Genomic DNA, 144179 nt, shown 5'->3' with positions numbered 1-144179 from the left:
AGAAAATTATCAAAGTTGTGCCATTATTATAGAAATCCTGGTTGAGGACATTGAGTTGATCCTCTGGATATTTTTAAACATCCAGCTTGCACATTTTTTCTGTTTTTTGATTATTTATCTATTTTTTAAAAATGTTTATTTTAAAGAGAGAGCAGGGGAGGGACAGAGAGGGAGACACTGAAACCGAAGCAGGCTCCAGGCTCTGAGCTGCCGGCACAGAACCTTATGCAGGACTCAGACTCACAAACCTTGAGATTATGACCTGAGCTGAAGTCAGAGGCTTAACTGACAGAGCCACCCACGTGCCCCATGTTTTTTTTTATTATTATTTATCTAAATCACTGGCTTGTATATTACCAGTGTCATGGCAGCCTTAAAAATAAATTATTGATTTCTTATCCATGTGCTATAGTTTAATCGTTTAGAACTGATTTCTTTAAAGACTTAAAAATCATTTTTAATAAAATATCTTTTTTCAAAAAACCTCCTAAACAATATAAGTTAAAGTCTTTTTGGGGGCTTTGTAATGTGTCAACTTGAGTAGGGCAGAACTACCTTTCCCAGAATTTGTTTTTCTTCACGTCTCCATTTAGGAGGCACAGATTCTCATATGGGCGAGGACGACACAAGAAAATGGCAGCCATCTTATAGCTCATTGTGGTGATGCTGCTCTGAGGACTCATGTCCATGGTGGGGGCAGCACGTGGGCCTGAGCCGTTCCACTGCCTCCTACATCCTCAGATGGCTTCTCAGACTCCCGGGCTAGACTACGTGTTTAAACTTGTAGCAAAGGGCTCTGGTTTCTGTAGGACACCTTTGCACATAGGTCAGATGCCAAAGGGTTTCAGTAAGACCAGGCCATTCTTGTGGATTCCACCTTGTTCTTGCTGTTCGCCACCTTACATCCATCTTCCAATCTGACTGCCACGTTAAATGCTTATAACAAAATCTGTGTGTGTGTGTGTGTGTGTGTGTGTGTGTATGTGTGTATAATTTACAATGTATATGGAGAATATATATTTTATCTAATTATATATGGAGAATATATTTCTTCCTAGTAGCCTGCTACCCTGATTGAACCCTAACTGAGCCAGTCCTCCTTGACCGGGGGCTTTCTCCAGAGATACCTGCTGTTACTAAGATGCCGTGATCTAGATTTTTTTTTTTCTGTGCACGTAACTAAACATCACATGTTTCTCACTGTCTCAGGCACTTCCATATAATTTAGGAAAAAAATGGAGGCTCCGATTGGTTATGCAGTCTCTCTTCAAGTGTCATTTCACTGATACAGAGATGTGTTTATAATTTCTCAGTTTTGTTTGCTGCGCTGAGGGTGATGTTTTGCTGACAGCGATGTTTCTCTTTCTGTAGGCAGTTAGTCTAATTAAGGCCTTCTGTTCATAACTTGTTAAAAATTTCTCTTCCTTTGTTTATTCAGTTACTTTTGCAACGACTGAAAACCTGTAGGTCATCTGGATTCGTAAGGAGCATTCAGAACTCTCACACATCTGTCAGTTTTCTTTTTTCACTTGGTGATTTATAGTACCTTTGAGTTTTGCATTTCCCAGTCCACTTTTTTGGGTTCAGGGTGAACATTCTTAATTTTAGACCAGGGAAAAGCAGTCATTCTTATGTTTCTCTCTTTCTTTGGTTTATATTGTTTCCAATTTTGTCCATCTCAAGGGAGGTCCATGGTTTGGGGGCAAAATAAAATTGCATTATTGAAAATCTAAATTATGTGAGGCATAGTAGTATTGTGGGAAGACAGAAGATGAGGAATCATCCCTCTTTTCTGGTTTATGATCTGCTTAGGAAGATAGGTATATATATATGGAAAATTTTAATTCATAACAAAAGACTTATATTACAGCTCAGAAAATTGATGAGATGTCACAGGATAGTATATAACAAATTAACACAGTGGAGCAGATTTGGAGAAGTCTTCAACTGGTGTAGAGATGGAGGCTGGAGAAGGGGGCTGAGAGAATGAGCCCAGAAGCTTCTCTCAAGCTCTTTAGCTGCCATTCCTCTTCCCCAACCTAACCAAGAGGCATTGATTGAAAGAAAAGCACATCAAATCTTTTCTCTCTTAGGGCACCTGGATAACTCAGTTAATTCAGTGTCCAACTCTTGATTTCGGCTCAGGTCATGATCTCACGGTTCATGAGTTTGAGCCCCGCACTGGGCTCTGTACTGACAGCATAGAGCCTGCTTGGGGTTTTGGGATTCTCTCTTTCTCCCTCTCTCTGGTTCTCCACCACCTCAAAATAAAAACCATTAAAAAAATCTTTTCACCTCTCTCTCTCCATATATATATGTGTGTGTGTATATATATATATACATACATATATGTGTGTGTGTGTGTATTAGCAAACCAGATTTCTCCTTTTGAAGTATGTCTCACCACTCTTCCATATCCCTCCACAGACTCTCCCTGCATCCTGAGTATTTTCTCAATTATTAAAACCACAAAGAGCCCAAGTTCTGAAACCACTTTTACTTACATTCGGCAATAGAATATCAGTTTGCTAGCCTTCTTTGAACCGTATTTTCTTTTTTGTGATTATTTTTAAGCTTACAATTTATGCCCAAAATATGTATATGTATAAAATATGTATTTTTATGCAAAAATATGTATATGTACATTTTGATTTAATTATTTCTGGAGGGTGGCCATGACAATATTTTTTACAAGTTCCTGGGTGACTTATGCGCAGGCAGAAGTGAGAACCGCTGTAATAAGCATGCTTTGAGAAAAGTGGACGGGACTATAACTGTCTGTTTACATACCTCTTACCTAATTCCCCAATTAAATTGTTAACTTGTCAAAGGGAGGGATCCAAGTTCTCGTTCATCTTTGGGATTAATGTATGTACGTAGAGAAAGGGAGCTACTTGATTAACCCAGGTCTACAATCTATTACCCATGATTCCATAATCTCAAAGCTCTGAAAATGGAAAAATATTTCTTTTTTGAAAATTTATTTCTTAAATTCAAGTTAGTTAACATACTGTGTAGTAATGGTTTCAGGAGCAGAACCCAGTGATTCATCACTTACGTATAACACCCAGTGCTCATCCCAACCAGTGTTAATGCCCATCACCCATTTAGCCCATCTCCCCATCCACCTCTGCTCCAGCAACCCTCAGTTTGTTCTCTATTTAAGAGTCTCTTATGGTTTTTCTCTCTCTGTTTTAATCTTATCTTTGCTTCCCTTCCCCTGTGTTCATCTGTTATGTTTCTTAAATTCCACACATGAGTGAAAATCATGATATTTGTCTTCCTCTGCCCGACTTATTTTGCCTAGCATAATACACTCTAGTTCCACCCACATTGTTCCAAATGGCAAGATTTCATTCTTTTTGATCACTGAGTAGTATTCCACTGTATATGTATACATATGCCACCTTTTTATCCATTCATCAGCCTATGGATTTGGGCTCTTTCCATAATTTGACTATCATCGATAGTGCTGCTATAAACATTGGGGTGCATGTGCCCCTTAGAATCAGCATTTTTGTGTCCTTTGGATAAGTACCTAGTAGTGCAATTGCTGGGTTGTAGGGTAATTCTATTTTTAATTTTTTGAGGAAACTCCATATTGTTTTCCAGAGTGGCTGCACCAGTGTGCCTTGAAATTGGAAACCTATTTCTTAACTCATTTGAGAATAGAACCTGATCTCAACTAAGATAAGGCTGTTTATAGATTATTTATCCCACTTTGTATGGATATTTATTGGTCTCACTATAGAAGGGTAATGTGTTTGATGATGGGGTGTTACCCTAGACTTTTCTGGGGTGTTACATATTTCAATTCATACAAGCATGCAGACATTGGGGCTCCAAAAAAAAAAAAATTCAGAATTCTGAAATACATCTGACCTCAGGGTTTCAGAGAAGATGTTGTAGAGCAGCATTTATTGATGTCCTACCCGGGGATTTAGGAAACCTGAGATCCTGGGAGATAGGGTAACGTTTGGAATTTAGGCCAGTGGTTTTCAGAACCGATAGACTTACCTGGAAAGCTTTTAAAACCTTGCAGTGCCCTGGTACCATCTCCAGAGATTTTGATTCAGTTGATCTGGGGTTGGGCCTGGACATCAGATTTTTAGGTAAACTTTCAGGTCATTCTGTTGTGTAGTCGGAGTTGAAAATCAGTGATAGCCTAACTCAGCTGGAGGCTTGCACACTCCTTCCCTTAATCTGAGGGGCTTTCCAAATGTCAGACAGTTCCTTGGAGATACTTTCCACCACTTCACACTGCTAACATGAGCCATCGTCATCCACATGGCTGTCTGGAAAACATTTGAGGGCCACTGATTGAGATATCAGGGAGTTCTAGACACCGAGGCTAGCTTGGGTAAAAGGACAAAGACTGGAAAACACAAAGGATGTAAGGAGAATAGAAAGCAGTTTGGATTGACCGAAGGGTAAAGCTGGAGAATGACTTACACCTTCAATGTTATCACTTGGTGTGCTTATTGTATTGTTGTTAGAATATGTCCGTTTGTTTCTTTAGATACCTTACACTGGCCTTTGCTCTATTCATTGTTTAAATTTCTTCATCTGTCTGCTTTCTGGCAGTACACAGACTTTTCAGAACTTGTTTAGCACTGCTTTCTTTTCCCAGGGTGGTCTCACTGCAGGCATCTCTGGTACCAGGTGCGGGATCTTGATGAAATGCTGTGAAAATTCACAACAGATGAGAGTGAATTATCCACTAGAGAGGTGAGGGAGGTGTCTGCGTTGTGAAATAAGTGTGCCGTGTGCCAAGGAACACAAGAAGTTATCATACAGAAGTCTTTACGCGGTATGCTGGCTGCTTTCCTTCTTCAAGAATTTGTGTTTCGTGGGGGGGACCATCATTCCTGCCAGCTGTATTGGACACCCACCCTGCTTTAATTCATAGTGGCATGTCAGAGCTGTAAATCATAAGCCTTAGAAACCAGCCGCGATAATGACAAATGAATTGGGTTATGTAATGTGCATTATTAACACAGCCAAGCTGTATATGTCATCTGATGGTGTGCAAAAAAAGGGACCTACAAAGAAGACTTCACCTCCTTTTTTGGAATCTTAAAATAATGAATGAAAAGTAAACAAAAGTGCTTGGTTCAGAGTAAATGTTCAAACATGTTCACTGTAGTCCCTGTTCATGGTATTGCTGTTGCCGTTGATGGAGGTGTTGGGAGGTTGGTGGCCTGGGCTGCAGCACTTGATGCCTTGGAGACTTGACAAAGTGCACTTCTTGAGTGGGACAATGCCCTCCCCATAGCTGTTACATTTTTTCTTCCTTTCTTTTCATTCTTTCTGTTTTTTTTCTTTTTTCTTTTTTTTTTTTTTGAGAGAGAGAGCGAGCCAGAAGGAGAGAGAGAGATGGGGGAGTGGGGGGAGAGAACAAGTGGGGGAGGGGCAGAGAGAGAGGGAGACACACAATCTGAAGCAGGCTCCAGGCTCTGAGCCATCAGCCCAGAACCAGATGTGGGGCTTGAACTCACCAATAGTAAGATCATGACTTGAGCTAAAGTCGGATGCTTAATCCACTGAGCTACCCAGGTGCCCCACAGCTGTTACATTTCTATGCTCCAGTTTGCCAAGTCATCCCCATCAATTTCGAAATTGGGACCAGTTAAACAATCAGCAACTGTATGACCCAACTTATGATCAGCAGGAATGCCTGTGTATTTACACTTGAGTGGTTTGGTGTTGGTGATTTAAGAATGGATCTGTAAGAGGCACCTCAGTATAGAGGAAAAGGTCAAGGATCAGGAGTTAAAGAACCAAAGTCTTCTTCAGGTTCTGTTGCAGACTAGGATCGAAGGCATAATAAGCAGGTCGCTTCAGAGTCTGGGGCCGTTTCCTCATGGGGCTATGGAAAAATCAATTAGGTAACTGTTAGCATCCTAACCCTCTCTAAAGCTTTGATTATGAGTTCAAAGAAAGCCAGATTAAATTTAAATGGTAGACTCTGAGGATTTGCTAACTGGAGGCCCATACCAGGGATTGCCAAACTGTGGCCTGAAGGACAAATTTAGATTGCCACCTGTTTTTATATGAATGGTGAGCCAAGAAAGGTTTTGTTTTTGTTTTTATAGTTTTGAAGATTATATTTTACATGGTTACATACCTATGTTATATCCTTAATTTTTCCTGTTGGTTGCAAGGCCTAAAATATTAGCATCTGGCCCAGTATATCTTCCTGATTCCTGCATCATTCACACCCTACATAAGAAAGTAAAATAGAAATCTGTGTGATGACCGTTAGGTCCAAAGAGAGGTTCCACTTCGGCCCTCTCTTTAGGATGGACGACTAATTTCTATTCTCTAGTGCATTCCATTAATTGTTCTCTTGGCTGTTTTAAATTAGTGCTTTAAAAAGCATTGATTGATATTTTATCAGAAGAGTGGCAATCATTTTTATATGTAGTTCTCAACAATTCTAAGTCATACGCTCTATGTTTGACTCTTTAGATTGGCAATGGGCTCAGCCTTTTTCTTTTTTGGCCATCGAAGGAGAGCATATATTTTTTCTTTGTTCATGATTTATGCAGCATGGCTCTCTCTTTTTCTGGAAAAAGCCAACACAGTCCAATTCGCCTTGGGATCTGGTCTGGAGATGGGCAACACGCTGCTTTCTATTCTGACGAAGGCGAAGGCAGGAGTGTGGTGGTGTCAGTGACCGTGTCTCCAACCTGGGGGTGAGTCCACCCTATAGGTGTAGAGGATGAAGCAGACACAGAGAAAAAGCAGGACTGTGTTAGGCATCAAGGGACAGACATACAATATGAGACTTCTCTGAGAGTCTAAAAGCTGGGGTAGAGAGGAAAGACAACCCAGGAGCAGCTATCCTATAGCAGAGTTCATGAAAACCAGTCTACGTGTGACTGCAGGAGAGGCCAAGGATGTATTTAATTCATAAAGCTCTACACCCACCCCTCCCTCTGGCCTCTACATCTCAGAATCTCCCCCCCCCCCATCAGCCTGGCTGCCACTTGGGAAGCTGTGTGTCTCTCCCAGCCAGATTCCTCAAGTGGGCCCTAGTTCTTAGTGGTTTTTATATGGGTCAAATAAGATAATACACGTAAAGTGCTTAGACAGTGCCAAACACCAAGTTAAGTGCTCGAAAACTGTTAGCTGTTGATTACTATTATTATTCTAGTCCCTTCTCTCCAGGCATCCCTGCTCATTTCCACAGAATACTCTGCTGTACCTTGAACATGACACTTGTAAAACCCAACATTACCTCCCTCCCCAAACTGGCCTTGCTCTCTCTTTATCTTAGAGTCTATCTTTTCCCTGCCAGCCTTACTTAAAACCTTAAAGCCACATTTAACTTCTTGCTTCATGTGAATACACCAGCTAATTCTGTGTAAAGTCTTTCCACTTGTCCTTTCCTTCTAGATCCTGAATATCCTAATTCAAAGTAGACAGTCACCAGCAACTCACACAGGACTCAGTGTCTGTACTCCTTAAGATGGCTATAAATCATGGTTAAAATCATTTGTCTGTGTGAACACAGGTGCAGATCTGCGAAGGTACTCTATCTATGAATTGTGCTATTTCTAATGCAACATGTTCCTGGAGATAATCAACATGTATAGTAAGATTTCAATTTTCTTTTGTTCTAAAGCAAAGATGATCTTCATTTAAAATCCATGTGTTACTGGGGCACCTGAGTGGCTCAGTTGGTTAAGCATCTGACTTTGGCTCAGGTCATGATCTCACAGTTCATGGGTTTGAGCCCCATGTTGGGCTCTGTGCTGACAGCTCAGAGCCCGGACCATGCTTCAGATTCTGTGTCTCCCTCTTTCTGCCCCACCCCTGCTTGTGCTCTGTCTCTCTCGAAAATAAATAAACATTTAAATAAATAAATAAATAAATAAATAAATAAATAAATAAAATTCATGTGTTATTTTGGAAGGTTTCAGTATGTGAGACTCTTGTATCCCATAGAGCAAGTAGTAGTGTTGGGAATATTCTAGAGAGCTATTCAGTTATTCTGGGGCTTGAGCTCTAGGGAGTCACTCTCCGTGTCTCTTGGCCTGTGTTCCCATCTCCAAGATACCAGCAAGTCCTGCCAGTTCAAATGACAAATGTGTCATCTGGAGTCCATCTCCCCTCCCCACCACCACCCTATGGTCCAATCACCTTCCCTAGAGTACTGGAAACATCTCTTCATGGTAGCCCTCCCCAGCCCTGTCTCCTTTAATTCTATTCTTCCCACAACCCCAACAAGATCTTTTACACTTCCTTTCCCACTTAGAAGACATTTCAAACTTGAACGCCCCACAGGGTCTAATGTAATTTCTGTCTGACCTGGTGTTTATTCTTCCTGCTGTGTATTCTGCTCTATTTCAAACTTTTCTTATTCCACGAATATTCAGACTTGGTTCTGTTTCACCAGTCATGTTTCTACTGCAGCAGTGCTGTGGAATCCCTCTACCTCTCCAAATCTTAGTGGTTTAAAATGAAAACCTTTTTCAATGCTCATGGCCTTGAGGACTAGTTGGACAGCCCTGTTTCAGGCTTCGGATCAAGTCCTCATGAGTCTCTCATTCTGAGAGTGGCAGCCACCCAGAGCTGCCACTTTCTGATGACAGAGGGCAGGAGCACTAAAGACCAAGCCAAACCATACAAGAACATGCAAAACTTCTGGACAGGTGTAATTTTATCACATCCATTCCCATACCGTTGGGCCAAAAGCAAAATGCACACCTGAGTCTAACGTTTAAGGGGAGTCAACTGCTCAGAATGGAGCCGTAGCAAGGGTGGGGAAAGAAGAAAAATTGTAACAAGTAATACTCTCCGGCTGTTGGCCTCAGGGATTTTGCTGCTACTACTACTCCTGTCTGGGCTGCTTTTTGACCATATTTCATTTCTTCACTTTGGTCTTTGTTCAAATATTACCTCATCAGGGAGACCTTCCTTGATCTCCCCTGAGACAGAGTCGGAGAAACCCAGTCGTTCTCTGATACTCATTTTGCTTTATTTTTCTTCTTAGCACTCATGTCCTCCTGAAACAATGATATATTTTATTTATGCATCTACTCTTATCTTTGATGTTCCTGCCATTCTCCATGAGGGCAGAGGCCTTGTCGATCTCTGTATCTATATCACCAGCATGTGCAATAGTGTGTAGTAAATATTGGTTAGATTAAGGAAATTAAACAATACTAATGATTGCTTTTCTTTTTGTAGAAGGAAGATTAATCGAATAGGCAAAATTATAATCAGAACTTATCATGCCAGGAAGATTATACAATTTTTTCTTTATCTAAAGCTGTGTGTGTGTGTGTGTGTGTGTGTGTGTGTGCATGAGTACGCGTGTTTGTTTTCTGCTTTTATTGGAAGTTTAATGCATTTAAATTTTCATAAAGACTTAGATGCCTTTGGGGCGCCTGGGTGGCTTAGTCGGTTAAGCGTCCGACTTTCGCTTAGGTCGTGATCTCGCGGTTCGTGGGTTCGAGCCCCGCGTCGGGCTCTGTGCTGACTGCCAGCTCAGAGCCTGGAGCCTGTTTCAGTCTGTGACTCCCTCTCTCTCTGACCCTCCTCTGCTCACGCTGTCTCTCTCTCTCTCCTAGAAATAAATAAAACATTAAAAAAAATTAAAAAAAAAAAGACTTAGATGCCTTAGAGGTGTCAAATTAATAGAAAATTTATAATCCTGTAAGGCTTTTTTAATTAAGAAAACTTTTCATTGATTTTTTAAAATTTAAATCCAAGTTAGTTAACATATAGTGTGGTCATGATTTCAGGAATAGAATTTAGTCATTTATCACTTGCATATAACACCGAGTGCTCATGCCAACAAGTGCCCTCCTTAAAGCCTGTCACCCATTTAGCCCATTCCCCCATCCAACACCCCTCCAAAAACCCTCAGTTTGTTCTCTGTATTTTAGAGTCTCTTATGGTTTGTCTCCTTCTCTGTTTTTATCTTATTTTTTCTTTCCTTCCTTTATGGTCATCTGTTGTTCCTTAAATTCCACATATGAGTGAACTCATGTGATATTTGTCTTTCTCTGACTGACTTATTTTGCTTAGCATAATACACTCTAGTTCCATCCACGTTGTTGCAAATGGCAAGATTTCATTCATTTTGATCACCCAGTCACATAGTATTCCATTGTGTATAATATATACCACATCTTCCTTATCCTGTCATCAGTCAGTGGACATCTGGACTCTTTCCATACTTTGACTATTGACAATAGTGCTGCTATAAATATTGGGGTGCCTATGTCCCTTTGAATTAGCATTTTTGTATCCTTTATGTACATACTCAGTCATAGGGTATTGCTGGGTGGTAGGGTAGTTCTATTTTTTATTTTTTGAGGAATCTCCATATTGTTTTCCAGAGTGGCTACACCAGTTTGCATTTCCACCAGCAGTGCAAAGGGGATCCTCTCTCTCTCTGCATCCTCACACATCTGTTGTTGCCTAAGTTGTTAATGTCCATTCTGACAGGTGTGAGGTGGTATTTCATTGTGGTTTTGATTTGTATTTCCCTGATGATGAGTGACATCTTTTCATGTGTCAGTTTGCCATCTGGATGTCTTTTTGGAAAATTGTCTATTCATGTCTTTTGCCCATTTCTTCACCAGAATATTTTTTTTGGGGGGGGTGTTGATTTTGATAAGTTCTTTATAGATTTTTGGATACTAACCCTTTATCTCAAATGGCATTTGCAAATATCTCCTCCCATTCTGTCTGTTGCTTTTATTTGCTGATTGTTTCCTTCATTGTGCAGAAGGTTTTTATTTTAATGAGGTCCCAATGGTTCATTTTTGCTCTTGTTTCCCTTGCCTCTGGAAACATGTCAAGTAAGAAGTTGCTGCAGCCGATATAATTCTGTAAGTCTTAAAGATATTTTACAATATTTGTTCTCAAAATCAGCCTTTTCTTCTGGTTTCTTTATTTTCCTCAAGTGAGACTTCTATTCTTCTAGACTTAGAACTCTAGAATTAAATTTGACATTTAATTTTCTCTTTTCCTCCTCATCTAATGAATGCCTAGGCATATAGACTCGCAGGCCCAACATCCTTCACACACTGTTCCTTTCTTTTCTATTTGTATTTCCGTCTCTGAGTTTCAGACTTGCCTCCTGTCTTGAACAGCAAGATCTTAACTGATTTGACTTACCTCTATCTGTTGTATATATTATGTGCTAGAACTCTCATCATAGGAAGAAGTTTGGATTATATAGCTCCTATATTTAAAAACATTTTAGTTCCTTCTAGTTGCAGACAATATTAAGAAAAAAAACTATGTACAGAATGTAAGTATACTGCTGCCTTAAAATATGTTAGTTTTCTTTCCCAGCTAGAGATAATTATTTGCTTTGGATTAAAACAGGTATCAGTGATCAACTCTTCAAAAAATTATTTGTTGTTTATCTGAAATTTAAACTTAACCGTGTGTCTTGTATCTTTGTTTGTCAAATCTGGCAACTCTACTTTGAAGACAAGAACAGAACATCCTTCAAGAATTATTGTCATTATTTTTTTTACCCTTCAGTAATTCTTTAAAAAAAAAAAAAAGCAGACAGACAATCAAAAAACATGCAAATCTATCATAAAATTCTCACCTCAAAGGGACCATGATTATTTGATTTTGGAATTATTTGATAACGGCTTTAATATCTACCCAACTGAAGAAATTATGTACATAAGAAATTTTTGTTAACACACATCTGAGTAACATATTGTGGAAATGCTGGTGGTGGCATTGTCAGTAGGGTCTTCTGTGTTAAAAATTCAGTTCAGATTTAGTAATGCCTCCTGGGAATTTGAAGTTGTCCCTAGAATAAGTAAGATAAAATAGGCAAAAAAGGTCTTATGCCACCACACAGTGTCTTTCTTATCAAAGCCTTCCAGAACTGTAGAAATGGAACATTCACATCCATAGTTCCCATTTTGCACATGGCAGAGCCCTAAGGAGTCAAAAGGGAACTAGATATCTGGCTTCATCGATCCCTCGAAAGCTTCCAAGCACTTTGCTTCATGCTCTGTGCACAGGGTGCTCAAAGCCTAAAGTGTGTTCTCTGAAGGAAATGGATGGCAGGGACAAGAAAGCCTCACACTTATACACTGGTGACAAACATGAGTTCATGTGATCCTCATAAAATGCTTGTGAGGTAGGTATTACTTCCTTTTTACACAAGAGGGAATTACATTCAAAATGGGAGAAATTCAGTTAAAAAGTCCCTGGAATAAAAGCCTATATTATTTTGTAAGGCAAAGCAATTAAGTGTCGAACACTAATTTCCTTGAAGCTGACGTAACCTTCCCCCTATATAATAATGCTGGTGACGCAGCTTCAGTGCCTAGATGGAAGAGGTCCAACTTTCTAATTTGCCAATGAGGAGTAACTGGGAAAATTATACTGACCTAATTTTTAGCAATATGGACATCGAAATAGAACTAATGTTTGGGAGGTGCTCTATTACTTGTCTAATAATAGTACTAGTACCATTTTTTGAGTACTTCTGCCAGACACTGCCAAGTACTTTATAACAGGTTATCAGAGTATGTCTAACAGCTAGGTAATACTCATCACTAGTCCATTAAATACTTACTACTTTAGCCAGTATGTTTTGTTTTACTGGCTTCATGGAAATAATGGGTCAAGTCTCTTTTAATTTCCAAATTAATCACTGTAGCACTCCTTATCAGGAAGGTCACAGTTGATCCTTGGGCCCTCCATCCCCATGGCCCTGCTCTCTGTTACCACTATTATTTGGTTTAAAGGTAAGTCCAATTTTCATAGGCCAGGCAGAAGGAGAAAATAGCCAAGCCTGGTCGATCCACAAGCACCAAAATTTCGGTTCCTACCCCATGGTGCCTACAATGTTGAACACTGGCCCTGAATGATCCCACGTGCAGACATCCCTTCTGTCTTGTTGACCTAGGTGTATGTTCAGCCTGTGGTTTTGCTTATGCTTGGTTTACAGAGCTCTGCTCACACTTACGTAGTTGGTCAGTGTTCCTCATGTTATAGTACCGGGTCAAGACAGCTAGATACTTGAATTGTAGAGATTTCCAGACCCAATCATGTTCTCTGTTGGAATCAGCCTCTCCTATAAAGGCTCATGTCTTTAAATTCATCCTGGGTCATCAACCTGAACTCATCTCTCCTTTCTGGTGTGTTCTCCTCACCTTTCATTGGGGTCTCCACTTGCCATAGATACTCTGTGCTCTCTGACAGATTTCCCTAACTCAAATTCTTGGGGAGTAAGGTTGTTCATTCATTCATATATTCATTTATCCGTGCAACACGTATTTATCATATACTTACTATGTGCCAGGTACTGTTTTTATCAATAAACAAAATAAAGTCCAACTTTATTGACATATTTTGAACAAAAGTGGAAAATAAATTAAAATTAAATACATAGAATATCATACATGCTATGGAAAATAATGAAGTAGGTGTTGGAGGAAGATATGGGGGCTGGCAGGAGTTGCTATTTTATTTCTTATTTATTTATTTTGTTTTTTAAAATATTTATTTTTGAGAGAGAGAGAGAGACAACACGTGAGCAGGGGAGGGGCAGAGAGAGAGAGGGAGACACAGAATCAGAAGCAGGCTCCAGGCTCTGAGCTGTCAGCACAGAGCTTAATGCAGTGTTGGAACCCACAAACTGCGAGATCATGACCTGAGCCGACGTTGGACGCTCAACCAACTGAGCCACCCAGGCGCCCCAGAAGTTGCTATTTTAAAGAGTGGTCAGTGCAGGACTCATTGAAAAGGAGATGTTTTATGAAATGCTTTGAATTCTGGAAGATATTGCAGGTAGGGGGAACAGAGAGAACAAAAGCCCCATGGTGTGAACGTGCTCTGTGCATTCCAGGAGGAGCAAGGAGGCAAAGTGGCTGGAGCAGAGTTGGCTGGTGGAGAAGCAGAGATGAGAATAAATTTAGAGGTAGTGGGGAGAGAGGAGGGAACCAGACCGCAGGACCGTGCAAACAGTTTAAGGATATTTGATTTTACTCAGAGTGAATTGGGAAGCCATTGGAGGGATCTGAGCTCAGGAGGACTGTAATCTGACTTAAGTATCAACAGGGTCACATTGGAATCCGGTGGGAAAGAAACTGCCAGAAAATATAAACAATTAAAAAACGTAGACTTCTCATTAAATTCAGAGGATTGAATATGTGCTTTCATCTTGGATCCCTCCTGAAATACGACTAAAATGACAGCATATAAGTAAAACAATTATAAACTCATAAGGAGAGAGTGGGAGAGAATGAGAGTGAGAGAGAGAGAGACTATTTTAGCAGTCACAATACCTATATCATTTATCTATCTATCATCTATCTATCTATCTATCTATCTATCTATCTATCTATCTATTATCTGTCTATCTATCTATCTATTATCTGTCTATCTATTAACTATCTATCTATCTATCTATCTATCTGTCTGTCTATCTATTATCTGTCTATCTATTATCTGTCTATCTATTATCTATCTATCTATCTATCTATCTATCTATCTATCTATCTATCATCTATCTATCATCTATCTATAAGGAAAATAGAGCAGTACTTCCAATCATTCTTCTTTGTAGTAAATGAAACAGTGTTTCAGCTTTCATCAACTTATATTTGGTGGAAGGGTGGGAAATAAATTTGTAAGAAAGTAAAAATCTGTCAGATCTTGCAACATAGCATCTTGCTGAGGAGGCTGAACATCAGGAGGCCTGTTCACTCCAGAGAACCGAAGAGGGGCTCACAAATTGGAGGAACTAGTTACCTCAGAAGATTATGGCAGGCAGAAGGCTGCAAAGAGGGGGCATTGACTGAAAAACTCTATGTGGAGTAGATGGATCCCTGCGCCCCTTTCTTTACCCTTAAAGGAAAGCATGGGTCTACTCTTTAGAAAAATTGAGAGACCAGAGACATTGGTGCATGAGAAGGCTGGAGTGAAAACTGGAAATTAACTAAATGTCCACATGTTACTCCCACAGCTTCTTTTCCCTTTTCCCAAAAGCTGTGGCCAGAGGTCCATCCCCAGCCAGAAGTGTAAAGGATTAGTGTCTGGAAGAAAGTTCGCTGAAAGCCCAATGCGCCACCCGAAGAATTTAGGCTGATGTAATTGAGAGTCCAACAAACATGTCTTGAGCAGCCAGTGTTCCTGTATGGATGTTGGCAAGAAAAAAATGAGTCAGGCTGCCCTAAGTTCAATTCTAGTGAGGGAGAAAGGCCCCCAGAAGCTGAGGGAGTTCGGGGCAATATGAGTGTGGTGAGACGGCTAAGGTGCCATGGGGACTCAGAGCAGGGCCTCCCAAAGCTGGGAGGTCAGAGAGGGTGTCTAGGCAAGAGGAGGTGGAGCCTTGCTAAGTTCTGAGGGTGGTTGCTGTGCCAGGTTGGGGTTTGGAAGACTCCTGGCAGAGGGAGCAATGTGAATGAAGTCTGGGAAGCCAATATGTTCGGTATCGATGTCTTGCCGTGTGTGTGTGTGTGTGTGTGTGTGTGTGTGTGTTGGGGGCGGGGTGGGGTCGGGATGAGATGAGGCTCTGGGAGTCAAATCAAGGAGAGCCACGCCTGCCATTTCAGGAGTGAGTGGAAGGCCCTGAAAGGGTTTCCAGAAGAAGAATGGCATGGTCAGATTTCAGGAAGATAGCTCTAGTCTCTGCAAATCCTGGGGAGTGGATGTCAACAGGGCAAGATGAGGAGCAGGGACGGGTTGTCTGAATGAGAGATGAACAAGGGAGGGTCACACCGCCAGAGAGCTTGATGAGAGAGTGGCCATAAGCAGCAGTGTGGTGGCTGTGTAGTGTGCACCTGGGTTCTAACCCTGGCTCTGCCACTTACGCCCTGTGTCTTTGTGGCCCTGAGCAAGTAACTGAACTTTTACATCGCTCAGTAGATCGCCCTTTCTTGTTCCCTTTCTTGATCTTTACCAGCCTCAATTTGCCTTTGTGACTCTGTCGGTACAAGTTCTGGCTGTCGTTTCATGTTTCCCTGAGATCCCGAACACCCCTCACACCTGTTCTCTCTTGAATTCCAGGCTCACTGACATGCTGTCAGAGTCACATGAGTTTCTAACCAAGCCTTCCCTTTCTTCCTTCATAAAGACCATTTGTAATCAGACCCTTAGAACTTCATGTTTTAGAGTTTCCTTTTGGATGCTACAAGTATCGAGTCTCTCTTCTTTAAGGTTTTTTAAAATCTTGTTGATATGTACATTCTGGAGCCTCAACGGGCTGCAGTCCCTGGTACATGTACATGCACTCACTCTCTGGATGACTCACAGATCCCTGGACACCAGCAGCTTGCATACTTCTTCCACACAGGCCAAAAGAGTAGATCAGGTTGAGATAATGTTGGGGAGGATATGAGGACTGTGCGTGTAGTGGGCAGGAGGGGCGAGAGATGTGACTTCAGGGAACACTCAGCATAAGCTCATGATGGGGCACAACTGTGCATATATGTATGTGCTGATGAGTATGTACATGCATGCCCTCCCAAGTGTGTGCACGATAACTGTGCCAGTGTGGGTTAATGTAGAGATCAGTCTGGCCTGGCGATCCAAGACTTGGCTTATAGGTTGAATCTCTACACTGGTCCATATGCTTTCAAATATGAGTCGGTGTGCATGATGTGAATAGTATCTACTTAGATGTGGCATGCTTGTGTAGTGTGCAACCTGAACACATGTACTGGAAGGGGTGGTTGGTGTTTCAACATATCCAAGCACTTTAACAAGGAATATTTTTGGGCATACTAAATTTATACTTAGAATATCATACCTTAGAAATGAAAACTTACCTAATATGTCTCTTTAGTGATGGCAGATCATACAGTAGATTAGAACTGGCAGCCTGTTAAAGCATGTAGGGCTCTTTTCCTCTACTTGGATATCTTTATAGTATACATTTCCCCAGTTGTGTTTAGGTATTTTCAGAACTAGGCAATCCTAGCAGTATTTGCCCAGGAATAACCCACACTTCTCACTTTATGTCATAGCAATCAGAAAAGGCCTATCACCCCTAACAAAAAGTATGGCTAATACCTTGGCACCATGGCGCTTTGCCCAGCCCCCATGGCCAAGATAACTCAGTCTTGGACATTACTGCTGAGTGCATTTTCCTCTGGGCCACTCACAGAGGCCACACCTCTCAGGTGTAGTTGGTTGCCTTCTGAAATGACTATCACCCTGGAACCATAAAATAGTTAATGACATATGCTATCCCATATGCTACTCAAGTCAGTGTGACTTTAATTATTTCTCCTGGGATGAGCTCAAGAGTTCAGAGATTCTCAGAAATTGTGGAATAAGACTGTGACTTAATATGCAGCCAGACAGGGCGTGATGGATCCCCAGTAAGGCTTAGCAGCTGTGGCCCATCCACATCGAAGCCGTGATGTACACAGATGTCACCATGGTGACCTCCATAACTCAGAGGGTGTGGGAATTTAGAGATTCCCGGGGGAGCACTGCGGTTTCTCTCACAAGGCCCCTGTAACCTGGCACTCACAGGCTCTCAAATATAAGCTGTACCAATTAAGAGTTCTAAAACTCTGGTTCTCTGGTATCCGTGTGCCACAACAATTGCACTTTTAATGGTGGAGGTTTCGTGCCTGAGTGCACATGTGTGTATGTGTACATGTTGTGAAAATGTGATGGGAATTTTCTAGTGTTTGTGTTGATATCTCACAAGGCATAATATGACCCATGTGCTCCATTTTATCTACATTTCCTAGAATTGTAAGTTTCTGTAGTGTCCAGTTCATTTCCAAAATTTCAAGTTTTTTCTCTTTATATTCTCTTATTCCTTGTAATAATCTTGACTACTGTAATAATATTGTCTTAATTTCAATAATTCAACTGATTTACTTAATAAGAGTTATTGAATACCTACTCTGTGTAAAGAATTATGCTTTAGGGTTAGACCCCACATATGAAAAAATCGTGTGGAAGAAAAGTTAATTTCAATTGAAGCTAAGATATTTAGTGTTCCTTGTGCTATTTCATCATTTAAAATCTCTACCTTGAAAAATCAGTGTCTGATTTAGTAATGCAGATATGCAGAAACAATGTAAGTCAATTTGTAAAGTTTGCAAATGAACAAAATTTTTTATCTGGTTGACAATAAATTGGTCCTCAGACCTAGATAATCAATTAATCAAAAACCTATTCATTCTAGTTTGATCAAAGATGCTGGAGAATCAGTTAGTGCTTTTGTGGGACTGATTCCTAGGTCAAAACAAAAAAGAGAAGTTGGCATTTATTGAATACCCACCAAGTAAGAATTTATTGAAGTTGGCACTTTTTACATTATATCACTTATGCATGGGTATTTCTATTTGGGAGATTAAGAATCAAGGCACAGAAAATTAAGTAATTTGCTTGAATTCTTATAGACAGGAAGTAAAGAATCTGGAATCCAACTCTTGGTCTGCCTGACTTTATAATTTTCTGGTCTATGTTGCTGTTTTGTTTTGTTTTGGTTTGGTTTTGGTTTTACCACCTCTATGCTCCCTAAACCACAAACAAGGGCATTGCCTCTTATAATTTATAAAACCAATTTATGTTTATATCTTTTAAATGAAATATTTTATTTATATTTGTATATTTCTCTGTCATATAACAGTAGGTACTGCAATAGTTTAATGTAACTATTTTAAAGTGTCCTTAGAAAACTTACAGTATAAAGGGTAGAGAAAGACCATTTTCATGGATTAGTCAATCTATATTGTAAATACATAAATTTATCCCAAATTAATCTATAAATTCAACAGAATTTCAATCATAAAACTAGTAGGATCTACCTTAAAGAAACTTGAGTAATTCTAAAATTTATAAGGCTGAATAAAGGTTTACAAATAACTAAGAAAAAATAAAGAACACAGATCCACCCTTTTAGCTGTATTTTGTAACTAGTGTGATAACAATGCAGGAATAGTGTCCAGAAACAGATCCATCTTTATGTGGATATTTATTATGTATCAGGGATGGTAACACAAATCAAGACAAATTGGTTACCTATATGGAGAGATATAAAATTGGATTCCTCACACAACATTAAAGAAATGGATTCAAGATTTAATTATGAAAGAGAAGGCTACAAAATTCTTATTGATCTCATGTAGATTAAGCATTCTTNACACAGCTTCCCAGGCAACCCCCTCAGGCAATTCCAGGCCCCCTGCCGAGCTCTGGGAGCGGAGTCAGAATCGCTGCTTCCTTCTCTGGGTCGGGCTGGCGCGCATGGGCGGGGGCTTGCCTGCAGGGTGTTCTAAGCCGGAGTCCGGTTAGAAGGCTCTCTCAGTGGATTCTGCGTCTTTTTTCTCCCAATCTCTCAGGTTTTGTAAGGTTTCCAATGTCTTCGGATCTTTTCTGTGTGATGTATGGGCGCGAGTGCAAGTACGGAGCTCCTTACTTCTCCGCCATCTTGCCCTCTCCCCTAAGCATTCTTAAGTAAAACCTTAGAAGTTTAAACACTAAAGGCAATCAAAACAAAACAAAGCAAAACAAAACAAACAACACCTTTCAAAAAACTCCCAAAATAAAATGAAAAAAAAAAAAAAAAGCCAATAGATTTGACTAAATAAAGCAATTTTAGATGTTTGTTTTATAATGAAGAATCCCAAAGATAATTAACATTAGGGCAACAGATTGGAAAGGAATATTTCCCATACAGATAAGAGATTAATATTCAGTATATTGAAGAAACATATAGGTGTAAGGTGGTATTTCATTATGGTTTTGGTTTGCAAATCAACAAAAAGGAAGAAAACTTAAAAGAAAGTGGTAGAGGTTACGAAGAGGCAATTCATTCAGCTGATAAATACATCGAGAAGTGCTTCACCTCACTATTAGTCAAGGAAGTGTGAATGAATAACAAAGAAAAAGCCCTTTTAACCCCACAATTCTGTCAAGAATTAGAAAGTTAGATAATATGAAGTGCTGGCAAAGGTGTGGAGGAAATACAACTTTCAAGCATTATGGTGGGAATGACTGCTTGTGCAGAATTTCTGGAGAGCAATCTAGTTGTACTTAGTAAAACTCTGCGTGAAAACAGCCTGTGACCCTCTCGCATCTGGGTATATACCCAAAGAAATCCCTCACATGTCTACAATTCCATTCCTCATATATAGAAAATCAAAACATGTACATACGTTCACCAAAAGATTCGCACAAGAATGTTCGTATAGACACTATACATAATAACCCAAGTAATATATATGTCTGATTACAGTATAGTTAAATAAACAAATACAGTAAGGTAAAATAAGTTAGGATATATTCATACAATTGAATACTGTACAACAATAGGAACAAATAAACTAGAACTATAGACAATAGTAAGGATGATCTCACAAACATCGTGGTGAGGGAAGGAAGGAAGAACCATGAGTATGTACAACAGGATTTGATTTGAAAAGGTCCCAGAACAGACAAAATTAATCCATGGTGTTAAAAATCAGGATAATGGTTACTCTTGCTTGGGGAGAGAAGTACCTGGGAGAAGGCACAGGCAGGACTTCACGGGGGTGCTGGAAATGTTCCATTTCTTGATCTGGATGCCAGATGTGGGTGTGCTCATTTTGGAGAAGTCATGAGTTGTACACCTATGATTTACATTCTTGTCAGTATGTATGTTGTGTTTGAATAAAATTTGTATTAAAAATAGATACATGCGCCAAACAACATTATATAATTTTCAAGTATACTCATCACTCTGAGTTAACATTGCATCAAGAATTAGTTTTGAAAATACCAATAATTCCTGGGGCACCTGGGTGGCTCCGTCAGTTAAGCCTCCGACTTTGGCTCAGGTCACGATCTCACAGTTCGTGGGTTCGAGCCCCGTGTTGGGCTCTTTGCTGACAGCTCAGAGCCTGGAGCCTGCTTCAGGTTCTGTGTCTCCCTCTCTCTCTGCCCCTCCGTTGTTCACATTCTGTCTCTCTCTCTCCAAAATAAATAAGCATAAAAAACCCAACAATTTCCGATGATGTTGAGCTGAAGATTAGATTATTTACAAAATACACTAACATTGATACCTAGTAGGTGGAGAAAGAAATCCAAGTAGGGATAAGCCTCCTAGTGGCAGGCCCTGGAACCACAGCAGAAAACAAGGAAAACACCCTCTGCCCTCAAAGATCCAAGAATCTTGTCAGGAGATAGGCATTTAACAAATGCCCAACTAATAATGACTTAAAATTCTGGTAAATGCTACAGAAAAGAAGAAAGAAATAATTGGGAGGAGAGAAACTGTAAAATGGGCTTCCCTTCTTCAGTAGATCCAGAGGAGAGAAGCCCACAGATTGAGAGAATAAGGTAACTGGGAAATGGGGCCAGGATGCTAGCAGGAGCCCAAGAGTGTTCTAGACACAGCGGGGAAATGTTAAATGACAATACGGTACCAAAACTTGAGATATCCCTCACGAAATGGGATTTCCATGCTCCTCACTTCACACAATATTTAGATGTCTGTCTATTGGTTTTACAAATATGGCAAAATTACCTGATCTGTATTTGAGAGTGGGAGTGAGTTAGGAGAGAGTCACAGTAAGAATGCCATCTCATTTAAATGCGGATGATGTCTTTCTTATTTGATGACAGAATCTGATAAACATAGTAAACTGTTTAAATATTGTTAAAGGGGCAATCATCAGAAATTCCCAGGATTTTCTAATAAATGTTTAAACTCTGCATTATGATACAGATTACGAATCTTTTAAAAGCAACTGAAAGACTCAGAAGTTTCTAGGAAATATTAGACATAAGGACTGATTTCAAAGTTTGATATTTTTTTAATCTCCTCTGTGTATGCCGCATGGATTTCTGTTGTTAAGATATACAGGACCCGTGGCTATCATCTCAAAATTTACTCAAACACTAAGACATACAAGAAAACTACATTTCACCTAGGAATACAGATTTTTTTACTAAGTTTTAAAAATATGAAGGGCAGGAAAGCTAGGAAACTTCACTAAAATAGGACCCTTGGAAGAATTTTATCTTGGCATCCATAGGTCTGTTTCAGCTGCAACAACATTAATGGGCTGAAAATCCAAAGTCATTAAAAATGACTGGTATTATACAGAGTGTGATATGTGTGAGTAATACTTAACAGACTGTTTCTGGAGAGATCTCATGGGTTGTTAAGCATTGATATGATTAACAGCATCCAAAACAGGTACTTAGCTTTTCATGTTTAGAAACAGAATTTCTACCCGGTTATGCAAGAGTGATCAGTCTAATGTGTACTGAAGCTTCTTGTATATGTGTATATACATACACACATATATACATTTAAGTTTTATTGTTTATATTTTGAGAGAGAGTGTGTGCAAGGGGGAGGGCAGAGAGAGAGAGGGAGACAGAGGATCCTAAGCGGGCTCTGCACTGACAAGCTGACTGCAGAGAGCACCATGCACAGACTCAAACTCACAAACCATGAGATCATGACCTGAGCCGAAGTCTGATGCTCAACCAACTGAGCCACCCTGGTGCTCCTGAAGCTTCTCAAGGAGAGCAAGTGGGTAGAAGGGATCTAGCTTCTACTCAGTTCCATCATTCTGGGCTTATAGGCAAGCGTATGAACCTTGCTATGGACTGTGTCCTCACCTCGGGTGAGTGTGTCAGTAGCAATGTAGCTCTGATGGTCTATTCATTGCAACAGGCAACCTCTTTTCCTAGTGGCTATGCTACTTTGAATTGGCTTCCTCAATTACTTGTTTTCCAATACTGGGGTAGCTACTAAGCTGAACGAGCATGAGAATGCTGCTTGATGAACATGAGCCCAGGGCAAAAAAGGGAATATGCTTGGAGGTATTTCACTTTGGCTGCAACAGATCTTGAGGAAGACCTCCAGCTCCTTAATAGAATGCACTTTCTGATAAACCCACAGAGAAGGACCACTCAGCTCTCTCCTTAGAAAGGAATGTGCCTTCTAGCTGCAGGGAAGCCTCTATCTGCAGTTCCCCTCAGGATCTACCACAGCATTGGAGTTGAGGCCAAGCTTTCTCTGGACAGCCCACTGTCAGGGAGTAAATAGAGTGGGGTTCCTAGGGACTTGCCATTTTTGCTCAGTGGGTTCAAAATGACCCATTGGACTGGTAGAGATCTGCATTACAGTCTTGAGGCTCTCCCTGTCCAAATCGCTTCCTCCTCCCTTTCCTTTCTACAGGTCATCCTGTGGTTAGAAGGCTTTTTTTCCTGCCCATCCCTGCTTCTTCATCCCTCTTTGTCTTTTGTGATGGTTCATTGGAAAGGTAGGGGAAGGGGAGATCACCTCGCTTTCACCTCAGCCTCCACAACTGTGAGAAATACACTTCTGTTGTTTCTGAACCAGGCAGTTTATGGTACTTTGTTATTGCAACCTGAACAGACTAGGACACTTTTCAAGGGCATTCTCCCCTCCCCCATCTTTCTAATAGGCCTCTTGCATTTTTAAGTTTGTCTCACTGTCCGCTGTCTGGAGAACCTACAGTGGCATTCCTTTCTAGTGACTACCCAGTATATCTACTGGATTTCATGCCTTTCTCCATGGGGACAGTGCTGGGTCTGTGTCATCACCAATACACCCAGAAAATAAGGCAGACAAACAAAACCCTGAATAAAATGCTTTCCCCTTTAGGTTCCATCTTGTTCATCACCTTATTTTTGCAATTGTCTTGATAACATTATCCATCTTCATTTTAATGTATTCTCATTACTTTTTACTTGTAATTTTATTTATTTTTATTATTATTTTAAAAGTTTGTATTTATTTATTTTGAGAGAGAAAGACAGAAACAGAGACAGAAACAGAGACAGAGAGAGAGAGAGAACAAGTGGGGGAGGGCAGAGAGAGAGGGAGACAAAGAATCCCAAGCAGGCTCCGTGCTATCAGCGCAGAGCCCTATGCAGGGCTTGAACTCACGAACCATGAGATCATGATCTGAGCTGAAATCAAGAATCACATAGGTGCCCCTTCATTTGTCATTTTAGATTGTTTCTGGTTGGTCTTGCTCTCATGCTAACATCATCAGAGAATTGCTGGCAGTGGCTCTGGGGAAGACCAGAATGAAGCGGTGCTGGGGTCCAGGCAGTTATTCGGTCTTGATTTCTGATCCCCGCTGTATCACTTACTGTTGGCAAGACCTTGAAAGAGTTACTTGACCTCTTTGAGTCTCAGATTTCACCTTCTGTAAAATAAGGGTAATATAATTTTATGATGTTGTTGGCAAGATGTAAAAGCTATATACAGTGACTGGCATACTACTAATACTATTACTCTGGAAGGGTTTCAGTATAATGCTGATGTCATCTAGGATGAGCTGGTTTTGATAACATTCACTTATGGGCTTTGTTATTTGTACTATTATATTTCTTGCTCTAAATCTTGGGGTCAGGGCACCTGGGTGGCTCAGTCAGTTAAGCGTCCAACTCTTGATTTCAGCTCAGGTCATGATCTCGTGATTTGGTTTGTGGGTTCGAGCTCTGAGTTGGGCTCTGCACTGCTAGCTCAGAGCCTGCTTGGGATTCTCTCTGTCTCCCTCTCTCTGCCCCTCCCCCCACCCATGCACATTCTAGTACTCTCTCAAAATAAATAAATAAACATAATTTTTAAAAAAAATCTTGGTTCTATTTCATTTTTGGACCTGTAACCAAATAACTTCATAAAACAGAAGAAAATGAAAAAGCCCTGATTTATTTCTTTGTGCTGTTTTATAACCTCATTTATCTTTCCAAACTTAACCTGAATAAGTGGAATCATCAAATGGGAGTTTCTTGGTAAAAGATAAACATTCACCTGCCTAAATATGGGGATTTGGTTAGTTGTCAATTAAAAACAAGTAAATGTTCCATAAAGGGATAGACTCTAGCCCTTAGAGTTAAATCCTGTTAGACTTGTTGAATCACTATGTTGTATACCTGAAATTAATGAAACACTGTGTGTCAACTGTACTTGAGCAACAACAAAAAAATAATAATTATAAAGTCTAGTTAGTCACGAAGCTCTTCCTGAGTGAGTAAAAGAAACGCTGCACTGGTATTGAGAGCGCGCCTGGAGCCCGTTGCTAGGTGTGAGTGCCCTCCTGCTGAGCAATTTCATAGAACACTGGCATCAGATAAGGATCTGATGGTTCAAGATGACAAGATCACTCCATAACTGCATCTGAACACTACAAAATCACGAACACTGTCCAAACCACAGAAAAGATCCAACTCCCCCCTCCCTGCCCGAGACGAGTGGCTACTGGATCTTTACGGAACGCAGCATCAGCCTTGCTCTACTTTCCGTTTCTCTAGGTAAGGTTTATTAAGAGGTCCAATCATAGCCACTTCCTGACAGCACCAAATCTAAAGCAAAACCCCATTTCCTTAAGCCCTCCCCAAGGTGTCTTAAAATAAATTCTGATTCCTATATGTCCTTCCTAATATATATTAAGAGGCCCCCTGTTCCCCATGGTGTACTTTCTTCCTGACTATGGAGATAATAGATCTAACTTGTTCAATCATAGGTATGTTCTTGCTAGAGGACACTGATAATAGTATTCTACTAGGTAACTTACCAATGATATTACTGCATCCCTCACTTCCATTCATTTGCTTATTATTCATTCTACACACAGTTTTAGAGCACCTACTTTGTGCCAGAGCTGCTGTTGGACATCGAGGAATTTGACATGGATTATACACTGCTGGCCATGGAAGCTCTCAGCGAGTGAGAACTACCATGTATCACATACCAGCAATATGTCGGGCATCGTACCGACTGTTTTACATATTTACCCCTGGTCCTCACCACAGGCCTCCTAGGTAAGGCTTATTATTTCAGTCCTACAGATGAGAAAACTCAGGCTCTGAGAGGTTCAATAAACACTGCTAGAAAGAGGCAGAAGCAGGATTTACATAGCTCCAAAGATGGTGTGCTCTTTCTTTCTAACAGGCTACAGAAAGAGAGAGTTTACCTGATGCAACAAAAATAAAGTTACAGTTAGTACATATTAGTTTGAGAGTGGAATTCCCAGAGGAAAACATTTTGAACAATATTTTAAAGTGTTTATTTATTTTTGAGAGGGAGAGAAGGCACAAGCAAGGGAAGGGCAAGGAGAGAGGGGGACAGAAGATCTGAAGTGGGCTCTGTGCTAACAGCAGAGAGCCTGATGTGGGGTTTGAACTCACAAACAGTGAGATCTTGACCTGAGCCTAAGTTGGACATTTAACCAACTGAGCCACCCAGGTGCCCCTGAATGGTATTTTAAAATGATAAAGTCACTATCATGATCTCATAGAAAGATCACTTATATAGCCTAACTCAAAACCTGTTACTACCTTTGTAAATTATCTTCTGGTCTCTTTTATATGCATAATTATTATGTATGGCTCTGATCAATACATAAGCTTGTGTCTTATCATCCTAACACTGAAGAAGAGTTGCCAGGCCAGCTGTGGTGGTGATTGTGGCAGTGGTGGAGGGATAGAAAAGAAAGGTGTTCTAGACAGAGGGAACAGCGAGTATGAAGACATTCAGGTATGCTAGAAATTAGGAAATCATCACCTTGAGCCTCAGCAGTAGCAATGTACATTCTTAAAGTCTACTATATTATGAAAAGCTGTTGAATACAGAAAGAGGTGTATTAAGAGCAAAAAGAAGGGCCTTAGCCAACATGGAGATCAGAAACAGAAATGAATGTGTTGACGTTAATTCCACATTGCTCAGGTAAGGGCAATTTCCCTGGGTGAGTTGCATACCATGATGGGTAGGGGCTTAGCTCATATTGTATCATAGTTCTCTCATGGCTTGTCCCCCTGCCTTGATCCCAGCTGGGTATATAACTTCCATCTTGCTCCTCTGATTCTGGGGAAGCTGAGGGATAATTATACTTTTCTAGTACTTTGGACTAGATCTGACATCTTGTCACTCATCCGTTCTCTATGACACTCGTTCCTACAGCAAGGACAATACTCTTTGCCTTGCCTACCTGGTGGAGCTGCTTGGAGAACATGATGAGAAACCGGAAATGGCTTTGTGAGAGTCCAGATCATCTGAAAATGTTACAAGGTTTTTTGTTATTCCTTTAGAATGACCCAGTTAAAGATATCTGCTTTCCAGAAACCCCTTAAAGGGCGACCCTAAGGGAGGGAATTTCAGACACCACAGCAGAGGTGACAGAGAAGTTGAGCTCCCAGAAAATGTGCTGTGCACATAAATGCTTCATTTCACTCAAATGAGATTGGCCGCATGAGAATATAACAAAAGTGATGCCCTGAAACTATCTGTTTTATTGAGAGAGGATTTATGTGTGTTCAGGACTACGAAGTCTTGTGTTATAACTTGCTGCTGCCACACATCCCCTTGTGGTGTAGTTAATGATAATGATTTCATAACGTATTAGTCAGCTCAGGCTGGCATAACGAAATACCACAGACTGGGTGGCTTGAACAACAGACATTTATTTCCTCACAGTTCTGGAGGCTGGAAAGTCCAAGACCCAGATTCAGCTGACTTGATTTCTTGTAAGTGCCCTCTTTGTGGTTGTGTCCTCACATGGCAGGGGGGGGGTGGGGCAGAGAGAGTGGGGGCAGAGAGAGAGCACACACATACATGCGTGAGCATGAGCTCTTGTGTCTCTTCTCATAAGGGCTTTAATCCCACCGCGAGGGCCCACCCTCATGATCTCATCTGACCCTAATTACCTCCCACAGGCTGCATCTCCAAATGACACCACAGTGGGGGTTAGGGCTTCTTTTTTTTTTTTTTTAATAGTTTGTTTATTTTTGAGACAGAAAGAGACAGACCATGAGCAGGATAGGGGCAGAGAGAGAGGGAGACACAGAATCTGAAACGGGCTCCCGGCTCTGAGCTGCCAACACAGAACCCGATGAGGAGCTCGAACCCATGAACCGTGAGATCATGACCTGAGCAGAAGTTGGACGCTTAACCCCCACAGTCTCACCTCTGATGAAGCATCTGATATTGTAGACTGAATGTTTTACCCATGCAGAGTGCACAGCAGTGGAGGGGGGTGCATTTTAATAAACCTGCAGGAGAGAATGCATTTCAAGCTTTCTTGTTTCTTATTCTTAAATCCAAAGCAATACATACTCCACAGACTCTGAAGCTGTGTCATGTTTACTGTGGGCCTTTCGCGAATATGTCACCAACCATCACACTGCCATGGACAGTAATAAGACTGTTGGGCCGGAGGTGATGGCATCACCATCTAACTCAATTCCTGCTTTATTCATGGAATCGGGGAAGGTTCTAGCAGCCAGATCGAAGGCCAAAGGTGAAGTAGAAGCAGAAGAAAACTTGAGCCTCTCGAATACCTCCTATAGATAATATGATTATTGTGGCCAAACCACATTCTCTTTAGACTCTGTAACTCCTTGTAAAAAGTCTCAAACTTAGTTCAGATTTTCTTTCTCTTTTTTTATATAAAAATTTAAAAAAAAATTTTAATAGTTTATTTATTTTTGAGACAGAGAGAGACAGAACATGGGTGGGGGAGCGGCAGAGAGAGAGGGAGACACAGAATCCAAAACAGGCTCCAGGCTCTGAGCTGTCAGCACAGAGCCTGATGCGGGGCTCAAACCCACAAACTGTGAGATCTGACCTGAACCAAAGTCGGACACTTAACCGACTGAGCCACCCAGACACCCTTAAAAAATTTTTAAGTACATGTTAAATACCCACCACTACTTTACTCTCCTTTTATGAGTTTGGGTTTTTTAGATTCTACATATGAATGATATCCTACAGCCCTTGTCTTTCTCTGTCTGACTTATTTCACTTAGCCTGATGTTGTCAAGTTTCATCCATGTTGTTGCAAATGGCAGGATGTCCTTCTTTCTCATGGCTGTGTACTATTCCATTGTGTATCTATACTACATCTTCTATATCCATTCATCTCTTGATGAGCACTTAGACCGTTTACATTGGTTCTGTGAATAATGCTGCAATAAACATGGGCATGCACATATCTCTTTGACATCCTGTTTTCATTACCTTTGGGGACATACTCAGAGGAGGAATGTTGGATCATAGGGTAAATGAATTTTCAAGTTTTTGAGGAAACTCCATATTGTTTTCCATTAAATTATGTGGATAATTGTTTCCATTTTTAATATTTATTATTTATTTTTTGAGAGAGACAGAGACAGAGAGCAAGCAAGGAAAGGGAAGAGAGAGAGGAAGACACAGAACCTGAAGTGGGCTGCAGGCTCTGAGCTATCACCTCAGGGCCTGACGCAGGGATCGAACTCACAAACTGTGAGATCGTGACTTGAGCTGAAGTCGGATGTTTAGCCAACTGAGCCACCTAGGCGCCCCAATTATGTGGATAATTTTGATTATAATAAGATAACTAGTGATTTTGTTGAATAAATGTAAAAAGGAAAAAGAATCTTGGAGAATAGATATTACTCTTTTATAAAGGATTCAGTATATAACTTAGGGTGATAGAATCAATTGAATAAATAAATACATATAACATATTAATCATGTGTAAATCACATATGGCTGTTTACTCAACCAGACATCACCAGTCCACCTGCACTGGGCCACCACTATGAACAGACCACCCAGACTTGTGCAGTAACAGTTAAGCTCCAACATCCTCAGTCAGATACAAAGCATGGCTTCGCAAAACTATTTCTTTTGTTACGAATGCATACCTGTTAAGATGGGAGGGTAGAACATATTTTTTGAACAGCTTTTTAGCTCACGTTATATTTTTGCGATATTTAGATATGTGATATATAGGTGTCTTTTTTTAATCTTGCCCTAGGTCTAACAGTTGTTTGGGGCAGCATAGCTGGACCCCATTCCTATCTCTAAAGAACGCCTCACTCCAATCCTTCATTTTTCCCCCAGTTAAGTGTCAGTTCTTCTGTTTCCATCCCCTTCTCCTCTTATTAGCACCCCTCGTTTTCCACCAGCAGGAAGCCATTCTGACAAGTCCGGCACGGGGTCTGCTCCTGCCACTTCTGGGAGCTTCCGCACTCCTTGGTCAGGTGATGCTGGTGCTCTGACCACTGCTGTCTGTTGCAGAGTTGTGAGGCTTCCTCGCGGAGGGCCAAGCTTGAGAGAGTCATGTTGGGGCCGTGTGTGTGCGTGCGTGCGTGTGTGTGTGTATGTTGGGATAGAGATGGGGATGGGAGGAAGGTGCGGATAAAGAAAGGAAAGTGAAGAGGAAGAGTGAAAATAAGGTGTACGAATGTACAAAATGATAAGTATGGCTATTTGTTTGTATTAAAATTTCAAAAAGAGAACCAATGATGAACATAGGGTTCTGAGGGTAATAACAAAGGTGGCAGTGAAATCCATCTCTTCAACAGTAGTCATGGGAGACTCACTTTGGGGACTATAGATAATCAGAATCAGACTTTCTTTAATTTATGTAATCCAATTCACTCTCACGAATAAATCAGAATTTTACTTATTCTTTTTAGCCAAAGCCTAGACAAATTCATTAAGAGGATATTATATGGCTTTTGGAAACTTTGACCCCAAGTGGCTTTCCTCTGTTTACTTCCAGCTAAGCTTCTCAATGAGTGAAACCCTCTCAGTCAATTGGTCAAGCTAACTATGGCCTCATCAGTCCAAACATCCTTTGATATTAAAGGGGTAACAGGGAGGGGCATCTGGGTGTCGCAGTCTGTTAATCCTGACTCTTAATCTTGGGTCAGTTCATGATCTCAGTTTGTGAGTTAGAGCCCTGATAGCTCAGAGCCTGATTGGCATTCTGTCTCTCCTCTTTGCCTCTCCCCAGCTTGTGCTCTCTATCTCTCTCTCTCAAAATAAATAAATAAATAAGTATATAAACTTTAAAAAAAGTGGGGGGGGGGGACAGAAAGGAGCACCTGAGTAGCTTAGTCGGTTGAGCAACCGATTTCAGCTCAGATCATGATCTCACAGTTCGTGACTTCAGGCCCTGCATTGGGCTTGCTGCTTTCAGTGCAGAGTCCCTTTTGGATCCTCTGACCTCTCTCTCTCTCTCTCTGCCCCTCCTTCCCTCAAAAATAAATAAAACATTTTTTAAAAAGTTAACAGAGTTCTGGCAGTGTCTCAGGTCTTCAGAAAGGTATCAATGGGAATTAAAGGCAGTTAAAGATGAAAGGAAATCCCAATACCTTCTCCTTAATAATTATAGTCCTAGAATCAGCAATCTGCCTCCCAAACAAAAATAGGGAGAAATAAGATAGATGAAAAAAAGAGCTCAGGAGAACAGCAGAATCAAGAGACAAGATACAAAGCAGGGGGCTGGGGAAGCTTCATACATTTCACTCTAATGGGTGTGACTCCAGTGAGGGTCTATTACAGTACCAGGGGACACCATTCCTGGACCCTGAGAAAATGCAATCGGATGATTTTGCTGCAAACCATCAATCATAATTTGCAATTCCTGCTTAGGAAAGGAGATGCTGTGAAAGAGAGTCAAGACCTCTCCTAGCGTGCTCTGAGAATTGCAATCCAACAACGCCTGCATCAGAATCACCTGAGCACTTGTGAGATGGTTGCTTCCAGCATCTCACCAGAGACCTACTGAAGCACAAGCTCTAAGATCAGGGGCTGGTGTATGAAGTCTCCACAAACTCCACCGGACGTTCTGCACAATGAGGTGTGAGAATTTCTGGCTTAGAAGACAACCAGTAATCTACACTTTCTTTTATCCATTGTCCCAACTTGTGTTTTGACTGGTGAGAAATGAAGTAACACTGAGAGTTTCCAGGGAGAGCTCAGAAAATCTCTGTAATGATCATGATCTTGTGGTTTGTGAGATCAAGCCCTACGTTGGGGTCTACACTGACAGTGGGAAGCCTACTTGGGATTCTCTCTCTCCCTCTCTCTGCCCCTCCCCTGCTCTCTCTCTCTCTCTCTCTCTCTCAAAATAAATATATATACACATTAAATTTAAAAAAAGAATATTTCTGTAAAACAAAAGCTTGATTTCCTAGTGTGTTACCGATTGAGCCAGCTGCCAGTGTAGAGGGCAGGTTGAGTCTCCTTGCTGACGTGAGCTTACCTAGTTTGGAATTTGAAGAATTACAAGCTACAGAAATTTGTTGAGCTCATAAGATATGATGAAGTATTTAGTTAAAATGACATAACAAGCTCTGAATCTGTAATATTTGATAAGGTAACTATAGTTATTCTTAACTATTCATTGAAGCTGGACTGGGCTGAGCAATGGTTACATAACAGAATATTAAAATAGAAGCATCAGCTAACTAAGGGAGTGGTGAGAGAGAACACTGATTCGAAACTGAAAAACATAGGTATCCAAGAATTAGTTGACTTGTAACAAGAGAAAAGAGGATTTGAGGAAGAAGAGGACTTCAGAGAGAGCTGCTTGTGCGCTGTGTCCCACCTTCCTCTTTTTTTTTTTTAAATTTTTAAACATTTATTCATTTTAGAGAGAGAGAGATAGAGTGTGAATGAGGTAGGGGCAGAAAGAGAGGGAGACACACAATCCGAAGCAGGCTCCAGGCTCTGAGCTGTCAGCACAGAGCTCGATGTGGGGCTCAAATCATGGTGAGATCATGACCTGAGCCGAAGACGGACGCTTAACTGACTGAGCCACCCAGGGGCCCTCCACCTTCCTCTAAAGGGGAAGGATGGGTGGGGCTTTTGCCTTGTCTCAACTCAAAGGGAGATGCCCTATGGAGGTCCTTGAGAGCTTACTGAGATCACTGTGAGTTGCTGGCAGTTTGAGAGATTCACCAGGACTAGGTGGGAATCCTACCTGAAGATATGAAGGGCAAAAGTCTAGTTGCTGATGGATCAGTGTCCTGGGAGTGACCTGCACCCTCGGGGTTGCAGCGAAAAGATGCCTGTGTGTTTCCCTTTTAAAGGTGTGGACTGCACACAGTCTATTCTACACAGCGGAAATGTTGGACTAGAGCTGCCTTCGTTCTAAAAGAACCCCCTCCCCTCACAGGTGGACAAACAGGGCTCAGCAAAGAGAAAACTAAGGATACAGTTAAATTCCTAGGATCTAGGCAACAAGGTGGAATAGAGAGGTACTCAAAAGAATCAGGGGAACTTCAGAAAGACCACCCTAGTAATGGAAGTTTCCTGAACAATAAATGAATGTGCTCCTCAAGGGAAAGGCAACTCTAATTATCTTTCAGGCTCTGAAAATTTTAGGCTAGCTTATGATGGTGCCATTCCAATGAGAACTTTCCTACTTCCCTTCCCTTTCTTCCCTCTCACTCCCCCACATCCTTGCCGCCAACCTGAGAGGCATCTGAGACAGCAGCTGGCTGACTAGGGAGAATGGAGAGAAAGGGAGAAGAAGCCAACGACACTCTCCTTCCCAGCCTCAGCCTTGTTACAGGCAGCAGGGCCTGGCTGGGGATGAAGGGAGAAGTCTCACCTTTGAATGAGGCTCAGACATTCTGATTCTGAAGTGAGTCTTTTCAACTTTCAGTAATCACATTTTAAAATATTTAAAGGTGTGTAAAGGTATAAGGAAAAGATCTTCTGAGTTTTCATCCAGGAACAAGGAAAACAACAATAATGATAAAACAACAACAAAATAAGGACTGGAGGAGACAAAAAATAAAGTTGCTTTATAATTGTATCCCATGATACAACCTCTCGATGTACTAGTTATATCTGGTTAGTGTAGTTCTAGAAGTTGCGTGCCTTGGGTGTAATTTGAACAACCTTTTCACTTTCTTAATGTTATCCTTTTCGCTTGGTTACTCAGGCTAAAAACCCGGAACTAAGGAAGATTCAAACTCTATGGACCCTGAAGTCCTAGGAGTCCTGTTGAAAAAAAGGATTATAAAATTATAAGTATAAAATTTCTAGGGCCCATCTCAATTGCCTGAATAATGTCCTTTCAGGTGATGGGCTTGAAGCTTGAGCTTCTTCAGCTTTACGTTTTATCAGCCTCCCTCTGAAAGTCGGCTTTTCTCTCTCCTGTCCATCATTGAAATGATTAGCAAGTCCTGTCGGCTCTACTTTCAAAATATGTCCCAAATCCCATTACATCACAATATCTCACTAACCCTAGGCCAACACAGCATCAAATTCTCACCTGGACCGGCTTCTCACTTCGAACTTGTCTCTGAGAGTCCACTTTTCTACCTCTTGCACATTTAACAGTCAAAGTGATCTTGTGAGGAGATAAATCAGATTCTCATATCATTTCTCTTTTGTGATAGATTCCTATCAAATTTTGAAGAAATTTTGAAGAAAACCCCTAAGTCCCATATGGTTTCCATGGCTTATGGGACACTGTTTGATCTGGCCCATAATTGTTTTCTGACTTCATCTTCTGTTATTCTTCCCATTACTAATTATGCTCCTGCCATTTTGGCATTCTTCTTCCTCATACACATGAAGCATTCCTGCTTCATTCACATTTGCTGTATCTTCTGCCTGAAATATTCCCTATAGTTTGCATTTCAGATTTCATGTCCTTAGAGCAGTCTTCCCTGAGTACTCTACCGAAAAAAAGCCAAAATAGGGGCAGGTGAGTGGCTCAGTCGGCTCAGGTCATGATCTCAAGGTTCGTGAATTTGAGCCCTGCATCAGGCGCTGTGCTGACAGCTCAGAGCCTGGAGCCTGCTTTGGATTCTGTGTCTTCCTCCCGCTATGCCCCACCCTTGCTTGTGTTCTCTCTCTCTGTCTCCTTCTCTCAAAAATAAATAAACATTCAAAAAACATTTTTAAAGCCAACACACACACACACACACACACACACACAGATGTGCGTGTGCCGCACACACACCCATGCCCTCACTACTATCTGATTTCAATCTCTATTCCCTAATACTACTTTAATTTCTTCACAGAACTTAACATGGTTCATGATTGTATTAATTGCTTCAAGTTCATTATGGATCTCCCTTATTCCCCTTTGAGGCAAATACTTCATCTCAGTTAATACTGCATCCACACTTGACTAGAACGATGTTTGGCACACAGAGAATGATCAAACATACATGAGAAATTAATGAATACAAGTCTTCAGTATATACTGAGATGGAGACTTCCTGTGAATGCAGAAGATCTCCTTTCCAACAATCTGTTCTGGGGAGATTTACCTGCAACAAGAGCATCTTCTAATTCTTCCCTCTTAAATTAGAGACATCCAGAGGTTAGTGATAGAGACCATGGATGTTGGGGTTCCATCAACAAAGACTCAAAAATGAGTGAAATTCAGCCTCTTTTTTTTTTTTTTTTAACAGAGTTTGTATTTTAAATAGGCATAGATTCTCCTTCTGAAAAGTCCAAGTCCTCTGGGGCCCTTTCAAGTCCATGATGAAGACCAGACTAATAGGCTAGAATTTGGTGCACCTGGCCAGAGTATTAGTGGTCTTCTAGCCCTAAAGGATGCCCTAAATAGAAGACATTCTGCCTGCATCTTTCTAAACCTGTCTAAGACACCCGGCAATGAGCGATGTTGTTAGCAAGAGCATGTAACCACCGAAGGACAAGCCTCCTTCTTGCTGCTGCTAGGTGCTTAGAAATCCTGGTGCAGTCATCAAGGCAGCCACATCTATTGAGTGGCTACTGGGAAGAAAGGGGAAGAATATGGACTTCTGTCATTTCTCCCTATGAAGATTCACCACGTTTATTAATGTGGAGACATTCTCATATATCAGCATCTGCATTCTTGATGTGCTAACCATTGCCATCTGCCTGCCAACGAAATACATGAAAAAGGTGATCAGAATGATTACACTCATCTGTTCTCCAGAGAAACAGAACCAGTGGTATTTATTTTAAGGACTTGGCTCATGTAATTATGGAGGCCAAGGAGTCCCACCGTGTTGATGTCTGCAAGCTGGAGAACCTGGAGAGCCCATGATGTAGCTCCAGCTCTAACTCAGAAGACCGATATCCCAGCTCAAAACCTGTCAGGCCACAGCAAATTTTCCCTTATCCCACTTTTTGTTCTATGTAGGCCACTAATGGGTTGAATGAGGTCCACCCACATTAGGGAGGGCAATCTGCTTTACTCAAGTCTACAGATTCAAATGTTAATCCATCCAGAACTGCCCACACAGACACACCTAGAAAAATGTTTAACTAAGTACCTGAGCACCCTGTGGCCTGGTCAAGTTGACACATGAAAATTAAGGTGGAGACTTCTTGAAAAAAATTTCAAGGCTGGTTTTGAAAACAGAGAGACTTCCCTAAAGAAAAGTCATGTGGGATTACCTCTGCCCTTAACTTCTTTGAAGAATTTTTTCCTACTTCTGGTTGTATAGACTCCTTCCATGAGAAGTCTTCCCTAATCCTTAGAATGGATAACAGGCCCACTCCCTGACCCCAGTGCCTCTTCTGTACCGTATTTATAGCTTTTCTGAATTTTGCCAAGGGTCCTGTTTTGCTATTGCATGCTTACGTGGCTCTGTACTCCACTGAATCTGTGAGTTTCTTGCAGGCCTCTTGGATATCCAGCTGTGTATGGCACACAGAAAGCACTGTGTGTCCCAGAAGTGCTGGCCAACAAGTCAGGAATAGAGGTTACAGTTGTAGACATATATACCCAAGGTGGGGTTGAAGAGGGAAGACCTGGGCACTCAATCTGCTTTATGTGCCTCAGGATATGTGCCTGGGTTTGAATCAGGGCTTGACCCTTTATCAGCTGGTTGGACAAATTACTTTGCTTTACCTCACCTGCAAATTAGAGAAGAATAATGGTACCTGCCTCTATAAGGCTGTCTGTCTTAACACATGAATAATATAGGAAAAGTACTGTGTGGCTGGAACAGAGTACAAATTTAATTAGTTTCAGCAACTATTATTGTTATTATCACTATTATTCTATGTATCAGACTTTACAAAAATCTTTGATTTATTTTTCTGTTCTTTGATCACACTACACATTCAGAGAGCAGAGTCTTATATAATAGGATTCCCAAAGCCTTGCAATGTACCTGGCACATAGTGGGTACTTTCCCCCTTAATTGTTGAATGCATTAATTGAATGGATGTGAGTATGAAGGAAGTACCCTGGGAAGAGGGCAAAGGATCTTTCTGGTCTATTTGTACTGCAGATGTGTATTTTGCTGGAAAGCTTGGGCTGGAGGAAACAGCTGTACCCAGGGAGGGTTATAGTATGTTTAGCAAGATAAACTGAGAGCACTACTTTTTGGAGAGAACTTTCAGCAGCAGCCCTGTGGGTTTTTCTTATTCCCTGTCTCTTGGCCTGCAGTTTGAAGTTTAACTGACCTTCACGCACAAAATCCTAGTAATGAATTCAACTCATCTTTGAACAGAAGGTGATAAAAGTAATACTGCGCGTCGGGAAAGTAGGGGAATTAATGAAGTAATTAACTTTAGTCAGCATGTTATGTGACCCTGGCGCAAGGAACAGATAACAAAACAAGCAAAAATGCCTGGACCAAAAGAGGGTTTATGATCAGTGGGGAAAGAGGAGGGTACTTGAGAGCCGTAGTGAAAGGGCAGGACCAGAAAAAGCTTTATGCGGCGAGTGCTCAGGGACTGCCCCCACTGAAAGGTTGTGGGTTGAGATTTGGGCTAATGACACACAGGGCATTCACTGCAAGGGCGGTTTGATTGAGGAAGAAGCAGTATTTCTTTTCTTTTTTTCTTTTCTTCTTTCTCTCTCCTTTTTGCCCTCTCTAGCTTCTCATCTGTTCCTGCCTCAGTATTTGGTGTAGCTTCCATCACTGGAAGCTCCTTGCAAGTAATCTCCCTCCTGTGTGATTGCCTATCCCCTGACCCCTATCCTTTAAGGGAAACAGCCTGGAGTTAATGCAATTCAAGAAAGATCCAGAGATCCAAGTGGCCCAGTAGGACCCACCTTTGGCCACCATGCCTCCATCCGCAGGTGTGAAGCCTGTACCCCAGGTCTCTGTGTGCTCCTGGCTGGACCCCTACCTTCTGTCCATGTTCAGTACTCTCTGCCTCACCTCCCTCATCTTCCTTAAAAGCATCACCACTAGTCTGGAGGCTGAAGCAGAAGAGGCAGAATAGCTGACCTGGAAGTGCTTTGCTTTCTAACCTACGCTCTGCTATTAGACGTATTAGAATAAGCAGAACCCAATGGACATTTTTCACTCCTTCGTATGAATATATAACAATCTATATTGAGTATCTGTGACTCATAAGACCTGGTTTGCACTGTGCAAAATGCTGGGTAAATGAGTAGGTCCTCTGCCCTCAGGTCACCTGTAATGTAGTCGAGGAGAATAGCTATGGAGACAAAGGAAACCAGCCCAGTGTCTTTGCTGCCGATATAGAACTCTCTCAGGATATACCAGGGGCACCAAAGGGGGAAGAATGCATTCTACCAGGACCCGGAGAGTCAAGAGAAGCTTCACAGCCGAGGTGACATTGTGAAACGTAAGAGATACTGCCGGGGAGATAAGACAGCACAGACATTCAGATGAGCAGCATCTGTTCAGCTGTATGACCAGGAAACCACACATAGTGCAAGTGGATCAGTGCGCTGCGGTGAGCTTTCAGAGAGTAGGGATGGAGGGATGCCGAGGGGCCCGACCCGATGGCCAGAGCCTTCTATGCTTCCTGAGAAGTCTGGGCCCACCTCTGGCAGTAGGGAAATCCTGAACGGTATTCAGCAGGGTGGCAACACATCTACTCGTTTACGTATTCATCGCTTTCTAGGATAAATGTGTTTTGAACATGTTACACTCCAGGCAATTGTCCAGGCATTAGAGAAGAATCGATAAATGAAGAGATAAAAGCCTCTGTCCCTGTGGGGTTTACTTTCTATTGGTGGGAAACAATTGATATTATCACTAAGTACACTATACAGTCCATTGAAAGGCTGCATGTGCGATGGAAAAATTTAGGGCAGGGTAAGGGGATCCATAGTACTGGGCGCAGGAAGAGCTGCATTTCCAAACTGTGGAGGCGGGAGGTGGGGGAGGGGTCAGAGATTTGAAGTAACTGGAAGAAACGATGCAGATTGATGGACAGAGAAGCTGTCGCCAGCAGAAGGAACTCTTGGTTCACCGGCTCCAAACTGGGAGCCGGCCTGGCGTGTGTGAAGAATCTTGGAGGCCTGAGGAGATGGAGTTCAGTAAACTAGGAAGAACGTAGGTGGGGATGAGGTGAGAGAAGTAATCAAAAGGGGGGCATGGGCGCCGCAAGGCCCTGTTGACCACCGTAAGGACTTAAGTTTATATTGCTATATTGCAATGAGATGAACAGCCATTAGGGAGAGACTGAGAGACAAAGAGAGGGAGGGAGAGAGAGAGAGAGAGAGAGAGAATGAGCAAGAGTGAGTAGAGGGTGACACGATCCAACTTAAAATTCAAAGAGACCATACATGTATTGAGCTAAGCACCGACTGCAGTGTAGGGTCCAGAGCAGAAGCAGAAGAGAGTAGTAAACAGGCTGTTGGAATATTCTAGGCAAGTGATGCAGGTGGTCTGGACCAGAAGGCTAAGGATGAAGGAGATGGGAAGTGGTGGATTCTGGATATATCCAGATCTTTATTGTAGAATTATCTGTTGAACAGCAAAGAGGATACAATTTTGCATGGGGGTGACATTTACTGAGTGCATATTATGTGCATATTACTGCCAGATACCAGTCTGCACACTTGCCGTGTATTTACTCATTTATTTATATAGCCATCCGGTGAAAGAGAAATCATTATTATTCTCCACTTTATGTATGAGGGGACTGAAGCGGAGAAGTAATAGTGGGGCTGGGAAAGCCAGAAGATTATTCCAGGCACAGATGATAAGGGTCTGAGTTAATGCAATAGGATTGGAAATGAAGTGGGAAAGCAGACTATGAAGTGGTGAGGGAGACAAGATAATATTTTCCATCTTTAGTTATTTTATGTCTTTCTTCCTGAGCAGGGCATCACACATGTGACCATTAAGGTGGTGCAGACAGCCTAAATCTCTTCTCTGGACAAAAGACTTTTGGAAACATTTTCCCTGTGAAGCCACGAGAGACATTTATTGTTTGCAGGAACTATCATTTTGATTCACGGGGAAACAGTATTTTAGATGATAATAAAGTAGATAGTTGAAATAACTTCAGCATAAATATACCCTTAAACTGGGAGAGGTGATGGAAATGTAAAAGTCGAGAGGGCTGAGGGGAGGTTTTTGTAATAAATGTTTTAATTTCTTTCCCATATCATTTTCTGCTAACCGTTTCCTGCTAAGTGGATTTCTAAAAGAGGGGCACAATTTCTTTATTGTCCCTGGAATGATGGCAATGCCAATTTGCAAGTCCAGATTGACTTGAAATGGCTCTTGTTAATGAAGTCATCAGCTCGAAAGTGGCAGGATACAGTCTCCAGATCATGTATTGGATTCCGTGGTAAAGACCTTGACTCTAGCTCTGATGCCCAGACTTGCTTTATAAAACTTCCTTATGCCTTATTTACAAAACAAAGACAACAAGAGACAGAAAAATGGGAAGGGAGGCTTCCACGGCTTTTTTGTTAGGATGAAAAGGATGCTAAAGAAATGAAAAGGTACATAATGAAAAACGAAAATCTCACATTATGAAACTTTGAAGGGAGAGAGTTAAAGTTGTGTACTCACTCGGAACTTTTCTGCTGGGTTTACCATTTTGACAGTTTGCCCAAAGAAAGGGATACAGCAGTTAGAAATTATTAACATTTACAAACGTCATTTGTCATCACAGCTGGAAGACTCAATAACAGCTTTTCTGTCTAGACTGCATTTCAAGTCTCACTCTTCATCTTCTTAGGGCATTGGCTGTACTTACAAAGAAGCCTTCCTTTAGATTTCTCTGTTTGTGGGAAATAGTTGCTGTGTTTTAGTGCAGCCTATACTTGTTTCTACTGCTGCATTAAATCTCCATTTTGTACCCTCAGGCATCCTTACAAATATACTCCAGATAGCTTAAAGATGGTGGTTTGGGCTGTGTCAAAAATCTAACCTATGTTACTCTAAATCACATTTAAATAATTGGATAATCGACATTACCTTTGACTTGTTGATAGGCTAAGCATGCAGAAATGGTTCAACTGTATCCCTTAGGAGACCAAATAGACCATGATTTGTAATAAATACATTTCAGTATTTATTTTTTATTTCTATGGGAGCAAGTGAGCATATAAATATTATGGGCCATAAGCTAAAAGGGCGAGTCTTAAATTAAATTGCAATTTGAAGACAGTCTAGAATATGGGGAATTCTTAGCCATTTACATGCTAATTTACTTTTTAAATTATTTTTTTTAATGTCTAGTTTTATGGCAGATTTAAGCAGACATGGTCTCTTCATGACCATCTGGTCATTTAAACTGTGTCAAAAGAAGAAATCTTGACGTGTTGTATTCGCATTTTATGGCTGAAAGAAAAAAGCTGTTTAGGGTCATCCTGTCTTGGAGTTTCGGGATCCCCAGGTTAGGAGTGAGACAAAATTATCTGAGTTTCCTTTTCAATACACAGCATGCACATTTCCAGTGCCAGGGAACTCATTATTTCCCAAAGGAATCTATTCTTTCATTAGAATTTTAGACAGATCTTCTTTCTATTGAATCCAAATTCATCTGCCTCTAACCCTTGGGTCCTTGTTGGAACCCCCGGGACTGAACAGTATGAACATAACTTAGTTTCTATGTGACAACTCTTCAAATACTTGAAGAAATTTCTCAAATGCAAGCTACCTTCACAACCTTCATCCTTTCCTATGTCCTCTCTGCTTAAGGGTAAACACCTCAGGAAGAACTGTTTTTTATGAAAGAGAGGCAAGAGCCCTCACCAGTCTGGTTAAGTTTAGCAACATATCCCCTTATTCCCTTTTGGGATCACTGTAAGTGTGTTTCCTTGTCTTCAGTCTTTTGGAGCTGATTTCACACAGATTGCTAATAGCTCATCCTCTCCCCTACCAGACCCCTGTGTCTTGGAATGTAATTCATCTGAATCAAAACCCTTGAATTCATCAAAGGATTTGGGGACTCTTTTAAACTCTCTATATTGGCTTTGGATTCTTCCTTCCTTCCATCCTCCCTTCCTCCCTTCCTCCCTTCCTTCCTTCCTTCCTTCCTTCCTTCCTTCCTTCCTTCCTTTCTTTCTTTCTTTCTTTCTTTCTTTCTTTCTTTCTTTCTTTCTTTCTTTCTTTCTTTCTCTCTTTTGTTAAAGTTTATTTATTTTGAGAGAGAGAGCATGAGCAGGGGAGGGGCAGAAAGAGGGAGAGAAAGAATCTCAAACAGGCACCACACTGTCAGCATAGAGCCCAACTCGGGCCTCAATCTCACAAACCATGAACGAGACAGATCATGATCTGAGTGGAAACCAACAGTGGGGCACTTCACTGACTGAGCCACCCAGGCGATCTCGGGTATTTTCTTTTTACATTTCATTTTATTGTGGTAAGAACACAACATGAGATCTATCCTCGTAACAAAATTTCAAGCACACAATATATTATCATTGGCTGTAGAGACAGTGTTGTACAACCAACCGCCAGAGTTTATCCATCACGATTAACTGAAGCTTTATGCTGGTTGATCAGTAACTCCTCATTTCCCCCTCATCCTGGCCCATGGCAATCACCACTCTACTCCTTGATTCTATGAATTTGACTGGAATCATGTGATATTTGTCTCTATGTGACTAGCTTATTTCACTCAGCATAGTATCCTCAAGGTATATCCATGTTGTTGCATATGGCAGACACTCACACCTGCCAGGATGCTATTATCTGAAAAAACAAAAGACAACAATTGCTGGTGAGGATGTGGAAAAATTGGAACGCTTGCACACTGTTGGTGGAGTATAAGACGGTGCAGCCAGTATGGAAAGTAATATGGGAGTTCCTTTAAAAAACTGAAAATAGAACTACTTTATGATCCTGCAATCCCCCTTCTGGGTATTAATAAAAAAAAAATTGAAATCAAGACCTCAAAGAGATATTAGCACTCCTGTCTATGATCACTGTGTCACTATTCACAATAGCCAAGATGTGGAAAGAACCTAAACGTCCATCGACAGATAAATGGATAGAGAAAATGTGGTATGTACATATAGTGGGATACCATTCAGCCTTTAGAAAGAAGGACATTCTGTACTTATCTAAGATTTTGATACCTCTTCACATACTCTTTCTGCCTCTTTTGCTCTCCTTGGCAAAAAAATTAAATCACAACAAAAGTAAAACTTTTAAGATGTGCATGTGCTTGTGGTGAGCATAACATAAGATATAGACTGGTCAAATCACTATGTTGTATTCCTGGACTAATGTAACATTGGTACATAATTTTTTTTTAAAGCTAAAAATAATGTGCACGTATGTGCCCATGTATGTTGCAGCATTGGCACAAAGTAAATTGGTCATGCTCCCATTCGCTATTTTCATTAAGAACAAATTAGGGCAAACTTTCCATGGTCCCAAGTCATTTTCATGTTACTCAGCTTCTTCAGAGGCTATTTTCATGGGTCTGTGACAGTGGAAGTTTAAATTTATTTCTTTATTTTGAGAGAGAGAGAGAGAGAGAGAGAGAGAGAGATTGAGAGCTGGGGAGGGGCAGAGAGAGAATACCAATCAGGCTCTGCACTGTCGGCGCAGAGCCCGGCTTAAGGATCCAACCCACGAAGAGTGAGATCATGACCTTAACCAAAGCTGAGAGTTCTGTGCTTAACCAACTGAGCCATGTGAGAATCATTCTTACCTGCACTTGGCTATGTGACTTCCCCTCCAGCTTTCATAGATTTCTTAACTGGAATCTTAATAATCATGATTGGAGTCGTGTTTTCTGAGAACTTACAACTCTTCTAAAGCTCTCACTCTTTTTAAAGCTAAAAAATGCCCTCTGAATATGCCTATTTGTCTCCGACACGCCTTTGAAAGCCTGTCTTCTTTCAGGCTACATACCTGACTCCAGCTTTTCTCCGTGTGACCATGACGCCTTCTAGGGTTGCATTGTCATTTCTCTCCTATGTTTTATTCTGTTTTTAACTTTACAACCAATTTCACCTTGTGATTTAGAATTACATACAAAGCAGCTACCCCGCCCCCTACCCTCATCTCTTCCTCTATATTTTCAAGAGATACAATTTTTTTAGGAAGTCAAGTGAAGAACTGATTAGATACGCTGTGATTCCCAAATGAAACTTCCAGCAGGTAGCTGAAGGACTGACTTTACCTGCCACTGCTATTTGAGCTGCTTAAAGTCATAGTCAATGGTGTACTATTCTGGGTCATTGGAGTTGAGGAGAGTGCTCGGGATTCAGAATTTGAATATATGACAGCACAGCTTTGCTGCAAATCAGCTATGTGATTTTGGACAACTTATTTAACTTTCTTAATTTCCTTATCAGAAAGGAGGATGACAATAATTGATAATTCAAGATATATTCAGTGAGCATTAAAAAAGTTAGTGTACATAAAATACTTAGAATGGTGGCTGGTATACAATATGCATCACTAAGCGTTCATTGTTACTGTTATTCTAGCAGAGGAATGTGGCACTTATGCCTCCTTCACTGAAGATAACAATTTCTCCCCTACCTGTAAAGGGGACCTATGGAGTAACTAGGGTGGACAGGAATATTCCTCTTGCCCACAGTGGGATGAAAGATGCTACAGGCCGACCACTCTCATATCTGATGTGTTTATTTGGGTAATCCCAGGGCTTCCTAACATAATGACTGGTACAAGGTAAGCATTCATGATCCAATTGATGAACTGGGATATAGGGATGAGAACAGAAAAAAAAATTCCTGTGAACAATTTTGCCGTTGTATAGGTTAGGAAAATATTCTCTATCTGGCCAGTTGTTTGCAAGATAATCTCACAGTAATGTTACTTCCTTGCCTCTATCTCTCCCTTTTCTTACCATTAATATTTTCCACACTGCTTGAGAAGCTCTAATTTTGGGACCTGAGATCCCCCTTCCTTCATACCCATGAATGCTATAATTGCACCAAATCTTGAGATAACCTGGAAGCAATCTTGAGCCCCATCATCATAGTGAATACTGAGTACTTACCATGCACCAGCCACCATGCTGCATGCCTTATATGGAATCTCCCCTATGAAACCTGCTCTAATATTCAATCTAGAGATGCAAAACTTTGGGTGTGGAAAAGTTAAGTTACTAGCCCAAAACCACATAGCTGATAGGGGACAGTGCAAAGATTTGAGCTAAAATTGTATCCTTCCTTAAGATTTAAATGCCAAGACTGCAGTATTCCTCATTTTAAGTTTGTAACTTACTTTTTGTACTTAGAACATTAGCACCTATAAGATAGTGTTGTCTAAAACCTTTCCCAAATTATTTTTCTCATGGAGTTTATTATAACTGTTATGGATTAAGTGTTGGCCACTTACGTTAATCTCTAGGGGGTGCTCTATATACACCCCTCTGTACTTCATCCCAAGGGAGTCCCCAGACGTTGACAAGTGAGCCACTGTGCTAAGAGGTGAAGTGTTTAGATGGAAAAGCAAGGGATCATTGGTGCTGTTTCCTATATACTAGTTAGGAGAAGACATTGAGGTATTGCAGGACCAGGTTATGGTACAGGGTAAAGGAGGTCGACAGGCCAGACCAGCTTTGACCTATATCTAGGAGAAATGGCTCTCTTGACCCTGGACTTGGTCTCCTTACCTTCTCTTGAAAACTGTCTTATAAAATTCAAAGGACAGGATCAGGATGTGACCCAGAGAAAAGGCACTGAAGAAATGGGTATATCATCTTTAAGTTTTGCTATGTTTGGTTCCTTGTAAATTCTCCAGGAAAAATGACTAACTAGAGTAATCAAATGAGGAACCAATTATGATAACAATTCAGTTGACTAGGGGTTTATTCACACTTAATATTCTTTCCTTTGTTTCCACATTTAAATTTTTATAGTACATTTCCTTTTTTTGAGAATAAATTAGGAAGCTGGAGGACATAGTTAACTTTCTAGATTTTTCTTACAGGTTTTTCAGAAATTTTGCGTCTTAATGGTGGAAGAATGAGTCATTGAGATTATCCCTGGAAGGTCCCCTGAATTTTAGCTATCTGGATTTAGAACATCTCAACCCCAGATCTATACAGCTTTGCAAAGTCCTATGTTTTTGCTACAGTCTATAAAGTTGGTCCAAGTTTCCTAAGAAGGTTAAATACTCTTCTTTTGTGGTTGCAGTGGTAGAAAGCCACACCACCGAGGCACGCCTCCCACATTCAGGCTCCCGTGAAGAAGGAAAGTTTGTAAGGGCCTGGAAGATTCCATCTTCAGGATATATGGCACCATCCCCAGAACACATGTATGTAATTACCTGTATTATTTCCCCTATGATTTTATTTTACCTTCACAGCTTGAAAACCAAAAGAGAGGCCTGATCTTATGCTAGAAAAGTCTGGAGCTCTAAACCGTAGGCTCTGAGAGCAAGGCCTAGTTATATCACATCCCATCTATGCATCCTTAAGCAAATCATTTAATTTACTTCAGCCTTGGTTTTTCATCTTTACAGTGGGGGATGTAACACCTCACAGGGTTATGGTGAAAATTAAATGAGAAAACAGAGCAATAGATTCTTTGTGTATTATCTCCATTGAGGAGGTTTTACAAAATTAGTAGCAGATATTTGCACCACTACGGTGCTCATCTTAATCAGATTTTACCTGTGTGACTTTGAGGCACAGGAGAAAAGCCTGCTCTCCCCAGGTCCAAATGTATCCCAGGTAGAGCAGGGAGTCACCCAGGTTTGCATGTCTAGTGAAATTCTATAGGTTTTGCAGCTAGCGAAGGACTGGAAGAAAGTTCGCCCTGCTGGCCAAAGTGGACCATAAACAAAATGGAGGGGAAGTAAAGATTGTCTGGAATCTCCCTCCCCTGAGCTTTCTCTAGGGTCTTTTCTCCCTTCTTTTATTCCTTAGCCACAGCAAGCTGACTTAATTTTGAGACTTACCTCCCAAACAGCAGTCTTTCGTGATGCTTTATGTAGCAGTCAGAAATTACATGTCACATCTCACCTTCCACTAAATTTGTTCATTGAGACTACGATGATGGCAGATGGTATTAATGTCTCAACGTGTTAACTCTCTCAGGTAACAACTCTGAAGTTTTTATAAGCCCCCCCTAGCAACTTTATTCACTGGAGAAAATAATTTTAGTTGATGGGAGTTTTAGCAAACTGTAGAAGGGCAGTTGAGTGTTTATGTTGGAGGCCCCTGAAATCACACAGCTGAGTCACCAGCCTGTCTGCTGAAACTGTGCTGCCCCAGACTAGGAGATACTGGGGACTTTATAATTTTGTGTCCCAAATGTCATATTTTATATAATATAAAATGCCACTGATAAGATACACAATTATTTTATAACAGTTAATATTTTCTTAATTAAAAAAATTAAACTATGACCAATGCTGTATTTTTTTATATAATGTTTATTTTTGAGAGAGAGAGAGAGAGAGCAAGTGGGACAGGGGCAGAGAGAGAGGGAGACAGAGGATCTGAAGCAGCACAGAGCCAGATGCGGGGCTCAGGGTCAAACTCACAACTCACAAACTGTAAGTCGTAACCTGAGCCACCCAGACGTCCCACATACTTTCTTATTACTTAGAATTTTAACTTTACCCTAGTTGAAAGAGATATTTTTGACTTATTTTGACATAAATTCTAAGTATATATGTTATACACACACATCAGTATTAATACATATATATCAGTATTATATGTGCCTAAAAAGGAACACATAATAAGTGAAATAAATTGGTTAATATATTTCTAAGACTTTTTCAATTCCAAGTCCGTCTTTTCCTAACCACTTTCAACTTTGAATCTTTGGCATTTTTGTCCTTTCACACAATATTTTCCTTTACGCCTTTAAAAATGTTGGTGACATAGCCTTACTTAAAAGGGCATTCCCTTTTGGTCTACAGAATTTTCTTCTAAGCCTTTGAGACTACTCACAAGCCACAGCCACTTCGTTGTAACTGCTGTCTGACAGCGGCAGGAATACATCCTGATGTCAAAGATATTAAAGTATCAAAAACTATGCAGCTTAGGATGAATACATTCTAAATTCGTTACGATTGGTTAGGATAAATATTTGCATTTTCAATACACTTTCACTATATTTTTTTACAATACATGAAGCTAAAATGAGAAATCACCATAATATTTCACACTTGTGTATAACCAGTTGTCATTTTTATACACATTATCTGATTAAAATTTCAGCCAAGAGCCAAGGTTAGCAAGAATCTCATTTTCTCTGGTAGTAGATAATGTAAATCAATGCATTCACACATGTATTCCTTTTCATTTCATTTGTTAGCTGTGGTAGAGGCTATATGTCCACCAAAATCCATTCTTCTCTTTCCCTAGGGAACAAAATCTAAACACAACAAATTTAAAGAGAGATGCTTGCTTCATTTTCTTTGAATTTGTGGATTACGATTCTTTGAATCTCAAAAATAGCTATTTGTGTGGACCACCATTAGGTATTAATGTTGAAGACAAAATTATCAAAGACCTCTTGTAATTATTAGGAGAGGCAATGAAAACTTTCAATAGATCATGAAAACAGAAGACAAAAATAGCAAAATATTCTGCAGGCATGATATCATATTCTCTGGGAAGTCATTTGAGAACAATTTACTTTAGTTATAACATTTTAAAAATACTGTATCAACAAACACAGAGCAGGTATATATTACAGGGCTAAAGAAACATTTCAGAAAAAAATTATGCTGGGGTAGCTGGGTGGCTCAGTGGGCATCAAAGTAGCATCCTGCTTTGGTGAGCCAAAAAAAAAAAAAAAGTCATGATCTCACTTTTTGTGAGTTTGAGTCCCACATCTGGCCCTGTGCTGACAGCTCAGGGCCTGGAACCTGCTTTGGATTCTCTGTCTTCCTCTCTCTTTGCCCCTCCCCTGCTAGTGCTCTGTCTTCTCTCTATCTCTCAACAATGAATAAACGTTAAAAAAAATTTTTTTAAAAGAGAAAAAAATTATGCTATGAAAAATACAAAAATAATTTAAAGCTATCATTAAAAGAACACACATGGTTTTCTCTGGAAAACAAACTCCAGGGATTTTGAGGTTAGGACATAACTAAATTGTTTCTGGGAATCATAAGAGCCACTAAATTATATTGAGGTTAATAACAAATATACTAACATTTCTACCTTAACATGCAGGGAGGATGAGAAATGTTCAAGGTGCAACAAAGATAGATGTCCCTTCCCTACTAATCCGCTCCTTGAAAATACCATTCTGGTTCTATGAAAGATCTTTTAAAGAATTATTTCAAGCTTAAGTCTCCTTTCTTTCCCTGTCTTTCTGCTTCTTACCTCTTACTCTCTCTTTTTTCTTTCCTAAGACGTTGGAGGAAGGGGAGGGAATGAGCTTCTAAAGCATGGGGGATTTATCTTCTACCTACTTATGACAAACTCATTGAAGATTAATTTCTTTGACTTAAAAGATTAAAAATTTATTTCTTTGGACTTTGGAAAACTACATAGCTCATGTATTTAGACTTTCAAAACATAGTACTTTCAGTTTACTGTTTAATAAATTATTGCACCTTAGGTTCTTTGTCATCTTGGTCTCTAAAGAGGAGGAATGAAATGGAGGGAGAAGAAGGTCAGAAGAGTCTGAGGGCATATGAAGAGGCAGAATTAGTGCCCAAATCCCTGGAATTTTAGGCTCAGCATTACTTTCCCATCAGGGTTTTGCTGGGTACTGTCTCCTTCCCTCCACCACAACTATTAGGAGAAGGCTAGTGAAAGAGGCCAGTTCCTACTTTCTCTGTACCTCTAAACAGACTCCAATAGTAACATGACACCATAATGCACTGGATAATTTCTAATATGTAAGATTTTTGCCTTTGAGATATATATCATTGTGAATCATAAAAATTGCAAACCGCTACCATCACATTTTATAGATGAGGACACTGGGCTCTGAAAGGTGAGTAATTTGTGACGCAGGCATCCCATGACACAGCTCCAGTTTGCACCGACCAAACATACTCCAAAGCTGACTGTACATCACATTCCAACTCTGTTGTCCTAGCCAGAGTGTCTGGGACCATGTAGGAGTGGATGAAGCCACCATGGAAAGTGGTTGGGATGTCTGGGGCCCTGCCATATTATATATAGCATTAAAGTTATACCACTTAGACCCTTGCTTCCTTTGTCTACACTAGGGCCAGCACAAAAGCCCAGATTAAAAAAAAAAATCAGCATTTATCTTTTTGGTGTATGTATGAATATGGGTAAAGATCATAATGATGCTGAAACTAATAGAATATCAGAGAGAACATTATATCTTAGATTTTTTAAACTTGTTTAAGCTGCTGTTTAAAAAATATGGCAATTCAAACAGATTGAGGCATACACATTAAAAAAAAAAGAGGATCCCTAGGAAAGGTGGGTGGGGGCTGGATGAAAGAGGTAATAGGGGTTTGAGGGTACCCTTATCATGATGAACACTGAGTAATGAATGGAAACGTCGAATCACTGTACTGTACACCTGAAAACTAATATGACACTGTGTATTAATACCGATACTGGTGTTAAAATAAAAATTTAAAAAACTAAAAAAAAAAAAAGATCTTTGAAGGACTGAACAGGAAGATACAATAAAATAGATAAGAAAAAAAACACCAAAAACCCCTCCTCCCAGAAAAACTAGATTGTAAAACAAAATCACTCGAATACAACTTTTGGGCAGTTATCTTTCATTGGTTTTCCTTAGAGACCAGTTCAGTGATTTCACATGGAATATTTAAAAGCTCTCTACATATATCATACTACTAATTTTTAAAAACTACAATGCAAAATGCTTACCATTGCCACAAAATATTGTCTTTTAAAAAGTTTTTCACCATTCATATTTCTCTTCATTCACCCACTCTTACTGAATTAAATAAGTATTTATTTAAACTCCTATACTACTGAATGCCTTAAAGCGATAATCGGGAGAATACAGGCTGGCCTAGAATGAATACATTCCCAAATTTTCCTTTCTGCCACCACCTGTGGTTTACGTGTCATGCCCACAAATAACCACAAGCTTTCATCGTCCCGTGCAGAGGCAGGGAGGAGTGCTCCAGCCGGAGACTGATCTGTGTGGGAGAAGACGCGTGTGTCAAGGCCCACCGAAGGAATCCACTCACGCCTCATACCACACTTGAGAGGGCTGGTTTTGCCTGCCTAAAGCCGGCACAGGAAAGACACCACGAAGCAGTCACGTGGCTGGGGACAGTAGGGATACAAGTCCTACCTTGTGACCCTGGTGGAGTTTTGATCCATTCTTTTCCTGGCTTACAGTCTTAGACTCAGTTTACAATCTGAAGCATTGAGGCATGCCTCAGCTACCCGAATGAGGCCACGGAAAGGTCATTTCTTACCTTCTACTCTTTCTTTTTTAAAAAAAATTTGTTTAATGTTTTATTTATTTCTAGGAGAGAGAGAGAGACAGCGTGAGCAGGGGAGGGTCAGAGAGAGAGGGAGTCACAGACTGAAACAGGCCCCAGGCTCCGAGCTGGCAGTCAGCACAGGGCCCGACGCGGGGCTCGAACCCACGAACCGCGAGATCATGACCTAAGCGAAAGCCGGACGCTTAACCGACTAAGCCACCCAGGCGCCCCTTACCTTCTACTCTTTCAAAGTTTGTGGCTGGATCACAGATTGACCTTCCTCCACTGAGTGAATGAATTGAGAGAGTGGGGGAAGGAAAGGAAGGAGGAAGAAGAAAGGTAAGAAGATGAGGGAAAGTTTGAAAGAAGGAAGGAAGGAAAAAGAAAGTGGCTTGACATTGAAGAGATTGGACCTGCAGTGCCAGGAAATTTGGAAGGCATATTCTCCAGAGCCCTTATTTTATTTCTGGCATTAAATAAAGCCCTTAGGGACAGCTTTTAATTGTATCCGTATATTAAATTATACTCTTTCATACTCTAGTGGTCTGAAAAAGTTAATTTACCATTTGAGTGGTATGAGTGAGGCATAATACTTACACCAAGGCCAGGTACTTTACAATACTCAACATATAGCTTTTTTCTTTCTTTCTTTTTTTTTTGCTTAGGTGTGCTTTATTTTTTATTAGTATCTATGGAAAAGGAAAATAAAATGGTGATGCTCTGTTGGGGATCTCAGGATAGCTCCTCCATAGGGTACCATGTACCGTGAAAGATGCTTTAACATAAGGCCCTGGAGGAAGGAGAGACAGAAAAGAAAAGGGAGGGAAGGAGATGAGGCCAAATCCCTCTCTTCCTGTGCACCTGCCCTTTCTATTGGGGATTCAGTAACTCTCTTTCTCACAGCCTTGGATTTCTCTAACCCCACGCCTGTCCTATCAATGCTTTATGAGCTGTCATGTGGGAGCTAGCATGGGATTCTAAAATTCTGATCATTCTGAAAATTAACAGCTGATTTTTATTCCTCTGGGTATATCAGTCGCGTGGGGCGCTAAAATAATGTGAACTGGTTTTGAGATGAAATGTCACCTGTGGAAGAAAAGTGCATTATAATTTGTTTAACTTAAACAATGCCGAGGGGGGGACGGCCCTCGGAAGTACATTTCATAGGCTAATGAATGTTTATTGGACTTTTGGATACTAGAGAAAGAGGGGAGTGATTACATAGTGATCTTGGAAGAGGAATATAGATCAGTATGAAAACAGCTGTACCCTTTAGTTATTTTGGAGGCAAATATATGAATCACATAAGGTAACTCTGGATGTTGCTCTAAGGGTGCCTTTGTGTTCCAGAAAATGATTGGTGCAGAACCATCGGATTCCACCTCTCCATAAAGAGGAGGTGTGATGAAGGAGAAGAGTGCTGGAGGAGCACAGGCCAAAAACATTTTTTAAATAGATCCAATACAGTAAATGAAAAAATACAGCGAATAAATGGGTACATGGATACAGAAGAAATCAGAATGAAATTTCTAAAGTAGCTCTTGGTGAGCCAAACTTCCAGAAAGGCAACAGAGTAGCCACGTGAGAGAAAGGCTTGTAAATTGTCAAATGCCTGCGTTTACCCACGGTGACTGTTGGCTCTGGTCCCTCCGAGACCCCAGCCATTGGTTGCAGCAAGGGAGGCTAGAATTCAGGGCGTGCATGGGGCTCCGATGCTCCCCAGGGGCGTTCTGGGAGTTTAGAGCTCGCTTCTCTCAGGGCCGCCTACCGGCCCGGCACGTTGGCCACCTCTCGGAGTGCATTCTCTCTGCTCCCCATCTACCTGGCTTACGCCCCAAGGGGGAGGGAAACGGAGAGCCAGGTGCATCCCAGCAGGGGGAGTGGGTGAGCTGGCCCCAGGGCAGCCCGAATGTGTCCTTGAGCGTGGGTGTGGGTGTGGGGTAATTTGGGTGGGAACGAAGTGGAGGCTACCGCCGCCGGGTCCCGCGCCTCGCCGGTGGGGTGTGTGCAGAAAGAGCGAGGATAAATAGGAGGCTCCCTCCTCCCAGCCCCACTCCCGGAGCCGGTCGGGCCGCCAGCCCCGGGTGTTTGCCCGCCCTGCGGCCGGAGTGCCAGCCTGAGGAGTAGTTTCGTTTCCTGCTGGCCCGACAGTAGTTTCCAGGCCCGCCCTCGGGCGCCTGCGGCCCGGATAGGGGCGCGGGAGGAGGCGGGAGACTCGGCCAGGGGCTGCCCGGCCCCTGCAGCTTGGGGTGGATGGACCGGGCCGCCCCGGGCAGCGGCGCCAGCTCCCTGCCACTGCTCCTGGCCCTCGCCCTGGGTAAGTGGCACGCCGGGCACTGGAGCCCCAGGGAGAGTGTGGGGTGGAGAGGCAGGGAGAGAGAGCCCGGATCCGCGCGGGCATCTGGGTCCCAGGGCGCGCTGGGGGCTGCAGCCTAGGGGCCGGTCGGGGAGCCCCGTGACCCTCGGGCTGACGCTGGTCAAGGCTGGGGCACTTGGCTCCTACGGCTGCACCTGTCGTGGGTTTCCCGAGGGTGGAAGGACCCCGTGGGCCCCGCTGCTGGGGCCGCGGACGTGGTCGCAGGTGCCGTCGGGGCCCCGGGGCGCCGTGCGCTGCTGTGCCCTCTCTCGAGTGAGGGAGTGAGGCGTGTGGGAGGGAAGTCCAGCAAAGTAGGAGCAGGAAAGACCGGCCGGAGGAGAACCTTTGGAGGGGAGCGGAGGGGAGGGAACTCCCTGGCTTAAGATGCGGCCCAGAGGAGCAAGCAAGGTGGACGGCAGTTTGGCAGGTGTGTTTGTGCCCTGGGCGTGTGCGAGAGTTAGAGACTTAGAGGGTGACTCCTGGAGAGCCTGGAATGGATTCTCACACCCAGTTGTGGTCAGGGCAGTTGGGAGGGGAGAAAAGGAGACAACTTCTGAGACCTCAGTCTCCAGCTGCTGATAGGGAAATGGCATATTTTACCGAGCACACTAAGAAAGGCAGAGATGTTTTACTTGGAATATATTATTTGCTATTTTAAGAAGAAAGAGGGGAAGGAAAAGTTCATTGAGAAAAGTTAGACTTGGGCTGTTAGGTTCAGGAGCACTGGGTGGGGTCACTGGTGGGGGAGGGTAGTGGGGTGGGGGGAAGGAGCAGGATGCTGGGTCCCCACAAGGCTCTCTTCACTTCCTTGGGAGGCAGTGCTGGAACAGGGTGCCAGGGAAAGTTCATGCAGCCAGATGTGGGGAGGGACCAAGAAGGCATTTAGGTGGGAAAATCCTCCCATATCAAGACATCCCCCCACATCATGGTGGTTTGGGGGAGGCACAGGGAAGGGAGCAGCAATATTTTGTAGACTGAGCTGGGCTGAGGGGTAAGGACACCTGGGCTTGGGGCGTTAATGCGGGAGCGGGGGCGTCTCCACAGCTGAAGTGTCTACATGATCTCAGCCGTTCCTTCAAGCCTGGGAAGGGCTGGATTTCTCACACGGAAGGGAAGAGGTGGAATCTAAATGGACAGTTTCATTTGGCGATGGTCCTTGGAGTAAGAGAGGTGGCTACCAACAAAGGTGTCACGACCTTGGTTGGAAGAGGATCTGACTTAGGGCCATGATTAGAGAGAAGGGACTGGCTTAAGAAACCCAGCAGAGGAAGAAGTTGGTAACAATGCAGTGGGGGCATCATGTGGAGCCTGAAGGGCAGAGAGAGGCCCTGAAGCAGTGCTGATGCTTTGGACAGCATCACTCAGATGAAGCCGGCGTTTCCTTCCTCTCTTCCTCTGCCTTGTCTGCACCCACCAACAAAGTACTGACTGAGAATCTGTTACAGTCAGCAAGACGTTAGAGTATATATGGGGATGGGGTGGGAAGAGGGCTCAAGAGATTCCTAAGACTTGAGTCCTGCCTTAAAGATGTTATGCTGAATTTGGAAATGCAAGACCAACCGGTAGGAAACACTAAGGGAAAACTTCATAAAAGCAGAGATGGGCTGGCTCGCCAGTGAGGGATGGAGCGGGGTGGGGGGGAGCTCTGGTAAAGGGTACCAATGGGGACCTTAATGCATGGGTAACATTTGAAATAGGGAAGAGAGGCCAGTGATAGAGGGTGGGGTGTGAGTCGAGGTGGGGGAGCTGTGGGCCAGAGGACCTGGTTGTCTGACAGGTAAAATCCAGGTGGGAGCGAATGAAGGCCTAGGTGAGGGCGCTGTGCCAGCAGAAACGTTACGGCAGAAGTGGTTATTCCAGGTTAATAGACACACTTCCCCCCTGACTATCACATCGTGCTTTATTGTTTCCTCAAAACTTGTTGTGAGGTAGAAATGAAAAAAAAAAAAAGAAAACAAAACAAAACTCTAACCCGGTGCTGTTGTACCCTCAAGATAACCTGACTTCCAACTGCCCTGTGAATGTTGGGCTTAGAGAACTGAATTCAGGCCCCAGACGCCCTAAGCTCCACTGCTTGCATGATTCTGAAGGATGTAATTTGTTGGCCTCAGTGTTCCCATAACATGCTTCTAGTTCTGTTGCACATGCTTAACTTTTGTGTCTCTTTCTTAATTTAAATCACATGCTCAGTGTTATTTACTTTTTGGAGAAAATGTGAGCAATGCACTGTGTGATGCACTTTGTATGTGTGTGTGTGTGTGTGTGTGTGTGTGTGTGTGTGTGTGACAATGGACAGTGCCTTGAGAACTGTGTGTGTGTGTGTGACAGTGGACAGTGCCTTGAGAACTGTGTGTGTGTATGTATGTGTGTGTGACAGTGGACAGTGCCTTGAGAGCTGACATGAAGCAGACAGAGACCTGGTTCCCGCTGGGTCATCCTGTGACTCTGTGATGTCTATAAATGACAGCTTTCTGGACATTCTTTTTCTCATTTGTGAAATGAAGGGGTTGCTTTAGATGAGCCTACCATCCTTAGGAACCTGATGTTGTACTCATCTTTAACATTTCCACTGGGAAGTTTAAGAGAAATCTCTGTACAACCCCATTTAACTTCCATTTACTTTGTAATGGGATCTTTATTTCACACCAACTTTATAATAACAGAGAGAATCATGGACGCATATATCTTTGCGAAAGAAATTTCTCTGGTAAAAAGGTAATAACTTTGCTTACCATATTTTTTTTAATCTCGAAGAAATCGAACTATCCCTTTTTAAATTCTGTTTTTAAATTTTTTCCTCTCATCCAATTGCTGTATGAGACTAAAACTGAGGGGTGCCTGGGTGACTCAGTTGGTTTAGCGTTCCACTCTTGATTTCTGCTCAAGTCATGATCTCATGGTTCTGTGGGATTGAGCCCTGTGTGTGGCTCTTGGCTCCACGTTATCAGCATGGAGCCTGCTTGGGATTCTCCCAATCCCTCTCTCTCTGCCCATCCCCCAAATAAATAAATAAGTAGATAGATAAATAAACTTAAAAAAATAACTGAAACTGAAATCGTAACCAGTGAAAAGAATAAAAGTGCCTTTTAAAAATTGAGTTTTAAAATTAAAAATAGGTCCCTCTCATTAAAATCAAACACATTAGTATTTGTAAGTTGGTTTAAGTTCTGCTTGAGAATATGAGCATTGATGCCATTTATCTAGCTTCCAAGTTATAAAGCAGGTAGGTGACAGCAAGCAAAATTCTCATGAAGTAAATGAAGTCATCGATGCCCCAGAGGCTGTAAGATTTGGGGCTTTTCCTCTTAAGTTGTACTTGTGGCTCAGAAAAACATTAGGAGTGTTTTTTTCCTCTTCAAAATCGCAGGTTTTGCACATAAACAGCTGTTGCGAATTGATTTTTGCTATTGCTCCATTCTTGGTTGTTGTGTGGAAATTCCCAAATGGTTCTGGAAGATCCCACCGCTGCAGGCCTGCTTTGTTATGCCCCCAGGAGGTGCCCCTGCTGCTGCTGAAGTCAAAGGGCCTGAGGACAGAGAGTTCCTATGTCTGTCCCAGAGTCCCTGCTGACACCACTCACCGCAGGAGCCCCGTGTCCCTCAAGTCCTCAGAGAACCCAGTGCGAGGACCTCATCTCATTTTCCTCTCACTCTTTTACCGTAGTCCGCTCATGCCAGGACATGGACACAAGTATCACTAAAAGGACAGTCAGACGGACAGTCAGAGGCACTGACACCAAGCTGTACCTTGCATCAGCCCTCTGAACCATGCACCTTGCTTGTAAACTTCTCCGTTAAGACTTAGAATCTTCCCAGGGGGGTCCACACAAGCCAGAATACAAGCTGCATGCCGTTGGGCCTAAGCCATGATCCTATATGCTTCCAGAAATGCTATGACAGTTGCCTGGGTCCACAAAGAATCCATAGACTAGTGTGTCAGGGTCAGAAGGGCTCTCAAGTAATATTTATGAGGAAAGCAATCTAAATGGGTATGCTCTGTAATGCCACTAACAGCTAGCTTGCCCAGGCACATTACTATTGTAAAGAAGGAATCTTAGTAGCTCAAATGACTCTGTAATTGCTAAAATTAAAAAAAAAATCAGAGGGCTTTTTAGATGGTTGCAGAGAGAGAAGGGGGATTTCCTCTTATTCAGATCAGTTAGGCAATAGCCTCCTTTGATTATCAGCAAGGTCAACTCAAATAGCCACGAAGTACTTTTACTCATTCCTTACAGTTTTTGAGAATATGTAGCATGCTATTTGCCTGACCTGTAGAGGTGAGGCACTGATTCCAAAACAGTGATGAAAAGTCTAACAGTGTTTGTGTTCGGCCTTTTTAATTAAATGTGCCTGAGTTGGTAGCATAACAGGATGAGTTATTAATATGACATTTCCCTCTTTCCAAAATTATGGATTTACTTATTCATGTTGCCTTATTCACTTTTGGGGGAAGGTGCATAAAGAGTGCCTGGCACATAGTAGGAGCTTAAAACATTAGTTAATTGGATGGATGAATGGAAGTGTCTGTTGGTGACAATGAACTGTCATTGAAAACACAGCAGATTCGGTAAAGTAAACAGTTCTAGTTTTTGTTGGCAAAATATGTGCACAATCCAGGGACGTAGAAAGACTTGTTTCTTCATCTCTTTTTACTTGGGACTTGCTTCCAATACTGCTAGAGACCCTTTCGCAAAAGGACTATTGTTCTGCAAGTAGTAAGTTTACTTCTGTTTCTTACGTGCTGTGCTGAGGGTTCAGAACTGCTACAGATATCTCACATGTGTGCTTCCAGGGCAGATCTCCTCAAAGCAGGAGTTTTAAAAATAAGTGTTTAGGGGCTCCTGGGGGCGCTCAGTAGGTTAAGAGTCTGACTTCGGTTCAGATCACAATTTCACAGTTTGTGAGTTCAAACCCTGAGTCAGGCTCTGGGCTGACAGTATGGAGCCTGCACGGAGCCTGCTTTGGATCCTCTGTCTGCCTCTCCCTCTGTCTCTCAAAAATAAATAAACCTTAAAATAAGTGTTTAGGGCTGCCTGGGGGCTCAGTTGGTTAAGCATCAGACTCCTGATTTCTGCTCAAGTCATGACCCTAAGGATGTGGGACTGAGCTCTGTGTCTGGCTCCGTGCTGAGCATAGAGGTTGCTTAAGATTCTCTCTTTCTGCTGATATCCTCTACTCTCTCTCTCAAATAAATAAATAATGTGTTTAAGGGGGGGGCAGAAGGGCATTGGATTTAGGGCATTGTCCAATGGGTCACTTAAAAATAACCCTTTGAATTCTGTGAGGGGTGAGGTAATTTGCTCTCTCATCTGATTATAACTTTTCCTAACACACATACGTTTCATTAACTGGGAGTAGCCACATTGCTATATTCATGGTTTCTGTTTAGTATTAAATAGAATGAAAACGTTTGGTGGAAACTATAGGAGTTGAGATAGATTTGCTGTGGAGACTGACAGCAGTCTGACTTGTTAGTGTGGAGGAATCCTTATAATCTAACTTTATATATAAATATTTCATAGCCATCACTTGTCTAGAATGACAGACCCATGTCCCCCTGCCTTGAGGGCAATCACATGGTCCAGGCCTTTCTAGAACAAGAGAGGAGAGCCTGATTCTGCCCCCACTCCTGGAAGCCTACTGGGAAGGCCATGAACTTGTCATCAGAGCTGAATGAGGCATTTTTAGGGGATACAGATTTGACTTTTTCATGGCTACTTTCCCCCTGAAATGTCATTCTGTGTTTCTGACACTTGACTGGTCCCGTCTCCCAGGGTGCCTGACACAAAATGATGCTGATGACCAAGCATATACCTGCTTGACCTTTGCGATGGAGTCTCAACATCACCCTTTACATTTTGGGGACCTTTACAATTGAAGAATCATTCTCATGTCATCATCTCATTTGATCTTCACATCAAAACTAATAAGAGAGCAGTTATGTGGTATGCATGTTAGGCACCAGTCCAGAACCTAATAATTCATTTCATCTGTATGACACTATCCATCTAACACACAAACTACACACTACATGTCTATAGGAAGATATGAAGCACAAAGGCATTAAGTAACTGGTCTAAGTTTCTGGCTTTATGAACATGACCTATGGAAGATGAAGTAATAGTGCCTGGAGCCTAGTAGGTAAATACTTGTTGCTGAATGAGGTAAATAGGGAGGAGATGGGACAATGATATATCAATGCATTGCAGAGGAACCCAGCTTTTTGGACTTGTTGAAAAAGCATTGAACTTCATCTTAGTTGTTTTCTACCATCTTCGCTCTCTCCCTGCTGCCTGCCCATGTATTTGTGGCATCCCCTGCTCTGGTTACACCTCAGCTCCTTGAAGTCCTGGCTCTTTATCCCAGCCAGGAAACCTGCCTACTTATATCTTAGGCCCAGGCCATCCTAGTTGATGGTGAACCATTGGTGGGGATGATGTTCCTAATTGGATCGCAGGCTTATTACTGAGAATAACTATAAAGAACATTTCTGAGGCAGTATGATGCTGTGGTCAGGAGTGTAGACTCCGAGGGGGGCAATGTCCGGACGTGACCCCTTAGTGCTGTGACTTACCAATTCCTTAATCTTAGGAAAATCTTTTTTAAAAAATTTTTTTATGTTTTATTTATGTTAGAGAGAGAGAGTGCGTGCACATACACACACACACACACACACACACACACACACACACACACGAGTGGGGGAGGGGCAGAGAGACAGGAGACACAGAATGTGAAGCAGGCTCCAGGCTCTGAACTGTCAGCACAGAGACTGATGCGGGGCTCTAACTCACAAACAGTGAGATCATGACCTGAGCCGAAGCGGGATGCTTAACTGACTGAGCCACCCAGGCACTCCTGGAAAATCTTTTATATCCTTTTGGCCTCAATTTCCTCATCAAGAAAAGCCCATAGTAATAGAACAAAGGCTATTATATGGATTAAATTAGTGCATAAAGCATTTAAAATTCACCCAGAACATAGTAAATTCTGGAAAAACCTGGGCTATGATAATGGATAATAGGAAAGCACAGAAGAAATCATTAATTATAATCTGTGTATTTTTAAAATTGTGGATATTTTGACTTAGGGTACTTCTTTAATGTAACCCAGGTCTACCAACTGATAAAGACAACTTTCTCTTGCCTTTATTCCTGCTCCCACCAGTTATGAAATTGGAAATAGACAAAAATTCTCAAAAGAGTTCTATTGGGCTGCTTTGTTAGAAAGGAACAAATGTAAAAAAAATAATCCTGCAAAAGCAAAATGCATGTCTGCTTTCTAAAAATGTCTCTATAGATTCTTCTTCATCTGCCAAATTTAATCCTAGTTTTATGCCATGAAAAGCTTTACAGCGCTTGCCTGGCATTGACCCCAAAACCCAGCATCTTAAGATTGAACCAGACACAAAAGTCATCCTGCACTAGCAAAGAGAAATGAAATATTTAGGAGATCATTTTATTATTTTAGGTAATCTCATCAAAATGGGGTTATCTCACTTATTTGAATTATAGAACTAATTACCTTAAGTAAAAAGAAATAAAACTCATTTTGGCAAAATGAATGACAGCACAACGTCAAAATTTGTTTCTGAAAATCAGAAAAATTGAAAAATAACTAGAAATTATTTTAGAGAGTGTTCTGGTAACAAAAGAATTTTTTTCAGATTATAAAGTGTAAACAGTCATGCATAAATATTGTTGCTCTATAGTATTGTCTTCTTACACTGAGGAAGTCATTGAGTCTCCTTGTGCTGCATTATCTCTTCTGTAGAATGACAGTGATGATAATGATTCCTGTCATCTAGGGACACAGGATTGTTCTGGGGATAAAATGAGAGAATTCAAGAAAAGATTTTAACAGAACAATTGGCTACCGAATGTTCAGGATGTTATTAATATTCTCTCAACTTTGTGAATATGTAGATAAGTTATTTCGTAGGTATTGACTGAGAAGGAGAAATGGAATCATTGTGCTTTTCAAGCCAATTGAAGTATTGGTGTTTGTGCTTTGATCAGAGGAAATTGCTGTAATATTCACCACTGAAAGCAAAGGGAAAAAGCAGGAATCCGCTCCATCCATCATATCTGTGCTTTCATTAGTGCTTTCAGCAGCCCCATTAGAATGTAAGGTCCATCATGGAAGAGAGTTTTGTATGATTTGTTCACATCTATATTCCCAGGGCCTTAGACAGTGCCTGTACATAGTAGGTGCCCAATAAACATTTGTTCAATAAATGAATCTGAGTGCCCACCTAGGAGTCCACCTAGACCAGTAGCTTTTCATAATGAATCACGAAGATTGCAATGTAAACTTTGTGTACACACACACACACACACACACACAAACACACAAACACACTTCCATATTCAAAAACGAAAAACTCATCATGGTTTCCAATAACCCTTTATATTTCATCTTTAATGTCTCTGAATTTGCGAACAAAGCCTTATTTTAGGCAATTCTTCTCTTGGATGCATCTCTGCCTGGTTTTATTGAGTAGGATGACCTAATAGAATGAGATTTGCTCATGGAATTTCGGTATTGACCGCCACCACCAACAAAACATGAACTTATCCAAAAGCAAGACTCTCTTGCCCATGGCATAGTGTTGGGTGGGTTGTTGGAAAGTACTCTTTGTTTCTAAAACATGTAATCATAAGGAAGACATACCTAAAATTTTTTGCTAAAGTGTGTCTAATAGTGTTATAAAATGTGTCAAATACTGTGTTTAGTATTATGGAAAATGGTCTAGGTATGTCATTGTCTTTCCAAAAAAAGTTTGCATTATAATGGGACAAATGTTAATCATAAATGAATACCTGAGGGGCACCTGGGTGGCTCAGCCGGTTAAGTGTCCGACTTCGGCTCAGGTCACGGTCTCACTGTTTGTGAGTTCAACCCCCGCGTCAGGCTCTGTGCTGACAGCTCGGAGCCTGGAACCTATTTCATATTCTGTATCTCCCTCTCTCTCTGACCCTCCCCTACTCATGCTGTCTCTCTCTCTCTCTCTCTCTCTCTCAGAAATAAATAAAAAAACATTAAAAAAGTAAAAAAGAAATGAATACCTGATAAAGTTTAAATTACATAGTAAAAACTAAATATGACTTCAGAGAAGAAGCTTTTATGGGCCAGAGGGATTGGGAAAAAAATCATGAGGGGAATTGGGACTTGAGTAGTGTTTCCATGATGATGGTGGAGGAAACAATGGGAGAAAAATTAGAAAGTGGGCAAATTAATAATTACCTTTACTTTATATATGCAGTAGAGAGTGAGCAGACCCAAATGCCTAAAACAAAGGATTAAATTTGTGTGCTATTGAGGGAAATATTGACTGGATAGGGACCTGGTTTCCAGAATGAGAATATTAGTCAGGATCCTGAATTCTGGATGTAGTGCCATTTTTAAAAAATGGTTGTTTTTTTTTTTTTTTTTTTGTGAGCTAGAGAGACAGAACATGAGTGAGGGAGGGGCAGAGAGAGAGGAAGACACAGAATCTGAAGCAGGCTTCAGCCTCTGAGCTGTCAGCAAGAGCCCGACGTGGGGGTCCAACTCACAAACTGTGGTATCATGACCTGAGTCAAACTCAGACACTTAACTGACTGAGCCGCCCGGGCACCCCTGATGCAGTGTCATTTTTGCAGGATTTTCTAGGAATTAGAGTCAGAAGATTTTGTAATTTAGATAAATACATGCATTTAGTTATATGTTAAGACTTTGGCTTTAAAATGTTATATAGTCTCCTACCTGGGGAACTTGTTTGAACACTATGGAAATATCCAGAATCCATTTTACTGCATGCCCTGTAGCATGGTGAAGAGCTGACCTCACCCTTGCTTAAGTCCAGATGAGGGGCTGACCTGAGTAGTTTGCTTCTCATTCCTAACCATGTACTGCTAAGCTTTCCAAAGCTGGGGGTGGCTCATAATCATGAGGTAGCTCCAGGCCTGTCTCAGAGGAGCAAAAGCATTTGGAGAAAGAGACTAATCCAAGAGGACCAATTCAAGAAAGTTAATTCCTGACCATAGAACATTTAGAGAAAAACAGAAAGGAGTGAACTTAATGAACTTCATTCTTCTCACTGACTCCCCCACCCCCCTTTTCTATGACAGCTTCATTCTCTAACATTAAAGATGTCATTTAGTCCCTCACTCATGTCAGAAGCCCTCCTTCTTGGGAGGGTAATCATAATGGATAATGGGTAGCTATTGTGGTATTTTCAATAGGGGATTAATACAGGGAATGCAGTGGTTTTAAAATTGTTTTTCATGTGCTGAATGGATCAGATGAGGAAAGACGCATAAGAGGCAAGTTACTGTTCTAGGCTAGGAAGTAGCCTAGGAAGTCTGGACCAAGCAATGGAGAGAAAATACTAAATTCAATACATACTTCTAAGTAAGAATTTAGGAGATATAATGACAAGTCATGTATACATAAGAAAGAGGAAGAGGAATGAATTAAAGCTGTATCCAAGACTGCTAACCCAAGAGAGAAAAAGAATAAAACAATTTATGGTGTCATATGTAAAATAAAGCTGTTTTGTTGTTGTTGTTGTTGTTGTTGTTGTTGGTTTGGTGGGGATGTGAAATGCTTTTGAGGCATTCAAATATCTTACTTAGGAGCATTTGGAAATATGGAAGTTGACTACAGTTAGAGCACTGGATCCCAAATCTGATTGTTCTCCCAGGAAATGTAAAAAGTACAAATTATCAGTCCTCTTCCTAGACCTGCTGAAGTCTCGCGGGGATGTCCCTATGAATCTAAATTTTTCAAGACTTTCCAATAAACAAACAAACAAACAAACAAACAAGTATTTCTTATGGAATAATTGCAAATAATATATGTAGATACTCCCCCAAGTAGCAGGTGAAGATTAATTCCTTGCTCCTTTTGAGTGTAGGCTAGATTTAGTCACTTGTTCCCAAAGAATAGAGTATGAAGAGGAGAAAGAAAATGATAACTTCACAGTATAAAAATCTGGCAAATACTACTCTAACTAAGTGGTCAGGGTTAATATCACCAATGATGTCATGTATATATCATGTGTTCTTCATATAATGTGATGAGGGGAACACTTCTCCCCTTTAGTGTTTGTTCTCAAAATCCATAATTCCAGGTCAATCATTATAAAAAATATCAGGCAAAACCAACATTGAAGAGCATTCTACAAGATACCTGACCAGTATTCATCAAATCTGTCAATGAAATCATTAAACAAAACAAAACAAAGCACAGAAAGAATGAGAACCTGTCACAGACCATAGGAGACTAGGAATCTTGACAAAGAGAAAGCACCATAATGGAAAATTGGTGGAATTAGAATGAAGTCTTGAGTTTAGACAACAGTAATTTACCAATATTGGTTCTTAGTTTTGATAAATGTACCACAGTAATGTAAAAAGATGACAATTAGAGGAAAGAAAAGTGGGTGAGGGGAGTACAGAGATGCTCTGTATTTGCAACTAGTCTATAAGTCCAACATTATGTCAAAGTAAAAAGTTTAGTACAAAAAAAAAAAAAGGCTTTACAGGAGCTTCTAATGGCTATTGAGTTTGGACAATCACCTGGGTCAGAAAATAGGGTTGAAAATATAAAGTAGTCATTGAACTGATTATAACTTCAGGATCTACCACGGTGTCTAGCACATGATAAATTCTCAGCAAATATTTATTTAAATACTGAGTCCATGGGTATTTTGTGACACTGACTGGCATTATGAAAAAGAATACCAAGGCAAAATCATAGAGATAGAAAGTAGAATGGTGGTTGCCAGGGGCTGGGGGGGGGGGAGGATGGGGAGTTCCTGCTTAGTGGACATAGCATTTCAGTTTGCAAGATGAAAAACAGTTCTAAAGATGGTTGGTGGTTCTGGTTGTACAACAGTGTGAATGTGTGTTGTACCACTGAGCTGAGCACTTACAGATGGCTAAGATAAAGAATTTTATGATATATGTGTTTTACCGCAATAACATTTGGGGGAAAAAAAAAGGCTGAGAGTAGAGTGCTTGTGGCACCAATTTTTGTGGTGTGGGAGCCAGGAAAAGGGTTGGCAGAGTTGAATGGAAAGGGAAGGACAAGTCAGGGAGCTGAGAATGGGGGTGGATTTTAGATGGAAGCTTTGGGAAGGTCAACCATACCAAATACTGTGGAGGTGGAGGAGGCTGAGGATCAAGAAGAGGCCACTGGTGGGTGAGCTATGAGGAAATCACTGGTGCTCTTAAAAAGTCCGAGACAAGACATTGGTGGTCACTGAAGACACCCCCTCCCCCAAAACACACATGACTGAGAGGATAGAAGTTGAAGCATTGGGTAGAAAAGAGAAAATTTTGGTTTATGAGAGCCGATTTCAACCCATCAGAAAGTTGCCTCAACAAAGGTGTCCTCTGTACAGTTCAGAGGGCACAGCTTGGATTAATGAACTAAAATTCCAGGAAGACAGCTCTCACCTTAATTTTCTCTCAAGTGGAGCTTTGTAAAAACAGAATCAGCTGCATGGGATGTGGGGGGCTTCCTATGCGTGGACATGTTTATGGTCTCCTTCCACTTATGGAAGCTGTGTAAAAGTGATTACTGAGATAGGTAGGAAGTGTGTCAAATGACCAGCAAGGTCTTGTGTCTCTGTGAAAGCAGCATGATGTTACTGCACTGGGAACGCTTTGGAATTTGGAGGATAGGGTTTTAAGTTAAGACACTGTCAGCGACTTCTCTGGGAAGAGAAGAAGAGACAGGACACTTGGAGCCTTGTGAGCCCGTGATGAAGAATTTTGAAAAGTAGTTTGAGTTTTTCCTTCCTAAATTCTATTCAGTGACCTTGTCTTCTCATGAAAGGAGATATCAAGGTTAACATCACCAATGATGTCATGTGGGTGTCATGTACTTGTCACATGATGTGATAAGAGGATGTTTTGGGATTTAGTACCAATTCCATGCCCAGGCTCAGTTTTGACCTTCTACTTTACCATTTATTAGGACAATGATTTATCAGTGGGGATCTGATTATAAATGCAAAAAAAAAAAAAAAACCCTCTGGCATAACTGTAATTGATAAATTATATTGGCAAAAGTTTCAAATGTGATTATTTCAGGAGACACATTTCTAATATTGCCATCCTTGGATAGGAAACTTTTATGAGGAAATTCTGTAATCACTTTTAGATACATGACGATTGTAATGGAGGGTACAGAGAGTGATTGAATGTGTGATTTAGATGCGAGAAGAAATTACACCCAAGGATAAGCTATGCTTCCCATTTGCCTTTGCAGAAGCACAACAAAGGAAACACATCCCTTTTTCTTACTGGTGTCTACCCGACAGCATTCACCACTATTAAATACTTCTTAAGTGGTCTTCTAGACTAGTCAGATTCTTTTATTGGGAATCTGTCCTTCAGGATGTGGTGAGCAGACACTGCAAAGCTTCGTTTGGAAATATGCGGTGTGACCATGTCTTAATGTGTCTTATTTTCATAGGTCACACAAGGAAATCAATTGAATTATTTCACAGTCACACCACGCACATCAAGAAGGCCCTTGTTCTTAATACTCTTTGTGGAATTCTTCACTCCAGCTGGACAGCTTTACTCATTATCTCCAAACACACAACACTCATTTCTATGTCATTGCCTTTGATCCAGTTTAGTTCCCAATCTCTGTGAAACTTTTCCCTATAATTTCTCCAGCCTAACACATTGCCTTTTTTTGGAATTCCAATAGAATCTATTTTCTATAGGCCTGACACTGAAAATATATGGCCTAATATTTCTTTCTTTCTTTATACTTTTGATCTCTGCAAATAGTTCTATTGATAAAGAAAATGATGGATTAATGTTAAGTTGGACTGGCTTTCCCTAACTCATTTTTAAGACCCTAAATTCTGGGGCTTTTTCAGGTTGAGTAAGCATCTACTCTAAAATTCTGTGTTCTTTTCTTTACCATTATTAAAGTTTGATGACTGTTTCCTCATGGGTCAGAGACTATGTTATCACTAAATCCAGAGGCCAACTCCACATTTTCTCCTCATTTTGCACTCGGATAATCCTCCCTGATAACAAATTGTTCTTTTGATTGGTTCTTTTTCCCTCCTCTCTATGAACTATTATGAAAATTCAGTGAGCCTGGAGCTTTTCATTTAAAGTATTATAATGTCTGACTGTCTGGAATGGTCTTATCATAAAGGAATGGGAATCAAAAAGTCAAGTTTTGACAACTGATGATTTCTAAGAAACTAGCTCTAGGTTATTATGGGGCTCCCATTCAATTTAGTCATTGTCACAGATTTAATAACGGCCATGGTGAGAAAAAAAGAGGTTGATTTACTGGCAAAGGCATTATTGTAGTGTTGACAGTTTTCAGATCTATGAGTTAGTTTATGTATGACAGGTTGTTAAATTATTTCCCTCTCTGGGCTTTAAAAATACAAGATTGTGGAGTACTTTTGTGAAAAAAGTGTTATATATCATTCCTTAGCCTTTCTTAAACACCAAGATACTGTTTCTACCATTTGGGATAAAATTTTACATTGGAAGAGGAAGGAGTTCATATTTTACTTTCCTAATTTTGAATGAATATAAAACATTTGCGAGGATTCCCTTGTTTTTTTTCTGTCCTATCTCGGCTTCTCTTCCTAGCCCTGAAAATCCAGAAACCTGTCTTTGAGTTTTATAGAATAGGCAGTTTTATAGGTGACGTGATTTGAGAGATCTTAGAAAAATCCCTCCTTATCTTAGAACGTGTTTTTCCATGAGATGCCCTGATGCCCCAAATCCTCACTGTATTGGGACTCAAGCATTATGACTCTCTTAAGAGTCTTCGACTATTTCCTTTGTCTCTGTTCAGCTCCCTACCCATACCAGGCTGCCCCTCTTTTTTCTTCAAAGTAAGCATTTGTGTTTTTTTTAATGTTAATTTATTTATTTTTGAGAAAGAGAAGGAGAGAGAGAGGGAAAGAGAGAGAGGGAGACAACCCCAAGCGGGCTCTGAATTGTTTGTGTAGAACCCGTTGCAGGGCTTAAACTCATGAACCGTGAGATTGTGACCTGAGCCGAAAACAAGAATCAGATGCACACCTAGGTTGCCCCTCTTTGTGAGCTTGGGTAACACCATGTCCCAGGACATGAGTTCTGGCCTCTCATTCAGCAAAGGGTCAGAGATAGAAGGAGGTAGCACCCATTATTGGGAATTTTGTCCAGGAAAAGGAGGGGTGAAAGTGAAATTTCTCCCTCATTCTTTTTTCCATGAACTACTTCAAGAAGCATTTTTTAAAACATGTTTTGTACGGCTTGCATATGAGTGAACCTGTTGTCTGAGCAAGTTTCAGTGTCTTTTGTGGTGCATTTGCGAGCTGCGTTGGTGTGATGGGGACACACATTGCATTCATTGTTTTGCTTTCTTCTTTGCTTCATTTCCTTTTTTTTTCTTTTCATTATCATGACCCCAGAACATGTACCTCCCAAATAAAGTCATAATCCCTTAATCTGTTTCTCAGGCTCTGGCTCTCCAGAAGACCCAGGTTGAAGCACTTGATTTTAGAGTATTTGAGTGAAGCCATTTCTCTCCTTGCATATCTGCTTTGAAAGCAAATACATTTGGAAAATAAATTATATTCAAAAGTTATCTTTTATTTGGGGGAATGTCAGGCCAGGATAAAGCAACAGTGTAAAAAGATGTTGTTAACAAAAATAGATGGAGGAGAGCACTAATGTCAAACTTCCCTTATTTCAGTTTTTGTCTCAGTCAACCACGAGCCCACAGTGATAAACATTATTCCATTCCCTAATAGTTTTTTCAATACTTTTTAAACATGATTTCTTTTTTAACCTTAGAAAATTCTCTCTGTGTAGTACACGTACTCAGGATTCTGCTTGTCTTCTTGACGATGAAGATACAATGAAAAAATCCCCCAGATCCTCATAGTTTTTACTCTGAATGTTGATTAAAACTTTGGAAACTTTGTTCACTTTATTTTTTAAATTAGAGATAGGATCATGATCCACTTGGCTGTTAGGACCATCCAAAGTGTGCCTTCATCAATTGTATCTGTATCACTGAATCACTTAACCAACCAACTGAATCAGTAACCCCGTCAGACACACACAGTGTGCTGAGTCAGGGGCAGAAGTGTCCTGAGAATACAAAGACCCATACAAGTAGAAGAGGCCATATTTCTAATCATCAGTTGAGGGGCATTCACTTCGAAGGTCTTTTTAAAATGCTGGAAAGAAACAGCACAGGAAAGGCCAACATACAGTTTTGCCTCACTAAGTACATACATCTAAGTACACTGTAGAAATGTGGCAGGTACACATATACGTGTATGTATCTTTTGTACTTTATTTCATAACCATGCTTTATACATGGATCAAATCACAGCATAAATGTAGAAAAATGTCAATATCCACTTATGAGAATGATAATCTACTGTTTTACCGAAGTAATTAGAATTCTCTTTTTTACTTCTGTGTTGAGTACCTACCCTGTACCAGGCATGACCAAGGTTAATAATTCATCATTTATTTTTCTCTTTCTTTAAGCACATAGCTAGATCTCTGCCATGTAAGTTATTTATTATGGGCCTCAGTTTACAGATGGAGACCCTGAAGTTCAATGTTGAGTGACTTAATTATAATCACAAAGCTAGTGATTAGAAGGTATCTCCAGGATTCAAAGCCAGTGCCATTTGACTCCAAACTTACCCTTTTCCCATTAATCTATACTGTTCCCTTCTCATATAAATAAAATTTTAAAGATTTGACTATGAAATATTCTTCCAGTTTCTTCTTATATTCATAGACTGATAAATTCCCCTCCGATTTACAGTTGGATTTTTTCTTTCTTTCTTTCTTTCTTTCTTTCTTTCTTTCTTTCTTTCTTTCTTTCTTTCTTTCTTTCTTTCTTTCCTTCTTCTGAGAGAAAGAGGGTGAAAGTGAGCAAAGGGCAAAGAGAGAGAGAGATAGAGATAGAGAGGGAGAATCCCACAGGGGCAGAAGGATAGAGAGAAGTGGGGCTCACCAAAAGTGGAGCAGGAGCTCACCAGAAGCAGGGCTCGAGCTCACTAACTATAAGATCATGACTTGAGCTGAATTCAGACACTTAACAGACTGAGCCACCAAAGCACCCCTACAGTTGGATTTTCTAGTGGAACATGGAGTGTGGTTCAAATCCTAAAATCAGAGATATATGATATCATTGGATATATGTTGAAATCACTGAATTTGGTAGACACAAGTAGAAGTTGGGACATCAAAGAAGGTGTCCTAAGTCATCAGAATACAGATGAATGGCCATTTTGTGATAGTGTTGTATTTATTTTTAAAATATAAAATGCACTTGGCTCTGAAAATGGAAAATTCAGCTCAGGGATGAGGCAAATACAACGCGCATGACTGTTTACGTTGGTCACATTTGATCTTTTTAAATAGTTGACCCAGCTGGTGTACAACTTACCTCAGCATTTAGCAGTTAGCTATGAGACCGTGGGTCATACTCCTTGTCAAGCTGCGTCTCTTTCAATGCTTACATTGTTCCCAATGACTTCATTCCCCATGCTGGCTGACAGGGATAATGCTTCAGTAAATTCTGTAATTTTTAATTTGAGCATCTTGTAAATGGAGCTTTGACTCACGAAAGTAGAATTAGGTTGCTTTTCTTTTTTATCTTTATTTTTATGAGTACAGTTGATATTTAAAAACCAGCACCAGAAATACTCAATTTCCAACCACTTACCAAACACAACTAATCTAACATTATTTTGTTTTATTTTGTTTTTATTGCTTTAATGCATCTTTTAGAAATTCGCCAGTCACATGAAGTAGGTTGAGTGAAAGAATAAGAAAACAAAAACAACTGTGAAATATTTGAATGATAGGTGAAATCTAATACAGTTTTAAAAGGGACATTTAAAAAGTCTTGAACTGTTTTTTAGGTAAAAAGTAAAAAATGAGACAAAACAGAACAATGACAAAAAAGAATAAACTATCAATATACCACTTTCCAGTAGTACAAGAGATTTAGCAGTTTCCTTCAATTGCACACAGACTAAAACCCCCGTATTTAATCAGACAGCCAAATATGGCCAATGTGTGATAGGGCTGAATTATCAGAAATAAGGTGCCCACAATGTGGGGGCTGAGGGCCCTGTTCTACTCTGTCTTTGCCAGACCCTGTGAAATGGCACTTTGGTTTGACCTTACATTTAGAGGATCATGGCAAGGCTTATAAGGGTTTTGATGATGACAGGTAAAATGTGCTTGAAAGATCCCTGGATGTTTAGCCTGAAGAAGAGAAATCCTTTCAGGAAGATTTGATAGCTGGCTTCAAATAGATGAGAATCTGGTATGGGAAAAAGAGAGTAGATTAGTTCCAGGTGATTTTAATGAGCAGAGTAAAGTTACAGGAAGGCAAAACTCAGCTTCACATAAAGAAGCATTTATAGAGCTTAAGAAATAAGTGATTAATAATCTTTAAAAAAATTTTTTAATGTTTATTTTTGAGAGAGAGAGAGCAAGCAGGGGAGGGGTAGAGAGAGATGGAGACACAGAATCCGAAGCAGGCTCCAGGCTCTGAGCTGTCAGCACAGAGCCTGATGCAGGGATTGAACCCATAAACTGTGAGATCATGACCTGAGTCAAAGTGGGATGCTTAACTGACCGAGCCACCCAGGAGCCCCATAATCTTTGTGAATGAAGGAAGGCTGCAATTGAAAGAATGGATGGATGGTCTCATTGAAGTGGAATGACTTAGAAGAGAGTATAGACTCTCTGTACCAAAATTTTAAAGGCCATCTTGATGAACTCTCCCAAGAGGATGATTTTAGGGAAGTTGAGTGCTGTTGGTAGGATATTTTAATACCTATAAGATTCTTAGTAATTCTGGAACTGAAATTTAATAAAATTTGTGACTCTTCTCAATAAGAATGAAAAGTTTACTATGTTTTCCACATCTAAGTACCATATTTCCACATCTAAAGTACCATTCATACTTTCTCCAGTGAAGATAAGGATTATTTTAATAACATATGTTTTTTGAACAAATTCTTTTGCTATATTATTACATTTAATTTTAATGAATGAGATTATGGGATGGACAGAGAACCTATGATTCAAAATGATTCTAATTTTTCTTCAGGACAAAGGTCAGGAGAGATTGTTGATTAGCTCAAGGTCACATAGTGAATTGATGACTGAGTTCAATGATCTTCCCATAAGATCATGGAACTCTAAGACATTTTTTAAGAAACCAAAATTTGAGCCTTTGAGTTTGTGTGACTGATTTATATTAAAATAACACATTCGAAATGAAAGTTATATTTTGGGCAAAAAAACATTAAAACACGTTGGAGAGAATTTCAGTGGTTCTCAACCAGGTCAGTTTTCCTCCCAGGAACATTAGGCAATGTCTGGAGATACTTCTGATTGTGATGACTCAGAAGTAGGGGAAAGGGGAAGGTGGGAGGTTACGGGTATTTAGGAGATAAAAGGCAGGGCTAATCATCCTAGAAGACACATTTTCCCATTATACAGAATTATCCAGCACGAAAGTTGAGACACCTTTGGATGTTTTCATTCATTTTAAACCAGAACTTGGATGCCTTTGAAGAGTGAGGTGAGATGTACAGAATGTAAAATACCTTTAAGCTCTTATTTTCTAAAGGCTTTTCATTTACTAAAGTTATATTTGCCGAATTGCTAGCTTTGAATGCCAAGGATTAGGCATTGTGGAAGAGGCCTGACTTTCAGGCTAAGCAGTATACATCTCTTCTGCCTCTACTGATACTCCATTCTTTGCCTCTTTTCCTACACGTTTGGCTGCTTTCTATCAATTTTCTCTCACATTAAAAACAAAAAGAACCCTCTTTTTTCTTTATGTATTGACTAATCTTTTCCCTCTTTTTCTCAGTTTGACATCTTTGAAGAGTAACCTGCAATTATTTGCGTACTTTCCATGCATTAATATTTCTTCCTAATGTTTGTCTTTTGGCATCCCTTCTGTCTGTGCTGGTACCACAATCCAGCCAGCCACCCAAGCGACAAACTTCAGGCATTCTAGACTTCTTGTTTTCTCACCTCCTACCCTGTCCCACCAGTCACCAAGTCTTTTATATTTTACTTTGTGAATATCTCTCTTGTTCATTTCTTCTTCTCCATACCCACTGCTACCACCTTGGTGTAGGTGTCTCTGAATCACCCATACTGGTGTTAAAGTACCCTTTTCAAACAAACAAACAAAAATAATTCTGTTGTTTCTCACTTAAAACTTTTCAGTGACCCCAATTTATGCACCTAAGTATCCAGAGTAATTAATATCATCATTTGTTACCTACGTGCCCCCAGCCTCCTCTCCATCACAATCCCCACCCACCCTCCAGACAAACTAGACAAGTGGTCTTACTCATTTTGTGTCTTCTTACAAGTTGTTACTTTTGTTTAGAATGCCTTGGTCAGTTACAACTTCATTTGTCCTTTTCTTAAAAATTAATTTGGGGCGCCTGGGTGGCTCAGTTGGTTGAGTGTCTGACTTCAACTCAGACTCACAGTCTGTGAGTTCAAGCCCAGGATCTGGCTCTGTGCTGATAGCTCAGAGCCTGGAGTCTGCTTTGGATTCTGTCTTTCTCTTCTCTCTCTCTGCCCCTCCCCTGCTCACACTGTGTTTTCTCTGTCTCTCAAAAATAAATGTTAAAAATATTTTTTAATTAATTTTATTTTGGGGCACCTGTGTGGCCCCTCATTGGGCTCTGCACTGGGCATGAAGCTTACTTAAAAATTAATCTTATTTTAATTAATACTACTACTAATAATAATATGTAAAATAAATATTTTAATTAATTTATGTATAATAAATATACATAGGTTTTTAAAAATCCAATAGTACTAAAAGGTTTATAACAACAAGTAGCATAAAAAATAAAAAACAAACAAAACAAAACAAATATCAAATCTTGCACCAAAGCTCCCTGCCTTTCCACCTCCAAGAAGCAACCTCTTTTGTCTATTTTAAGGGTCTCTTCTGTACTTACCTCCCTCATGCTAAATAACTTGTTTGTAATGCTATTTCTTGGCTGGTCAACTTTCGACTTTCCCTACTGAGTCTCTCCTCTCCCATAATCTCAGTGTAGTTACCATAGGGATGTTGCTGAAAACATTGAAAACCAGCACAGCAAAGATATTGATTCGTCACAACGGTCTCCCCACATGGTGTATGTGGGCTAATTACTGGCCCTGATTTTATGACAGTTTTGATATAATAAATTTAAATTATCAGTGTTTACATTATTATAACCATATAAATATTGTCTACTGCAGAAACAAATAACATCAATTTTTTTCTAGAAGTTACCAGTTGATGTTTAAAACAACCATTTCTTCCTCGTTAAAAACTCACCATGAGCCTCACCTGCTCTATCAAGTCTTTGCAGCTAGGTAGAGCCGGGTCTCCAATGCGTGTTAACTCCCGGGTTATTCCCGCGTTACCTTTGTTGGTATCCTTACTACACACGTGGCACCTTAAAGATCTGTGTGTCTCTCTTCCTCACCAGAATGAGAGCTCCTTGAGGTTAATGATAATATCTGTCATCTTTGAACCTTCAGTGCCTTGTGCCAGTGCCAAACACATTGTCCTTAATAAATATTCCTTGAATCATCGATGGAACAAGTATGTCTTTTCTCTTTGAAGCTGCCTTCAGTATTGAGTAAATGGTTTTGTGAGCATTTCTCTGATTTCTGAGTCACTTCATATTGATCACAAACTGAAATGCCTATCAAGATGTAGGCAGTTAAAATAAATGAGTGTGGCCAAGTCTGATGGGGTCCGTGGCATGAAAAGTGTCACCTGCTGCTTAGCTCTGGCTGGTAGCTGCCAGGAAGGCGTTTCAGACCTGTGTTGCCAGACCTTCTGCTTTTTCAGTGGAAGTAGAAAAATCCAGGTTAAATAGGAACGGCCGTGATTCAATTTTTTAAAACCATGCAGATCGAGAAAAAGGTTCTTGGGACTGGATTTGGTTCACGGCCACCAGCTTGTGACTGTGACCTGAAGACTGTGGGTGGGGGGTAGAATAGTACCTGCTACCCCAGTGCCTTGTGCTTGGTGTTGGGTTTGCCTGAGCATGGATCCTCCCCAGGGGTCTTCTCCAGGGTTGTCCCCAGTGGCGGCGTCCCTTCACCAGCCGATGCCAGCTTGTGGAGTGAGTTGGAGCAGAAGAGAGTCTGGGCACAGGCCCCAGTCTACCAGAATGTTCGAAGGTGCTGAACAGAGTTTCAGTGGAATCAAGGCTTCTTCTGTTAGGTGGAAGTGGAGAATGATGAGTTAAATAATAAGTTGTAGGAGAAAAGAGTGCAAGTAGACTAAAAATTGTATACCAAGTGCCAAGCCGTGTGCCTTTTCATATGTTACTTAAGTTTTTATAATTTTAAAAAAATTTTTATTTATTATTAAGAGAGACAGAGACAGAGCACGAGTGGGGGAGGGGCAGAGAGAGGAGACACTGAATCCAAAGCAGGCTCCAAGAGCCTGGCGCGGGGCTCCAACCCAGTCTACAAGATCATGACCTGAGTGTAAGTCAGACAAGCCACCCAGGTGCCCCTTATGTTACTTCATTTAATTTTTACAATAACCTGAAGGAGATGTTGTCATTTCCAGTTTGCAGATGTTGAATCTCTGTAAGATTTAGAGTTTTTAAATAAAATTCTCGCCATTAAATAGATTAACTCCAGAATTAAGGCCCATGTATGAGATTTTTAAAATGAATTACCTATTTTATAATAATAAAGAGATGGATTGGAATTTTCTACTAGAAACGGATACTGGGATTTTTTAATCTGCAAGTTGTTTTGTTCATTTATAGATGGATTATTCATCCTTTCAACATTTGTTGAGTATCTATTGTGTTCTGTTTTGGTTACCAGGATTACAAAGATGAGTAAATATACAATCCCTGTGCTTGGAAAGCGCTAAATGATTGTATGTTTCTGGTTTGTTATAAGTGTGAAAGAAGGGTGGCAGGTGTTGGGATAAAAGATGTGAAAATCCTAGAAATCTGGTGGCCAAATTGTGTTTTTTTAAAAAATATTTTTATTTATTTCTAGGAGAGAGAGAGAGACCGCGTGAGCAGGGGAGGGTCAGAGAGAGAGGGAGTCACAGACTCTGAAACAGGCTCCAGGCTCTGAGCTGGCAGTCAGCACAAAGCCCGACGCGGGGCTCGAACCCACGAATCGCAAGATCATGACCTAAGCGAAAGTCGGACGCTTAACCGACTAAGCCACCCAGGCGCCCCCAAATTATGTTTTTTTTTTTTAAATTGGGGAGATACTCCTTTTTTTGTTGTTGCCACAAATAAAATATGCTAGTAGGAAATTGGAAAATGCAAATAAGGAAAATTAAGACAAAAGTCTAACCAGTGTGAGGAACTTTATTTACTTACCTATCTTTTTGATTATCTATACGAACATTTTTTACACTTTTCACACATAGATGCAGAGAAACACACAGATCACTGCATTATTATTCTATAGGCTATTTCTTTTATTTAGGAATATATCCGAATGTTCTATTACTATTTGAATTATGTCTGAATAGTATTTTATTGCATGAAAATAGTTCTATGTTTTTAATTAACTCCATCTTATTAGATAGTTAGGGAATTTTCACTTTTTTATAATCCATGTCATACAGAGAATTTTTGCAGCTAAATCTTTTTATGTATCTTCAGTTACTCCCTTAGGAAAAATTACTAGAAATGAAATGACTGGATTTAAGCATTTGTATATTTTTTGAGTTTTTTGCTTTTAGCACATACAGTACTAAATTGTCCTCCAGAAAAGTAGTAGTAATTTACCCATCGCCAGTGAATTCAAGTTTCCATTTTTATTCACTATTTCCAATGCTAGTGACAACCTTTTTTTCTTTAACTTTTCTAATTAGATAGCTAGAAAAAAGTCTCTATATTGATCTTTTTGGAAAACTTTTGGCCTTTGAACTTGCTAGATACTATTGTCCTCTGGTATAATACTCTCCCTTCTTATTATGGTTAATTGCTTGGCTGATTACCTGCCTTACTAGCTTCGGAGCACTTTGAAGGTAGAGCATGTCCTACCTGCCTGTGTGTTTCTGGATGCTCATGGATGTTTGTTGAACTGAGGTGAATTAAAGAAGATGCGTAGCTTAGAAACCATTGGCTACATGGGTAAATGTCAACGCGCCCAGTGTGCAAGTTATTCAATTCCTGCCAGTTATGTAATAATGAGTAATTTCAGTGATCATTTGTCACACGCCAGCACTGTGTTAAGTGCTTTGCATACTTACCTGATTAAATCCTCACAGAAATGCTCTGGAGAAGAGATAATGATTATCTCCACTTTGGCAATCAGGAAATTGAGAGGTTATGAAATTTGCCCAAGGTACATGGTTGTAAAGTGGCAAAAACAGGTCACGAACTCAAGACTAGCTAACTCCCATGTCCTCTTATCTTTACCATCTGCCCTCCCCTACCTTCTCCTCCCCTCTCTAACTTCTTAGTACAGATATTTAATATAGTGTATGTACAGTAGAGAGAAGAGCATAATACACCTTGGTATATAGCCAACACCCAGGTTTGACAATTATCAGTATGTGGCCAATCTTGTTTCATCTGTAAGTTTCTTTCACCACCTTGCACCCATTTTCCTTTTTTAGATTATTTTAAAGTAAATGTTGGATACATTAATTTCATTTATAAGATTTTAAATATATATCTTTAAGAGATAAGGACTCTATTCTTTAACCTAAACCACAATATCATTGGCACACTTAAGTTATCTAGAAAAATATCTAGTCAAGATCAAATTTCCCAGATTATCTCAAAAGTCATGTTTTACAGTTGATTTGTTTGAATAAGGTCCACCTAAGGACGTCACACTGTATTCTAAAACTGTTCTAACCACAACACAGTAGTCCTCTCTCCCTGGCATTTTTTCATGAGAACTGTCCTTCTCAACAACAGGGCTACTTAGCTGAAGGAAACTCAAATTTTCAAATAATTCCCACAAATTGAATTTCTAGTTTACATATCCCAAGAAGGAAGTACAAATAATAGTTATACTAGAGAAACATTGAATCTGTATGGAATGGAGACAGTACATTGCCACATGGGTTTGTCATCCATTCTCCTTGGAAACTCATCATTGTATTTGTGCAGTGGCTGAGAACTCTTTATCTCTGCTTCTTTGATGTCTCCATCACAAACTATGGCCAAATCTCTTCACTTAAGACGCGTACTTAAATTTAAGTGTTGCTGGCTTGAAAATTCTGTCTTTGGCACTGAGTGTAAAAAATGAGACATGCTGGCCTGTGTACCACCCCTCTTCCTGTGGCAGAATGCCTTGGAAATGGAAGTCACAGGCTTGCTATTTTCATAAACAGGGCATGACTTTGACAGAGTATTTTGCATTGAGGAAATTTTCAAGTTTTCATGCTTGTTTGGTTCTGTTTTGAACTTGAAGGTCTAGTGATCCTCCACTGTGTTGTGGCAGATGGGAATTCAACCCGAAGTCCTGAAAAGGATGGCCTTCTCTGTGGAGACCCTGGGGAAAACTGTGCAGGTAATACTTAACACGCAGTGCATTTGTGTTTTATCAGCTTCATGTTCAATCTTAGAAAGTTGATTTCCCTAAATTTTCATTTTTAATACTACAGTAATCATAAGACAAGGTAGTCTTGTGAGCACACACTAATGTACCAGGCTCTCTGCCAAGTGCTTTCTATATGGTAATGTGTTCATTCTTCAAAAGAGCCCTCTGAGTTGGATAATATTTTTTACTTTATTTTAAGGTGAAGTCCAGAAACATTAGGTAAATTGCCAAAGGTTACACAGCAGGTAAATTGCAAATCTGAGATTCTTACTCAGGTCTTTCTGATTCTAGTGTTTCCATTGTTAAACACTACTCTATTTTAGGTATTGCAGGTATGTGCTCCAGACTCTAGTATGGGATATTTTGGACTAGATTCACAAAAGCTGGCATATTCTATTCAATTTAACTTTTTCTGTTCCATAACTTAAAAGAAGGGAAGAAGGCAATGATTTTACATATTTTTTGCTTTAGAGATGCTTGTTCAGTATTCTCAAAGTTATTAGTCTAAAGCAAAGATAAGCCTTAGGAAAGGGTTGCATTGGATATGTTTCAATAAAACTTTATTTAGAGAAACAGGCTGTGGGCCAGATTTGGCCCTTGGGCCATAATTTGCTGACTCCTGTCTGTCTTTTATACATTGAATGGTCTGTTCTTCTCCAGGGTTGTTTCTGATTTAAAACAAAACAAAACAAAACACAGACCAATTCTAAAAGTAGGTTGGAGAGAAACTCCTGTATTCCCTGGAAATGTTTTGGAACTCAGACGGCAGGGACATGGTGTAAGTGCTCCTTTCCTAGCACCCTGGAGAAGTCATAACTGAGCCAGGAACAGGCTGAGCAAGTCATCTTGATGTGAGTCATCAGGTCCAGCCCAGTCTTCCGCTTTCTTCCCTCACACTAATGGGTGGTCTGGAAAGTGCCTACAGGCTGTGGAATCCGTTGGTGTCTTAGGTCATCCTTGTATGGGTCTTGTCACTCACTCATGTAGAGAGAAGAACAAGACCAATTTTATGTGTTTGTGTGCTTTTCTTCAGTTGGGTTTGAAATATCTTCAATGATTGCATTTTCACATTTCCCTTGGGCGATTATTCCATAATCCAGTGATTGACAGTTGTAAACATCATGCCTCATCATTATCCTGAAAGTGTTTCTTATTTTTTAAATTTTAGTGACAATATTTAACATGAGGTCTAGTCTTTTGACAAAATTTTAAGTGTACACCACAAGATCGTTTACTGTAGGCAAGATGTTGTACAGCACATCTTTAGAAATTATTCATCTTGTGCAACCCAAACTTTATACCTATTGAATAAGGACTCCTCATTCCCACCCCCATGTCCCTGGCCCCTGGCAACCACTATTCTACCCTCAGTTTCTGTGGATTCAGCGGTTTAGATTTTTTTTTAAATAAGTGGAATCATGCAGTACTTGTTCTATAACTGGCTTATTTCGCTTTGCATATGCTTTCAAGGTCCAGTCGTGTTGTTGCAAATGGCAAGATTTCCTCCTTTTTTAAGGCTGAATCGCATTCCATTGCTTGTATAAACCACATTTTCTTTATCCATTCATGTGTTGATGGGTATTTAAGTTGTTTCCACATCTTGGCTATTTGAATTGATTGTGCTGCAATAAACATGAGAGTGTGTGTATTTCTTCCGATGCTGATTTCAGTTCTTTTGGATAAATACCCAGAGGTAGGATTGTTAGATCATATGGTAGTTCTGTTTTTAATTTTTTTTAAAAAAACTCCATACTGTTTCCCATAGCAGCTATAGGCCTGCCTTTTCAGTTTATTGTTTCTGTCTTGTACAGAAGATTTTTAGCTCATTTAAGGTCCCACAGTAAGGATAGTAGCCTGACATGAATTTGGAGAGACTAGCTCCAGAATGCCTATTGTTAATCATAATGCTAAACTGTTAGAATCGTGCAGGAAAATCAGAATGCTGTATATGTGAAGGAAATTCTGAAAAATAGTCCTTCAAAGTAAAGCCCAAATAAGGGCAAAATGTTCTTGAAAAGGAATTAATATGGAGAAGGAGCAGATTGTCATTATTGACTATGACCAGGGGCAAGTCACGTAAGTCTTCAGACATCAGTTTGCAATCTATAAAATGAAAGACTAATTCAGATGATCTTTAGGAGTTGGTCTTATTTTTTCTTTTTTTGTAATTTACAATTTTTAAATTTTTTTATCTTTTAATTTTTTTAGAGAGGGAGAGCACGCAAGCATGTGAGCAGAGGAGGGGCAGAGGGAGAGAGAGAGAATCTTAGGCAGGCTCCACACTCAGCATGGATCCTGACACAGGGCTCAATCCCATAACCCTGGGATAATGACCTGAGCCAAAATCAAGAGTCAGGCAGTCGATGTGAGCCATCCAGGCACCCCAAGAGTTGTTCTTATTTTTAAATGATTTTATTATTTTATTTTCACATAGCCCCAATCTCTAAGCATTTTACTTTTAGTTTGTCCTTTTCTACCTTGAGTAAGGAATTTATTCATTCCAACAATACTTATGCAGCCTGCCCTGTTCCAGGTTCCAAGGATGCAACAATGAACCACATAGTCAGTCACAGATGAGGTCAGAGAGGTAACGTAGAAAGAGAGGTAATGAGTAATGTCATGCACAGCCTTGCCAGGGATTATAAAGCCTTCAACTTTGAGTTTTAATAGCATCACTCTGGTGTCTGTGTGCAGGCTAGACAGTTAAGAGGGGATAAGACAGGAGCAGAGAGACTAGTTAGAGGTTGTTGCCATGGAGACTACTTCTAGCCCAGGGATGATGTCAGGCTTAGACCAGAGTCGTAGAGATGGAGGGACGATTCTACATACATTTTTTTTATAGTTTATTTATTTTTGAGACAGAAAGAGACAGAACATGAGCGGGGGAGGAGCAGAAAGAGAAGGAGACACAGAATCTGAAACAGGCTTCAGGCTCTGAGCTGCCAGCACAGAACACGATGCGGGGCTCGAACCCATGAACCGCAAGATCATGACCTAAGCCGAAGTCAGACACTTAACCGACTGAGCCACCCAGGCGCCCCAGCATACATTTTAAGTACGGCCAATAGAGTTTTCTGATGAATTGGATGCAGCGTAAAAGAGAAAGATGTCAAAGTGACTATGATATTGGCCTGAATAACAGAAAGAAAGGAAGTGCCATTTACTGAGATGGAGAAAGACCAGGTTTGAAGGAGAAAGTCAGGTGTTCCATTTTGGAAGTATTACTTTGAAATGCCAGTTAGGCATCCAAGTGGGGATGTTGCTTGGACAGTTTGAACATTGAAGGAAGAGATCTGGGATGGAAACATACATTTGGGAATTGTTACCATAAAGGTGTTTAAAATCAGGAAATGGCCAGAAAGGAGTGTAAAAACACTGAGTCCCAATGCGTTGCAAAATTTAGAGGTTGGGGAAGAACCAGCAAAGGAGACAGTGCAAAGGTAGCATTATATCCATAAGAATTCTGTAACACGCACTCCTGGAAAACAAAAGAAACACAAGTTTTCTTCCTCTTCTTTGTTCTTTGTTTGCCCCCCAGCTACGAATACTTTTAAACATGCAAATATTCTCACACATCTACCCTAAATTCTTTTTTCTTCCTTGAAAGAGACAGACTGAAAAAGGGTAGCTCTTTTTTGTTTATTTGTTTTGTTTTATTATTTTGTTTTTAAATTTTTAATTGGATTCAAATCCAAGTTAGTTAGCATACAGTGTCAGAATTTAGTGATTCATCACTTACACACGACGCCCAGTGCTCATCCCAACAAGTACCCTCCTTAATGCCCATGACCCACTTAACCCATCCCCCCACCCAAAACCCCTCCAGCAACACTCAGTTTGTTCTCTGTATTTAAGAGTCTCTTATGGTTTGCCTCCCTCTCTGTTTTACCTTATTTTTCCTTCTCTTCCCCTGTGTTCATCTGTTTTGTTTCTTAAATTCTACATGTGAATGAAATCATATGATACTTACCTTCTCTGACTGACTTGTTCTGCTTAGCATAATACCATCCAGTTCCATCCATGTAACTGCAAATGGTAAGAGTTCACTCTTTGTGATTGCTGAGAAATACTCCATTGGATACATATACCATACCTTCTTTACCCATTTGTCAGTCCATGGACATTTGGGCTCTTGACATACTTTGGCTGTTGCTGATAGTGCTGCTATGAACATTGGGGTGCATGTGCCCCTTCGAGTCCCCATTGAAAAAGGGCAGCTCTAAGTGAGGGCCCACTCCTGTAAGCTGAGAAATCATTGGCATAGTCCTCCTGCTTAAAAGACATCCTGACGTACTCTGATTAGCCCCCATCTGAGCATATTCTCGTAACACTGGAGGGTTAGCAAGTAAATGTGTGAGGTCTAATTTTCTTTTCTTGGAGTAACCAACTCTTTTACGTTTCTGTCGGGAATGGCATTGGATATAAAACCAAATGGGAATCCTCAAATAAGAGAAATGTTCAAATTTTGCACTTCTTCAAGGGCATTGTGAATTTACATTCCCCAGTCTCAGGGAGAGAGTGGGGAAGATAAGATGGAAAATTAACTTAGAAAATATAAAACTTTCTTCCTCACCTCCTGGCTTAACCAGGTTGTAAAATGAGGACATATCTATTGAGAAGCTGCCAGGAAGCCAAGGACTAGATTAAAGGCTTAGGCTCTACTTCACAGACCAGGAAGAAATTTTTCTCCAAGTTTTTCTGTGACTACTTAAACTCTTCTGTGCATTAGCAGTTCCCTTTTTCAAAAAAAAAATTTCTAATGTTAATTCATTTTTGAGAGAAAGAGAAACAGAGCATGAGCAGGGGGAGGGGCAGAGAGAGAGGGGACACAGAATCCAAAGCAGACTCCAGGCTCTGAGCTGTCAACACTGAGCCCAATGCAGGGCTTGAACTCATGAGCTGTGAGATCATGACCTGAGCCTAAGTCACCCAGGTGCTCTACCTGTTCCCTTTTTAAGGTCAGGTATCTATGTGGGAAGATAAAGTTATAGGTATTTGTTTTACTTCCTCTCTCTCTTTGTTAACACTTTGGGACTTTTATCTCAAAATTTAGCACCTCCTTTTAAATCTCTTGCACAAAAATTTAACTATGTATTTAACTAGGGGGTTAGATATATTATGAGATTATCAACATTGTAATGAGAATTACATAAAAGCATTGTAATAATAATTGCATGTTACTTAGAGTTGATTTTAGAAGAGCTGCTGATATTAATATCATTTATAAAATCATTAAATAGATTTGTAATGAGTACAACTAGAATAAGTAAGTGAATGTTTTATGAAAAATAAACCTAATGTATCAATTCTGAGGAGTTTTTTTTAGTTTATTTATAATGAGAGACAGTGAGAGACAGGGAAGAGGCAAAGAGAGAGGAAGAGAGAGAGAATCCCAAGTAGGCTCCACACTGCCACTGCAGAGCCTGATGCAGGGCTCAAACCCACAAACTGTAAGATCATGACCTGAGCCAGATGCTTAAACAACTAAGCCACCCAGGTACCCCAAGGAAGAGGGTTTTTTCTAAGTTTATTTATTTATTTTGAACAAGAGAGAGAGAGTCAGCTTGAGCAGGGGAGGGGTAGAGAGAGAATCCCAAGAAGGCTCCATGCTGTCAGCACAGAGCTAAGATTCAAGGTTCGAACTCACAAACTGTGAGATCATGACCTGAGCCAAAATCCAGAGTCAGACATTTAAGTGTCAGAGCCTCCCCAATTTTGAGAGATTTTAAGCAGAAAAGCATCACGAGGCCTGTTTTGGTTTGAGAGTTAGAGTTATGTACAAGAAAGACCAGGAAACCATGCTGTTTAATCCAAACATCCATCAAACTGAGGAAAACTCCATATTTATGAGAAGTTATTTGAGTGTGTGCTCTATTCCTCCACTTTAGTTTGGCCCAGAAGAATCTCGCATCTCATCCAACTATTCATATGATCCAAGGCAGATGACCACTTCTTGTCTATCTGCCCATATGATGGAAGAAAGATGTTCTCACTTAGAATTAGATTTTGACATATACCTATCTGGAGTGATCGTAGTAGTTTCTTATTTAACTGGCTTTAGAATCTTTGGAACGTGGCACCTTAAGAAGAGATTGAGATACATTACCCCACAAGTAATGGGGGCCCATCCACTTAGGAGATCGTGTGGCGATCTGGCCTGCTAGTGGATGTAGTTTTCCAGTGCAATTTTGCGGGACAGACTCAATTCCAGAGAATGTTTTGGTTTGGGGAAGGTGGGTTAGAAAAGAGTAAGGTGGGAGGGGAAAAAAGAACAATTAAGTTCCAACACCCCCGGTATCAGGGAATTTTCACATCGCGATTTCAAGACCAGGTCATTCACTTCTCAACAAAGAAACACGATACATGGGACTAGTCATTCTTCTGTCACAGGATTAACTTTTCCTTCTTGATAAACATCTCTGGAATGGAAGGATAGATTTTGCCGTCCCCTGCCCTATGTCATCAGGTCTCATGATAGGCAGAAAATGTTAGAGTTCACAGTTGTTCAATTTTCAGATAATGTGACCTTGATGAATATTAGATGAAAGCAAGTGGAATTTTAGGTGCATTTTGAAAGGGGGTATGCTGATAAGCCTTCTCATTTCCATCAGAGAGATGAGATGATCCCATCTGTTTTGGGGAGGGGGCGGTATGAGTATTGTATTTTTTTTTCCACGTTTTAAATTCCATAGAGAAATCACTGGACATTTTGTGCTTGGTGGCAGGGAAAGGTTTTTAAATCCAAATAATGCTGGGAATATTTAAGATCATGTTTATTTGGCAAAGGAGAGAGCTCTGTGAGTGATCCAAACAGTGCCTGGCAACCATTTCCCTGGCATGGATCTGTGCCTCTTGGATGGGCTGAGGCTGGTCAAATCCCTGCTCCCAGCAGCTGCCGGTTAAGGCACTTTTTGGGATCATGCTCCGTATGGTGTTTATTAAAAGGCCAACTACAGTTAAAGGGACATAACCACTAGAAGAATTAGTAAAGCTCAGGATCTAGCGCCATGTGACTTATATTTAAAGTCAGGTATGCTTTGCAAAGTAGGAAGGACCTTGCTGGATCATAGCAGATCTGTCAATAAGTCTTATTGCTTCTTAAATTCATCTCCTAAACCTCAGTCCCCTTCCTGCAGGCCCACATCACATATGTTTGCATGGCTCAGGCATGCCTTGGTTTCCTCCTTACCCTTAGCATCCTCTTATCCAGCCTCAGAGTCCTACCTAATACACTGAAAAATGATAAACTCAAAAAATGTAGTTTTTACATAATCCATTTAATTTAAGTGATGAGAACCTTCTTCAGCTCTCCCTTGCCTTGTATTCCAAGTGTAAACACTTCAGCCTACTGCCATTTGATGTCTCTAATTCCATTCACAGACCACCCTGGCCATTCCCCTCCACGTCCCCTACATTTCCATTAAATCTGCCTCCCACTCCCCGCATTATAAGACTTGCATGTTCCTGAGCTTTTGTTCCTAAACAGTTACAATAACTTATTAGATTGCTTGCCTCCTCCTAAAAAAAAAAAAAAAAATCCACATTTCCCAGAACTTCTTCTTTAATTAGATAAGTGCTCTGTGTAATGATACCACATTTCTCTTAGAATTGCTAAGATTTGTCAAGATTCTAGAATCAACTCACTTACTGAGGACTTTATTGTGCAGGGTACTCTGCTAGGAACTAGTGTGTGCAGTTTTTATTTGAGTTCCTCAACAGCCCTTTGGGGTAGATGCTATCATGTTCAGGGTACAGGTGAGGAAACTGATGCTCAGACAGCTTCATAAGCTAGCCCAGAGCCATTCAGCTAAGCAAAGGCAGAGCTGAAAATAAGACACTGATTTCCTTCCTCCTCATCTGCTGTTCTTTCCTTCACGGTTTCCAGTGTGCCACAACTGTCGATGCAGTTAGTCTGGTTGTTTCTATGGGCTGGTTGCTTATTATTGCCCTTGTTTTATTCTATTGTTCCAACTTAGACAAGATACGCTTCATTCTTTTGATGTTTTTCAGTGCTTACTACAGGGCTCTGGAAATAGAAAGTATGCATGAATATTGACCGGTACATTTATTTGCCCAAACCTACAAGTCTTTGTTTTTGAGACACTTTGGAGTTATTTCTGGAAGAAATTTCAGTAAGGATCCCAACTGACCGGCATGCGTGGGAGCAAATGTCTGGCATGTAGAAGCTGTCAGCCTAGCTGGTAATCAAGTCACCATCCAAAACCAGGTCAGCCAGTTCCTCAGCAACATCCTGTCACCCCCTGAAACTTTGTGACCTGGCATTACAGGAATTTGCTGTGTATGGATCATCTGGAGTCCTTGGCAATTCCTCTCTCTGGTCGCCCTGGGGATTTTCTGTACTCATTTTATAATACTAATTAAGAAGTTTAGTAGTCATTACTATTAATGTCCTTTGGATGCCAGGTGCCTAGCAAACCTAGTGTGAAATGCCCTTCTGAAGTGAACATCATGGTCTTTCTGGCTCCACAGGTGTCTGAGTCCTGTAAGCTGTTGGTCATAGCACAAATGTGGAGAAGTCCAACCCTGGGCTGGAGCTGGCTAGTCAGCCTTTGGCTCTGGGTGTGGGCACATGTCGGGTGTGAATCAACACATGAAACAGCAACTTAGTATTTCTGTAGCGTTTCTCTGGTCAATCCTTACTTATTAAAACCTTCCACATGCACACAAGGGAGAAATGGTTATGGATCATCATCCCCGGTTGAAAAATTAGACAATGAAAACTCTAAATGGTAAGACAAGGAAGTCAGAGCAGGATCGAAATCTGGGATATAAGGCTTCCAGTATCTGTCCCTTTTTTTAGGGCAAGAGAAATCACTCAGGGGTTAAATGAGTGGGAGAGTCTCCCATGCAGGCAAGCGAGACTTCTGCATGCATCAGGCTAAGAGCAGATGACAGCTACCTGCTGAACGGCGAGCTTGGCAGATTGCCAGAGTGGAGAGGTCAAGGGCATGGACTCTGGGGCAAGACCTGCTGGGTCTGAATCTCAGTTCTGCCTCTTACTAGCTGTGTGATCTTGGAAGATGACTTAGCCTCCATGTGTTGTGTTTTGTTCATCCACAAATAGGAGATAAGAATGATGCTTACCTCACAGGGTTGTTACAAGCATTGAATAAGTTACTATATATGAACTCTTATGTATATAACTATTATAACTACATATAGTAGTACTTTATATATATGGTAGTATTACATATAGTATATATATATATAAGCACTATATATAGTAGATATATAGTTATAATAGATATATAACTATTATATGTAGTTATAATAGTTATATATATATATATAATGACCAGTATCCAGCACTTGGTTACTGCTATGTGCATGTTGAAGGGAAGGGGAGGGGAGAGGAGGGGAGGGGAGGGAAGGGAAGGGAAGGGAAGGGAAGGGAAGGGAAGGGAAGGGAAAGAGGAAAAGTTGTTTTCTTTTTTTAATGCCATCAGCCCCATGGCTCCAATAACTTTCACAGAAAGAATAGCCTTCTCTCACCACAACTATGCTTCCCCCCTTTAAACAACATTAAGGTTTCTAAGAGGTAGGTTGGACACCAATCTTAATTAAATATGAAACATTCCCACCAAGATCCCCATCACTCTATCTGTAGAGCTATTTTGGGACCACAAAAGTCTGGCTTTTATCCCAGTGTTGAGAGAGGGAGAAAGGAGACACTGGAGTATCTTCTATAGAAAAACTGGCAGCAAAGAGGGGAATATGATTCCACGTAGAACTGTGTACCTCAACTGAGTTGATTTATTGGAATTTTTCTCATTTGCCAGCCACCACCACACAATCGAAGCGGAGAGGCCACTTTTCTCGGTGCCCCAAGCAATACAAGCACTACTGCATCAAAGGGAGATGTCGCTTCGTGGTGGCCGAGCAGACGCCCTCCTGCGTGTAAGTGGAGCCCCGAGCCAGTAGCAGGCGGAGGGGTGCAGAGCAGTGCTGGCCGTGGACTTGACAGGACTGGAAAGTCTGAGCTAACCAAGCCCTCTCTGTCAGGACACAGCTCCCCTGGTCCTGCCCTTGGCCACTTGTTTAAGGGCCCTTTCTGTAGCCTCTTATTCAGAAACTGATGCACACTTTCCTCCTGATATAGGAGTGTGCGAGAACCCAGATCAGCTCCCAGGCTGTGTCCTCTGCTGCCTTAGGCAAGCAGAACTTTCTGCCCAGTGGTAAGGATGCTTTTTGGCTCCATTCATCTCCCAGGTGGTTCGAATGGAAGAAAATTCTCTGGCATGTGTTAGGTGGTTTGCAGCTAATGTAAATATGAAGGATTTTCTGCCAAATTACCAGTTACTTTTGCAGGTGTCAATTAAGTACAAGGAAATGAGTCCCGCTCTGCTCAAGGAAATGAGCAGAGATTTGCAAAGCCTGTTTATTACAGGAGGGAATTGGAAGAAAAGTGCTCTTTCCGCCTCTTAGGAGACTGAGTCCAAGTTTAGTTTAATTCAGCCACAAGCAACTTTTTTGCATTTACAAAATATTTTCTTCTAAAGAGATATCCTTCTAGGTGCTCTCTGAGACCTTTTCTGATAGATGAGCAAGGTGACTTTTTTAAGTATAATTTTCACTTAAAGTTTATAGAATGTTTATGTTTTTATGTGTAGTTCCCTTGGTATACTTTTTTTTCCCCCATAAGTGTCTCAGAACAGTGATTCCAAAAACCCTAATTTAGTGGAACATTTAAGGGTCATGGGCTTCATAAAAATTTAATTGTAATTAAATTTAATTAAAAAATAAGTATACTAGATAATACTTTGACGGGATAGGAATTGCTAACGTAAGGAAATAAAGTGAGTGAGTGTGTGTGTGTGTGTGTGTGTGTGTGTGTGTGCGCGCGCGCGCGCGTGCGCTGTGCGTGGGGAAAGAATAGAGTTTTTTTTTTTTTAATTTTTTCTAATTGCTCACTGGCTTAGAAGAATATATTGGGTTTTAAAAATATTAATGCCCTTTAACCCAGAACATTTTTCTAACTTGTCCCTATGCCTGCAGATTTACTGTTTTTTAATGCTGCTGCCTTCTAAAATGAAAACCGCAATATGTAATCTCCCTGCCTAAGATTGATAACGCAGCTTGTCCCCTTCAGTGTGAGGTTAAAACTCATTTCCATGGCCTCCACAGCTCCTCTGATTCTGGCTTACCTTTCTAGCCACACCTCTCACTGTATTCCCAGATGTTCTTCTGAAATCGACATTCCTCTTTGTGGTTTATCACACAAGCTCCCCTAGTCTGAGAGCTTATTCTCACTGAGGTTTTGGCTGCAACTCAGACCTCAGCTTCTCCTGGGTCCCTGCACTGACTTCCCTCTTCTCGGGCGCATGCTCAGGTGTGTTAGATGTCCTGGCTCTGAGATCTGGTCACCCTTCTATGACAACTCTTTTCCTCCGGAGCATAGCTGTTGGTCTCTCTGAGCTTCCCTCCCGTGACTATGAGCACCCACAGGCGGGGCTCGTGGCTTATTGATTTTTGTGCTCCAGTGCCAAATACAGAGTCAGAATTGTAAGAGGTGCTCAGGAAACAAGTGCGAATAAATCAATAAGTCCCCATAGATTTGTGGCAAATCTAATGCTGCGCTGACAATACCAAGGCCTTCCTGTGAGCCAGGAGCATCTTCTTAGTGGTAAAATGATACAGAATCAATAGCAAGAAAACCAGGGAAGTCAGGACACAGATTTTGAAGTCAGGTAGACCTAAGGTAAGATTTTGTCTGTATCGATTATAAGCACTACTAACAACAGGTCCCCCCATTACTCTTCCCGGGCCTCAGTTTTATCATCTGTAAAAGGGGATGATGATATCTTCCCCTCAAGTGTTGAAAATAAAGCAAAAGAATACATTAAGCAAAAATACTTAGTCTAGTAAGTACCCAGCTCAGAGTAGATGTTTCATAAATTGTACTGCTGAGGGGTGGGGTATGTTTGACATGAACCTGACCTTTTAGGTGACTTATCATAGCACAGATTCAGTCAAAACTGTGTTGCCATTAGTGACCCTTGCCTGGAAAACCAGAAGTATCTCCTTTTGCTTGGAACTACAGGAATTTGTGGATTCCTGTGGTTTTTTACATAAAAAAAAAGGTATCTCAAATAACTCAACCCCCCTTAGTCTCCTTAGTATTTTCTTGGAATAGGAATGATTTGTTTTCAGATACATATCTTTATGTATTTATGCAGTACAGTTCATTTAAGCAGTATTACATGTGCTTGAGGCATCAACTTGAGAGTCTAACAGTTTGAATCCCAGCCCTGCTCACTTAATTTCTCTATACCCTTAGTTTCTCCAACTTCAAAATGGGTTCATAATGGGTTCGCAACCTCAAAGGTTGTTGTAAGGATCAATGGAGTTAATAGTTACAAATCCCTTATAACTGTGTCTGGTGATTATTTCAGGACAGTGATCCAAAATTCCTTTCAGAGTCCTAAAGGGTCATGGGCATCTTTAAAAATTATTTTAAATTTTATAAGATGTTTATTAAATAAAAACTGATTTGTTCAGTTACTCAGCATTTCATAAACATCTGCTAGGACCGTGTACTCTTTGCCTCTTCTTTTCCCATTGAAATGACCATTAGCTGACATATTATTGGTTTGATGAGAAGTGAAATAACATGCGAGCCATTGTAACTGCCTGTGTAAAGGCTGACCTTCTGTCCTGGCTTCATGAGGTTACAGCTTGCAGGAAGCAGGCTATACTTGCTAAGAAATTCAATTAAAGCACAGTTACACCACTGAACCCAGAGCCATAATCAGAAAAACATTCTAAAAGAGCAGCAAGTACTTGCTGTGTATTTTATGGGCAAATTTATTGTTTAAAAATGCCATATTTAGCAAATGTGTTAGAGAAGCACTTAAACTAATTGGAAGAGATTGTGTTTGTAAGATTTTAATTATGACCTTAAAAAAAAACTCTTTAAAAAAAATCTCCCTCCCACACATGCAATTAAAAGTGATTCCCCCTCACCAGTTCCAGTTCTATGTGCAAGAGATTTTTGATATTTCAGTATATTTCTAAGCTCTCTTCCTATTATTTTGACCTTGCAAGGAAGCAGCTTTCCCTCACATATGCTAGGGTCCTCTTGCAGTATATGCCATCAGATGTCTTTTCTCTGTGGCTTGCTCTGAGCATCACCTTTCAGTATGGTTGTGACCAAGCTCGATTTTTTTCGTGTTATTGTTTCAAACATTGTATCAGTGCTAATGTTGGCATTAAGGGATCTCCTTACTCGTGCAAGATAGACTTTGTGGGAATTAGCTGCCCTGCTCTTGTCAAACATGAACTAGAGAATGTTCTGGCAATAGATCCTTTCTTTAAAAGCAAAAAGATGGGGCGCCTCGGTGGCTCAGTTGGTTAAGCGTCTGAGTCTTGGATTGGGCTCAGGTCATCATCTCACAGCTTATGAGTTTGAGCCCTGCATCGGACTCTGTGCTGACAGCTCAGAGCCTGGAACCTGCTTTGGATTTTGTGTCTGTCTCTCTCTCTCTCTGCCCCTCCCTGGCTGCTTTCTTTCTCTCTGTCTCTCTCAGTAAGTAAGTAAGTAAATAAATAAATAAACAAACATTTAAAAAATAAATAAGAAAACAAAAAAAAAGAACAAAAATAAGTAAACAACTGAGGGTACACAGAAATCTTTTTAAGAAACAGAATTTCATCTTTTTGAGATTTAAGCAGTTATGTATATGACCAGTATCTCTTTCATTTTGAATAAGTCTGAGGAAGACAAAAGGGAAAATATTTGTTACAACATATGATTTCAGTTTTGCAATATCCTCAAACTTCTCACATACCGTTTAAGCATCTAACATGGTTCAGACAATATTGTGGATAGTCCCCAAATCACTGAGCCTTTAGCTGAGTGTTGCTCAGACAAGCCTTGGCTGGTCAAAGGGAATCTGCTGGGTTGGAGTTAAATCCTAAGACTGTATTGATAAAACGTTGAGAGACTGAGGAGAGTGAAAGTCGCCCTTGGAGATTCGTTGATTGGTTGCCGCTGCCCTTTAGGAGGGCTGCAGAGAAAGGTGCCATTTATAGGACAGTGGAGGGAATGGTGTGCATGTCTGAAAATGGGCCTCTGAGCATCAGATAAAGGAGCTGCGAAGGACAAGACCTATTGTGTTTTGGGAGGCTGTGGTTGGAGGGGTGAAGAGCATCACGTAATCTGGGGCCACCATGAACAGAAGAATCAGAACTGGTGGGTGAAAGCTAAGAGAAAGGAATCCCGTGGAAGAACATTTACAGAGCTTTCTATGTTTAGGCATCGGTTTATGGACTTTCACACGTTACCACGTGTGATCATGTAAAACAGCATAACTTCTAAAGACTGGAACAAGAGGACTTGGGCAAGCTGACTGCCCTCAGTGAAATGGGCTGTCCTGGGGCTTTTGAATTCCTTGAAATGGCGGTATTTAAGTGCTTGGGAATGCCAGGTAGGGAATTTTGCCATCTAGGATTATGCCATCTCATTTAAAGTCTAAAATATTAAAGTCAGTTTAAGTAAATTGTGATTACCTCTGTTTATTTATATTAGCCATATTGCTAATGTTCAAGTGATGACAGGCTTTCAGCAAAGCAAAGAAAGTGAAATTACTTGTGAACACAGTGGTATACAGCTTTATTTGAAAATAAAATTTTTCTTTAAAGGAACTGAGTCCTTTATTAATTCCAGTAAATGACAGCCGTGTTAGTTCCTTCAAAAAAGAAATAGTAGTGATTCTTAAAAATCACCTTGTTGTTTTATTTTTACAGCTGCGATGAAGGCTACACTGGGGCAAGATGTGAGAGAGTTGACTTGTTTTACCTCAGAGGAGATAGAGGGCAGATTTTGGTGATTTGTTTGATAGTAGTTATGGTGATTTTTATCATCTTGGTGGTCGGTGTCTGCACATGCTGTCAGTAAGTATTTTTTTTAACCTAATTTTAAGTGAATCTGAGAAATTTTTATTTGGCTGTTTCTTTTCTTCTTACCTTCCTTCCCTCCTTCATATCTTTCTTCTTTCCTTTTTGCTATGATTTAAATAAATCACTTATATTGAAGTATCTACTTATAATGAAACATGTGATACACGGTTTTTGTCATTTTACTGAGCATAATTATTATAATTTGAAATAAAATATGGGGGCACCTGGGTGACTCAGTCGGTTAAGCATCTGACTTTGACTATGGTCATGATCTCACAGTTTGTGGGTTCGAGCCCCACATCGGCTCTGTGCTGACAGCTCAGAGCCTGGAGCCTGCTTCAGATTCTGTGTCTTCCTCTCTCTCTGCCTCTCCCTAGCTCATGCTCTGTCTCTCTCTCTCTCTTTTCAAAAATAAATAAATATTTAAAAATTGTTATTAAAAAAGTGAGAATGAATCTCTTCATTAAAAAAAAAAAAAAAGAAGGTGGGCAAAAAGTATGAAGGTGATCAAAGGTACAAACTTCCAGCTAGAAGATAAATAAGTCCTGGGGATGTCATGTGCAGCATGAAGACAGTAGTTAACAACATTGTATTGTATATTTGAAAGTTGCTAAGAGAGTAGATCTTAAAAAGTTCTCATCACAAGAAAGAAAAATTTTGTAGCTGTGTGTGCTGGCAGATGTTAACTAAACTTACTGTGTTGATCATTTTGCAATATATATATATATTATATATATATAATGACATCAATTTTGAATTATACGTTAAGAAACTGGACTGTAATCCAGAATATCTGACACATTTTTAATGTATGGATGAGCTTAATTAACACATTCCGAGGCTACCCTCACTCCCTTGGTTTCCTTACGTTGGTGTCCAATTTGTGTTATTTCTTATTCATATACTACACAGTGCTTATTAGTCTGTTTTATAAAATGACTTGTCCTGAACATTGTTCTAACCAAGCTCCGTCAACAGCCAGATGCCCTGTTCTTTCTTTTTCGGTAACTCTATTCACACTTTTGCCCACTGTGAGTATCATGGGAGCCTAGAAAAAGAGATAGGTTAAGAGAGAACCTAAAATAGTTAAGAAAAAAAGGAACCTACACATTTTTAACCCTCTAGAAATGAGATCAGAGGTCCAAAATCATCCTGATGGTTAATTTTGTGTTCACATGAACTGACAGGTCCATAACTAACTTCTAACACGTTATCTTCCAAGCCCTCTTCGGAAGCGTCGTAAAAGAAGGAAGAAGGAAGAAGAAATGGAAACTCTTGGTAAAGAGATAACTCCAATAAATGAAGATATTCAAGAAACTAGTATTGCTTAATGGTAAGGGTGATAAATTTGGTAGGTGAGAAACTATTCACGTGACAGTTACCTGGTGAGATAGGGCTTAACCTTGTCTAGTAAATCAACAACTGGAATTTATGCTTAGAAACATCTAAAAGTAAATTGACTTTTTTTCATAGAATCTAAAGTCAAATGAAAGACTTTCACATCTTTCTTTTGCATGTTACCACATTGGCAGGCATGTGGAAAGAGGACTTTTATACACTTTTTCTAGTGTACTGAGATCAACCTGCTTTCTGATTCTATATGGTTGTGGTGGTTATTTTCTATTTTTTCTTCCTTGTTTTTGGGCACAAAGAAGAGGTATTTTAGTTTAAATATCTCACACTGAACAAAAATAACAGTAGCTATCTTTTAATAGTAACTACATTTACTGAACACTTACCATATGCCAAATGTGTATTTTTTTACATTTATTTATTTTTGAGAGCCAGAAATAGACAAAGCACAAGCAGAAAAGGGGCAGAGAGAGAGAGCGGGAGACACAGAATCCAAAGCAGGTTCCAGGCTCTGAGCTGTCAGCACAAAGCCCAACATGGGGCTCGAACCCATGGACTGCGAGTTTATGACCTGAGCCTAAGTCTGACACTTAACTGATTGAGCCACCCAGGCGCCCCTATCTACCATATGCCAAATATTATTCTAAGCCCTTTAAATGTTACATCAGTTAGGATCCCAGCAGGATCCAACAGCAAGATTCTGTTGAGGGAATGGGGGGGGGGGCAGGGTTGAGGAACCCAAAGGAACTTTGAGGCTCCTGGAGACTCACATTGGCAGGAGGCTGCTCCCCTCCCATGCCTGGAAGGGCTGCAGGTTACCTTGGCACTGAGAGGGTGGCCGCCAGAGGGCCTATGCTCTGTAGGAGCTATATCTGGGCATGGAAGTAGTCACCTTGGGAACCTAAACAAAGAAGAGGAACAAATGGAGAAAAAAACTCCCCAGACTTTCTCACTCCTGCTTCAGATCTCCAGCAGGTGCCTCGCAGTAGCCAAACCCAAAGAGAACCCAGGGGACAAGGGGGTCCTTGTGATGTGTCAGCCCCTTGGAGCTCAGAGAAGGACAGAGAACGGCTCCAAGAGAGCAAATGCATCACGGCTGGTCCAATCCGCTAGGGTAGTTTGGCTGTGATGGCATCAAACCCAACCAGAGGATTTAGAATGAAGGAAATGTGTTGGCTCACGTGAACCGGCAGTCTGGAGGGAAGGTAGTCTGCACACTTGGGTGAATGAGAAGCTCCTACACAGGGAAATATTATTCCTCTATTTGTGCTCACTCAGCAAAGAGTTGGCTTCATCCTTGGCTAGTTCTCCTTAAGTCACAGCAGTAGTAATGGGAGCCACATGCTTCCTTATTCATATCCAGCAAGAGAGAGCAGTCAGCAGGATAAAGCATCTCCTTCTCCAAAACACTCAGCAGATGCATGGGGTATAGAAATAATGCTTATCGAGAAATGATATGTTCCCTTAACTTCTTGCAGGCTGACACTAATCACGAATGAATGGAAAACAAAAAATGTTGGCACTAGATTTTTTTTTAATTTGCATGATACATTTCTTTTAACTAGCTTGCTCTCTTTTCCCTTATTCCTACAGGCCATGAAGTTTTCTCCAGGCTGGTGGCAAACTGCAAATTGTCTTGCTCATTTGAAAATGGACAGAACGTGTCTCAGGAAAACAGTCAGGAGAAATGAATTTTAAATAATAATGTATTTACTTTTTGTTTGTAATATTAGTTTGTGGGTTTTTCCCCTATTTTATAATAATAAGTAATTTTATTATTGTTTAGTAATTGGTAAAAAGCACTTAGTGAAGAAATTTTAATAAACTTCCACTTAAAGTTTGTTTCCAGGATTACTAGTAAGAAAAAAAAAATAGAAGTGAAAAGGAGTTTAGATTTTAGGAACAGAATTAATCATAAAGCTGCCATTTATCCAGCACTTAACCATGGGCCAAGAGTTTAAATTATATCATTTCTTTTAAACCTTTCAGGAACCTATGAGATATCTCTTAGGATCCTCATTTCCCACATGTGGAAACAGGCAAAAGAAGTTAAATAATATAACCCAGATTTACACCGTTAGGAATTGGTGGAGATAGAATCGGAGCCGAGATTTACCCAATTTCAGTTTGTGTTCCTAACTGTCATTTTTGTTGATCTGAGTGGGTGCGGCTTAACTCACTAATACAGCCCAGGACTTTATACTAAGCTGTGTTTCAGCAAGATCCTGAGGTGCTGGGGCTTTTTTCTCCCACAGAAACTCAGAATGCAGAGTTCGGGATTTGCATTACTGTTACCATCGTGTTTTCTGTTGCATTGACTTATTATGTTCCTTTGCTCCTTTGTAAGTTCTCAGTGACATGAATAAATTCCTACATTAGTAAAGCAAACAGATTTGCCCCACAGCCAGGGAAGTGAATAGAGATGGAAAATAAATGCCCAGATAAGTGTTTGCACTCACTAAGAGGTAAATGATAGCCCTGGAAGAGGCTGTTTATCCCAGGGCAGTGGTCAGTGACAGCACAGTGGAGCCCAGGCAGACACTGCTTGTGACCATATCCTCATTGTTGTTCCTTCTGATTGCTCTCAGGCGGACGTTGCAATGAAATCTTGGCCATAAGAATCTACTACTTGGGACCATCTTGCCAAATGTTCCTTCAACTCTGTAGCATATTCAATAAAGACTCTTTTAAAACTGAAAAAGCTAAGGGCCCCTGCGTGGCTCAGACAGTTGAGCTTCTGAACCTTGATTTCAGCTCAGGTCATGATCCTAGGGTGGTGGGATGGAGCCCCATGTCAGGCTCCACACTGAGCATGGAGTCTGCTTGAGATTCTCTCTCTCTCTCTCTCTCTCTCTCTTTCTCTCCTCTCTCTCTCCCTCTCTTTCTCTCCTCTCTCTCTTCCCCTTTCTTCAGCTTGTGCTCTTGTTCTCTGTCTCTCTATATACATATATGAAAACAACTAAAAAAAAAAACACTGGAAAAGCTAAATCTCCATTTAGCCAACATTCCATAGAAACTGAAACTTTCTACATTGGCTGGGTGGGTAATTTACAAAACCCGATAAAAGATGTCCCCAAATTGCTGTACTTAGGCTGTTGTGATGTTAGCCAACCAGCTTTTTCCCCCAGAATCTTTGCATATTTTACTTTGCAGTGTAGACTTCATACACAAAGTGAATTCAGACAAAAGGTGAAGTTGTATATCACCTTCTATCACACGTCGTGTTTGGAGTAGGAATGAGGCTGTCTTCACAGAAATAGCTCAGATATATTAAGAGCTAAGCCAAATAACTAATCATCTTCTAAATCTATTTTTCTTTCGACTTAATAGCCATCCTGGAAACAGGATTATATCCAACTGATTCATGTTGCATATGCTTCATTTTCAAAAGTCTTCTGGGCTCATTTATGCCCTTGCTTTTTCTCAGTATTCTTTGATGCCAAAGCGCTTGAAACAAATGCTTGTTAATAGCATTTTAAACCAAAAACACAGTGTTATAAAGGTTTCTACTTCCCTGAACTGACATTGGTTGACCAATGGAATCTCTTAAACCAGTCCAGGCTTAGGAATTTTGTTTTGATTCCAAAATGTAAATGGTGCCTCTTGAGACTTGCTAGGTCCCATATCAAGAAAGGACTTCAAAGATTTCCATATCTTTTAAAAATGTATTTTATAATTGTTTTGCATGTTCTAAATGGCATTGTTTATGTAAACTATCAACATTATTATATAATAAAATAAGTTTATTTTTAAAGCAAAGCAAACTTCTTATTTATTTGGAAATTCATGGGTACCATGAATTAAAAGAAATAAATTTGCAGATCATTATTGCTTTGAAAATTTTATATTTTATAGAGAGATGACCATTGATACATGTGAAATAGTCCATTTTGATTATATGTCTTTATTAGAAACCAATGAGTTTGGAAGTGTGGTGGACACCTATAAGATTGTCCAACAGCCTGGCCATAGCTTTGAACCCCACCAACAGCTGCATTTGGGTGGTCTAAAGTGAGTGCTTCATGAAATTCAGCGAATTGGAGCCATTTCCAGTAGGACCAGGAACGAGAGCAGAAGTTAGCCTTTTTGGGTTCTTGGGGGCATAAAAATGTACATTTTGAAGATATTGCAGTCATGTCTTCCTCCACGTGGTCCAGAAAAGCAAAAGAAGCTGGTCAGAGAAGAACAGAGACAAGACTCAAGTTTCCTGATGGTTTGAATCCCCATTATGTGTATTCTCAAAGTTTAGCCTCATTCTGTTCCTACCTTGGGCTCTATGAAACATATCATCATTATAATAAATACTATTTGGATTTCTGGAACCTGGAACCAAGATCCTGACCAACTGTGGTGCATCATGAGACTGTGGACAAGTTTCTTGAAACAGAAATGACATCCTCTATGAAACAGAATATCAAGCTATATTTTCCAAATGGAACCTTCTACTGTAGGAGAGGAACAGTTCTAATAACAATATTCCATCTTCATCACACAGCCTTTCAAGATGATGGCTGCAAGGGGTATGGAATTCAGTAAGCACTGCCTGGGCACCTACTGTTTCTAGGTGCCTGTCACCATGACATGACAAATGCGAGGGAGGAGTTAGACACGGCCTCTTAGGAAGGTTACAGTTTAGTGGGAGAAGCAGCAATTCACTGATGATGATTTCAATATAATGTGGTGCTCTGGGAGAGGTTCAAGGTAAAATGAGATCTGAGGACTAAACTAGCTTAGAAAGAATTGAGGAAGGCTCCTGATGGATATTACATCCGAACTGATGACTGTCTCTGAGAAATGAAGGTCTCTGCCCCAAATTCTTGGCCAGGCCAAATATATCTTGGATCCTTGTCAAATTCTATAGAATTTCTTGGAAAGCTCTAGCAGTGGGGGAATAGGGAATAAGAGAAAAGAACAAATTGAGGCTCTATTCCTTTTTCCAGAATGCCTGGGAATAATGGGATAGGATATATGAACATGTGAACTGAGAAGTGAGATGTTCCTGGTTCAAATGATGTTATATTATTTACGTGATGGGCAGAAATGGGGAAGAACCTTCGATGCCCTTCCTGAAGTGGATTATGTGGTCCTTTCACATTTCCCACTTCATATTGTTGCCCGTGGACTAGGCAAGTTACACAGAGAATGGAGTAAAATGCTCAGGGACACATCACTTGCTGTTTGGACAAGGCTCTGGTTTATGCAAAAATTTGTGACTCCCGAGGCAGATTTCAGTGCCCATGGCTTTAAGACCAAGCTGATGCCTCAATGAGACCTTGATTTATGTTCTGCATATATTTTGTTTTGAGAGCCTAAATACATTGGGGCATTGCTATCATTCATTCATTCCAGAATATTTAGTAAGTACTGGAAGTACCAAGTATCGTAGGGCTACATCAGTGAGAAAAAAGTTAAGAAAATCTGTGAACTCATGGAGCTTATATCCCAGTGGGTATAATCCTTCATAGCATAGAATTTAAAACTAGGCTTCTCCAAGAAGCTGTGTTATCCAGAGCACATTGTCATTAGACTTTTAACCTATTCCACTGTCTTGGAGCATGAAACTTAAGACAAGCACTCACAGAAAAAAACTCATTATACGGAAGGACTAGCAGATTCCCCTTGATCTCCAAATGATTTACCTGTTTTGATAGTGACTTTCAAGAGCAAAAAAAAGTACAGCCATGTTTCTTTGGTGTAAAAATCTTGGTTTATGCTTTATCTTTTTTTTTTTTTTTTTGCCATGATTAATGAATCAGGTGCTACAGTTGGGCATCTGCTCTTCTTCAAAGAATCCTCTATGCTTCAAAGAATCTTTCAGAAAAGAATTTCATTCCCATGTGATCATCTTTGGCAGCTGAGTGTTAATACCAGAACATAATGTGTGAATAGTTTATTCTTGCCTGTTTGTTAATGTTACTGGATCCTGGGAATGTGTACCTTACAATAACATCTAGTTGGCACTTCTGTAAACTAAGTCTTCCCCAAGACCTTTCAGCTATTGGTGCTTGAAACCATCTGAAATTCTGTATTAGGAAACTAAATAAATTGTCTAACTTGGAAAACTCTGTCAGCAATTAATCTCAGGAGATGAATTATGAGGGACTTTTCTGCTACTGGAAATTTCAAAATGTGGGTATCTAGGTATGTTTAGCCAACAATTCCAGTCAGTACTTGTATTATAAAAACAATGGTAACCAAATATGTTTTTTAAGATTTTTTCCCTCCGTGTTTTATTTTGTTTATTCAAGTTTAAGTTACAAAAAATAAATGGGCAACAGAGGTACTTCTAGAGCTGTTTTCTTTTTTCTTCTTTGGCTTATTTAAAAGAAGTCAAACAGAATTCTTCACAAACACAGAGCTCCTTAATATTGCTTGATGCTGCAAGTTTAATTATTCTTGTAGGATGTGTGCAGAATAATAAAATATTCTGAAACTCTGTGATCCAAGCTAGATGAAGAATTTTCATATGCTGGGTTTTAGTAAAAAATGAGAAAGAACCTTTTTCTTACTTGCTCTGTAAAATGATTTTTTAAATACTGCAGGGTATAAACTAATTTTAGTAAGCCTGTTTCTGGCATATTCTTTTAATACCTAAAAACATTTGTTTACTCAATGACCCAGAACTAGCAATTTAAAAAAAAAAAAATCATTTACACAGTGATTTTTTTTTGTTTGTTGGTTGGTTTTTGTTTTATTCTTTTTTTTTTAATGTTTATTTATTTAGTTTTGAGAGAGAGAGCACAAGAGAGAAAGGGGCAGAGAGAGAGACATAAATGTGAGGCAGGCTCCAGTTTCTGAGCTGTCAGCACAGAGCCTGACACAGGGCTCAAACCCACAAACTGTGAGATCATGACCTGAGTTGAGGTCAGACACTCAACCATCTGAGCCACCCAGGTGCCCCTGTTTGTTTCACTCTTAAAGATAATCTCGTCTTGGGTATTGGACCTCCTGCCCTCTGCTTCCTAACTTTGACTGCACGTCAAAGGATCTGAACTCTTAACCAAACCAGTGCCCCTGATCATTCTCTAAATGGCATAGGGATGGAGTAAACTTGCTGCTGAACTGTTAACATGTAAAAGTCATGAGCACAGAATCTTTGTTCAGACAGGCTTTTCTCCAAGGTATCACACTTACAGCAAGACCCTGGGCAGTTTCCTTAACCCTGATAGTGTTCTCATCAACAAGGTGAAAATAAACAATAAAACCGGGTGGGCTGAGAGGATTAGATGAGATAACACAAGCAAAATGCTTAGCTCTCTGCACCTGGAATATTTTATTTTATTTTTTTTATTTTTTTTTTTTAATAGTTTATTGTCAAATTAGTTTCTACATAACACTCAGTGCTCATCCCCAAAGTGCCCTCCTTCATGCCCATCCCCCCCTCCCCCCCACATCCATCAGTCCTCAGTTTTTGTCAGCATTCAAGAGTCTCTCATGGTTTGCCTCTCTCCCTTTCCCCCACCATTTCCGCCCTTCTTCTCCCCCTTGGTCCTCCGTCAAGTTCCTCCTAATCCTCCTATACGTGCGCACCTGGAATATTTTAAACACTTTCTGGGGAAGGGTTCACTTCATGTTAGTTATTATCAGTAAGATCAGTAATAATAATGACAATGATGACTATATTCTCGGATCACTGTTACGGAAAATAAGGAATTCCTTTTAGGAGTTAAGTCCTGGCGCTGATTTCGTGAAGGTTTCTGTATTTTTTTTTAAAAATGTTTTTATTTATTTCTGGGAGAGAGAGAGAGAGAGAGAGAGAGAGAGAGACAACGTGAGCAGGGGAGGGTCAGAGAGAGAGGGAGTCACAGACTCTGAAACAGGCTCCAGGCTCTGAGCTGGCAGTCAGCACAGAGCCCGACGCAGGGCTCGAACCCACGAACCGCGAGATCATGACCCAAGCGAAAGTCGGACGCTTAACCGACTAAGCCACCCAGGTGCCCCAAGGTTTCTGTATTTTTAAGGATCCATTAGCCCTATGGAAGGGCATGCCTTTCTACTCTTGTATGAGCTATATGAGCTATGAGCTATAGGTAGGGGAAGAATTCCACCTCAGTGACAGGGTCTATGAAATTGCTTCTTGTTTTCTTTATATTCTTCCTCTCTCCTTCCTTGAAAGTACCCAATGTAAAAAATTAAAGAATTATTACAATGCTTTTGAAGATACTTCACAGCCTAATAATTTTTAAATGATTCAGAGATAAGTTTCTTATTTTTGGAGATGGACTTTACTACTTGCACACTCAACATCACTAGAAGTGTTAAAAATAACCAGGGCTAGAGACTCCTGGGTGGCTCAGCTGGTTGAGTATCCAACTCTTGATTCTGGCCTAGGTTATGATCTCATGGTTCCTGAGTTGGAGACCTGCATTGGGCTCTGCACTGACCAATGTGAAGCCTTCTTGAGATTCTTTCTCTGTCTCTGTCTCTGTCTCTCTCCCTCTCTCCCTGCCCCTCCCTGCCCTACTCTCTCTCTCTCTCAAAAATAAATAAATATTCTTAAAAAAATAGCTGGGGCGAGGGACTGGGAATACCCTGTCATGGCTGTGGTTCACAATGTACTTGCACAGTAATAGTTACTATACCCATTTACTTGACAATAAACCTTAGGCTCCGGAAGCTGAAGTACCGCCAAATCATATTACTGGTAAATCCTTGTCATTGTCTCTTAACCCTGGTATCTCAGATCTTGAAAGAAAAGTACACCGACATTTTACATACTTTTCAAATGGAAAGAGACAGAATGTGTTGTTCTGGACTCTGTCGATTGGCTAAAAATACGATTACTAAGACTATGTGTTTGACAAATCTTTGAGACATTTTAAAAAGCAAACAACCCAGGGTGTCTGAGTGGCTCCGTCGGTTAAATGTAAGACTTGGAGCCTGGAGCCTGCTTCAGATACTGGGTCTCTTTCTCTCTGCCCCGTCTCTCTCCATTTCTCAAAAGTAAATAAAATGTAAAAAAAATTTTAAAAATAAATAAAAATAAAAAGTGAACAACCCAACAGGGAAACAAATGAGAACGTTCTGTAGCAACCAGCTGATTTTGTCTGTTGAAGAATTCAACCTTCCAGGGGTATCTGGGTGGCACAGTAAGTTAAGCATCCAACTCTTGATTTGGCTCAGGTCATCATCTCACAGTTCATGGGTTCAAGTCTCACACTGGGTGAGCTTGGAGCCCCGTGTCTAGCTCCACACTCTCTCTTCCTCTCTCCCTCTCCCTCTCTCTGCCCCTCATTCGAGCTCTTTCTCTATAAATAAATAAATAAATAAATAAATAAATAAATAAATAAATAAAATTCAACCTTCCATGCAAGTTTATCAGGCTAGCTATTTTTTCTAGAGTTAAAATATCTGAAAACAGGAGAAAAGGACCTTGAGTAAAACACATACTGATTGAACAATATGGCATGCATACTATCTTAACATATGAATATCATGCTCTTACTAGAGAGTATTTAATTTGGTGGGGCCAAAATAATTTTTCAATCCAGAAAGGATATGAAGAGGTAAACAATCTGGAAAATATTTAGCTGTTCCTAAAGCTTTTATAATTAGTAGAGTTTTTGACAAACTGATGTAAATTTTAAGAGTGTCTTTTGAATTTTTTTTAATGTTTTATTTACTTTTGAGAACCAGAGAGACAAAGCACGAGCAGGGGAAGGGCAGAGAGTGAGGGAGAGACAAAGAAGCTGAAGCAGGCTCCAGGCTCTGAGCTGTCAGCACAGAGCCCGATGTGGGGTTCAAACTCACAGACCATGAGATCATGACCTGAGCCGAAGTTGGACACTTAACTGACTGAGCCACCCAGGCCTCCCAAGAATATCTTTTGATAGCTAAAATTAATTCCACATTGCTTAAGTCTCTTGAATTCAATGGAACTTCATTAATGTAAACTCACCAACCCAGAATTTTCAACCATTCAGGCATGGACTAGGCAGATGATTACCTATACAATAACTAAGAAATAGTATTTTGTAAAAAATCAGTGTTTGCAACCTTTTCCAGTACTTTGAACACTACAGCTGTATAGCAGCATCTTGTAATATTTTTCATGGTAATACCATCACCTCATGTGACATCACTTATATGTTTAAAATCAAACTCATCATTTCTATAAACTATCTTCAGATCCTAATTCAGTTGATTAAATACTACCAAAAACTGACAATGGGCACACCTACAAAAGTGTCTCAAGTGCAGGAAGGGTGGAGAGGAGAATAAGAGACAGCATATTTTTCAAGTAGGAGAAAGAACATACACAGAAATAAGTATAATAAAAATCAGAATAAATTCATTCATTCATCCAATGAAAATTCAACATTTACTGTGCATAAGATAACACCCAGTGCTCAGGATAAAAAAATGAATGGACTAGACTTAATCCATGTCCCTATAAATTTTCCTTCTCCACTAGAGAGTAGAGAAGATGAGAGGGGTTTTTTTTTTTTTAGTTCATTTATTCAGGGGGGGGGAGGGGCAAAGAGAAAATCCCAAGTAGCCTCTGTACTGTCCGTGTGGAACCCAACGTGGGCCTTGAACTCACAGACCATGAGATCATGACCTGATCTGAAATCATGAATTGGCTGTTTAACCAACTGAGCCAGTCACGCACCCTGAGAAGTCGAGAGTTGTAAATATATGAATACCTTGCTAGTTTGTGCTAGGGACTGTAGTGGTCAGGGAAGACACAGAAAAAGTGACATTTATCTAGGCCTGGAGGAATGAGTGGATGTAATAAGCACACTTAAGTAAGAAGACATTCTTGAAGGGAGGAGGTTCAAGCTGAGACCAAACTAACTCTTTTTCCTGCTGGGTCACTGTCTGAGTGGAGATGTTCCTAGTAACCTCAGTAACCCACCTTGAACAGGTGGCTGGTCAGCCTGTGACCAGGAGATGGGAGACTCTCATCAACTTTGCCTGAAAGTGAACATGTACTAGACACCCATATAGTGTACCCAGTCCATCCCTGAAGAGATTTTGGCAATTGTCCTCAGACTGTTCAAGCTAAGAACAGATAGGGAGGAAGCTGGCCTCAATCAGGGCCATCCCAGGACTTCAGACGGTCTTCCAGTCCCTAATGTCTTCCTCTTTACCTCCCCTCCAGCATTCTCCTTCAGATCTGCTCTCCCCTCCCCATCTGTTGATCCTATTCCTCCTTGATCAAATCTCAGTTTCCTCAGGTCTTTCTGGGGTCTCACAAGTTTAGCAGCCTTGGCCATAGAATGCCCATGTCTTTTCACAAGAAGGGATGGGCTTCATTTCAGGGTCTGCTGGTATTTTTCCCACCCCTACCCCAGGAAAGGGGGACAGGGATTCCACTATTTCCCAATTAAGTATCCAAACAAGCAAACTTGGCACTAGAAAATTCATTGTCTACCTTGCTCCTCCCAAAGAAATCAGAGTTCCTTTTGTGATGAAATTTTTATTCATTTTTTTGGAAAATGAATAACTTGGCATTATTATGCTAGACAAGGCATTTCTGCCTCCCACTTGTATCCTCTTGAGCTACATCACAAAACTTCCTCTCTTTAATAGAGGGCACCTTAGGAAAAGGGGAAAGGTGCTCTCGGGTTTACCCCACTGCAGGACTTTAGATGAAGTCTATGCCCCAGGAGGGAGAGGAGCTGGTCTCTTCTATTGGTAAGAGATCTATAGGATGCACAAGAGATCCGTAAGTGGGAGAGTCACGCAAAGAATTCCACTTGAAAAGAACAACCATTAGGAATGAGATCACATGGGTGTGTAATGTGGGGCACATTTAGAGAAAGCCGTATGAGACAATGTTGAAAGATAAATGAAAGACTGCCAGTCAAATTTGAATTTCAGATAAACAAAATTTTTGTATAAATATTTCCAGGCATTGCTGACTAAGTGGGCATTCTGTATTATTTATTAATTTATTTATTTTTGCTAAGTCTGACAACACTAGTGTGGGGGAGTTTGAGCATGAGGTATTGAGGGGAATGCAGTTGAAGATGAGGCTGTCGGGTAGGAATGGGACAAGATAATACTGTACCTGCCATGTCATGCTAAGAATTCTTGGGACTTTACTGGATGGGAAGGACAAAATGTTTTGGGCGAGCAAGTGACACTATAAGATATATCATTTAGGAAGATAATTCTGCAGACACCATGAAGGGTAAATTGGAAAGCCGGGAGATGAGAGACAGGAGGTGGAATTGGAAGATAGGCATATGAAGGCTGTGATATACTAAAGGCATTTTGGTAAGAGAATCCACATGATCTCGTGATCTGTTGCATCTGGGGATGTGAGAGGAGGAAGAGGCAGAGAAGACTCCACACTGATGACGAGGCAGCTCTTGGTGTGATTAGTTGAGATATGGATTGAGAAGGAGGAGTAGGCAGGAGTAGAGGCTTGGGTGAGGGAGTCAGGAGGTGACTTGAGCTTAAAAAATGGACTGAGGACTCCAGAAACATCTTTGTAGAGAAGCTAGCAAGCAACGGGGAATGTAGGCCTGGATTTCACGGCAAGTCCAGGTCAAGAAAAAGGCAACCCTCAAGCAGGGAAAAGATACAACGAAATTACAGCTTCAGGAAGCATCATCCAAAAGCACTGGAGATGGACTGAAGAGCACAGATGCTGAGATCATGAGGACCAGCTTGCACATTGATGTGCATTATCTAGGTGTGCAGTAATAATGTAAAAATGGGAATGAGAAATGAGCGGTAAAACCTAGATCCACTTGGCATTGGATGCAGCTGGGGATGGATGAGAAAGGGGGAGACAGAGGTGCCTTGGATTCTGTGAGCACAGGAAACTGGGATGTAGGAATGCCACGTTCGTGAGACCAAGGGCAAGGTAAGGCTGGAGCTGGAAGTTAGGGAAGGAAGACAGGGTCCAGCGTGCATTCACCGAGCTCGAGATTGCCTATGGAACATCTCAGCTAATGTGGCTTGCAAGTAGTTTCAATATATAAATTATGCACAAGGGTTGAGAATACAGATTTTGCCAAGATGTAAAGTCAGAAGCGATTGGTATTTCTGAAGCTATGAATATAGAGCAGGAGCCTTTGCTCTCGGAGGTGCTGTGGACTCCTTGAAAACAAATGCAAATTTTGAGTGTGTTAGTAAAAAGAAAAAGAAAAATAAAAACAACTCACACTCCAAATTGGTTGTGCAGAAAAAATCCCATAAATTAATTTGGTTCATTACTAATTAGTTTTTCTCTTCTGAATGCTTATATGCTAGGAAGTGAGGAAACAAACTAATTAAATGTCCAATCTGGTTTAGGTGGAGCCCAACTGAGTAATGTAAAACACTCCAGCCAGAAATTTTGTGGATCCCTCAGAATGCAAAGCTCAGGCTCTTAGAGACTCTCCATCTCCTCCTGTCTCTCTCACGAAGGAGGTGCACAAGAATGAGAAAGGGGACTTCAGCCTCGTGTGGGTCCTTGGAATGTTCTGGCAGGTGTTGTCCAGGGGCATCCCCTGGCCCCCTGCTGTGTGTTCTGCTGCCTTGAGGGTTGACTTTTGAGGCAGGTGACCGAGGTGGGGGAAGAACAAAGAAAGTGTATTGTAAGGAAAGAGGAAGGAAATATTCAGGAGCAGGTGAGCTGTGGTGGCATCTGTCACAAGGAGGAAACTAAGAAAAAGTCAGGTGTCAAGCAGTCACAGCAATGATCTGATCTCCAAATGATACAGAAAGTTGCATTTTGAAGCCACCGGCAGATAGGACCGCTCAGAGGAAAGCACATAAGAGTCAACTCTTAGTAGATGATGAAAAGCCTACGTGCAAGCGTATACTCAGCACAGTGATTTAACTCAAATAGAGAACCCAGGGGGAAGAGCAGGATTCAGGCACTGGTGGTCATGGGGGCTGTAGTGGGGTAAAGTGGCGAAAATGCAGATTTAGAAGAGATCTTGTAAAGCCAAGATGTTTGGTAATACTTGGCTGAAAGCCTAGCTAGGGACATCAGAGAAGTCAAGGTGACTGAGTAATGTAAGTTTAGTATGGGCTTATTGTTCTAGAAGTCTCCGATTTAACTGGTAGAACTGGAACCTCTCTGTGTAATTATATTATATCAAGTGATTTTGGGACACATGGTGGTTCAGTTGGTTAAGCATCTGACTTTTGGTTTTGGCTCAGGTCATGATGGCAGGGTTTGTGGGATCAAGCCCCAGGGAAGGGTCTACACTGATAGTGCGAAGCCTGCTTGGGATTCTCTCTTTCCCTCTCTCTCTGCCCCACCCCTGCTCGCTTTCTATCCATGTCTCAAAATAAATAAATAAATAAATAAACATTTTTTTTAAAATGATATATGTGGTAGTCCTCTAGAAGTCTAGAAAAGAAGCAAATGAAGAGCAAAGATCTATATTTATCCAGCACTGCCCGAGGTCAGGCTTCTGGCCTCTCCAGGGCATCCTACCTGTACTGTGTGCTGATTTACCTGCTATAATCTTAGCATGACCTTCTTTTCTACACTCCCCTCTGCAATGCAGGGCAGAGACCTAGAATCCTCTAGGATCCTTTTCCTCTTAAGGCTCCAGATGAGAATCTTCCAACCTGTACAAAATGTGAAAGGTTCAAGAGAAGAGAAGATGTTTTCCTTTAGCAGCAGTTATAAGCCGCTGTCTGGCCAGATGACGGACATAAAGCTGCGGTGTTTTTCATGTGCGGTCCCGAGGGCCACAGGCTTCTGGCTGGAGCTTTCTTGACCTTTGCCTCTCCAGCGGTTGTATGTAGGCCTCCAGTTGCCTGCAGTAAAACTCTTCTACTTGGAAACCCAGGGAGCTTCTATTTCTCTGATGGAACCCAGAATGAGTCATTGGGGCAGAAATATCAACCTCCTTTTCCTTTAATTATTAATACTAATAATTACTAATATTCATTGAATTATTAATATTATTTCCCAGATACCTTAATGCCAAGAAGGGGATACTCTAGTACCTTAGGTCCAACTCACCTAAAAGCAGACTTTAACAAGAGTGCTTGGGAGAAACTGTTTATTTGGAAACCAGTTCCAGGATACACAAGTGCAGGAGAGAGAGGGTGGGGGGAAGAGAGAGAGAGAGAGAGAGAGAGAGAGAATCCCAAGCAGACTCTGCACTGTCAGCACAGAGCTCGATGCAGGGCTTGAACCATGAACTGTGAGATCAGAACCTGGGCTGAAATAAAGAGTTGGACGCTTAACCAATTGAGTCACCCAGGTGCCCCAGGAAACGTGGCTTTTCTAAATCTATGCCAACGTCCAGGCGTGGTGGTGACGTTGGCACATGGCTTTCCTGTTGAGTTATCCTGCCTCTTTTTCTGCTTTGTTACAGCGAGGAGAACAGCAATCAGAGTGCAAAAAGAGGAGAGAAGTGTGGATGTGGACAAAATGCCCTAGGAGTATGAAGGCAAACAGTAAAAATGGCTAGAATTTAGCTGGTGTCATCAGAGGAAATGCACACACCTCGCTTGTGTTTATTCCTTCCTCCTTCCCTCCCCCATCCCTCTCATCTTCTCTCCTGTTTCTCTCTCTCCTCCTCTTCCTCCTCCTTTCTTTTCTTGTGATTGATTTGGGTTTAATTCATCTTCCAGATAATGTCTACCACAAAGTTTAAGAAGTGAATTCAGCCATTTTTAAAGAATGTAGCCTTGGGGCGCCTGGGTGGCTCAGTCGGTCAAGCTTCCGACTTTGGCTCAGGTCATGATCTCACGGTTTGTGAGTTCGAGCCCTGCGTCGGGCTCTGTGCTGACAGCTAGGTCAGAGCCTGAAGCCTGTCTTCAGATTCTGTATCTCCCTCTCTCTGTGACCCTCCCATGCTCATGCTGTTGCTCTTTGACTCTCAAAAATAAAATAAAATAAAATAAAATAAAATAAAATAAAATAAAATAAAATATAATAAAATATAATAAAATAATAAAGAATGTAGCCTGAGAATTCTCTCCAGATAAAAAAAGATACCTTCTTCTAAATGACCTCTTTCTAGACCCCCAGTGGGCTGAGCAAAAGCAATCACCTGCCTTCAGCAAATACACACCAAATTGCCCAATAAATATGAGTTGCCATGGAAACCAAACCAAAAGAGAATAGAAAGATGAGGCTGAATATTAAGGATTTGTTTGGCCTTAGTGACTTGTTTCCCCCAGATCTGAAATTGTTTGGTCTGTGAAAATGTGAACCACCAGTTCCCTCTCAGAGATATACCAAATGAATCCTAAAGGCACCCTTAACCCCAAGTTTCTGAGCATTTTGGTGCCTTTGACCAGTCCCTCCTAGACCTCTTTTTCCCTTTTTGGGGGGCTCATAAAAAAGCAATTGCAAATGACATGACCTCTGGTGACGGCATGTGTCAGTGGGGGTGGTGTGGTGGACAGGCCAAGGGATTTGGATCAGACAGACCTGGAGTACAAGCATCTCAGCTCTCAAGGGTATTTTCCTAGTGGCGTTTTGGCATCGGTGACTCCTATTCTATAAGGCTATCTTGACAATATAGTTTGTAAGTAGAAAAGCTCTTCTTTCTTACTAATAATGATAATTTACTTAGCACTATAGTTACAATATCTTCACACAAGTAATTCAGAGGGACAAGAATCCCCACTTATTTCTTCACAGCTCAGACTCTCATCAGGAAATGCCTTTTTATGAATTTGGAAGGAACCAAGGGACATTATCACCAATGGTTGTATTATTACATCAAGGGTTCTTCCTTGAGATTCCAAGAAGGCAATTTTTACTAGAGCTTGAGGAAGCCTCATGGAGTGAAGTTAGAATTAGAAATTGTGTGTTTGAGTTTCAGATCGTGGAAGTCGTTAGCTAAGTAAGCATGGGCAGGTGCGTATCTTTTTTGAGACTCAATTTCCTTAAAAGCCATAGAATAATTTCTCAGTGCTTGGTTGGACTATTGAGATGTTTCTTTATTTATAAAATAAGTAACCTTCCTGTAGCACATATTATATACCAAGAATTGAGTCATGCTTCACATAAGTACTCATGGGACCTCCCAACAACCCTATGGGCAGGAACCTACTGTTATCCTGGAGGGGGAGCTGAAGGACACGAGTGGACCATGGTCTTGTCCAAGGTCATGCAGCTAGTTAAGTGGCAAACCCAGGATTCAAACTAGGGAACTGTGGCTCCACATTGGTATAGCCACCAGAAAATATTTATTAAGTACTTGCTAATGTCCTAGGTACTGTGTTAAGCACTTTACAAATAAAGTCTAACTTGTTCCTCATTAGAACTCTATGGTACGGGCACTATTACTGTCGCCGTTGTGCAGAGAAGGAAATACGGTCAGAGCCTAAGCTCAAGGGATTGCCCAAACCCCTACAATTCGCAAGCAGAAACATTCCTTTTGCTCATAATATCCTCCTTCCACTGCTTACCCTCTCTCTCCTTTCTCTAAGTCTAAATATAAATCTTGCTTCTTCTGGTAGTCTTCCCTGAGGCCCTACCTAAGCTAGGCTTTCTTTTCTTTGTACTTGTAGTAAACTGTATATTTACCTTTGTAGTAGTTACCATAATCTTATTTAGTTGTCTTTATGTCACTATTTGCTTAGTATGTGTCTCTCCCACTGGCCTAGACTTAAATGGAGACAGAGACTGCATCTATTTTTGGTTAGCATGGTATTCTTAGCATCTTGTACATGGTAGGTATGCACCAAATATCTAATAAATGAATGCATCCCTAAACTTCTTAGGTTGATGTTGTAAACATCAGAGCATGAAATGGACAAAAAGAAGAATGAATTGCTGAAAGAAATGATAAGAAGTACTTTACCAGGTGCCTACTGTGTGCGGTATCTGAGCAAAGGAAAATGCTATGTGATCCCATTAGGGTATTGTAATTGCAGCTTAAAAATTGGCTTTCTAAGGCATTTGCTATACTTGAAAGCTCTAACTAAAGGGCTCAGTGATTAGGAAGGAACTCAATAAAATTGAAATAAAGTATTATCTGGGCAGTAATTTCACAGTAAATTTGGTTTAATAAAAATTTCACACGAATCATTTTTTAATTGACATCAAACACTGTCAACTCTTTGGAAGACAAATGTCAAGGAAATGAATGTGATGCATTGTTGATTTTAAACACACTTGCAATATGGTGTCTAATATAAAGGAAATACTTTTATCTGATTTTTGCGATTTATTATCCTTTCCTGCTTGAGGAGGCATTATCGCTGGTCATAAGCTTTTTTCTTTCCTTCTGATATAAAATTCTTAGTTTGTTCCTATCGGAGGAGCTCTTTAAGAATATGCAAAAATTAATTAAACTATTCTTAAAACTCCTTCATGTTTAGAGTCTGATTCATTTAAATCACCTTTTAAAACAAAGTTTATTTTGCAGAACGCAATAAAGATTTATAGGGAAATAGGAAGAAATTTATAGGGAAATTGTGAAGATAGTACAGAGAATTCTCATGCACTCGCATTCAGTTTCTCCTATTATTAACATTTTATATTAGCATGGTACAATTGTTATAATTAATGAACCAATATTAAAACTTTCTTATTAACCAAAGACCATCCTTTATTCAGATTTCCTTAGTTCTTGCCAAGTTCCTATCCAGGACACCACACTACGTTTTATCCTCAGTTTTCTTAGGTTCCTCTTGGTTGTGACAATTTTTCAGCCTTTCCTTGTTGTTGATGACCTGGAACGTTTTAGAGAGTAAGGTATTTTGTAAAATGTTCTTCAGCTGGAATACTTCTGTTGTTTTTCTCATGATTAGACTGTGATAATGGGTTGTTAGGAGGACAGCCACAGAGATAAAGTGCCATTTTTATTACATCATGTCAAGGATACATACTATCAACACGGTTTATCAATCTTGATGTTGACCTGGATCGCCTGGCTGAGATAGCATGTGTCAGCTTTTTCCATGGTAAAGTGACTCCTTCTTTTTCACCTTTTCCATTATGTATTTTGCAGAAGGAAATTACCATGTGTATTTCACACATAAAGAGTGAGAAGTTACGCTCCATCATCTTGAGAGTGGAATATCAACACAAATTATTTTAAATTCTTCTGCATGGGACATCTTTCTTTCTTTCTTTCTTTCTTTCTTTCTTTCTTTCTTTCTTTCTTTCTTTCTTTCTTTCTTTCTTTCTTTCTTTCTGTCTCTCTCTCTCTCTTTCTTTCTTCCTTTCTTTCTCTTTCTCTCTCTCTTTCTCTCATTATCCCTTTATTTATATTAGTATGATTCATGGATCTTTATTATATACTTTGCGTTATAATCCAACGCTACTTACTTTACGGCTTGTATTATCTCCTCTCTGGCTAAGGGAGCTCTTTCAGTTGACACCTGTGTCCCTTTGACATATTTCCATTATCGTGGGGTCTTTTGTTTGTTCCTAAGATTTTGAATGACAAGATCTGCTTAAGCCTCATTTTTACTTGTCACATTCTCTGTTTTTGTCCCCCACCTATCTTTGCTCCCCCCCTTCTCTTTTCTCTCTTCGGTTTCTCATTCCTTTATTCTCTATGACCAGAAAATAAGAAAGGATATATGATCTTAAATTTTGCTGTTTGAAGGTAAATTAATTTTCCCTGGAGCCTGGCCAGTGGTTCTCAAATGTTAGTGTACAAAAGAATAACTTGGAGAGTTTATTAAAATGACCAGCCAACATTTTGATTATTTTAGGTCGAGGAAAGGGCAGGTTAGGATTCTGCAGGTTAACAGGGACCCCCAGGAAATACTAACAGAATTCTCTGAGGGCTTTGCTTTGAAAAGCAGTGAGCCTGAGGGCAGATAACTGTTCTGATAGACACATTTTTTTTTCTAGTGGTTTGTTATACATTTGGACATGTGTACTCACTGTTTGTGATAAAAGGGATATAGATTTGAGGATTTTCCAGCACAAAAACTACTTTGCCATAGTAAAGAACCTGAAATAGTCAAGATTTATGATCAAGGTTAGGTTTTACATTTTAGCATTTGAGTACATATAAGGTCCCAGATTTTCCTGCTCCATATAGAGTGCTTAGACCTCCTGACAGCATTTTAGGTTTGGGAGAGAACAGAGAGATCATCCATCAATGCTGGGAGTCCTGGAGGACTGGATTGTCCAATTTCACATGCTTACTCATGGCAGAGCTATGTCTGTAAAAGGTCTTCCTAGAGATTGTTTCATCAAGACAGACACAATTCAACATAAACGGTTTAAGATTTTTGTGAAATAGACCACCTGTACTACTCTTTCTGTTTTTATATTTTACATCAAGGTACAATTGCATTTAGGTTTCAGGATTATAGCTTTTGTTAGCTGTAAAAGTAAATACTGTAAAATATCAGTATTTCTCATTTGAAGTTCTCTTTTAACTGTTTTTAAATTGAGTTTTAAAAATATTAACACTGGCACTTAGTTTGTGGCTGAACTTAATCTGAATGAAGTCGGCTTTTACTATGATATAGGCAACTAGATACAGAAGGATTAAGACTTGGAAAATAAGGGGGGTGGGCAAGGTCTCGTGGGAGAGGTGTTCTGGAGAAAACCATTGTTTAATTAATGAATCAGGATTAATTAATCACATGATGAGACACAATTCATATCCCTTTTAGTATGCTTCATCAAATGTAACTAGCTGGCAGAAGAAAGACCCCCTTCATTGAATGTTTCACTGAGATAAAGTGACACTGATTCTAGATGAGCTTGGAGCTGTGAGATAACATTTTTTGTGGTTATTTAAAGAACTCTGGGCCTGAATGAGTCCTGACTTTGCCCCTCACCAGCTGTGTGATCTTGAGCAAGGCATTTTACTGCTCTAGTCTTCTCCATTTCCTTATCTAGAAGTTGAAGGGATTGGTTTCAATGCTATTGATTAACACTTCATATTTGTAAGTGCCATGATTATGGATTTGTTATTTCTGGATCATTGCTAATAAACACCACAAAAAGTGGATTCAATAATCTATTTTTTTTAATTTTTCCATTCTGGAACTTTATTTGGCTTTCAGAATACTTAGTTATTAGAACTCGGAAAGATTTCTCCATTCACATTTCTGTTATTTTATGATCCACTTGATGAGGTTTTGGGGTGATGGTAGGGAGGCCAGAGCTGATGACCAAGAAAGAACTCGTGAAGATGGGTTTGGTGCAAAAAGGTGGTTTTAGTAAAGCATGGGGACAGGACCCATGGACAAAGAGAGCTGCGCTGAGGTTGTGAAGAGTGGCTGGTTTTATACTATGGAGTTGGGGAGGTAAAGTCAAAAAGGAGGCCTCCAGAGGGACTTTGATATGATTAAAATTTTTTTAAACATTTATTTATTTTTGAAAGGCAGAAAGAGACAGAGTATGAGTGGGGGAGGGGTAGAGAGAGGAGACACAGAATCCCAAGCAAGCTCCAGGCTCTGAGCAGTCAGCACAGAACCCTAACCCAGAAATCATGAGATCTTGACCTGAGCCCAAGTTGGATGCTTAACTGACTGAGACACTCTGGTGCCCTTTGGCTCAGGTCATGATCTCACGGTTTGTGGGTTCGAGCCCTGTGTCAGGCCCTTTGCTCACAGCTAGCTCAGAGCCTGGAGCCTGTTTCAGATACTGTGTCTCCCTCTCTCTCTGACCCTTCCCTGTTCATGCTGTCTCTCTCTCTCTCTCTCTCAGAAATAAATGAAACATAAAAAAAAAAAACCAACCACTAAACCTTGATATGTTAAAGAGAACTCCTAAGATACCTGAGGCTAAGGTTGTTTCTCCTCTAGCAAGGCATTAACATTTGGGCAGTATGGGGTTCCTGGAGAAATGTTCTGTTCTGTATTTGCCTTAAGTATCTGTCAATGGGCTGCAGGTTATAAGGAAATTTAATTTTACCTGCCACTTCCTTCTTGCCTTTGTTCCCCACATCACTATGGAGGGGCTCCAGAAAATAGATTAGGCTATTGATAAGATTGCCTTTTTCTTGTGATTTACAAAGATATTTGTAAACTGATGGAGACCCATGTCCTGTATGACTGTGATCTCTCTCAGTTGGTCATTTGTTTCCTTCCCTTCCCTTCCCTTTCCTTCCCTTCCCTTCCCTTCCCTTCCCTTCCCTTCCCTTCCCTTCCCGTCCCTTCCCTTCCCGTCCCTTCCCTTCCCTTTCCTCTCCCCTTGGGCAACCAGGAGTGCCTGAGGCATATTACATACATCCCACCTGGTGTGTGTGTGGGGGGGTGTGTGTGCTCTAGCTTGCACGTTGTCCTCAGCTTGCCCCATGTTCCTTCATCATACTGAAGGTCATTTCATAAATGAGGTGCTCAGGACTGCAGAGCTGGCTGGCACATTTAAGCTGGAAAAGAGATGGCATCTCAAGAGATGATATTTCATATCATGGCCATATACCAGAGGGCTGTGTGTGTTTGTGTGTGTGTTCAAGGAGAGAGGTCATTGAATAGAATTTAGAAGAGATCCTTTCTATATCTCTATCTATAGATATACATCTATTTCTCTCTCTCTCTCTCTTTCTATGCATATCAGTTTCTATTCTATTTATATATATATATATATATCTGTATCTCTATAGAGATATCTATATAAAGATATAGAGATTTGATACAGAAATATTTATTCTGTATATTTAAATATAAATATACACTTATGCTTATAGGTAATTATATTACCATTAATATGTTTAATAAAGAATATATTAAATATAAACATATATTTCTCCTTCTGGGATTGATCTATCAGTAGATCTATCTATCTCTCCATCATCTATCTATTTCCCAGGAAGAGAAAAATAGAGATCAGGCTGATGAGAATGTCCATCTCCAGAACATGTCATACAAGAAGGTGGGCAGAAACTTTCCGTACTTCCCTGATGTGGTGGCACAATTAACTCACAGATGTACCTGTGATGTGATGGAGGCTGCAGCGAAGTTAAGAGTTAATAAAGAATTCTTGAGCCATTTTTAGTGCAAAAAGGTGTTATTAAAGCTCCCAGACAGGACCCATGGGCAGAAAGAGTTATACTGAGATCCTGAAGAGGAGGATTGGTTATATGCTTTTTAGTTGGGGGTGGGGGATAGAGAGAAGGGAAGTTCCAAAAGAATTTCCATATGTTAAAGAAGACTTACAGGATCCTAGAGGTCTGGCTATTGTCAATATAATATTGCTTTTAGCCACTAGCAAAGTATTAACCTTAAGGTGGCTGTGAGTTCTTTTTTTTAAGTTATTCGTTTTGAAAGAGTGCCAGTGGGAGGGGCAGAAAAAGAGGGAGAGAGAATCCCAAGCAGACACCATGCTCAGTGTGCAGAACCCGAGGTGGGGGCTGGACCTCAAGAATCTGTGAGACCATGACCTGAGCTGAAATCAAGAGTCAGATGCTAAACTGACTGAGCCACCCATACTCCCCAAGGTAGTTGGGAGTTCTTTGAGGAAATCAAACTCTGCCTGCCTCAAGTCTTTGTCAATGGGCTGCAAGTTGTAAGGAAATTTAATTTCATCTACATTTCTTTTGTCTTTGCTCTCTTCATCATCTGGGCCTTCTCTACCTCTTTCCTGCATCTCCTGCCTTCAGAGGCGTTTCCTACCACGTTAGGCTGGTTATTCGGGCTTCCTTTGTGAAGAATCCAGAAGACCTGGGGCAAGAGAAGGAGGGTGAGTTGGGACTGAGCCAAGGAAGGATTTTTCTAGAGAGCCTGGGTAAAAGAAGTACAGCAGACAAAACAGGAGAGATGTGGCTCCAGGAAAAGGGGCACTAAGAAACACTGTCACCGTTTCAGTTTTTCCTTCCCGTGATTTGACAGATCCAATTACGTGAAAACTCTTTTTGCTTCTGGACGCTGTTTTGGACCACTGTGCAGCTTGGTGACTGACCTACACGATCAATGGCTCATTAAGTGTCCCAATTGTTCAGTTCTGTGGGGAGAACCCAAGGGCCTGCTGGGGAAGTATGAAGGAGAACTTTGGACTTGATCATTTTGCTCTTGTAAGTCAATACTAAAACTCTTCATATGATGTTCAAAAGACTGTGAATAGTACTCGAGGGGCCAGGTCAGAAACCCCATGGGGATGCAACTTATCTCTGTGTCTGCCATATTGAAGGCTCAATAGACATCTTTTGGGAATGAATGAGTGTTGAATAAATAGGACAGTCTGTGTTAGGTCACTGATTCATACTTAGTGAGGGGACTCAATCTAGGAAGTGGTTCTCTGAACAAGTCCAGAACAAGTCTGAATATATCCTAAGGAGAGGGAGAAATAGTAAGATATGTAAGGAGTTTGGAGTTAAGAAAAATATTAACTGGGTGGAAAAACAGAGGTGGTATTCATGGAAGTGGATTTCTTGCAATTAATTCATTCAGATCTTGTATATTCTGAATAGAAAATAAGAAAGGGAAGGAAATGCTTGTGTGTGAAGTAACATATCTCACCTGTAAACAGGAAATAATAGTCTGTCCTGCAACGTTGTGAGGCCTAGAAGTGATAGATGTGGATGTAAAGAATTGATGGGTCCAGGCATTGTAAAATGTAAAAATAACACCTTTTGTTATGATAGCTGCTCTCAGCTAGTCCCATTTTTTCAATTCTTAAACAATACCCACCACCAATCCTACTTCTTTTTAGCCAAATTTTGGGTGGGTTGATGTACTTAACAGATAAAAGCTGAGGGATGGGGACCCCAGGCCACCCCTAAGGAACATTCTTGGAGCCCTCCAAACTTCTCCAGGTGCAGCCTGGAAACCACTGAGCTGGTCCAAGGTCATGTTTACGGCTGTGGGAACTGAGTGCCAAGGAAAGTCATGATTTACTAAGAAAGCCGGTTCTCTACTGAAGCAGGTCTCTTAAGTCAGTGAATTGATTTTTCTCAGGCATGGCAAAAAAGCCCAAAAACGAAACACAAAAATAAAAACCAAAGAAAACACAAGCATTGTTACATGATCGAGATTTCTCTGATCCCAAGAAAAATGCTTAACCTTTTTTTCCCTCTTTTTTCTCATTTTGCTTGGCTGTTTCTCTTTTCATCCTGCCCTGCTTCCTTTAGTGATTAGTTTTGGAAGGAAATCACTCACATAAGGAAAATGATCTGGAAACTCAGATAAAAAAAATAAATATCTAGCCAACATGGATATGTGTGATTCACAGTTGCTTTAAAGCCACAGAAATTTGTTTGCACAAATTAATAGCAACTTTTAATAAACAGACTTCACTGTTCACTGCTAAAAATATTCCCGTCAGGCTTTAGTTGGAAAGAAAGATATGAGAGGAATCTATCCCCATGGCAACAGGACTTTTAAGAGGAGTTTATGCTATAACAATGATCTGTGACAGCTTTTGAAGATGTTTGAGGGTTTGTTTTTCAAGACTACCTCTGTGAGAGGGAAGGTATAGGAAGAATACAAAGCCAAATATGCGGATTTTGAATTATCAGCTGGGTGAGCCTTCCCTTCATTATACTCAGAGGTGAATTTGCCATGATAAAACTGAAAGTCTTTAGAAGGGTAAATTACCTGCTCCAGAGGTAAGCTGCCAAATCTTGTGGATTAGTCTCTACCTAAATAGGAGTCCACATGCAAGGGTTTGATAAGAATAAAAAAGGTGTGTAGTTATTTCGAATGCATCTTGAGTCAAAACAAGCTTCCTTGGACCATCTCACAAGTCAAAGGGAGACTAAGAATTAGACTCAGTTAAAAGACATTGCTGTATAAATGGCAGATTTTATTCGAAAGTGTGTTTCAGTACTGGCTCAGTCCCTTTCACCATGAGAGAGACCTTAATAAGCCATATTGTAAGGTGCCTTTCGCAGCCCTAGTGGCTCAGAGAGGAGGTATAATGCAGAGTCAAGAGGAGAACACATTTTGTGCAAGCGGGCTCATCTTCAAGTGACTATTGGACCAAGTCTAGGACTCAGTCGGTGCAAAAGAGGTGATTTTGATGGTAAATAAGCACCAAAGCAAAAACACCAGAGCCCAGGCTTTCATTTTAGAATACAGATACACATTGAATGCAACTTAAGGCACCCCTCACTTTTATTGTTTTCTGGTTGGGAAGGGGACTATCGCTTACTGTTGAAAATTTCAAGATGTACAAAAAAGTACAAGAGAAAAATCCTCCCTTATCACCAGCCAGAGGTGATGTCAATCTGATTTTGACATTTTTCCAACGCACTAGAGACAGACTTTTAGAAAGGAAAGGTATCTTTAAAGGTCGGGTTGTCAGCCCCTTGCTTTATAGATAAGGACTGTATTCAGGAGGGTTAGCCGGTGCTGAGCTCACACAGCCAAATGCACCCAAGTTCACAGACTTCTCATCTAGAATGTTCTGCTTAACACCACTATGCCTGTCATGTTCAATTTTTTGTCTTCTAAATATTTCAGGGAAAACATTAAACCCTCCAATCCAGAAGATTTCTCAGAGAACAACAGCTTGCAGAAAGCAAATCCCTATTCTGAGTTATAGTCAAAGACCAAGCTATTCTAACTGGGATTACTGAAATGCATTTCACAGCTAGGAAATAGTCCTTATCAAAATACCAATTAATGGTAAAGATGGACAAAAACAGTTATCCACCTACAAAGTACATTTATTTTTTCTCTAGCTATGTGCTTGATTTTGGTATTCAAGAGAGAGAGCAATGGATCAGCAGCTCAATAATAAAATAGCCTTTAATCCTAATTAGTGATGCTGCCAAGAGCAGTTCTGATGAAACAGGGACCCACAAATCCGGAAGCATTCTTCTATATCAAAGGCTTCATTCTTCACCATATCAAATATATTAAAATGCACCCACTTACTTTGCATATCACAAATTCTTTTGGGTATAAAATTCATGAAAGATTTTTTTTTTTAATAAACTTGAGTGCTGCTAAGGATACATGGTCTTAAGATGTAAACTTTGTCACTGTTTATGTGAGAGTTGAGGGGCAGATGACAAGCTGGCATATGCCTTCATTTCCTACAGCTGCCATGACAAATTGGAAGGCTTAAAACAATAGAAATGTATTCTCTCCCAGTTGTTGAGTCCCGAAGTCCAAAATCTGTTTTGCTGGGTTAAGATCCAGGTGTTGGCAGGGTCACGCCCCCTTTGGAGACTCTAGAGAAGCATCCATTCCTTGTCTGTTTCAGCTCCTGTAGGCGGCCAGCATTCCGTGGCTTGTGGCCACATCACTCCAATTTTTCCCTGCAGTTTCACTTTGCTTTCTTATCTGGTATATAATCTCCTTCTGTATCTCTCTTTAAATTTTTTTTTTTAATTTTTTTATTTATTTCTGAGAGAGAGAGAGAGAGAGACAGTGTGAGCAGGAGAGGGTCAGAGAGAGGGAGATCCAGGATCTGAAGCAGGCTCCAGGCTCTGAGTTGGCTGTCAGCACAGGGCCCGATGTGGGGCTCGAACCCATGAACCATGAGATCATGACCTGAGCTGAAGTGGGACGTTCAACCGATTGAGCCACCCAGGTGCCCCTCCTTCTGTATCTCTCTTATAAGGACACTAATGATGGAATTTAAGGCCCACTCAGACAATTCAAGATCACATCAGAACCATTGAGTTAATCACGTCTGCACAGATTCTTTTCTCTAAATGAGGTAACATTTATAGCCTTCTAGAGATTCTGGTATCTTGGGGGCCACCATTCATATCACTAGAGCAAAATAGGACCTTTTGTAGCTTTTCAGCTAAGCTTTTGGCAGTTTTGAGTTAAAAAATTTTTTTTAATGTTTATTTTTGAGAGAGTCAGAGAGGGAGAGCACATACTAGCAGGGGAGGGTCAGCAAGAGAGGGAGACACAGAATCTAAAGCAGCTCCAGACTCCAAGCTGTCAGCACAGAGCCCAACATGAGACTCAAACTCACAAACCATGAAACCATGACCTGAGCAGAAGTCAGATGCTTAACCGACTGAGCCACCCAGGCACCCCACAGTTTTGATTTAATAAGATATTTGTTTGTGTGTTGGTACTGATAAAATTGTTCCCAGTCTCAAAGCTTTCTATGGTTCCTCCAGAAGCTTCTAGCTTTGGGCATCTTGCTAATACTGGATAAAGTCCAGAGGAGAGACTTTCTCGGTCTACAGCCAAGCTGATTGATAGGAGTCCTCACATTGCCATTGTAACCAGAGTAGGCATTTCTCTCTCTTTTTTTAATGTTTATATTTAAGAGAGAGAGAGAGAGAGCCCACGAATGGGGGAGGGGCAGAGAGAGAGGAAGACACAGAATCTGAAGCAGGCTCTAGGCTCTGAGCTATCAGCACAGAGCCTGGAGTGGGGCTCGAACACACGAACCATGAGATCATGACCTGAGAGCCAAAGGCAAATGCTTAACCAACTGGGCTACCCAGGTGCCCCAGAGCAGACATTTTTTAAACAGACATTTTGCTGGGAAGCATTGGCAAAGGAAGAGACACCATAGGTCCTTGGATGACATGTGTCTGTGGCAGCAATTAAGAGAAATACGGTGAGTAAAGTACCTGATGTCAGCTAAAGTCCAGGCAGAGAAGCACTATACTTTATTTATTTAAAATTTTTTTTCAATGTTTATTTTTGAGAGAGAGAGAGAACATGTGAGTGGGGAGGGCCAGAGACAGAGGGAGACACGGAATCTAAAGCAGCTCCAAGCTCCAAGCTGTCAGCACAGAGCCCAATGTGGGGCTTGAACCCATGAACTATGAGATCATGACATGAGCTGAGGTCAGATGCTCAACTGACTGAGCCTCCTGGGCACCCTGAGAAGCACTAAGCACTATACTTTAAATCCTAAACCTGGAACAATTGGCTGCATTTGCTTGCTCGGGAGCTTAGCTCTCTGGGCACCCTGGTGAGCCCTTTCCCAGAATTAGTACTAGTATTTTTTTTTTAATTTTTTAATATTTTATTTATTTCTAGGAGAGAGAGAGAGAGAGAGACAGCGTGAGCAGGGGAGGGTCAGAGAGAGAGGGAGATACAGACTCTGAAATAGTCTCCAGTCTCTGAGCTGGCAGTCAGCACAGAGCCTGATGCGGGGCTCAAACCCACGAACCGCGAGATCATGACCTAAGTGAAAGTCGGACGCTTAACCGACTAAGTCACCCAGGCGCCCCTTAGTTCTAGTATTTACAGCACCTCTTCAAAGGAGGTATAAGGCTTATTTTATAGGAGAGGAAAATCAGGGGCAGAGAAGTTAAGTTATTTGCCCAAAACTACCAGGGAAGTAGGTATCTGAGTTACCTGCGTTCAGAGATTGACCACTGATTTGCTGTGTAAGTTTAGGTAAGTTGCTGTGAGCCTCAGTTCCCTTACTGACAGAATTTTCTTCAGGGGGCTTCAGTGCATTTTTTTAAAAATATCTTTTTTTTTGAGAGAGAGAGGGAGCACAAGTGAGTGAGGGGTAGAAAGAGACAGAACCCCACCAGGGGCAGAGAGGGAGAGAGAGAGAGAAGTGGAGCTCACCCAAAGCGGGGCTTGTGCTCACCAGAACTCCTGAACCATGAGTTCCTGACCTGAGCTGAAGTCAGATGCTTAATGACTGAGCCACCCAGGCGCCCCGGGGCATCAGTGCATCTTAAGTGAGTTACAGAAAAAGAATAGTAGCTGGAATGCAGGAAGTGTTTTTAAAATGTCAGCTAATATTTTAGAGAAGAAGCAACCCACTTTGCCTTTCCCTGGCCCATAATGGCTTTTTAAAAGGTCACCCAGGGGATAGCGTCTGGCTCTTGACAACAGCTCAGGTCATGATCTCACGGTTTGTCAGCTCAAATCTCATCTCAGGCTCTGCGCTGACAGCATGGACCCTGCTGGGGATTCTCTCTCTCCCTCTCTCTCTCACTCTGCCCCTCCCCTACTTGTGCACACGCACTCTCCCTCAAAATAAATAAACTTTAAAAAATTTAAAAAAAAATCATCCAGGTGGTAAGAGCGTAAAGAACAAGGACACTTGATACACATATTTTGATGGAAGTATGGACATAGAGAACTGTGCAAAACTGATGGGGTTCTTCAAGGGAGGCTTATAGTAGCATGAAGGCTCTGGGTACTCACTGAAGGAAGAAAGGATTTGAAACAAGCAGGAAAAAGGGGTGAAAATAGCTTCACTGTTCTTCTTTGGTGGGGAGGACTCATCATTCCACATATTGGGTGCTAAAGAAATACTGTTGGCTGTACTTCAAGACGCTGGTGGGACACTGTGCTCTCTTCCTTCCTGAAGCACTACTCTGTCCTTCCTTGCTTGTACTTACTCCTTTACATACCTTTTTCTACAGTTTTTAATCTCCTTGAGGGCAAGAACTATACTTTTTCATCATTTTCATTCCCCATTGAGCACAGCACAGTGGCACAAAGAATGGCTAAATTGACTGAATATACGTCAAATTGATTGATTTGGAGGGTGCCTGGGTGGCTCAGTCAGTTAAGTGACTGACTCTTGATTCTGGCTCAGGTCACGATCTCATGGTTTGTGAGTTTGACCCTCTCCCCCTCTCTGCCCCTCCCCTGCTCACTCTCTCTCTCTCTCTCTCTCTCAAAAATCAATAAATATTTTGAAAAAATTAATTGCTTTGGGTGTCAGTAAAGATACAAATTGAATTAATGTCACAAAGAAACTGGAAAATACAGTGGCTCAAACAAAAGAGAGGCTTGTTTTTCTCTCCTGTAACACCACAGAAGCATGTGGCTTTGCTCCATGATGTCTTTCAAGGAACCAAGATGCTAGATCTTGTGGCTTTATGAGCCCCTTGAAGCTGTCTTCTGCATGGTCAAAGTTGCCCAATCTGGAGGAAGAGGGAAAGAGTTGTAGAGGGCATGCATGCAGCTTCCTTTGGGGAATGACCCCCACTCATACTCCATTTGCCAGCACTTAGGTATGTGACCCCACCTAGACGGGAGAAGTAGTCTGTAGATGGGCAACCATTGGCCCAGCTAATTCTCTGGAACAAAAAGGGAGAAGGAGGTGACACTGGGAGATAGTTAGCCAGAATTTTGTTAATTCTGGAATCTTTACGCAACACCTGGTCTTGCTTGAGTGCTTCTTACTAATGGAGATTTAGATGGGGAGGGAGAGGATAAGAATCTTGGCTCCCATTCCCTCTTGTCATAGGGATGCTTGGCATGTCCAGCCCTCTGAACTAGACCATCTGTGACTGACACCTCATTTTCCTAAGAAACCACAGGACTTTGGTTGTTTTTGGTCTGAGGCCAAATGGCCTGTGTCAAGTATGGTTTAAATGCTTTTTTCCCCCCTATGGAAGAAAAATGTAAACGGAATTGGGATCTATAATTACATGTAAAGCATGGTATGTTCTTACAAAAGTAAATGTGCATATTTTGGTTTCTGATACAGTTCTACCAAATATAGAAAACACTTTAGGATTCTTTGAGAGCAATCCTAGCTTGGAATGTGAAGTTGACTTGAGAAATCATTTATAGCACCAATGGACAGATACATACATGCAAATGAGGCTTTCTAAGTTGAGAGTTTTCCATTTTGGAGTCATGAAAACTTTTCAGTTAAGCAATATTGAAGCACTAATCCAGTGATAAAACTTTTCCTGATGTTAATGGTCAAAACAAATGGCAAGAAAACCAATGGTCCACATTTGTAGACAATCCATGACTGTTAAGTTAGGGGGTAGGAGGTTTTAGGGTTGGAAAAGAAAAACTTTTTTCTTTCCCTTGCTTCTTTGTGGTTCATGGCAATTCAAATGTAATGCAGCCTACCTACATGTTGCCACAAGGACTTCATTTTCTCTTTTCTTATCTCCTTAATCACACTTGAGAATAATTGCTCTAATATAATCTTTAAAAGGAAGTATATTTTTTGAGTGTGGAGAGCAGGAAAGAACTGGTGTGTTCTCATAAAATGTTACCCTTAAAAAAAAACCCAAAAAATAGTAATACATCCCACCCCACCCCGTACCATAGTGCTAAACAAGCTTTAAAAAATACCCTCGGGGCGCCTGGGTGGCTTAGTCGGTTAAGCGTCCGACTTTCGCTTAGGCCATGATCTCGCGGTTCCTGGGTTCGAGCCCCGCGTCGGGCTCTGTGCTGACTGCCAGCTCAGAGCCTGGAGCCTGTTTCAGTCTGTGACTCCCTCTCTCTCTGACCCTCCCCTGCTCATGCTGTCTCTCTCTCTCCCCTAGAAATAAATAAAAAAATATTTAAAAAAAAAATACCCTCAAGAAGCCTAGGGGTATGCTTTAGCAGAATCTCTTCTATTCGACTTAGAGGGTATATGCTTAAACTGGAGTAATTTTTTTAATATTTTATTTATTTCTGAGAGAGAGAGAGAGAGAGAGAGAGAGAGAGAGCGTGAGCAAGGGAGGGTCAGAGAGAGAGGGAGATACAGAATCTGAAACAGGCTCCAGGCTCTGAGCTGGTTGTTGGCACAGAGCCTGACATGGGGCTGGAACCCATGAACCATGAGATTATGACCTGATCCAAAGATGGACACTTAACCAACTGAGCCACCCAGGTGTCCTTTTTTTTTTTTTTTTTTTTTTTTTAACTGGAGTACTGTTATTCACCCTGATATGGTTCCTCCATGAATGGGCCACAAGAAGAGGTATCAAGGTGTGTGATGGCTATTTTATGTGTCAACTTGAGTGGACCATGGGGTGCCAAGATTAAGAGTTTACACATTGTTTCTGAGTGTCCTGTGAGGGCGATTTCAGATGAGATTTGCATTTAACCTGGTGGACTCAGTCAAGTGGCTGTCCTTCCCAAGGTGGGTGGGCATCATCTAATCTCTGAGGGGCCTGAACAGAACAAAAGAGGGAGGAAGGAGGAATTTTCTTCTTTTATTCCTGACTGGCTACCTGAGCTGGAACATCTCATCTCATCTTCTCTTGCCCTTGGGGTTTACATCATTAGTTCTCTTGGTTCTCAGACCTTCAGATTCAGGCTTCATTAACTGCTGGCTCTCCTGGGTCTTCAGTTTGAAGATGTCAAATTATGGGAATTCTTTACCTCCATTATCATGTGAGCTAGTTCCTTATAATAAATGTCTATCATTCTATCTATCTACCAATCTATTTATCTATCAATCAATCAATCGATCGATCTATCATCTAAATATCTATCCCATTACTCTCAAGAACCCTGACTAATACAAGGAGACTATGGTTCACAAACTCTGAAACCTATCACTGAGAGCCCAGGGTGCTGACAAGAAGCTGTCCCCCTTGGTACGTGCTACTGTGTTTCCCCAAAGCAACCTTTCACCTCCGACGGTTGCCCTTGATGGACAGCGATGGAAACTCTGCTTGTCTAGATCTTAAGATGGACGCTTCACACTACTGAAGTTTTACCTCTTCTCGGAGAAGCCTCCTGTGATGACCTTCGCCTGAAGTCACTGTTTACCTTGCCCACAATTACTCTAGGCCATCACATTTAATTGTCCCCCATCTCTCTGCTCCCACCAGACCATGAACTCTGTAATAGCAAACCCAAATCTATAGGCCACGGCTGTGTCTCCTCTGCCTAGAATGGTGCCCGGGACCGTAATGGTTGGCTGAATAAATGAATGATCCTTGGTTACGATTTATACCTTGGCTTAGTGACTTATACTGCACTAAGTCTTCAAAATACAGAGCGTAATTCTTATAAATAGTAACTTGCTGGTTTAGGAGGTTGTGGTAATGAAGCAGAGGCTCAGAGTTCAGTTAATCTTCTCAGGTCACATAGCGAGGACTCGTGGCGTTAAGGGACTGTCTTCTTTCAGTTCCTCCAAACGGCCTACCAGTCTGGTGAGAACCCAGTGGTGTAAGTAAGGTGTGTGAAACGTGTGAAACGGCCTTGGAAAATATAAGGGATTGTGAGGCAGTAACATTTAATATTCTTCTGAGTATACATTATTTCCGCCATTATGTTGGTGGAAATAGTTCTTAAATAAAAAAGTGCTTTCAGTCTCTGAGTAGAAGTTAGATGCTGTCAGGGTGCTGATAAGAAAGACCTACTCCGAGAGAATGCGTTCCCAAAACAATGTAGTTGAGAGGAAAGTGCAAGAGTAAAGAATAAAACAGGGCATTCGTTTCCTTTATCATCATTTAAAAATACATGTTTTACATTTTGAAATCAGCACAAACATCTATAAAAGTGTCAAGGAAAATGAATACTTGTAGAGAAAAAGGAGAACTTGTTCCCCCCTGAACCAGAGGGAGTTTTCGGACTGATATCCCATCATCCCCAAATACGTTAGTGTGGAATTCCTGCAAGCAAGGAGGTTTCCCACACAACCACAATACAACTATTGAAATGAGGCAGTTGATATCCACACATTGCTTCCATCTAATTCTCAGATCCCATTCAAGTTTCTAATGTCCCTCACAGCAAAATGATTGGACAATCGATATCTGTATTTCTGTTTTTTGCATTTTCCAAATTTCCTAGAAAAGCAATCATTGTCCAAATTAGTTACAAATAATCACTATTTTTCATAGCGAATTAGTTTTGACCTCAGCGCAACTTTATATAGTCACTTTTACATGTAGAAGGAATAATAGTCTGGTGGTTTTAATATTCTTTAATTTATTCCTTAATATATTTTTACTGTTTTGACAGAACTGAAAGAGTCTATACTCAGTAGGAGCTTGTCCAATTGGAACTCATTTGAGAACCTTCTTAAGATTATCCTTAACCTGAAGAATTTCTCTCTTCTCCTGGGAATACTTCTGCTGGTGCCATAGACTAGTCTGGGTTGGGTTTCTCCCTTCTCAGGAGCAATGGGAAGACTCCAGGCCCCACCCCTTATGCCCTCACCTGCCCATCTCCGCAGCAGGTCACATGATGAGGCAGCTGGGTTTTAAGCAAACAAGAGTACTTCACTGAACTGTGAGGCAACCTTAGAATAGTCATGCTTTCCGGGTGGGTAAATTACAGGAATGAAGCTCTGTTGCTTAACATGATTCGCAAGAGCTTAACATGTTCCCATCTATTCCACACAAGTAAACAGAATTCCGCCGAGCAAAAACGTATTGTGTTTTTCTGATGATGTAAATAATGTATAAGAGTTAAAATTTATTCAGAAGATTTGGAAAAGAAAAATAAGTAGATAGGTAAAATATTCACTAGACATAACCTTATGCACAGAAATACATTCTGTCTATAATCTGTTTTTTTTCACTTAGAAATGTTATTTCCTAGATTATTCATATTTTATACAACTGAATTTCCCAAGTTTATACTAATGAACCTAGTGCACTGAGATGGACAATGAAATGGAGTCCTGTGGTTGAGCTTGGTAAAAGCAGTATGTTCCATGTCCTTAAGTGAAGCAAGCTGTTGCATCTGATTCTCACTTGTTGCCATTTGATCACGGGACTTTGAAAAAATTAAAATTGATTAGCAAGTGTTGATAAATACTCTTCTTTCTACAACATGTACTTTATGGCTGTTAGGCATTTCATCACATAACATCAGTTAGCAATCAATTCAGACCCAAATGGCAGAAAATTCAAACACCAAGTAAGATTTTATTTTTCTCATGTAATAAGTAAGGAATGTGGATTTGGAGCAGCAGCTAGGCTCCCCCTTTGTTCCCATTTCATTTTTCTTGAAGTTCATCTTCACTCTTGTAAACTGGTGCTACACCTCCAGGTATTGTTCATACAGTCTAAGAAGAAGAAAAAAGAAGGGGCCAGCAAAACAGAAGGAAAGGCTAGAGAGAATGGCAGCCAGGTCTGTTCCTTAGAAACCAATCATATTTCCTAGAAGTCTCACGAGTAACTTCCACTCACACCTCACTGACCAGCCCTATGTTACTTGGTCATGCCAAGCTGCAAACAGGTCTGAGAAAGTGGGTCTTTTAGCTCTCCAGTCTCAGTGATAGAGGAGGTCAAGGAGGAGGGCGTGGTGAATAGTCTTTGGCTAGATAATCCAAAATATCTACCCGTTCCTCTGGCTATCTAACATCTACAGAGGCGGTTCTTCCTCATCACTGAACACATTCTCCACATGGAGAACACACCAAAGTCGCATCCAGTACCACATCTGGCTTAAAATTCGGGACCCTTGTGTGATATGCTACCTTGTCCCTCAGGCCTAAATGTAGTTCATGCTTTTGTGACCCATGAGCCAAATGATAAATTATCTGTCTTCACCATATACAATATAAAGTGATGGAAAAAGAGCTTTCATATGGAAAAATAGGATAATGGCAAACAAAACTTCCATGTCTGGTTCACAGAAAATACCAAATTTCACTGCTGGCAAAGACTGCTGGACCGAGAAGTCTTAATTCACTTCTTAATTCACCAAATTGGGAACCCCTAGCTCTTCCCCAACGAGGATTCTCATTATTCATTATCCTCCAATAACACCAGAAATATGCCCTTCTTGGAGAGAGCATATCTTTCAGCCCTGTCCCCATGGTACAAGTTTGGGGTTCCGGAACTTGCTTTATGGGTGAAACACTCATAGGACTTGTTAGCCAAGCCTGATATCCTCTGCCACCATTGTTTCTTAAACATGCAGTAGGCTTCTTGTCTATTTTCTCTGGGCTAAGTCCATATGTACCAAATCATAGCCAAAGGGCTTGCTCCTCGTGTGGTAGGCGTCTGTGGTCTGCCTAGCCTCCTTTTCCTGAGATGAAATAGCTTTTGTCTTAATACAATATGGAAGACAGTCTTTACTGGTGTGCTTTATGTCCTCTGTGCATCCCAGAAGGCTCACTCTCTCTTTTCAACTCTTAAATGAGTAAATATTTCCCTTGCTCAAGCTCACACTCCTCCCCTTAACCCCATATTCATCCCACACCCTAGCATCCCTTGGCTAATATATCCCATTACTTTTTCTACACGTGTTATTCTCTGCTTTCATGAACATGCTCATGTCCAGGCTTAATAATAACAGCAGATGTGACCAGCTCATTAAGTAGGGCTGAAGTCACTGGTTTTAGATGGTTTTAGTTTTCTACCACTTCTTCCTTCAAACATTCTGGTTTCTGATCTCCCTTCCAAATTTCAGATGACATTTTAGGCATCCCCACTTATTTTCAGTTGGTTTCAACTCTTCAAATGGCCATTGTTGGTGACTCTGAATTTAGGCTTTAAAAAAATGCAATCCAACCAAAATTTCAATCTCATATCCTATTGAAAACTTGCCCCCTCCCCAGTAATTAAGTACTGACCTTTGGTTTGGGGATTTCTGTGGAAAGGGGGACATGGTGTGTTTTTTCATTCTTTATTCCCCTTATGGTTTTCTACTTCTGTCTTCTTCAGGATTAGTGCAGAGGAAGGAGAAATTATGGGAATCATAATGTGGTATCTGTGATAAGATTGCTGGTATTTTCTGTCACTTCCTTATATAGGCAACATATACCCTGGATTATGCCTCAACCCCTTGGTATACCTCACCCATTCCAGTACTTGTGCTTTTGAATAGTCAGCTCATGCTTGACTATTTGTTGTGTTGTCCCTTGACCCCTCGGAAGTTCATGCACCTTGCATCACTAGATGGTGGGCATATAATCTGCTCTACTGCTGACTCTCGAACACACCAGGTCTCCTCTCCTCTGCACACCAGCATTTCTTCTGCCTTTCAATGTTCAGAAAAACAGGCCTCAATCTTTACATTCTTGTTAGCCCCAAATTCAAGGGGATTTATGCCACCTTCCTCACCTTGCTGTTGAGACAAGCATGTTTTTCTCCTTTCTTATAGAACCTCTGGACTTGCATTTCTAAAGTTTGGTGAGTAGGGGATGAGGTGCCCTACTTCTCTTCCATCCCTAATAGCAGAACCATAAGTCTACCCTTAGAGGGCCTTCACGTCACCTCTGTGAATTCCCTTTGCAGCAACCCTCCTCTTGAGGGCTGAGTTTGCTCTAACACAGCCAGGATGGGGTGATGGTCTCAGCACTGGGTTTGCTCTCTCTTTTTTATTTAATTTAATTTACTATAATTTAATTTAATTTTTATCTTAGAAAAGGGAGGGGAGAGACAGAGAGAGAGGGGGAGAGAAAACCCCAAGCAGGCTCCACACATAGTATGGAGCCCGAAGTGGGGCCCAATCCCACCAACCTTGAGAGCATGACCTGAGTCCCAATCAAGAGTCGAATGTTCAACCAACTGAGCCACCCAGGTGTCCCGGGTTTGCTCTCTTTGAATAATGTGCCTGGACATTGTAAAGAGCAGATATCCTCCAAGAACATAGAAAGTGCTATGCCCTTATCTCTTTAAGCTCTCCACATTCGTTGGTGTTTTTCTGTTAGATCAAGTGATGCTTCTCTTGCTCTAATCTCATTAAGAACACCTGGGAAATCATTCTTCTAGATTGCAGCGGGAGTGGGGAGGTAGGGACAGGGGTGGAGGGTGTTGGCAAACTGTGCAGCTTGTGTTTGTAAAGGAAGTTTAATTGGAACACAACTGCATCCCTATGTACTTGCTGGCTGCTTTTATACTATAGCTGCAGGGCTGCGTAGAGCCACAGAGGCCGAATGGCCTGCAAAGCCAAAAATGTTGCCAGTCTGGATCTTTCCGGGAAAACTGTGCTGACCCCCACTCTAAATGATACAGGAAGTTGACTCCAACTCTACAGGTGATGCCATCTGTCGTGTCACTTCAGGTGGTGGCGCTCTTAAGTCTCTGAGGTCATTGCTGCTCTCCATGTTCATTACAAATATTAACTGTGCAGACCTAGAAATTCCTCGTTTGACAAAAGCCATGATTCTCAGATCTTCACAGACCTCTACACTGAGAGCTGGCTGTGTATATGAAATTGTCAGCTGACTACTTTTGACCTACAAAAACAGCAATTCCATATGTTTTCTCCTTTTTTAAAAAAGTATTTTATTTTTAAGTAATCTCTACACCCAATGCAAACTCAAAATCATAACCATAAGATCAAGACCTACCTACTCCACTGACAGAACCAGGCACGTGCCCCAATTCCATATGTTTTAGCCAAAAAATTATATAGTTTGTAAGTGGAGCAGACTGAAGGTTTGAATTTTATGTCCTTCACTTACCAGATATCTGATTCTGGAAGATTCTCCCAGATCTCCCCTGGAAGATTCATGTAACTCTCCCAAATCGCCCACTCAGAACCATTGGGATAATTACATGTGTTGCACAAAGCACTTAACACAGTTTCTGCTGGAAATAAGTTCTTGATAATCGGTAGCTATTTTTGTTACTGTTCTTATTATGGTCAGCAGTAAGGTACAGACCAGAGAACCCTCTTCATGAGATGCCCTGAGGCCTGGCCTCTCTGTGGGCAATTTTCCTGCCTCTGTGCAAGCAGGTTTCCCTCAGAGTCTCCTTGCCACATATCCCACCTCTTCTGACTGAAGTTCAGCTTCTGCCGTAACATACAGGATATTTTTTAAAAAGTTTAAGAAATGACTGATTTATGCCATGGTATCTCACCCAACCTGATGTCCTTTCTGTTTCATCTTCCACAAGAGAAGATTGGGCCTATTTTCCATACGTGTTCCCCCGTATTCAACCAAAGACTGGAGAACACATCAGTTGTCACTCAGCTTATTCACACGCATGACTGGGAACAGCCAATCTGGGGAAGCTGTGCTCCAGCTGAAACCTGAAACTGATACATCATGGCTAGAATAGTGGTGGTGGACTCGTGTGGAGGGGAAGATCGACTTCTTTATTTTTTAATTTTTAATTTTTTAATTTTTTTTTGAGAGAGAGAGACACACACAGAGTGCTAGTGGGGGAGGGGCAGAGAGAGAGGGAGACACAGAATCTGAAACAGGCTCCAGGCTCTGAGCTATTAGCACAAAGCCTGACACGGGGCTTGAACTCATGGACTGCGAGATCATGACCTGAGCCCGTCAGACGCCCAACCAACTGACTGAGCCACCCAGGTGTCTCGAAGAGTGACTTCTAAGTAGATAGAGGGACAGAGAATTCTGAACTTAGAATCTGTATGCTACCTAAGCACAACAAGTTAAGCACGTTCATTTAAAAGTGGTAGGCTGTGAAAAATTTGGAGAAAAAGCTATGTGACTTAGCAAAATACTTTCTAACATTTTCGGGGTACGAAAGCTGATCCCTCTTGGTTCTTTATAAGAAAAACAGCATGAATTGAAGTGTTGGGGGCCACCAGAGGAGGAAGGAGTGTTAGCAGTGTAGAAGGGGACAGGAGTGAATTTAAGTGTAGGTTTTAGGGCACCCTATTTGCATGGATACTTTCTGAGATGCTGTATAGAATGTTGTATTCATAATTTTATAATGCTTGCCTTAAAAAGAGCCCTTTGGGTAGTATAGACTTTAGACTTCCTACAACTTAGTTTTCCCCCAAGGAACTAGTGAGAAGCAAAGGAAATGGACAGAGAGGAGAGGGAGGAGGAGTGTGGAGGAGGAGGAAGTTCCCAGAGAAGGGAAGGAGGGAGGGGGGAAAGAATTACTGGTCCTAGTGGTGGGAACGCAGAAGAAAATTTTAAGGGGTGGGTGGGTTACGTGGATTTTTGGCTGACTGCCCTGCTGTAGTGAGATGTAGATTTCTTGTGTACTCACACTTTTGGTGGCACTTTAGGAACCTCAGGAAGCAAGGAAATGCCTACTTGTGAGCTGACTTGATGAGAGAAAGTGTCAGTGTGAATAGGAGATGGGATGGGGGTGGGGTGTCAAGAATTCAGCCATAGGGGCGCCTGGGTGGCTTAGTTGGTTAAGCATCCGACTTTCGCTTAGGTCATGATCTCATGATCTCGCAGTTCGTGGGTTCGAGCCCCACGTCGGGCTCTGTGCTGACTGCCAGCTCAGAGCCTGGAGCCTGCTTCAGTCTGTGACTCCCTCTCTCTCTGACCCTCCCCTGCTCACGCTGTCTCTCTCTCTCTCTCTCTCCTAGAAATAAATAAAACATTAAAAAATTAAAAAAAAATTCAGCCATAGATGGGCACAAAATGTGGCTAGGAAAATTTAAATTCCCACTTCTTCAGGACTTTGGAGACCATGAGTTTTCCACTGTGTGTAACATGGGGAATCTTACTTTATTTGTGTCTTAAAGAAGATTACTCTTGTAGGGTGGAGTACTTTGCAGCCACCTCATGTCTGACACTTGGGATACATCTTTAAATACAATATAGAAGTAATGATTAAGGTCCACATTTGTTCTAGTCAGAAGAGTAGCCTGGCAGACTTAGGTAAAAAGTATGGTTGGATTGGCTGAGCTATGATCAATTGAGGACATTCATGGTGTTAATTTCTTAGATTGGGGTAGTAATTAGCTCTGGTGGATGGGAATTAACAGAAGATAAGCTGGATATGAAAACATGAGAAGAATCCAGGCAGGAAATAAGGAGCCCCTAAAGTTATCTAGAAAAAGAAACTAATTAAAAAAATTTTTAATATCTATTTTTTTTTCTTTTTTTTGAGAGAGAGAGAGACAGAGCATGAGTGGGGGAGGAGCAGAGTGAGGGAGACACAGATCTGAAGCAGGCTCCAGGCTCTGAGCTGTCAGCACAGAGCCCGACGCGGGGCTTCCACTCATGAACTGGGAGATCATGACCTGAGCCGAAGTAGGAGCTCAACCGACTAAGTCACACAGGTGCCCCTAAAAAAGGAAACTTATGTTTCAAAGAAAGCTTTACCTGACACCTCCAAACCAAGTCCATTCTCTGCAGAATTAATTATGTCTTCTGTTCTTCCATTACATCTGGTACAAAAGCCTATTTACTGAAAATTGTTTATATGTAAATCCTTTGTTCTCAAGCAGGAAAGAAGAGCATAGAGAGGTACTGAAAGAGTGTACTGCATGTGGTAAGCATTGGATACATATGGAAAGGATGGATGACTAGTGGTTTGTCCCCTGCGTGTCTTTGGAGCTCCTAAATCCTCTTTCTTTAGTGAAACTCATCTAATGTTTCTTACTATCTGTTAAGCGGATGCCTATAGAAGGATTCATCTTACCTGGCAAGCTGAGAGCTCTGGATGTAAAATGCTTCTTAAATTGGCCACAAATTTTCTTCTATTTGTGATGAAGAGGTGTTGTATGGATTCCTTTTAAAATGCTCATATTTCATAAGCATCCGCAGATACCTGACTGAAAGGCAGACAATTAAAATTGTGGGAGAAATCGTTTCTCTGCAGAAGAATCTTTGGGCTGATCTCCAAGCCTCCTTCCTGTCCCCTCTGCTGCCTGGAGTCCTGCCTTCCCTGCTCAGACATTTCCCTAGAGGGCTTGCAGTGTAGCTGGTATTCCTCTGAGGACAGAGATGGATGGGGTGTTTGGGTTTGTTGATGTTCACTTGATATTTTTAGCCCATGGTCAGCAAAAGTAGACACAGCAGCAGGTTGGCTTTTATCGAATATGAAATTTCACGTCTTTCCTGTGAAAGTCCCTTTCTTCAGGAAAATCCATCTTAACTGCCTGCCCCGGCTGCCCTTGACTCTGATGCCGGGATTGCTGCCTGCACGTGGGCCTGTGTTGCCAGGAACGTCCCTACTCCTCAAAAGGTTTGGTGGGTAGTCTGTCGTAAGAATTGACCTGAAAGACTCCTATTATAAATAAATCAGTTAAGCATGTTTCTGAAGGATGTGGATTTTTGTCCATCTTAGGAAGTGCCTGCAATAGGACTTCCCACATCGCCTCAGAACACAGTGTAGAAAGCACACTAGCTTTGACTTGCCACGTCTGACCTCACTCTCATTTAAATAACATATGGCTGCAAAATTGCTTTAAAGTTTCCTAGCTTTACACCGAACTGGGGCACCTGGGCGGCTCAGTCGGTTAAGCGCCCGACTCTTGATGTTGGCTCAGGTCATGATCTCACCGTCGTGAGATGGGGTGACCGGCTCTGTGCTGGGTGTAGAGCCTGCTTGGGATTCCCCCTCTTTCTCTCCCTTTGATCCTCTCCAGCTTGTGCACGCACGCACGTGCATACTCTCAAATAAATAAACAAACAAATAAATAAATAAATAAATAAATAAATAAATAAATAAGTTTCCTAACAAAATAAAGTAAAAATGGGTACACTTAGATGGTACACATCCCTACTCTATGACTAAATGAAGAACAAGGTGTATATGTATATGTGAATGTGTGTTCTCCTGTGTGTATAACCTCTGTACGTATGTTATATAGCATATATATGTGTATCCCCAGTTCCACTCAGACACATATGGTGTGCTCCATTCCCACATTCCCATTGTTCTTTTAGGTACCAAGGGCCCTACTCTTTGTTTTACTTCACATGTCATGTGCTGTTGAAAAAAGGTGGCGGTATTCACACCTTCAGAGCCACCTGGATAGGCTTTAGCAAAGCCTTGGGGTAGGGGAAATATTCCATTGGATGATTCATGGGCATCAGGTAGGCAACTGGCCAGAGGAGGCCCATATGCCAGTGCAAGGAAGCAAGAACTCATGTGGTCTTCTTCTCTGAAGGCCCAAAGATCTCTGGGTGGTTGGTCTCCACTGGCCCCAGCTACCAGGAGAGCAGGCTCTTGGTGCTGCCTCCAAAATCCCTCACGTGATCCCCCTCCACTTCCCTTACCCCCCAGGTCACTTTCCTTTCCTCTCCAGGGTCAGGGAGACATAGAGAGCAAAGTGGTTTTGTTCTTTCCCTATTCTTTTCCCCATTCTTTTGCCAAGATGCAATCTCTGGGTTTCCTTAAGACTTTCTCTTTTGATTACCAAAAGACTGCTTTATTTTATTTTTTTAATTAATTTATTTTTTTTATTTTTGAGAGAGAGGGAGACAGACAGACAGAATGTGAGCGGGGACAGGGGAGGGGCAGAGAGAGAGGCAGAATCAGAAGCAGGCTCCAGACCCTGAGCTGTCCGCACAGAACCCAACACAGGGCTTAAACCCTTGAACTGTGAGATCATGACCTGAGCCTAAGTTGGATGCTTTCCCGACTGAGCTGTCCAGGTGCCCCACCAAAAGACTGTTTTAGAATAAAACTATACACGCCTTCCACCTAACAATACAAACTCTTTCTCTTTCTTCCTCTCTTCATTTTGCTCCACTAATGTTACTTTTATTTTAGGCATTGTGAATGCCTCCAAGAGAGTAATGAAAAGGCTACATACATGGAAATGAGAAAAAGAAAAGCACAAAAATTAACATATCATATTAGGTAGTAAATACATTTAAATATATGTTGATCTTAAAATTCAGAGATTATTTCATAAAATGAGCTTCTAAAGAAATTAACTTCTTGAGGCACCTGGGAGACTCAGCCAATTAAGCCTCTGACTTCAGCTCAGGTCATAATCTCCTGGTTTGTGAGTTCAAGCCCTGCCACAGTCTCTGTGCTGACAGTTCAGAGCCTGGAGCCTGCTTTTGACTCTGGTCTCCCTCTCCCTTACCTCTCAGCCACTTGCGTGCATATGCGCGCACTCTCTCTCTCAAAAATAAATAAACATTTAAAAAATTTAGAAGTTAACTTCTTAAAAAATTGCTTATTTCTGGCAACACAGAAGATCAGATTCTCTGAACAGCCCTCTTGTTGAAAACATTGGATAAAATACAAACTAATCTTTTATTTTATTTTATTTTATTTCTAGGAGAGAGAGAGAGACAGCATGAGCAGGGGAGGGTCAGAGAGAGAGGGAGTCACAGACTGAAACAGGCTCCAGGCCCTGAGCTGGCAGTCAGCACAGAGCCCGACGCGGGGCTCGAACCCACGAACCACGAGATCATGACCCAAGCGAAAGTTGGATGCTTAACCAACTAAGCCACCCAGGCGCCCCGTGCTACAAACTAATCTTTAAATAAAGATATCACTGAGCTAGCAAGCCATTAAGAAATGTAGAATCTGAGGCCTGGATTGAAGATGTATCCTCTAAAGTGGATTTATATTTACTTCAATTGGCTACTAGAACATAAGCTTCACAAGGGAAAAAGTTGTGTCTGTTTGGTTCACTGCTCTGCCTTTTCTATTTAGAGCAGAGTGTAGGTGATAATAGGCACATTGTAGGAGATCAAAATTATTTATGGAATCGATGAGTAAAGAAATTCCCAGAAGAGCCAGTTTTCTCACTATTGGTGTGCAAGTTTATAGACAGGCAGAGAGAAGGCTAGAATAACCTATGTAGTAAAGAATTGGAGTTGGGAGTTCTGGTTTACGTTAATATTGATATAGATGGATACTCGTAGAAATATCTGTAGATAACATATGTACATGGAGTAGTATCTACACACAGAGTACCTGACCCTGTGAGCTGAGAGGGCCTTGGAGCCATAATACCACCCTGGCAATGAACATGGTCAGTACCTAGACGTTGGTTTTTAATGCCTTTTCCAATAAAAGGATCTAGGGAATTTGGGAGAAATGATTAATTCTAGGACTGGGGCAGGAAATACATGAGATGAGTCTGTGGTACCAGAAAATAAACAAGTGCTAGAACAGCAACAGCAACAACAGAAACCTCACAATGATGGGGGCCAGTCAAGGGAAAAGGGAGTCTACTGAAAGAGCTCCTCAAGGTCAAAGCTGGAATAATTTAATACAAAAAATAAAGTAGTATCAGATATATCAAAATATAAGATATATCTTCATGAATCCAAATAGATATAAATGCACAAATGAATGAATAAATGAACAAATGGGAGAGACAAGGGAAAAGTAACATGGGGAAGAATTTCAAATAAATCATGTAGATACTCTGTCCCCAAGGATGTACTACTCTGTAAGTAGGGACTACTCTAGTGACTTCATTTCAAAGAGTACAGTCTGGAAAGTGGGAAAGAATTACTGCACAGTGGAGAAACTTGACAATGATTGCCTCAACCAGGTGACCAAGGTTACCATCAACAGTGAAAAGTTAGTTAATAGTATATCCACTAGATGGATCGTAATGAGAACAGTGATTTTATCTTTGTGGTCTTCCTCCCCACAACCTATAACTTCAGGCTAATCATGAGAAAAACAGAAGATAGATCTTCTACAAAATACCTGACCAGTAACCTGCAAACTGTCATGTCACTCAAAGTAAGGAAATGTTGGAGAAACTGTGACAGTCAAGAGGAGTGTAAAGACATGTGATAACCCAATGTAGTGTGGTTTCTGGATAGGACTTTAGAACAGATAAAGGGTATTAGGTAAAAATGAAGGAAATCTGAATGACCGGTGGACTCTACTTAAGAGCAAGGCACCAGTGTTGGCTCCTTAGCTGTGATAAATGTATAATTAATGCAAGATATTGACAATAGGGGAAAGTGGGTGCACGATGTAAGGGAACTCTCTCTAGTCTCTGCAAATTTTCTGTGTATCCAAAACTATAAAATAAAACATTTATTTAAAAGAGACAAAAGAAAAATAATCTTCAAATGGGCAAGATGAAACTGCAGTATCTACATATGCTCATTTCGTGATACAACTCTTTTAATTTTTTAATGTTTATTTTTGAGAAAGAGAGAGAATGCAAGCAGGGGAGATGCAGAGAGAGAGAGGGAGACACAAAATCTGAAGCAGGCTCCAGGCTCTGAGCTGTCAGCACAGAGCCTGATGCTGGGTCCGAACTCCCCAACCATGAGATCATGACCTGAGCCGAAGTCAGAGGCTTAACCAACTGAGCCACCCAGGTGCCCCAGTGATACAGCTATTTTAAAAACAAGAAGATTACAATAAAAGTCAGGATAGTGGTATCCTTTGAAGGGAGGGAACGGTTTGTGAATGGGAAGTGGTATTTAGTTCTCTCAATAGTTTTCTGAAGTATGTACTATGAGTTACTCGATTTTAAAACAGAAAAGAGAGGCACCTTGGTGGCTCAGTCAGTCAAGCATCTGACTCTTGGCTTTGATGCAGGTCATGGTCTCAGTTTCATGAGTTCAAGCCCCATGTTGAGCTCTGAGCTGACCCTGCAGAGCCTGTTTGGGATTCTCCCTCTCTCTCTCTCTCTCTCTCTCTGCCCATCCCTGGCTCACTCTCTCCCTGTCTCTCTCAAAAAATAAATCAACTTTAACAATAAATAAATAAAGAGAAAGGAAAGACTATGAAACTAGTGTGTGGAGGAATTGCGTTTCAGACACAGACAACTTGACTTGGGAGCCTGACCTTTTGGCTGTTGCCTTGTCCAGTCTAAATCTCTGTGTATATAGACTGTAGAAATTTATTTGTTTGTTTATTTTAGATGTTTATTTATTTTGAGAGAGAGAGGTTACGAGCATGTGAAGGCAAGTGTGCGCATGGGGGAGGAACAGAGAGAGAGGGAGACAGAGGATCTGAAGCCGGTTCTGCACTGATGGCAGAGATCCTGATTTGGGCTTGAACTCATAAACTATGAGATCAGGACCAAAGCCAAAGTCAGGCGCTTAACTGCCTGAGCCACCCAGGTGCCCCCGACTGTAGACAATTAAAAATAAAATTAAAGTGCGTATAATTCTCTATTTTTTTTTTTCTTAAGTACAAATACATTACAGGAGGTTGTTTGCTAATTGGTTACAGAAGAATTTTTTTTTTTTTTTTTTTTTTTGAGAGAGAGCCCAAGTGGGGGAGAGGAGCAGAGGGAGAGAGAAACTGTCTTAAGCAGGTCTCATGATGAGCACGGAGCCCAGTGCAGGACTTGACCCCACAACCCTGGGATCATGACCAGAACCAAAATCACAAGTTGGGTGCTCAACCGACTCAGCCCCCCAGGAACCCTAGATTATTGTTTTTAAAGTTACTAAATTGCAGTAACAGAGACTATTGAATTTGTCTGAAAAGCTTAGAAACAAAGATAACAACAAATGGGACTATAAAGAGCTGGGAGAAAAGATATTGGTGGAAATTCTCAAAGTTTAGAGATGAGTACAGTTTTTTTGGGGGGCATTTAGGTTGCTTCTACCTGTTGATTATTGCACATAATGCTGCTGGGAATGTGGCTACACAAATATCCGTTTGGGTGCCTGCTTTCAGTCCTTCTGGGTATACATCCAGAAGAGGAATTTCTGGATCATATGATAATTCTATTTTTAATTTTTTGAGGAACTTCCATAGTCTCTTCCATAATGGCTGCACCATTTTACAATCTCATCTAGTGCCAACAGTGCACAAGGCTTCCAATTCCTCCACATCCTTGCCAACAACAACACCACCACCACCACCACAAAAAACAATACACACACATACACACACACACACACCTTTTTTCTTCTTCTTCTTCTTCTTCTTCTTCTTCTTCTTCTTCTTCTTCTTCTTCTTCTTTTTAGTAACAGCCATACTGATGGATGTGAAGTAGTATTGCATCGTGGTTTTGCTTTGTATTTTCCTAATCACTAATGACGTTTCGCTTCTTTTCATGTGCCTTTTGGTCATGTGTGTGTCTTCTTTGGAGAAATGCCTATTCAAGTCCTTCATCCATTTTTTAATCAGACTATTTATTTTTCTGCTATTGAGTTATGGGAGTTCTTTATATATTCTGAATATTAACCTCTTATCAAATATAGGATTTGCGGGGCACCCAGATGGCTCAGTCGGTTGGCGGTCTGACTGCTGGTTTTGGCTCAGGTAGTGATCTCTCAGTTTGTGAGTATGAGCCCTGCATCGGGGTCTGTGCTGACAGCTCAGAGCCTGCTTGGGATTCTTTCTGTGTCTTTCTCTGCCCCTCCCCCACTTGCGTGCGCATGAATGGTCTCTCTCTCTCTGAAAAATAGACAAAAAAATTTGTTTTAATATATGACTTACATCTATTTTCTTCCATTTTGTGTGTTATCTTTTCACTTGTTGATTATATTCCTGCTAAACTGAGTTTTGACAAAGGTACAGAATTCAGTGGAGGAAGGATAGCATTTCCAATTAATGGGGCTGGAGCAATTCAATATTTATAGCCCCGAAACAAGGGACCTCAACCTAAGTCTCAGATGTTATACAAAAATTAATTCAAAATGAATCATAGACTTAAATGTTAAACGTAACCATACAACTTTTCTAGGGAAACAAAAAACAGGAGAAGACCTTTGAGTTCTTGGACTTGAGACCAAAAGGATGATTC

The 144179-nt window shown here is 40.8% G+C and overlaps 1 protein-coding gene across 1 annotated transcript; it reads left to right on the top strand.

Annotated features, from left to right (window-relative positions):
- The first annotated feature begins 54757 nt into the window (after positions 1–54757).
- BTC (betacellulin) lies at positions 54758–97148 on the top strand. Its single transcript, XM_039230971.1, has 7 exons — positions 54758–54769; positions 70072–70099; positions 79074–79172; positions 89003–89120; positions 93969–94115; positions 95344–95454; positions 97068–97148. Exons 1-6 carry the CDS (start codon positions 54758–54760, stop codon positions 95450–95452), a joined length of 513 nt encoding a protein of 170 aa, XP_039086902.1. The 3' UTR covers positions 95453–95454; positions 97068–97148.
- Positions 97149–144179: the final 47031 nt, after the last annotated feature.

Source organism: Hyaena hyaena, unplaced genomic scaffold (genome assembly GCF_003009895.1).
Source record: "Hyaena hyaena isolate Hyena2069 unplaced genomic scaffold, ASM300989v1 scaffold_54, whole genome shotgun sequence".
Taxonomy (NCBI): Eukaryota; Metazoa; Chordata; class Mammalia; order Carnivora; family Hyaenidae; genus Hyaena; species Hyaena hyaena.
Note: the sequence above shows the minus strand (reverse complement) of the source record. Positions and strands in the feature narration are given on the sequence as shown.

Coding starts and splice junctions, on each gene's coding strand:
- BTC (XM_039230971.1), top strand. Junction 79,173..89,002: donor CCCTGGGGAAAACTGTGCAG/GTAATACTTAAC, acceptor CTCATTTGCCAG/CCACCACCACACAATCGAAG. Junction 94,116..95,343: donor GGTGTCTGCACATGCTGTCA/GTAAGTATTTTT, acceptor TTATCTTCCAAG/CCCTCTTCGGAAGCGTCGTA.